This window comes from Pistacia vera, unplaced genomic scaffold, assembly GCF_008641045.1.
Source record: "Pistacia vera cultivar Batoury unplaced genomic scaffold, PisVer_v2 Contig306, whole genome shotgun sequence".
Taxonomy (NCBI): Eukaryota; Viridiplantae; Streptophyta; class Magnoliopsida; order Sapindales; family Anacardiaceae; genus Pistacia; species Pistacia vera.
In genome coordinates, this window is record NW_022196120.1 from 66,977 (window position 1) to 188,872 (window position 121,896).

General features: G+C 36.6%; 13 protein-coding genes, 1 non-coding gene and 1 pseudogene across 14 annotated transcripts in view; 10 read left to right on the forward strand and 5 right to left on the reverse strand.

Moving 5' to 3' along the window:
• LOC116135934 (glutamic acid-rich protein-like) overlaps positions 1-4,368 on the reverse strand; it is a 6,879-nt gene extending 2,511 nt beyond the window's left edge. Inside the window, exons 1-3 of the mRNA XM_031421645.1 lie at positions 3,932-4,368; positions 3,672-3,832; positions 3,302-3,574 (exon numbers count right to left, since the gene is read on the reverse strand). Of these exons, the coding sequence (XP_031277505.1) occupies positions 3,302-3,379 (78 nt within the window). The 5' untranslated portion in view covers positions 3,380-3,574; positions 3,672-3,832; positions 3,932-4,368. The remainder of the gene's footprint in view (positions 1-3,301; positions 3,575-3,671; positions 3,833-3,931) is intronic.
• An 18,906-nt stretch (positions 4,369-23,274) lies between these two features.
• On the forward strand, positions 23,275-24,231 carry LOC116135935 (phenolic glucoside malonyltransferase 1-like). The gene has a single exon (XM_031421646.1). It carries the CDS (start codon positions 23,275-23,277, stop codon positions 24,229-24,231), a length of 957 nt encoding a protein of 318 aa, XP_031277506.1.
• A 1,026-nt stretch (positions 24,232-25,257) lies between these two features.
• Positions 25,258-26,247, forward strand: LOC116135936 (phenolic glucoside malonyltransferase 1-like). Its single transcript, XM_031421647.1, has one exon. It carries the CDS (start codon positions 25,258-25,260, stop codon positions 26,245-26,247), a length of 990 nt encoding a protein of 329 aa, XP_031277507.1.
• A 194-nt stretch (positions 26,248-26,441) lies between these two features.
• Positions 26,442-28,433, forward strand: LOC116135937 (phenolic glucoside malonyltransferase 2-like). Its single transcript, XM_031421648.1, has 2 exons — positions 26,442-27,825; positions 28,144-28,433. Exons 1-2 carry the CDS (start codon positions 26,442-26,444, stop codon positions 28,431-28,433), a joined length of 1,674 nt encoding a protein of 557 aa, XP_031277508.1.
• A 9,850-nt stretch (positions 28,434-38,283) lies between these two features.
• LOC116135938 (secreted RxLR effector protein 161-like) lies at positions 38,284-38,877 on the reverse strand. Its single transcript, XM_031421649.1, has one exon. The coding sequence runs from the start codon at positions 38,875-38,877 to the stop codon at positions 38,284-38,286; it is 594 nt and encodes a 197-aa protein (XP_031277509.1).
• A 5,228-nt stretch (positions 38,878-44,105) lies between these two features.
• On the forward strand, positions 44,106-45,762 carry LOC116135983 (malonyl-CoA:anthocyanidin 5-O-glucoside-6''-O-malonyltransferase-like). The gene has a single exon (XM_031421690.1). It carries the CDS (start codon positions 44,208-44,210, stop codon positions 45,612-45,614), a length of 1,407 nt encoding a protein of 468 aa, XP_031277550.1. The 5' UTR covers positions 44,106-44,207; the 3' UTR covers positions 45,615-45,762.
• Positions 45,699-47,730, forward strand: LOC116135939 (subtilisin-like protease SBT4.3). The gene is made up of 7 exons (XM_031421651.1): positions 45,699-45,727; positions 45,814-46,123; positions 46,227-46,321; positions 46,393-46,602; positions 46,689-46,800; positions 46,890-47,103; positions 47,198-47,730. Exons 1-7 carry the CDS (start codon positions 45,699-45,701, stop codon positions 47,728-47,730), a joined length of 1,503 nt encoding a protein of 500 aa, XP_031277511.1.
• Positions 47,731-48,963: 1,233 nt separating this feature from the next.
• LOC116136031 (protein THYLAKOID ASSEMBLY 8-like, chloroplastic) lies at positions 48,964-50,313 on the forward strand. Its single transcript, XM_031421759.1, has 2 exons — positions 48,964-49,410; positions 49,734-50,313. Exons 1-2 carry the CDS (start codon positions 49,030-49,032, stop codon positions 50,121-50,123), a joined length of 771 nt encoding a protein of 256 aa, XP_031277619.1. The 5' UTR covers positions 48,964-49,029; the 3' UTR covers positions 50,124-50,313.
• Positions 50,314-50,684: 371 nt separating this feature from the next.
• On the forward strand, positions 50,685-50,766 carry TRNAS-AGA. Its single transcript has one exon. It is a non-coding gene; the product is annotated as a tRNA-Ser (tRNA).
• Positions 50,767-59,758: 8,992 nt separating this feature from the next.
• LOC116135940 (PR5-like receptor kinase) lies at positions 59,759-60,502 on the forward strand. Its single transcript, XM_031421652.1, has one exon. It carries the CDS (start codon positions 59,759-59,761, stop codon positions 60,500-60,502), a length of 744 nt encoding a protein of 247 aa, XP_031277512.1.
• Positions 60,503-62,756: 2,254 nt separating this feature from the next.
• On the forward strand, positions 62,757-63,737 carry LOC116135941 (annotated as a pseudogene).
• Positions 63,738-67,881: 4,144 nt separating this feature from the next.
• On the reverse strand, positions 67,882-71,633 carry LOC116135914 (LEAF RUST 10 DISEASE-RESISTANCE LOCUS RECEPTOR-LIKE PROTEIN KINASE-like 2.4). The gene is made up of 3 exons (XM_031421621.1): positions 70,686-71,633; positions 69,447-69,482; positions 67,882-69,314 (listed from the first exon to the last, which is right to left on the reverse strand). Exons 1-3 carry the CDS (start codon positions 71,527-71,529, stop codon positions 68,131-68,133), a joined length of 2,064 nt encoding a protein of 687 aa, XP_031277481.1. The 5' UTR covers positions 71,530-71,633; the 3' UTR covers positions 67,882-68,130.
• Positions 71,634-86,212: 14,579 nt separating this feature from the next.
• Positions 86,213-88,803, forward strand: LOC116135923 (LEAF RUST 10 DISEASE-RESISTANCE LOCUS RECEPTOR-LIKE PROTEIN KINASE-like 2.3). Its single transcript, XM_031421634.1, has 3 exons — positions 86,213-87,059; positions 87,276-87,335; positions 87,495-88,803. Exons 1-3 carry the CDS (start codon positions 86,282-86,284, stop codon positions 88,628-88,630), a joined length of 1,974 nt encoding a protein of 657 aa, XP_031277494.1. The 5' UTR covers positions 86,213-86,281; the 3' UTR covers positions 88,631-88,803.
• Positions 88,804-109,747: 20,944 nt separating this feature from the next.
• On the reverse strand, positions 109,748-111,007 carry LOC116135942 (PR5-like receptor kinase). The gene has a single exon (XM_031421653.1). It carries the CDS (start codon positions 111,005-111,007, stop codon positions 109,748-109,750), a length of 1,260 nt encoding a protein of 419 aa, XP_031277513.1.
• Positions 111,008-114,458: 3,451 nt separating this feature from the next.
• LOC116135927 (putative ABC transporter C family member 15) lies at positions 114,459-121,572 on the reverse strand. Its single transcript, XM_031421637.1, has 11 exons — positions 121,324-121,572; positions 117,647-119,997; positions 117,451-117,537; positions 116,669-117,295; positions 116,390-116,554; positions 115,965-116,259; positions 115,636-115,850; positions 115,233-115,538; positions 115,097-115,160; positions 114,778-115,017; positions 114,459-114,692 (listed from the first exon to the last, which is right to left on the reverse strand). Exons 1-11 carry the CDS (start codon positions 121,352-121,354, stop codon positions 114,568-114,570), a joined length of 4,506 nt encoding a protein of 1,501 aa, XP_031277497.1. The 5' UTR covers positions 121,355-121,572; the 3' UTR covers positions 114,459-114,567.
• Between the last annotated feature and the right edge of the window lie 324 nt (positions 121,573-121,896).

Here is a 121,896-nt window from a genome sequence, read left to right on the forward strand (position 1 = left end):
CATGTTAACATTGTGAAGAAGGATAAGTGAAGAAAGTGCATTTATAAATCATGCAAGGAAAACACCATTTTTGTGATACAAGATGCTAATGCATGAAACCAAGAAGGAAAAAATCTCGTGTTCTCATATTTTAAAAGCAGGTAATGTGGCTCATGTATAAAAGTTACTTTAACAGCATATTTCTCAGTACTTGATAGTTGATATTAACATATGACATTTTTTACAGCATAATTAATCAATTAATATGGGCACTTCCAAAATGGTAACACTTCACTATCATAGGTCTTAAGCCATATCCCCAGTTCTTAGAGACCACTAGAAACCTCCTACCCTCCCTGAAAGTCCACAAGAAGTTCAGGAACATTGCTACACAAAACATGTCAATCAAAAAACCCATCACTTCTATCTTTTTGCAGGTTGAGATCACTTGTATTTTGGCATTTGGATGCCATTTGCATTAGAATCCGTGAATTAACAGATGCAATATTTTATTCCTACCAGTGGAACTAGATAAAGCTCTATGACAACACCAAGGCATACCAAAGATACGGCTATCATCTGTTCAAATCTCTTAAGATACTATACAACAATTATTCTTACTTCATAAACTAGAAAGACATGGAAATGTGATTACTCCACGAAGATGTTTACTATTCTCTGAAGATGTAATTTTGAAAGCATGTTCACAACATAAAATCAGCAGAAAGCATATATAACTACTACAGAACCAAAGCAAGAGTAGAATTTGGATTTCCAGAGTAGATACGAGTTAAAGTTAGAAATGATTGCTCAATCAGGGCAGGTCAACAGTCAACAAGCATGGCAACACCATGATAGAGATCAATAGTTTGCTTTAACAGATAGTAAGACACATGGCGCTAGATTTTGGAATAACTTTCTTTAATATGAAAAATTTTGATTGCCAAAACGAGAAAAAGATTTCAGAACACAGTAAAATGAAGCATACGACTCAGCATTTAAAATAAACTAGAATGAGGCATAAGACAAAGCATTTGAAGTATTCAAAATACACTTTCAAATTTCCACTAATATTCTTCCTTTAAAAATTGAATCTCTTAAAATATGTACTTTATTTAAAATTAAAAACTACAGGTAAAGGAACCAAAATGCCACTAATGTGCAAAAAGTAAAATAGGAAGAGAGAGAAGAAGTCTCTGCAGATAAGAAAGATCAAATATTCCTGATCCAATTCCATTTAAGCTTGAGTTTCTATGCTAGTATACTATAAAAAATACTAGCATAAACAGTGAAAAGTTCAAGTAGTTACAAGTAGAGGATGGTGAAAAATTATTTATGCTAGATTCAACAATGCTTACCAGAAGGATACATTAGTTCACATAAAGATGGTGATGCTATATTAGAAATAATAAATTTCTCAATCTAGTTTCATTACCTTAATAATTATTGTATCCTCAATTTCCTCAAACTCCCTTTTCTTCAAACACTAAACCATAGATAGTACAAGATATTAGGAGTAAAATATTATCCATTTTTGGCAATTTTTTACCTACCAAACAGGGTTTGCCCAAAGTACAAGATGTGAACCACTTCTAATCTAGAACACTAGAACAAGTAAACAATTTCAATACATCATATTCTACATTTTCAGCACGTTCAATACCAGGCATACCAGATTATACCATAAAAGAAAACCTTGTCAATCTTATGCCCAAGAAGATACTCATACTTATATAACCAAACTTCACATCCATTTAAAATGGTCACATAAAAAGCCCCCCCATCCCTATTCAACAAACACATCAAGCAATACAAAGCCCCAGCAATTAAAGGAGCCTTTCACCTTTAAGTCATCACATATTAATCGAAAAGGCAGCTTCTGTAAAAGGAATAGGTGTCAACATAAAGTTACTACCAGTTTAAGACAAACCAAGCATTTTAATTTTCAGCACCAAAAACATCTGAAAATATATGGAAAGCAAACTATTATTTGACAACCATGGCCATATTTATTATAACATCATTATCAAAGTCTATCCTTGTAATAAAATTTGTAAGGAAAATATATAAATGGGTTATAACATCATTATCAAAGTGTATCCTTGTAACAAATTTTATAAGGAAAATATATAAATGGGTAATTTCAAGATCTAGCTAATATTAATTGTTACAACATTATGAAACCGTTAGCAGTTGAGCTGTGCACAATATTGAAGAGTAGACAATAAAAAAGCACCCCACTGAGCATAGGTTAAAAAATTAAACTAAAAACTTTATCTAATTCAAATCAGAATGCATATTTTATTTGTTTTAAATACTCTATAGTAGGGCTACTGTGCCACATTAAACATTCTGCTTACTTCTCTAAAAATTTCCGAAGCTAAAACAATGCCCAGTAGGAACAGTTGTTCTACTTTACAATCTTACACAGATACAAGTCTCCATGTGGCTGCAGTTTTGTTCAGCTGACAAATTTATAAAACAGCGACTCCACTAAAATCCTAAAGGTCCATGTAAGGGTACATGTGATATGAAGCGGCCAACCAAAAGTAAAACATATTGAGATTTGACACGTTCTCTTTCTTCCTTCAATGGACATGCAAACACGGTGTGTCTACACAACACATATCCCAGAACGTGTCCATGCCCGAGAAAGCACTTCATGCATATGCAAATGTTAGTATAAACAGTTACAAGTAAATAGCATACTATGGCCCATCCCCGGCTAGAGATATAAAAGATTCAGCCCCCTGTAATCTAAAAGACTGTCAGATGGTTAAATTGTAGGCAACTTCTTTCTACTTCTAATAGTATCTCATCACATTGCCCAAATTTTATTAAGCTCATCAAGAATTTACTAATAAAAATATATTGTAAGTGGAGTGTGCCTTAGAACTTAACATAGCCTTATAAGTCAGTCCATGTTCTAGCTTCGAAAAGCAATCTTTCCCCTATATTATTTTCCAAATTATTGTCCCCTATATAATATGTTCAGTATTTTTAAACCTTACTATGACCATCCCTCATGCGTGGCCCAAATAAACCATCTTCTAGCTTGCAAAAGAGTTGCTCATTGTTTCCAAAAACCATGTCTAAACTTACTTATCTACACTTTTCTTTTCCTTTTTTATCTGGGGTCAAATGAGCCTTGATTGTGAACTATATATCCAAGACCAACTTCCAGAAGTTATATGATACAAAATTAATTTGATCCAATAAAAAAAAAAAAAGTAGATACACCAGATAAGGAAAGCAATATCCAAAGAAAACGAGCAGGACTCATGCTAACAATGGAAGGTAAATAAAAATATGGCATATAAACCTTTGCTAGCAAGTCTGTATCTTCAACTCTAGCACTCTTTTCATATCCAGGAGGCGGGAATGGAAAGCAGCGAGACATTGCACGTGATCCTTAAAACAGCAAAGCTGAATCCTTCTACCAACTGAAAAGTTTCTCCTAGTTTTCTATACCTTTGTTCCAACACAGGAACAGACCAGAAACTATGCCCCTGTCCATGCACCATGTCCTCGCAATCATTTCCAGCTTGAAAATCACTTCATGATCATCCAAAATCACCTCCAAGACAAAATAATCCTGATACCCAATAATTAAAATATCTTCTTATTTACAATCAAATCCTAAGAATTGCAAAATTATGTCAAAAAAGTTGCATGGAACTAAGAGTACCCACAAGGCTAGAATGCTCAACTCTCCTATTGTAAACACTGAACTAACTTCAATGAAGCCAAATAATCAAAGTTTCAACCGTAATGATTTGTCGACAAATGCAGAAGTTCCAATAAAATCTGATCCTTCCCGTGATTACTACGAGGCCAAAAGGGATAACATCACCTGCTAATCAGCAAAAACCAACCAATATAAGGAAAAATTCCCAGACTGTGAAGATCAAAAACTCAAGAGCACAAATTCAAAATACACCACAATCTTAACCTTTTGATGAAGAAATCTTCACTTCCTTATCACCATCTAGTATCTATGTCAAGGTTCCACTCCGTCGGTGTTCAAAAGCAATTCTCAAAATCTCTTTTTGCAGGTTAAAGTTCAGCCTCTAGACCGCAGTTCTGAAAATGCCCTCTGCAGATTCAATGAGAAGACTTTAATCCCAATAACTTAACTTACCTAAACTAATCTAAATAAAAGCTATACAATCCAATCCTCAGTTTCTATATACACCGTGTATTCTTCTGCTTATGATTGTAACCGAATAGTATAAAAACCACAATTAGGGTTGATTCTAGTACGATCTCACCAAACCCTAGATAAATCAAGCAAAAAAAATATGTCAACAAATTTCTCCACTGATTAAAAACCCTAATTTCAATTCTTCAAAACCAAAAAGTGCTTATATAACTAAATAATTGTTTGACAATAAAACTAATAATTAAACCCATATTAAAAAAAAAAAAAAAAAAAAAGCACCATTAATAGAAATAAATAAGAAAAGTTGTCATCAAATTAAGTTAAAACATAGAAAGATAAATTATGGGTTTTGAAAATTTTGTATAAGTATGACAGAACGTAGACAGTTTTGACAAAAATAAAAATTTGAAAAATCTTAATTGAAAGAGAAGAAGAAAATTATAGTATAAATGGAAGTGTCTGGGTTTCTCTTGGCGTGTCAATACCTCTTCTCTTATGTATAAAAAAGAAAAAAAAAAAAACAATTGTTTGTGTTGGTGAGTGGTATTATTTTGGATCTCTTGTTCAATGAATCGAAGTTAGAAATAGAAATAGGAATGGGTTTTGTTTGTTGTTGTTGAGAAAGGCTGGGGGGCTGGTTTCTCAATAACAAAAACCCCTTATCAAAGGGAAGAGAAAAAATAAAAGAGATTGGGAAAGGGTATTTATAAGAGGGTAAGAGGTGAGTGAGAGAAACGTGTCAAAAAGAAGGATCCAGACACAAGGGAATGCGAATGTTAACGTGAACAAAACATAATATGGATAGGAATAGAATGGTCCGCTTTTTAACTGCCCTTTCCCTAAACACAAAAACACACAGTCACACTTCTTCTCCGTTCCTTCTACAACGAGTTTTCATTGTTCATACCGTAACATGACATTCTTCTGACTTGATTGTCATGAGTTACTGAGATCGACACTTCCTAAGCACTAATAGAGTTATCAATGAAACTCTTTATTTGGTTGATAGTTTTAGGCCATTAATTGAAGTATGCATAGTTTTAGGGTATTAATCGAAGTACACACAAACTAATGACTTGTTGATGCTTAATTTTGATATCAACTATTCGCACGTGTAAAATGCTAAAATGACTTAGAAGTTACACGTGATATGAGGGGATTGAATCAAGTAAAAGGTGAAGAGCAATATTTAAAGTGGTTCGGATGCTCGCAAGCGAATCCTACGTCTATTACTATTGTATTAATAAAAAAGAGTGATCAGGTCGCGTTCAGCGAGCTGAGTTACAGTTTAGGGAGAGAGAGAGCTATTTTAGCGTAAAATTAGCTAATCCCCACAAATGAGGGGGGAATCCTCTATTTATAGTGGGAAAGTTCAAGGTAATGATTATAAAAGCTGCAAGTGGGTAGGTGTCGTGCAAATCCTTTATTTGCGTCCCATTGATCACCTGCCCAAGGGATTTTCTCGATTTAAAGAAGGGCTTTGACACGTGGGCGATTTCCAGCCGCTTGCTGGCCTGACACTCACCTGCTACACTGACAGGAGTCATGCCACTTGCGCTAGGCGCAACGTGGTTGCACCTGGACGGCTTAGAACCCTTCTGAACTTTGACCATCCTTTACTGACGAGGCTCCATGTCAGCCCTATTTTTTCCGGCATAATAGAAATCCCCCATTTTTTAAAGTTTAAGGATCGAACTTTGAGAACTTCATAATTATGCCATGATTTGACATATTCAAATGACGTCTGGTCGAGCCAACCTGGATTAGATCCTACCATATCGATGTACCTCTTATCTTAATCGAGGTCCGCGACCTGATTACACTTGGCATATTTCTGCTGGAGGCAAGGAATCACATCGCTTTGCAACCGATATGCGACGAAGAGTGTTCTTTTCCAATGACCTCTTCAGATGTCATCCGTTGCCCTTGACAACTAATCCATTAATGAAGTACCATTTATTCTGACAAACGTGTCATGTACGAAATAAGTGTCAGCCATGTGCATTAAATGCAAGCCATGCTGAAACGTCATTCCTTATTAAGGCATTAAATGCGGATGAGATTGCATTTAATGTGGAGGAGAGAATCGAGCCATTGCTCAATTATTTCAACGGAGAGACGCAACGATTGAATTTCTCGAAGCGTGACGGTTACTCTTTCTTGCTGATTGACGACACTCGGTCGCGATCAATGACGAGAGACATATTCCGCCCAAACGTCGCTTGGCTTCGGGAAGACCAATCGTCGTTTTCCTCCATTATAAAACCCTAGGCTCGCCTTAAGCAATGTAACAACATTCATACTTTCAGAAAAAGCAAAAAGCTCTCACGAGACCAGATTTTCAATCCTTCAAGTTGGTGCGCTCTTTCCACTAACAATAAGAAGTTCGACCCCCACAGCTAAAAAGGTAAGGAAGATCCTTTCATTGCTTTCCTTTTTCTGTTTAGAGGATAACTTAACCAGGCGATAATGGTAGGTGTTTATGGCTAGGCTTCTGTAAGGAATAGGTTTTCATGGTACGAACCATTGGGGGTGGTCTCTAAGGGTTTTTTTAAGGATTTTTTGGAAGATACATTAGGGTTTTGTTCTTCCACGTTGTTGTACAAAATTCTGTACGGAGACTAAGTAATTTATACGTGTCCCCCCTTTTTCAGACCGTAGAAGAGATGGACCCTACAGCGACCAAAACAAATGAGGGGACGAGCTCGCATGCGCAGGACGCCCCAGTGGATCCTGCGCAAGAGATTCTATCAGTGGTTACCCGAGATGAAGTACAAAAGGCAGTAGACCAATACGCACTTAGCGTAGACATCTACCAGTACAGGTCGCGTACAGCTCGAAATCTGCCAAAGGGAATGGCTGTGATCTTTGAAGCTACATTCAAATGCGGAGCACTAATTCCTTTCCATCCCTTTATTAGGTTGATCCTCGATCAGTTCGGGTTCGCACCTTTACAGTTGACACCTAACGCATATATGATAGCGGTGACTATGTATATCGCGTGCGCCGAGTACGACCTTGGCCAGCTGACTGCGTTGGATCTCGTTTGCTTGTACTATTTAAAAAAGAGCAAGGACAAAGATTCTTAATACCTCTTGAAGCGATCCACGATTGAGGGAGGCATTTTTAATTACCCTAGTAATGTCGGGGCATACGAGACCAAGTTTTTTTTTTTCCATTATGATGACATTTGCCATTTTAGAGAGCCGAGTAGGTCTTCCCTTTTTGTACTTAGCGAATTTTTTCTTTTCTTTTTGGGATTTACTTTGGCGGGTCGCTGCATCGTGCTCATGACACTTATGGGGTCATGACAGGCTTCTTAAGCATATCTTTCTTGGGCACTTCTAGAGTTCTCCACGGGGTGTGGTCCTCCAAAGATGATCCCCACACTGTAGAGACTTTTGCGACCACGACGCCTCTTTCCTGGTTCCTCTTGATTTTTCTCCTAAACGAGAGCTGAGTCATTAACATACTCTTTGAAGTGCCCCTATTTAATGAGGTCCTCAATTGCTTGCTTGAGGGCCCGAAACTCATCGGTGTGGTGCCCATTATCCCGATGATAACAATAGTACTTTTTATTGTTTTTGGCTGAGAGTTAATTCTTTGTGGGCTCGGGCTCTCCGAGTAAATTGACCTCCTCTGATTTATCCAGAATAATCGATACCGAGGCATTTAGAAGAGTGTATTGACTCTTATTGCAATCGCGACGATGAACTGGGGCATAAGATTTATTAGGCTCGTACTGCTGCTTATTTTCTTTTCGCTGATCATCATTAGCTCATTTGCAATCAACCCTCTTATTCTCCCCCCGGTTGGGAGCACTGCTCGACGGACCGGGGTCATGGCGACTAAAAGCTGCCACGGAACTTTCGATTCGGAGGTACTTTTCAATAAGGTTATAGAAACGAGTGAGGGAAACATCATCCTTAGATTGCAGTTCCTTCCATAAGTCGGTCTGTGGGCGAACTCCCATAACGATGAGAATCTGAACAAACTCTCCGGAGTATGAGCCACTTTGTGGAGCTCCTTGTGGAACTTGTCTATATAAGATTGCAGGGGGTCATCCCTCTCTTGTCGTATATTGCTCAGGTAGCTTAGCAGCATTGAGAACTTCCTGTTCGCTTGGAAGTGTCTCAGAAATGTCGAGCTCATTTGAGGCCATGAGCTGACTGATCCTGCTGGAAGCAACCTAAACCATCGCTTAGCATGGGCAGTAAGGGTTACTACCAAGCAATGACATTTTGCCAAGTCAAAGACTTGGTGGAGTTCCATGAGGTCGTTGAACTCGTATAAATGATCCTACGGATCGGAATTCCCATTGAATACTCGCATGTCGGGCATTCTAAATCTCAATGGGAGAGGGGCAGCTAACATTGCCGGAAAAAAGGGAGACACCTTTGCAACCTGCCCTTGCTCATTCTGCTGAGCCTTAAGCTAATCTAGAGCTCACTGTAGTTCCTCGATCTGAGGCAGCGGAGCTACCTAGGGATCACTTTCCTCAACGTGGGTTCGCCCCCCACGGTTGCAGTTAAGGAAAGACCTCAAATCGGACTTTTCCTCACCTTGGCCGGAAGCTCTAGCCAATCTCAGCACACGCTGGCCAGAGCTTTGTGATTGCATCGAGTGATTCAGGCAGTCTTTCCGACCCCTGCGATGGTACGAACCGACCTGCTGACGATGGGAATCCCTTGCACAATGACAATCAAAGTCGTCATTTTGATGATATTGGGAATCTCCCCACCTTGCACTTTTGTGGGAGTGCTCGTGCGATGTGGCACGGGACGGTTCATGCTACGACATGTCGTCGAGTCGCAATGCCATGGGTATTCTACTCAGGACGCGATCGGTGTTCGCTAGTCCCTTGGAGCCTTTAGGTCCGCTATGCGCCACTTGCTTTCCTTTTCTCTGACGTGCTGTAGTGCGGGCGGTATGGGCGTTTTCCCTTTTTCACTCGACCTGCAGACATTTTTGGCTGTGGCACCGCCTCATTGGATTCAGGTGACATGACCCAATCCAATCGGTCTAGCCTTTGGTGGACCGTTTGAAGAGTGTTATTGAACCTCTCCAAGTAACTCATGACGGTTGGGTCAAGCCACGAACTTGAAGGAATATCCCCCGAGATATTCTGCTAGACTGGCAACATTTCTGGAGAAGTGTCCTTCTAGATCTGGGGGATTTCTTCATTGCCACGATTGGTTCGCTCAGATTCGGAACCGCGAGCCATTTTTTATTATGGGACTGATTAGTCAGAGATTTCTCTGTTGAAGAGTAGATACTAAATCAGGCCTTCATTCTAGCGCCAAACTGTTGATGCTGGATTTTGACACCATCTATTCGCACGTGTAAAATGCTAAAATGACTTAGAAGTCACACGTGCTATAAGGGGATTGAATCAAGTAAAAGGTGAAGAGCAATATTTAAAGTGGTTCGGATGCTTACAAGCGAATCCTACGTCCACTGCTATTATATTAATGAGAGAGAGTGATCAGATCGTGTTCAGCAAGATGAGTTACAGACTTGCAGTTTTGGGAGAGAGAGAGCTATTTCAGCGTAAAATTAAATAATCCCCACAAATGAGAGGGAAGTCCTCTATTTATAGTGGGAAAGTTCAAGGTAATGATTATGAAAGTTGCAAGTGGATAGGTGCCGTACAAATCATTTCTTTGCGTCCTATTGATCACCTGCCCAAGGGATTTCCTCGATTTAAAGTAGGCCTTTGACACGTAGGCGATCTCTAGCCGCTTGCTGGCCTGGCACTCACCTGCTACACTGACAGGAGTCATGCCACTTGCGCTAGGCGCGACATGGTCGTATCTGGACGGCACAGAACCCTTCTGAACTCTGACCATCCTTTATTGACGGAGTAATGCTACAGTTATCGAATTTATACACCAAATGACGTGACAAAATCCTGACCGTTGATTTATTATAAGTTAATATTAATAAATGGTCATGATTTTATCATGTCATTCGGTGCATAAATTCGGTGTGTAACTTTCGGTAACTCTATCATTTTCTTTATTGACGAGGCTCCACGTTAGCCCTACTTTTCCCGACATAACATGACTAAAAAAGAAAAAAACATTATTTTGGTTAAAATTTGTATTCTTGAAGTTGAAGAGAACATTCATTCTTCTGTGGCTTCATTACTGATTTGCTTATTTTCAATGTTGCCTGGTATGGGTCTCTGTCATTTTACCAATAACAGAGAATCTTACGACATGTATTACGATCTATGAATTTAGATCATTTATGTCTCTATCTCAATTTGATGTGGGATCTTCATGATTCTTATATAACTTTCACCACTTCATTTATGATATTAACAAGTAAAACGTTCATGGGCGTATAGTCAGAAATTGTAACAAAACTGCCTGGTTTTAATTTTGGTTAAGTTTAAATGAAGTTATAAAACAATAATAGATTTATCCTTACATTTGTCCCGTAAATTAATTTGTATAAACGCCATATTTGAATTTTCTTGACAATGACTTGATATCTTACCAAATCTAGTACCACAAAATATTTTAATTAATTATTAAATATTTTACCAAAGGTTTAGCTGACAAGTAATGATGTGACTAGTGTAATATGACATTGGGACGCTATTTGTCACGTCAGTTTATATAAGACTCTTCATACTCAGCCATTGGTTAAAGGGAATATTAGATTATTGGTATTTTATATTTATCGAGAATTTTAAAAAAATTATATTTAGTTAATTAGTGGGTATATTATATTAATATATTTAGTTAAAGAGAATAAATTAGTAGGTATGTTATTTAAATTACTAAATTATCTTTTATTTTAAATATTAATATAATATTATTTTTATTATTAATTTTTAAATAATTTTTTTAACCTCTAATATTTTAGATTTAGCTAAAACAGCCCCGCTTATATAAAACTTTGATTTACGATGAAATCTTCCCCACCCTTGCCACCACCGCAAACCACCATTGAAAATCTCTGAAAGTCGCTATGAGTAGCTTACTGTGACCACGAGGCTCCGATATGGTCGTTTCTAGCCATATTGATGGCCGAAAATGACCATAACCAAATCTAGGCAAGATCTGGCTTTTAACTGGAAATTTTCAAAATAGATTTGGCCATTTCCAGCCAGATCTGGCCTGATATGGTCATTTTTTACCATCAATATGGCCAGAAATGGCCATATCAAAGCCTCCCGGAGCCTCTCACCGAATCTCAATCTTTTTTAGGAACTCCGACGACTTTCCAACGGTGGTTCATGGCAGTTGGCCCGTTGTGGCTAGGTGGCAGGGGTGGTCTGTAAATTGTTTTAAATATAAGGGCATTATTGTCAAAAAATTTAATTAAACAAGGGTAAAATTGAAATAGTATATTAATGTACATTTATTTTAAAATAGGGGCATTATTGTCCAAAATTTTTATTAATAAAGCATAGAATTGTAACAAAAATAAGATTACCAAAATAATCTTACAATACCTAAGAAAATGAAGGTAATCAGATTACCTATAGGGGGTGTTTGGTTCAGGAATGTTAGATTACTGGGAATATTAAATTACTGGAAAGATAGATTACCTTGAAAGATTACTGGGAATCTTTAGAAAAATATGTTTGGTTAGTTGGTGGGTATGTTATATTAATATGTTTGGTTATGGGGAATAAATTGGTGGGTATGCTATTTAAATTACTAAATTGTCCCCCTTTTAAATATTAATATAAAATTATTTTTATTATTAATTTTTGAATAATTCTTTTAACCCCCAATATTTCAGATTTAGCTAAAACACCCCCGCTTATATAAAACTTTAATTTATGACGAAATCACCCCAACCTCCAGCCGCCACCGCGAACCACCGCCGGATGTGCCCGTGAGTACGTCACCGTGACCAAGAGGCTCCGCTATGGCCGTTTTTGGCCATATTGATGGCCGAAAAAGGCCATATCGGGCCAGATCTGGCCGGAAATGGCCAGATCTATTCTGGCCATTTCCGGCCAGAACCCTGGCCATTATCGGCCAGGTCTGGATCGGCCAGGTCTGGTCCAGACCTTCTGGCCATTTTCGACCAGATCTGGCCCGATATGGCCGTTTTCGGCCATCAATATGGCCAAAAACGGCCATAGCGAAGCCTCCCACAGAATTTCCAATGTTTTTAGGGACTCCGGCAATTTTCCGGCGGTGGTCCGTGGTGGTTGACCCGCTGTCGGCGGTGGTGGCTGGGTGGCTGTGGTGGTGGTGGCTTGGTGGTAGTGGTGGTCTGTAAATTATTTTAAATATAAGGGCATTATTGTCCAAAATTTTAATTAAACAAGGGTAAAATTGAAATAAGATATTAATGTAAATTTGTTTTAAAGTAGGGGTATTATTGTCCAAAATTTTTATTAATAAGGGATAAAATTGTAACAAAAAAAGATAACTCTGGTAATCTCAGAAAACATAAGAAAATAGAGGTAATAAGATTACCTCTTATATTACCAATAGTAACCACTATTGGTATTTGAAGATTACTGGTATCTTATATTACTTGACAACCAAACGTGGTAATCAAGTAATATAAGATGACATTACCCTAGTAATGTGACTTAACCCCGAACCAAACTGACCCTTAATATTACCACAGTAATAACTATTGATAATGCAAGATTACTAGAATCTTATATTATTTGACAATCAAACATGGTAATCAAGTAATATAAGATGATATAACCTTAGTAATCTTTCATTACCTCCAACCAAACGTCTCCTCAAGAGCATCTTCAAAAAACTTTTTATATGATCCAAACTCTTTATTATAAAAAGTCTATCCATAAAAATAATGGTTCAACAGAGTTTTTATTCTTTAAATATAAATTAAGGAGTGAGTTTGACTCTCCATATCTAGAGAGTCAAATTTTACTCTCTATTATAATTTTAATTAATAAACTATAAGTTTTTATGTATTTTATATATTATTTCTCTTTTTTTTTTTTAAAATAAAGAGCATTTTTATTAAATTTAAATAAAATATTTTTTTATATTTAAAAATTAATAAATATACTCTTTATTTATAAAAACTGTACCCTTTAAATAAAGAGATGGTCTAAGTAAGTATTTCTTTCTCCATGATAATTCACCCAGGACAAAAGTGATGTTTGTGAGGTACCATTAAACATTAAGGCAATCAATAATGAAAGATCAATCAAGTAAAGTAATGGAAACGGACCAACCAACTCAATCCACCGAGTAGATTTGACTGGGCTTTGTGCTCCTCGTTTCAGATTGAATTATTACGCTTAAGTCCAATTTTTCAGATTTATGTATCTGTTTATTCAAAAATGGCATATGCTTGTTGGGCTTTACTTTTATTTGTTCCACCAATAAACTCACGAAGGGATGAATAAAATCTCAATTTTATTCTCTAACTTATTCTAATACTTTATCCATTAATCAGGAGAGCAAATGCTTGAAGATGATAATTTACGAGGTTGAGCTGGGAGGAATTAGTTGAAAGTTGTCTTTTACCGGAAAAGGATACTTTAATATATACCATACTTAGCTTGGAAATTATTTAATTAAATTTACTATTTTATTGATTAAGTCTATCTATAAAAAAACCTAAAAAAATAAAAAAAAGAATAAGTGTTGTTATACTATGGCTTTATATTTTCTGAAAAAATTAGATAACAAATTAGAGATAAAAAAGCATGGCTCTCGTTTTAATGGGGTTGATGCCCTTGGGCTGCATGACAATCTGGTTTGAGTTGGTGTGGCGTTAGCATGGCAGAAACAGTTGGACTAATTCTGATGTGAAGCCCAGTCCATGAGCATTTCAAGGATTTAAATATGACAAAACAACATTTTCCACCCAAGGTTTGTCCTAAAGATTCCATCGAAAAGTTTCCAAATGACACTTTCTCACATATTGTTAAAATCCATTAGTAAATCCGATAATTGACATGTTACATTCATTGTAAAGGCAAAAATACTCTTTACTATTTGACTTTAATAATTTTTTTATCTCCACCAACCAGATGCAATTCAACGACATGGTTGAGTGCGATTCTGTAAATTATCATCTTCTTCCCAAACAAAAATCCCTGATTCAAGACACACAAATCCATTCATCACACAAAAACAAATTTCATAACAAAATTGGAAACAAGAGACAATCGTTGCTTGAACCTTCACGCGGCCCCGCCCATCTCCAAAGTGACCACAAAATCAAGCAATCACCCAAATTACTTCGGTACCTCCAAATCCAACGCGTAAGTCTAAATAAATCACTCTACCAATACATGACTCTTAACAGATCAGCGAAATGATTTCTGGCATAATTTAACGGCTGTTCAAGTGCTTGTCTAATAGAAGTTGAGATCATGTTTCGTACAATATCCGGGTTGAAATAATAAAACCTTAGAACTTCAATTGCGGGAAAGTGGATCTTACTAGGTTTTCCAGATTAATCTCTAAGACCTAGAAGTGAAAGAAAATACTCTGGACACATCGAATGTTGCAAAACGGAATTCCATTCTAACTATGATTTAGACAATATTATTTAGAAAACAATTTACTAGAAATAACTGTGACTTTATGAAATCATTCATACAATCCAATAAACACATTTGATACCTGCAGGCGGGACCACACTGACTGAATAATGTGACTTTGGAACAAATGTCATTAAATTATAATAATTCAACAAATTAATAAATGGGCCCCGAGGAGGCATGTATTATAGCCTAAACCTAAATCTCCATTATGGGAGGTGCGGCTCCCGACAGGCTTACACGTTACTGTGGTTTTCCTTTTTCCTATGGAAAAGCCTAAGATACCCTCACTTCATTGTGGTAACAAAAGATAATAGTTGTACTAATGTAGTCAGGTAGTCGGTAGGTTCCATTAAATTTTGGGTAGGTACATTAAATTCTCCCACACAAAAATAAAGTTAGATCTGATTTAATGGTTTGTGGTGCAAGAATGAAAAGTGAAAGGCCCCGCGTCGGACTATTAAACGACGTGCCTGGTTTTATGCTCATTTAGAAGCTCAGAGTTATCACCGACGGAGAGAGAAAAGGCAGAAAGAGCAACAATGGCGAGTGATTCAACTGAGGTAAAACTTCATGTAGCCATGTTCCCATATTTTGCATATGGTCACATAAGTCCCTTCGTTCAACTTTCTAATAAGCTTTCTCTTCATGGAGTTAAAGTCTCTTTCTTCTCATCTCCTGGTAACATTTCACGCATCAAATCCACACTAAAGCTTAGTCCTAATGCCCAAATNAGGGTGTTTTTGATATAATTTGAAAATAAAATGGTAAGTTTTGTAATTCTACTATTTTAGGGGTTAAAACATAATTTTAATTAATTTAGGGTTAAGGGCATTATGGTAATTATATCCTCTAAACCCTAAAAATTCATAACACTGTTACTTTAAGGGTGGGAATCTGGAATAAATGAAACCAGTGGTACTAACTTGGGATTTCGTCAAACCTTGGGTGGGAACATGTCGTTTACTCTTAATTAAATTGGTCTTGACTCATATTTTATATGTACATGGATATTGATGGATGTAGGACTTGGGTTTTGGATTTAATTAAATTGGTCTTTGAGGTTCAATGGAAGTGATTGAGTCCACTGGTGTTTGGATTTAATTGAAGTAAGTGGGCCTATGGTGTTTGGGTTTAAGTAAATGAACTTAATGGTGTTTTGAAATAGTTGGGCTGATGGGTTTTATTTATTAATTGGTGGGCTTAATTATATTGGTAGAATTAATTTTATTAACGGGCTAATTGAATTGGGTTTTTTTGTGGGCTGGGGGGTGGTTTGTTTAGTTGTTAAGTGGGCTCGCCTATTGTTAATGAGGCCCAAATTGTGTTAATAGAATTTATGGGCTTAATGGAGTTGATGGGCTTAATTGAATCAGTGGGTTAATTGTGTTGGAGGGGTTTACTAAGTTGGTGGACTTAATTAAAATAAAAATGCCAGATTATATTGTTTTACTTTTAAGTGAATAATTAAAAAGGGACTGAACTATCAGTTTTGAAACATGTTTGGAAATTTGCAATTCCACCCTTGGATGTGAGTTTCGAATTTTATGTTGTATGATTTATAAGCAATTTGTAAGGAATGGGAATACATTGAGAAATGTTGTGAGACTGTTTGAATTAATGTGACTATTTATTAAATGTTGATGAATTCACATTAGAAGAAGTTTTATTGTTACTAAATGCGGGAAGTGTTGTTTGCATTGGGTGGAGATGAATTCTGATGTGGATGACAAGTAGTTGAAATGAGAAATGAAACATGTGTCGAAATTGTTGGTTTCTTGGGAAACATTATGAAATTACATGTTTACCCATTTTCATTGTATAAAGAATTATGATTTTTAAGTATGCCTTTTATAAAGAAAAGCTTTAAGTTCTATGAAGTTACATGCTTGCCCATTTACATTGCATTAATTACTATGATTTTTAAGCATGCCTTATATAAAGAAGAAAAGCATAAGTTTTATGAGAAAAGTGAGGATTGAGAAAGTAGGGATAAAAGTGATTTTCAAACCACCCTACATAGTACCCATCCCCCCATATTATGTGATGACTCTGCATATGCGTATAATTGGTTATTTGTTGGCCGAGCGAGTCGAAGGCCTAAACAATGTAGGATCTTGCCAGGCATGATTTGATTGTGCTAGCCCGAGTGGGTCGAAGGCCTGAGCGGTGTATGAATTCGCCTAGCAAGATTTAAGTGTGTCAATCCGAGCGATGCATGATCTTGTTCAATCGAAGGCTTGAGTGGTGTTTGATTCTGCCTAGCAGGATGGATTTAGTGGTTTAACACACGCGATATTAGATCTTGCTGAGTTGGACAGATTTACCCTTGGGTACTAGTTAGGGTGAGAGTTTTTTGTGATCAGTATCAGAATCTATTTTTTAATTAAGAATCAGAAAACAGTTTTCAGTATTTAATGGTAAAGCAGTATTCAACTCAGAGTTTTTCCATTTTAGTAAAATCTACAGTATTCAGTTTAAAATTCAGTTATTAGCATAAAGTTTTCAATATTCAGAAATCAGATATCATTGCATAGTTTTCACAAATCAAATTTCAGTTTCATATCATCAAAATAGTTATCATTTATTAATACTAGTTTTATGAGACTAATTCAGACATTTGAAATATGATTTTAGTAATGTTGTTTTAAAGACATGAGAAATTTGAGATGCATGAGCATTAATTTGCAAGCATAAACATTGGTTGTATCTTTTAAAAATGTTGTTCCAGAAACAGTAAATAAGCATTCATTGAGTGATGATGTGGATGCTTGCAGTATGATTTCTTTTTGTGGATTATCATAATCAGATTTAGTTTTTAGCATAAAAAAAACTATGGATTAATTGCATCAATCACAATTGTACAAAGTCTTTGTTATGTACATGACATTCATAGAGCATTATTTCTTTTAAGAGATACGTGATTGTTTGTGATGCTTCGGATGTTTGCAACATGACCTTTCAGAGTTATTATTTTTCAGAGTAATAAGTGTTCTTTGAGATATGACATAAATGGTTGCAGCATGATTTTTAGAAAACACTGTTTTTAGAAACATGAGCATTTATAGTTGTATTTTAAGTTTTTAGAGAAGAGTTTTGAGCATGTTGTATCCAGTTCACATGTAAGGGTTTGAGAAAATTGCAAACATGTTTATTTGAAAGTGTTTTTAGTAAGCATGAAGGATCATTGTATGTATAAAAGCTTTTCAAAAAAATGTTTTACCCCCATCCCCCACTCACTAAGTATTTCAACTCACCCTCTTTTAGAATGTTTTCCCCTAGGTTCATAGGAAGATTGTGTCGAGGAGTGATTCCTCTTGAGGTTGGGCCCACATGTCATGGTCTCATCGTGTGTGTAAAATGTCATGTTTCTTCCACAACAGATTATGTTTTATTTCATATGTTTATTTCGTGTGATTGATTGTAATAGATATGAAAATCTGATACCTCGCTCTTCAGGTTTTATAAAATGAATGTGTTATGTTTTTAGATTTTCAAATACATATATATTATATGTTATGTTTTTCACAATAAATCAAGAGAATGTTTTTATGAAAAGCATATTTAGAAAACAAATTTTCCTTTTTATGGGGTTTACAGTTTTTCACATGGCATGTCTCGGTCACCCTTGTCTTATGGGTGCGCCTGGAGCGTATGGGATAAGAAGGATTGGGACGAGTTGTGTCAACCCAATAGAACAATCAGTTTGTCTTGTCGTTTCCATATATCAAAGGTTGAATTACATTTCAGTACTTGAAGATCTTTACTTAAAGCTTTCGAACTCAGAACATATTCACAAGGGCAAAGTGACGACTAACGATCCATATATAGGTGAATCCTTCAATACCCATTACTTCTAGAGTAGAAAAGATATGTTACTCACATAAGAAAATCATCTTCATCAAGTTTAACCGCTATCGGTTGAGTAGCCGGATTAACAATGATGATGACAGTTTCGGGCAATGGCGGACCCAGGATCTTTGCCTAGGGGGGACCTTCATGGCTCCACTATTGTTTGATAATCAACTAGTGAAAACTTTTAAAAACCATCAAACCTTGAGCAAAGGAAATAATACAATATTAAGAAGCTGAAAAAAAAAAAAAAAAAAGAATACAATAACAGTATACTTTCCTACTTGAATAAATCTATGAGAAGCAAAACCTTGAGCAAATGTATTGAAAATAACACCCAATTCACAAGGAAACACAAGAAAATTTTTACGTGGAAAAATCTCTTCGATGTGAAAAGAGCAAGCAAAAAACCCTAAACCTAAACCTTAAATCTTGACCTAATTTGCTCTCAATTCAAATTCTTCTCTTACTAATTGATGTTCATAATGTCTTATGAAAATTTATGATGAAATTGAAAGGGAAGAAGCAAGGGCCGAATGGAAAAATGAGTTGAGTTATATACACTTTTAAAATAATGTTTTATATGATTAAGTTCTTTAAAAAAATTAAATAGTAAACAATTTTGCTTGCTTTTAACACTAGATTGTCATGTTCAAAGTTCAATAAATGGTTCAAATTGAATTATAATTATATTATTTTTTCAATTATGTCATGTCATTTTCATTAATTAGATGATAGATTTGTGAAAAGTGTATAACATAATCATTCGAAATTTATTAAAATCATAGAAAGATAGCGATGATTATTAAGTAGATTGTTAGTTTATAATTATATAAATTATTGATTTTTATTTCTATTAAAAAAGGGTGTAAGTTACAGCATGAAGTCTTATATTAGTAGAGAGAATTAGTATTTGTTAAGTAATTAATTAGGTAGAGGAATGAAAGATAGAAAGGTAAGTATAGATGAAATGACAGTGAGACTAGGCCATACAATTAAAAATCACAATTAATAGTGATTTATATGGTATATTATATGAACTAAATTAGGGAAAAGGGGGATGACAAAGAGATCAAATTAATAAAGACAGGTAGAATTTCAAAGGATGAAGTGAGATTCTAGAAAAAGCTTTTCCATAGGAAAAATTTGTTTTCTTGTTTTTTTTTTTTTTAATATAAATTTGAGAAGGGGTTGGGTCTGCCCCTACATGGAAGAAACAAAAAAAGATTGGCCAGTCAGTCAAAATATTCTCATATTAAATTAAATAGAGTAAAGATATATATATATATATATATATATATATATATTATATATATATATATATATATATATATAGAATACTACCTTATTATATATAATATATATGAGGACGTCCGACCTTTCTTGATGTGTTGCGGCAAAAAGTAGTTGCCATTGGCCTGGATGCTGACTCCATTGGATAGTTTGGTTGACGATCTATCTAATGGAGCCGACGATGTCACCAGACTCGTCCCCGTCAATAGCGTTCGGCCGCCACAGGCTAGCAACCTTGTGGCTAGGTCTTTGTTTTTAGAAAATTAATATTATATTTAATAAAATATTAATTTTTATTAAATTATCATTTTATAAAAAAAAAATTTGAAAATTTATTTTAATAATGGGGTATTTGTGTAATTAACATTTTGTAAGCAGCTTTTGATTTTAAAAAGCAACTCAAACCTAATTTTAGAGTCCTTTAATACAATAGATTATTTCATAATCAAATTGTTGGGTAATCACTTTTCAAATTTGTTTACCAAACACATTTTAGATTATGAATAATGAAATAAACACAGCCACTCTCGACCTAATAGTCTCACAATCTTCCACGGCAAACCACTTCATCGTAACACATTTTAATGCTACACATTCGAAGGTGAAATAAAAAACACACATTAAAAAAAAAAAAAAAATCATTGGGTGGGACAATTCTTCGTGAGGGCTGAGGTGAGCGGTTTGTCCACAAAACTTGCTAAATTTGATACATAATTTGCTATTGGGATGGGGCTATCTATTAAGAAGATTGAGATTTTTACCTTTTTAACTTTTATAATATCATTAATTCTTATTATTTATAAAATTTAAAAGTTTGTTACTGTTTTTACTCATTGTTAAAATTAGCGATAAAACACTAATGTTATATATGCAGCACGGGCACGAGACCGCAAGCTCTCGTTGTTAAGACAAGTTCACAGTTTGTTTTTCTAGGTAGGTTTCGACAATGATACTTTCGTAAGTTCACCTACGAAAACCTTGTTACGACTTCTTCTTCCTCTAAATGATAAGATTCAATGGATTTCTTGTGACGTCATACAAAAAAAACCACCTATGTCACCACGATCCAAAAGTAGAAGGATATTGTAAACTATTGCTTCAAAAAAGTTTCATATAATAGTAAAAATAATATTTCTTTAGGTATTGGAAACTATTATTTCAAAGAGTTTCATAAATTAGGATATATAATAGTTCTTAACGCGTGAAAGGTGAAATATAGATCAATGTCTAATTGATTAAATTGATTATAAAATGCAAATAATTTCCAAGGTATATAGGTGATGTTTGTTGACTATGGGGAAATCTGACATTGTTCGATCATAAGGATTTGAAACTTCGAAGTGCTCTGACACTATGAAGAAGAAAATAAGAAAATAAAGGCTTGAGAATATTCATTTGTTTAAATACTTTTAACTATCATATTCATACTATTTCCAAAATACCAGTTTGTTTCCTATTCTGAAAATATTATTATATTTTCTTCAACTTTATTTTAAACCCCTTAAGTTTATTAATTTAACTAAACACCCTAAAAAAAAGTTTAGAAATTGACAAAAACACCTCCACCCACCCACATTTGCCAAATTCCGACCACCACCACTAGAAGGTGGCCGAAATCTAGTATAATGGCGCACTACCAGCTAAATCTGGCTGGCAGTGCGCCGATCTATCATTTTTCGGCCAGATCCACCGTGAATCTGACCGTAGCTAGTCGTCAATGACGGCCATATCTTTGGCCATCGTTGATATCCAAACATGGCTAAATCTGACCTTTTCTAGCGAGATCCACGGTGAATCTGGCTGGAAAAAGTCATCGCAGCGCACGACCAGCCAGATCCAATCGGTCGTACGCCGATACAGCTATTTCGGCCACCCTCCAACAGTGGTGGCCAGCTGTCGAAATTTAATGGGTAGGTGGGGGTGTTTTTGTAATTTTTAATGTTTTTATTATAGGGGTGTTCAGTTATTTAATAAACCTAGGGGAGTTTTTTTATTAATTTTTAAATTCTACCTCGTTATTCCCACTCAGCTCTAAAAATATCAAAAATACTAAAACAAATGCACCTTGTATTCTATTCTCAATGTAACAATAAAAAAGAGTCACCTTATTTTCATCAAGGGTGATTGAAGTATTATGGCTAATTTTTAAACTTTTATTGTGGCTATGGTGTTTTAGTGAATTTTTAAATAAAGGGGGTTAAAATAAATAATCTAAATAATAATAATATAAAAAAATTAATAATTTATATAATATACTTATCAATTTATTCTAATTTAACTAAATATATTTAATACTCCCTCTATTCCTTTATAGATGTTGTTTCGAGGGTATTAACCTTTTTCAAAATAAGACGTATTTTCTCTTTCAATGTTTCTCTGACGCACATCTCCATTCTCTACTTTACCTTTCATCTCATTTCTCCACTTTTTGCTATGACCCACATCTCTTCTCTCTCTTTATCTATCTTTTTCATTGTCCACATCTCCTTTCTCTACTCTGCCCCTCATATCCTCTCTTCACTTTTTTTCTATAGCCCATATCTCCTCTTTCTCTTTCACTATTTCACAGATGTGTACGGTGGGAAAATTCTCACCTGTGTAATATAAGAGGAAAAAGTCAATTTGAGGAAGGATAAAATTGATTCATTAAAAACTGTACAGAAACTTAAAACGATAGTTATATAGAAATGAAGGGAGTATAACATTCCCGTGATCTTTAAGGGAACCCATTAATATAAACAACTTTCCCTGAATTCATCAATTTTAAATAATATCTCCCAAAATACAATTGTGTCATAAAATCTTTCATTTAATCTTTAAAATTATATCCTTGAAAAATTTCAACTCTCCTTACATCAGATTGCAGAATATTTATTTTTATTTTTAGTCAAATTTGTGGTTGGTCTTTAGTATTCCTCATGATGCAAAGCTGATCGTAATATTATCTGCCATTATTAAATCACATTTAGAGAGATGAAAAACAATGATAAATTCATCCATTCAGTGTATCAGACTCACTCAATATTCACTCACCATGGCTTTGCATAACCCACTAAACATACTCGAGATTTCTCGGGTTGGCCCATTTCCCAACTCACCCCAATCCGCTTCTGACTTCTCTTTTCCTCTTACTTTCTACGACACATTCTGGTTGAACTTTCCTCCAGTGGAGCGTCTATTCTTTTACCAACTCACTGATTCAACCCTTCTTCACTTCAACTCAGTGATCATTCCCAAACTCAAACATTCACTGTCTCTCGCTCTTCTTCACTATCTTCCTCTCGCCGGGAAACTCACATGGCCTCCACATACCACCAAGCCTATCGTATCCTACTCATCAGACGACGCCGTTACGCTCCTCGTCGCTGAGTCCGCCGCAGACTTCAACCGTCTCTCCAGCGATGATATTATTTAGTCTCCCGAGTTACGTCATTTAGTTCCCCAGTTGTTGACATCTGATGACAAAGCATCTAGCATGGCTCTCCAAATAACCTTGTTTCCAAATCAAGGCTTTTGTATTGGCATCACCACGCACCATGCAATCGTGGACGGCAGTACTGCGATCACGTTCATGAAATCCTGGGCTAATCTATGCACACAACTAGATAAACAAGACGCTTTTTTATTGCCAGAACTTACTCCGTCCTTTGATCGGACCGTGATCAAAGACCCGACTGGACTTTACATGGTGTACTTGAAGAACTGGTTAAATTACTCGGGGTCCGATATTTCAGAAGTCAACCAGCCAAGCTTGAAGGTGTATGAAGATTTAGGAGTAAATCGCAACACAATTCGAGCCACGTTTAAGCTGAGTCGTGAAGATATAAAGAAACTCAGAGAAATTATATTGTCAAGAGTAGAAGGGACAAAACCTATAAAGCAGCCTCATTTATCCACTTTTGTGGTTACATATTCGTATGTTTTGATTTGTCTCGTGAAAGCCAGAGGGAGAGAAGGTAACAGAAACGTTAACTTTATGTTCCCAGTGGATTATAGAAACCGTTTGGCTCCTTCCGTCCCTGCAAATTATTTCGGCAATTGTGTTTTTCTTCTTAAATCGATAATAAAGGCAAGTGCTTTGATAGAGGAAAATGGGATTGCGATTATCGCTAAGAAAATCAGTAACATGATAAGAGAGATTGACGAGAAAGGACTCTTTGAAGGTGCTGAAGGGATATTAGAAGACTTGATGAAAATGGAAGCAGGAGACCAAACGATTGGTCTTGCTGGTTCGATCCGGTTCAATGTTTACGGAGTTGATTTCGGCTGGGGAAGGCGGAAGAAGGTAGAGATAGTTTCTGTTGAAAAAACAGGAGCAATAGCTATGGCGGAGTGTCGAGATGGGAACGGCGTTGAAATTGGTGTGGTTCTGAACAGTCATGAAATGGAAATTTTCAAGTCTTTCTTTGTTTCTGGTTTGCAAAATCTCTGAAGTTTGAGATAATCCTAGAATACGGTATTGTTGTTATTTGTCTTCTATATTATATTGTCAAAGTCAATGTTCTTATAAAATATTTTCTATTACAATATTTATCTAAACTCATAAGAGTATTGTTGTTCACTTGTATTTTATATTATAGTCAATGTATTATAAATTATTTGCTATATATCAAGATTACGTTATATAGAAACTGTTGGGAATGTGTTAAATAAATTTAAGATTGTTGTGCGAGAAATCCCCGCGAATAATTTCCATTTTTGTCTGGAGATTTATGGACTGCACAATTAAAAGTCGAATATTATTAGTTATTTCTTATTTGAGTTTATTTTTAATTTAATCTTGTAATTACTGCTGTATAAACTCATTTATAATCTGTTTTAAGGATTCGTCCCGAAAAGAGGAGATTTGAGATAGAGACTGAGAAAAGAGTGAACTGTAAAAGAAAAACTTATTGAGACAATTTATTGTAACTCAAAATAACTCTTTGTAGTTCAGCTTGACAATACACTCAAAAACATAATAGTGGATATAAGTTTTATATTATATACAGTTAAAACACTTTCAAAATTCATTTCTAGTTTCTTTGTTATCTTATGATTATTGATGCACATTCGTCACCGCATTGCCTTCATTGTTGATGTGTTAAGATCATGCACATATACTACGTAGTTTTAGCATTGTCAAGCGCGTACCTCAATCACGGTCCACGGACCTCTGATTGTTGCCGATTTTCGCATAAACAAAGATAATCTTCTCTTTCAAGTTGTTGATTTTTCATTAATTAGTAATTTAGTTAGCGTACATATATGCTGATATGCCTTAAATGAAAGAAAGAGCGAGATCCATGTTGTAGACGTTGAGATTTTGACCCTTAATTTTAGGGATTAATATTAATCGGTTCTATTTATTTGCCGTTGGTAAAGTTGGTGCCAGAGATTGCTCCGATTTTGATCATATTCAAAAGAATGATAAATTCAACAATTGAATTCCAAACTATTCTTTGAATTCTCTCTCACCATGGCTTCACATAATAACCCACTTAAGATTCTTGAAACTTGCCGAGTTGCTCCATTTCCCAACTCATCCCAGTCCGCTACCGAGTTATCTCTTCCTCTCACTTTCTTTGATACATTCTGGTTGAAATTTCCTCCGGTGGAGCGTCTCTTCTTTTACCAACTCTCTCATTCAACCCTTCAGCACTTCAACTCAACCATACTTCCCAAACTCAAACATTCACTCTCTCTCGCTCTTCTTCACTACCTCCCTCTCGCCGGCAAACTCACATGGCCTCCAAATGTCCCCAAGCCTATCATCTCCTACATACCAGACGACGCCGTTTCTCTCCTCGTCGCCGAGTCAACCGCAGACTTTAACCGTCTCTCCGGCAATGAAATTCGTGAGTCTCCCGAGTTACGACATTTAACACCGGAGTTGTTGACATCTGATGAGAGAGCATCAAGCATGGCTCTGCAAATAACTTTGTTTTCAAATCAAGGCTTTTCTACTGGCATCACTACGCACCATGCAGTTATAGATGGCAATGTTGCCACTAAGTTCATGAAATCCTGGGCTTATCTATGCACAAAACAAGACACACAAGACCCTTCTTTGCTGCCAGAACTTACTCCGTTCTTTGATCGGACGGTTATCAAAGACCCGACTGGACTTTACATGGTTTTCTTGAAGAACTATTCAGGTTCCCTGGGGTCCGATATTTCAGAAGTCAACCAGCTAAGCTTGAAGGTGATAGAAGATTTAGGAGTAAATCGGAATTCACTTCGAGCCACGTTTAAGCTGACTCGTGAAGATATAAAAAAACTCAGAGAAAAGATATTGTCCAAAGCAGAAGAAGTAAAACCTACGAAGGAGCTTCATTTATCCACTTTTGTGGTTACATATGTGTATCTTTTAATTTGTCTTGTANTCAACAAAGATAATCTTCTCTTTCAAGTTATTGATTTTTCATTAATTAGTAATTTGGGGTCCATATATGCTAATATGCCTTAAATGAAAGAAAGAGCGAGATCCATGTTGTAGACGTTGAGATTTTGACCCTTAATCTTAGGGATTAATATTAATCGGTTCTATTTATTTGCCGTTGGTAAAGTTGGTGCCAGAGATTGCTCCGATTTTGATCATATTCAAAAGAATGATAAATTCAACAATTGAATTCCAAACTATTCTTTGAATTCTCTCTCACCATGGCTTCACATGATAACCCACTTAAGATTCTTGAAACTTGCCGAGTTGCTCCATTTCCCAACTCATCCCAGTCCGCTACCGAGTTATCTCTTCCTCTCACTTTCTTTGATACATTCTGGTTGAAATTTCCTCCGGTGGAGCGTCTCTTCTTTTACCAACTCTCTCATTCAACCCTTCAGCACTTCAACTCAACCATACTTCCCAAACTCAAACATTCACTCTCTCTCGCTCTTCTTCACTACCTCCCTCTCGCCGGCAAACTCACATGGCCTCCAAATGTCCCCAAGCCTATCATCTCCTACATACCAGACGACGCCGTTTCTCTCCTCGTCGCCGAGTCAACCGCAGACTTTAACCGTCTCTCCGGCAATGAAATTCGTGAGTCTCCCGAGTTACGACATTTAACACCGGAGTTGTTGACATCTGATGAGAGAGCATCAAGCATGGCTCTGCAAATAACATTGTTTACAAATCAAGGCTTTTCTATTGGCATCACTACGCACCATGCAGTTATAGATGGCAATGCTGCCACTAAGTTCATGAAATCCTGGGCTTATCTATGCACAAAACAAGACACACAAGACCCTTCTTTGCTGCCAGAACTTACTCCGTTCTTTGATCGGACGGTTATCAAAGACCCGACTGGACTTTACATGGTTTTCTTGAAGAACTATTCAGGTTCCATGGGGTCCGATATTTCAGAAGTCAACCAGCTAAGCTTGAAGGTAATAGAAGATTTAGGAGTAAATCGGAATTCACTTGGAGCAACGTTTAAGCTGACTCGTGAAGATATAAAAAAACTCAGAGAAAAGATATTGTCCAAAGCAGAAGAAGAAAAACCTACAAAGGAGCTTCATTTATCCACTTTTGTGGTTACATATGTGTATCTTTTAATTTGTCTTGTGAAAACAAGAGGGGGAGAAGGTGAGAGAAAGGTTAACTTTTTGTTCCCAGTGGATTATAGAAACCGTATGGATCCTCCACTCCCTGCAAATTATTTCGGCAACTGTGTTTTTCCCGGACAAGCGATTATCAAAGCGAGAGATTTCATGGAGGAAAATGGGGTTGTAATTATCACGGAGAAAATCAGTAACATGATAAGGGAAATTGAGGAGAAGGGAGTTTATGAAGGTGCAGAAAAGAATTTAGAAAATTTGATGACTGTGGAAGCGGGAGCACAAACGCTTAGTATTGCCGGTTCGATCCGGTTCAATGTTTACGGGGTTGATTTCGGGTGGGGAAGGCCGAAGAAAGTAGAGATAGTGTCTGTCGATAGAACAGGAGCGATTGCTTTGGCGGAGAGTGGGGATGGAAATGGCATTGAAATTGGTGTCGTTTTGAACGAGAACGAAATGGAGACTTTTAAGTCTCTCTTTGTTTCTGGTTTACAGAACTAATCTCTGAAGTTAGAAACATTAATGACCCCATTGAAAACAGTATAAAATATTATAGTCAATGTTCTTATAAAATATTTTCTATTATCGACACCCTATTGCTTTTTATTTGTATTGTCAATGTTGTTATCAATATTTTATGTATTGATTATTATTTTAGACGTGTTTAAGATGATGAATGTATGAAATTGTATAATCTTTCTCTGGGGCAATGGAATTCATGGAGCTGTTGAATTTCATTTTTTGATTCCCCAATTACCGATATCTGTGCTTACATGTGCAAATTTATTCGTCTGCATTGTGAAAGCCAAAGGAAAAGAAGGTAATAGAAAAGGTATATTAGGATTCAGGGCGGATTACAGGACCCGTCTAGACCCTCCGCTTCCACTGAATTATTTTGGTAACTGTGTGAGAGGACACAGGGTAGTTGCCGAAGCAAGAGATTTCACGGAGAAAAATGAGGTTGGTTTTGTCGCAGAGAAACTAAGTGACAAGATCAAAGGGTTGGAAAGAGGATTGGAGGAGAATGATGCAAAGTTAACGACGATGAGAGGAGGAGGGAATAGTGTTTGGCGTTGCTGGGTCAACCCGGTTTGAGGTTTATGGGTCAGATTTCGGGTGGAGGAGGCCGAAGAAGGTGGAGAATGTGCCGATAGATAAAAATGGGTCAATTTTATGGCAAGAGAATAGCAACAAGGAAGGGAGAAACGAGAGAGAAAACAGAGATAATTAAAGAAAGGTTGTTCTTTTCATTAACTTTCTCGAATTACTTTGAGTCATCTATAATATTTGTGATTTAATTTGAAAATTAGGTTTGTAAGATATTAAATAGATCTCGAAAATTAACCAAGGTGACACAAACTGACTTAGAAAAAGAACAAGACGAGTGAGAGAGAGAAAGGAGAGAGAAGATGAGATGTGTTTTATTTTATTTAATTATTTTTGGGTTTGTATCTGTTGACGTGAATTTTGCTTTTCTTGTTTTCTCCATACAAAATTGGGGTAATCATAAACTAACCTTATCTCTCAGTTTTTATACTAAAACTTGTGTGTTTAATATTTTTGTAGTAAATATTTATTAGTTTTAAAAATATAATTTTAATTTTTGTGTGTTTGAAGCATTATTAATTAATTTTTGTGTGATTCTAACACTCATTTTTTATGCATCGTTAGGTTATTATGTTTTATTTAAATGAAATGACTCTTTTACCAAAATATGATAATAATATTGAAAGTTAATATAACTTTTGAAGGTTAAATTCATGAAATTATTGATAAATTTGAAAGTTAAATTAATAACATTTTTTAAACCAACATATGCTCACCACAAAAGAGGTCATACACACGGGTTTAATGTAACAAAACCCTTCTTTGAAAAGTAAAAACAAAAATTAAATTCATATCTGAACATAGCTAAGATTCTCCAAATTGGTCGAAAAGTTTTGTTAAACGTACTTAATAGAAAAAAGTAAAAGATGAAATAAGATTCCATCCAATGAATTGGATCCTGAATACAAGAAACAATGATTGATCTTTCTCTTTGAAAATCTAGGATTTGGATTGGTCCCCTCTAATTTGTGTAAATGGTAATAATATAAAAAAAATGAAAGAATGAGACGCCATAAAGGAGTCTCTACAAGAGATCATGAACCCTTGGACATTCCCAACTAGGGATGAGTAGTTCTAGGTGCCTGCGATTTTTGGGGAAATCGGAACCGGTCGATTCCCAGGAAAAAGAATTGGTCAGTTCTGGTTCTTTGATTCTTGGAATCAGAACTTGAAATGCAGGTTCCGGTTCCTAACCCAGGTATCTTGTAAAAAAATAAATTACCCTCTATTAGTTTAAAAATGACAAACACATCTTAAAATTTTACAAATACACCCCTGAAAAATTAAGAAAACTTATATTTAGTAGTTTTAAACTTTTCATTACTCATTCATTTATGTTCAATGTGACTCACATGTCCTCTAATCTCTAGGCAATACTCGAATTCAATCAATTCATCACAATTATAGAGAAATAAAATATAATTACTAATAATTAAATTATTTCGGAAAAAGTTTCATACACAATTAGTAGGTGGTTCTAATTTTCGTATTTTAATAAATTAACAATTAATCATTTATCTTTCATACTCATTGAACTTCAATTTGTACTTAATTACTTATGAATACATAAAAATAATTTATATAATATTATTATTACTAGAGTGAAAATGAAGTTTTTGAATTTGCCCATAAGTTAAATTAACATTAATTGTGAATTTGTAACAAAAGAATAAAATTAAATATTAATATTAATATGATTTATGAATATTTCATTAAATAATTAGTATGACTCTAACTCTTGTTTTATGATTTCTTAATATATCATGACTCATGTCTTATGAACATGAGTTGTCATACTATAATGCAATGTTATAACTAATTAAATTTCTAATCATTTAATTATATAATATATTAGTATAGTAATTTACTAATATTTATCAATTTATCATATATGATTAATTAATTACTAGTTTGCTATAGATATACTTAGAACTTATTAATTGATTTAAATAACTAAATATTATTGCATCAAATATACTATTTTATTAAAAAAAAATTCTTTTAAAATATTAAAACAATTTTAATTGGATTATAATTCTAATTATGCACTTAATTAATTAAAACTTATATTATAATATATATTTAAAAAAAATTTTAAAAAATATAGATACTATTTATTATTTTAATATAATTTACACTAAGCAAGTGGGGCCTCTATAGTTCACACGTGTCACCCACATGTGTTTTAATCCCATTTTAATTTTTTTATATATAAAATTAAAAGATAGACCTCCCATTCTTTATTGATATTCTGTTTTAGTCCAGGTTCCTTCCCGGGTACCCACCCTTCGTTCCAAGCAGGTTTCATCCTAGGTACCCAACATTAGTTCCAAGCAGGTTCAATCCAGGGTACCCGCCATCAGTCCCCATCAGTCCCTATCTCAGGTTGGTTTCGATTCTTGCACATGTAGGAATCGAAATCGGACCTAGACCCACATAGTGTCGGTTCCAAAAAATTGGAACCGGAACCTACCCTCACAATGTCGATTCCGATTCTGGTTTTACCCGCTGGTTCCAGTTCTAACCGCTATCCATGCTCACCCCCCAACGACCCAGCAAAACAAAGGTGTCAAGTGTCAACATGGCAAGGATATACAATCCATAAGCATGAACTAGCTAGACTTGCAAAGGCCTAAACAAGCAGACCAACAGCACCAAAAAAAAAAAAAAAAAAAAAAGGCAGGTCTAGCTCAAAATCAAAAACAAGTCTACACAAATATACACAAAGATCAACCAAAAAAAGAGACCCCATGCACAGCATAAAGGAGTCTCTACTATAGATGCAAAAAATCTATTGTTACGGAAATAAGATCTGATCTTATGAGGTTGAGGCCATTGACAATCCGTTGGACCTGCACACATGAAAAGACAAGCGTGAAGCTTACGGAAAATATCAGGGTGGTGTTTGTTGTAGGCACTCTGATGCTCAAGTCAGCAAGGCTGAAAGAGATGATTTAGTGAGAATCTAGGCAAGAAAGATTACCAGGAGTCCTGTCGGAAGGCAAGGCCACGACGAATCGGGAGCAAGAATTTAGGAGCAAGTAGGTGATTTTGAGTAGTAAATATTGAATATTGGAGATTGCCCTCATAATAAGAGCGCAGACCTCTGTTTTTATAGTGAACCCAAGGGGTTGGAATCGTAGTAGGACACTGAACCCTATTTTGGGAGATAATCTCTATCAGGAAAGAAATAAGATTTCTTGCATTTGTCAGATTAAGTTTACTAGTTTGAGTAAGATTCAAAATCTTAGTAGAAGAGGAAATAGAATGAGATTCTGATTTCCTGTTTATGGACTGTTGTAGGCTAATGGGTCAGAACCCAGTTTTAGCTTAACTTGTATGATAGCCCAACTCATAGAGTGGGCAGTTGAGAAGGTGACTTTAAGCATAAGCCCAACCGGAATTGGGCTAATGCCTTAGGTTGTGACATGTTTATTTTGTTACTAGGCTTTGTCAGGTCCAAGACGATGTTTTGCCAGTTAGCCCCCCACTCTCTAAATTAAAGGGTATTTAGCTTAAAGAGTAGATTTAATCAAATGAGTGCGGATTGAGTTAATCAATGCTAGCAGCTTATTAGGTCGGATGGACCGTTGTCTGGAGAATATACACTCAACCAACCCGAGTTGGGAGGATTTTGCTGAACCACCCTGAGTTGGGAGGTGAATGCTTGACCAATCAGGCTTGGGAGAGATATGAAGACTCGCTCGGCCAATTTGGGTTGGGAGAAGTTATCGACTTGTAATAGAAAACCTAGGCGTTTAGGTCATATGATTGAGTTCACATGACTGACCTATAGTTGAACTCAAGGCATCAAGCCTCGTGGTTGAGTCAGCATGAACTACTTGTAGTTGAAAATCAATGTATTAGGCCTTGTGGCCGAGTCGGTGTGACTAACTTGTAGTTCTCAAGGCTTGGTGCCTTAGTTGACATAACCGACTTTGTAGTTGGCATGACTGGCTTTGTAGTTGGCAATTCAAGGGCATTGTGCCTAAGTCGGCGTGACCAAATTTGTAGTTGAAAATTCGAGGGCAATGTGCCCAAGTCGACGTGACCGACTTTGTAGTTGAAAGTTCAAAGGTAGTGTACCCAAGTCGACGTGACCAACTTTGTAGTTGAAAGTTCAAGGTTAGTGTGCCCAAGTCAGCGTGACCGACTTTGTAGTTGAAAGTTTGAGGGTAGTGTGCTTAGGTCGGCATGACCAACTTTGTAGTTGAAAACATTTGAGGGCTATGTGGTCCAGTAGGCATGGCTAACTTTCGATGTAATTTGGGTCTTGCATCCGAGTCGATGTAAATTGATTGAAGGTGAACATAGTAGATGACTTGAAACAACTTCATATGGTATCCCGCATGGTGTGCAATTATCCATAGTAAATTGAATAAAAGAAGTAATGGCGTGCCTGTGCACGACCAAATAAAAGATAAAACTCAAATGGAAAATGTTGTGCATGCATCAAGTAACAAGCCGTATGGAGAAGTGATGCAGGACCAAAGGAAGAATAATCTTACCTGGAGAAGTGACATGCATGGCATGCATGTTTTGAGCAACAAGCTTTCCCCTTCAAAGTGCTGCTACCCATGCTTCCTGAGCCGAGTGGAGTGTTTGTTTAATCAGCTAAGAATTTGAGTCAGGCTGGCTTATTGTAAGGGTGGACGATGGAGCCGACTAACCTTGTTTTGCCAAGGATTCTGAGTGGACTTCTTTAAGCTCAAAGGAGGTGAATAAGGCCGAATGGTAAGCCAAGGCTGAATGGAGACAAACTTGGTAGGACTAGCGGAGTCTCTACTCAGTATTGGTTGAGTAAGCCCATGATGAGTGAAAAGGTAAAAGATCATCCAACGCATCCATTAGGCAAACTTTGTGCCACCTATGTCATAATCTCCCAAGACACTCAGCTGTTTGAGAACAATTTAGTTTCAAAAAATTGAGTCCATCAAGCTGAGTTGTTTACCTGGTCAAGATCATTCACACTTTGGAGGGTTTTTTTATTTTTTGTAGAGTGGTTTGTCTTTGGAGTTGGCGAAATGGTGTCATTTGATCGTTTTTCATGCTAGCCGAGTGAAACTTGACTTTGCTATGGTTGCTTGAGTTCGATTTCAACAAGTGGAAGAGTCTTAGTCTATTTGACACCGAGCATGATTAGGCGGAGTTGATTGTAACTGATTCCATCTAAGCATGTATGAGTGGTCGAATGAGAGGTCCTGGAGATCTCAATTCATCCTGGAGGATGTGGCCTTTGAAGGTGTCTTTTGTGGAGTCTTGTTTTCATATTATTTGGTTAGCCAAATTGACTACAAGAAGGTGGCTTGGCATTTGATGGTGTGACGCTAACATGCATGCTTGGTGGTGATGGGTTTTTTAGGCTTTGAAAAGGAAGCTTTTGGATTTGATAACTTATCGATTGGTTTATGTTGTCTGAAGGCTTTTTCTTTTCAACTCGGTCTCAAAGCTGATTGAATTATGTTGAAATAGAATAGTTCCCAATGAGCGCTTTCAGCAAAGGGGTTCTTGGTTTCAAGTTGGTTCCATTCAGTGGGCCGAGTCGAGTGGAGGGTGAGCCTTCGCTCATTGTGATGTTTGATAGAAGAAGTCTAGAATTCACTTGTGACTAGAGCCATCCTATATTTACAAATATTTAAAAGATAAAAAAATGTCTTTTTGGAGGGTAGCAAAGGTTAGTTCGGTAATACGTCCTGGGGCTCAATTGAACTAATCTAGTGTGATGGTTGACTTTCAAAGATTGTAGCATTGATGACACTTGTCTTCATTCATTTAATGGGGTAATTACCCTTTGTAACTCTCTCCTTTTCCAAGTCTTCTTCTTCTCTTCATCTTTCATTTCAAAAGAAAATTAAAAACCGAGACAGAATCTTCTTCCTGTTTTTTCAAAAAAAATTTCATTGTCTTACCCCGCCATGTTTCAAGGTAAATCCCATTCTCTCCCACCGATTTTATTATTTGGTCCATTTTTGCTCTAGAGTTTGCTTTCCTTTTGGAGTTTTTGGCCAAGATCATGCTCAAAGAAGCTTCCTAATGAAGATTCTTGGGTATCCACATTTGTTGATGTTATGGGGAGAAACTGAGAGGTGGTGGAAGAGCCGATTAGAGTGATTTGTGTGAAGATAATTTGGGTGGATCAAGCTGCTTTGTAGAGCCAAGTGGAGATGTTCGACGATGATTATGAGTGCTTGGAGGACATACGTGTTAGAGGTGGTGCCCTATAGCCAATCAATTATTGTAAAACTGACTTTTTATAATAATTTTTATTAATCAATAAAATGCAATTTTCTTCTATATCATGTAAATCATAATTGCATGTATTGATATATGTCTTTAGGGTGGTAGAACCGTGATGAGGGTATCAAGTGTTTCAAATCTTGATAATGAGAACCCTATGATCATATATGGTAGTCATTCTAGAAATGTCAATAGCACTAGTATTATTCTAACCAAGGACACAGATAATATGGTAAGGCTATCATAGTGTTGAACGACCCTGTCAAAAGACAATGACTGATCTCACTTATTAAGGTTGTCTGCTGACAACCTAGTGCGACACATGGGTGCTTGCTATAGGCAAGTTCACTGGACAGACCTACCAGAGGATTCCATATAGATGGTAACCCTAGTTTTTATAGAATAAATCTTCTAACGAATGGTGGTGTATGTGATCCTTAGACTTGAGATCACCGGAGCGCCTTGTGTATAGATTGGTGTAGTTTGACACCAGCTTAATGTAGTTCTATTCAGAGCTATCAATACGGTAGTGATTGACTACATTGAGAAGTGTATCAAGACTATGATGGATCAACAAGGGATTCATCACTCCCGGGTACGGGAGAAGTTATCTCACGGCGTAATTCAGTGAATGGCAATGACACTAAAGCAATAGTGGGATTGAGTTGCTGCTCAATCCAATTCATTATTCCAATCATTGGTCAAGGAACTGAATACAAAGATATCAAAGATAATTGAGGTTGATACTATTTATGTACCTTAATCTCGATGAGATAACAGATGATGAAAGGATCGGTTTGCACGGTAACCATATTGTTGATAGGCAAGCTGTTTCGCTCCATCCGAATCTATTGAGTGGCCATAATGCCTTGCTAGAGGCCAATCTTGGTCTGTGTTTAATGAGACGATTGATTGGTGTCAATTGCGAGATTACTCAGTGCCGATATGATGAGCAGCCTTCAGGTCACACACATAGAAGAGAAATTAAGGATGAATTGGTGAGAAAGGGTATTTTCGCCATTTGTAATGACAGGGTATTTTTGTCATTTATGATGGAAATGATATTTTTCGTCTTTTGAGATGAAAGGGTATTTTGGTAATCTCACAGTGTAATTAAATTTGTTGAAGTTGTTGCTTATATTTAATTTCATATTGAAATTAAAATTAGTGAGATTATGTATTTAAATATGTTCATATATTTAAATATTATATATAGATTACTTAATATTAATATTTGATGATATTAATATTAGTGAAGATAATATATATAAAATATGAAATTCATATTTGAATTTAAATATATATTCAATATTAATATTTGATGATATTAATAAAGATAATATATGAATATGAAAATCATATTTGAATTTAAATAAGATGTCATGTGGATTATTACCTTGTTTGGTAATAAGGATTTACCATTCTAGTCATGGAATAAATTTATTCCTAACTAGATTAGGGTTTTAATTTTTGTTGCATATAAAAGGCAACTTAAAATTAAACAGAATTGGAGAACACATTAATTAAATCCAAGCCACTCACCTCACTTTCTCTCACATTTTTCACTTGGTGGAGAAGAGAATTTTTCTTGAAGAAAGATTATGTATCCTTTTTGCTTGTGTGTCTTGTTAGCACTTAAGACCGCAAGTCGATTGTCTTCCTGTCTTCGTGTGGATATCGAGAGTTCACTTTTATCTTAGAGTGGGAGTGATTCGTATTGATTGAAGGAGCCTCTAAACGCTAGTATAAAATCTGAAAATTTTATATTCAATATCATTTCATATGTAAATAACGTAAATCGAGTATAAGGTTCTTGGTTAAATGTTGTTGGGGATTTTATTTTTATTGTCCGCTACATAAACCCCCATCAACAACTTACAGTACGTTGTGTTACTAGGTAGAGTAACCATTGTCTGGTTCCAAGGAAGTCATGCGAGTCAGCAGGTTCGAGCTGAGTCAAACCATGAGGAGGATGTTAGTGCCAGTGATTCTGATTCTGAAGCTTGACAAAGATGGATGTAAAATCTGATTCTTTTGTGGGTGTTGGGGATGGTGGTTATGGTCATGGAGGAACCAGTGTGGGAGTTGATGTTGGTGATGGTGACGGAAGCAGTGGCCGTGGAGGAGTTGGTGTTGGTGTTTGCTCAAGAGATGGTGAAGGCGGTGGTTGTGTTTTTGGCGTTTGTTGTTGATGATTACCCACAGGCTGTTGTTGTTGTTGCTGCTGCTGCTGCCTAATGTAACAAATCCCACATTGAAAGCGTATTGGGGAGGTCTTGGGCTTATAAATGGGAGGAGTCCCTCCACATAATAGATTAGCCTTTTGGGTGTGAAACTCCCAACCCGTGACAAGTGGTATCAGAGCAGACCCAATCCGTCTTTTGATATCTCACCAAGCGCCCACGCAGGGGCATCCACGTGTGATTGTGGGTCCACACGAGAGTGAGCTAGATGGGTAGGCAGGGGCCCCCACCTGTGACGAGGGTGTCACAGGACTGGGTGGGGGAGAATGTAACAAATCCCACATTGAAAGCGTATTGGGGAGGTCTTGGGCTTATAAATGGGAGGAGCCCCTCCACCTAATAGGTTAGCCTTTTGGGTGTGAAACTCCCAACCCGTGACACTAAAGACTGATTGTGGATGCGACTGAATCATGAACTGTGTCGACTGTTTAATAGATGACTACGGGCTCCGCTAAAGATTAGAGAGAAAGGTCGACTGGATCAAGGGAGGCTGCACAACACATGCATATCTGATTGTAGAGAAGACTGCGATCGATTAGGCTATAGTACGTTTGGTTGCTGCTATTGCTCACTCTATCACCTTTGCCTTAGCTAAATACATTAGTTTGAAGAGTGCAAGGATCACCGTTTAAACTTCCCAGGAATTCAAAGTCTATCTCATCCCAAGCTGACGTTCTGATTTTAAGTAGTAGGCAGTAATAATGCTGTTGTTGATGTAAGTGCCAAAGTCACATCTCTCAGTGCAGATCTAACTTGCAGAATGTGTTAGTTTTGCATGGAAACGAAAGAGAAAAACTGATGAACCAAAGAGAAATTAGGGACTGCAATAATGCTCTACTTTTGATTCAAAAAACAGGGGTAAAATATATACACGCCAACGCTACTGTTTCAACTAAAACAATTCAAAATTCAAATTTTAAACTTACTCCACCTACTAATACACGTACAAGCAAGTGAGAAACTACACTTAACCAAACTTAATACACCTAAACAATTCACTGAACAAATCAAACAAAGTGATAAAAAAAACTGCTTCTACATGAATTACGGGAGATCAACAGGCATTAAACTGTAGTTCAAAATTCTGCCACCTTTCTGCATTTCTAGCATGATATCACCTTTCAACACTCCTCCATGATATCATTGTTGGAAACACCAAGTCTGAACTGAAGATATTCAAAATTGGCTTGGGACAACAGCTTAGTCAGAATATCAACGACCTGTTCTTCTCCCCGGCAGTGTATCAACTCAACTTCATGATCTTGCACAGCTTCCCTTACTGCATTTAATATGTTTGGTACGGCCAAGATTAACTGGATTTTTTGCCATAGAAACTGTAGACATATTGTCACAGAAAATTACAGTAGGCTATCTCTGAGTTTGGTTACATTCAAAATCTTCCTGAGCCAGATGGCTTGGTTCACGATAGCAACAGTAGAGATGTATTCTGCTTTTCCTGTTGACTGAGCTATCGTTGCCTGCCTTTTGGACAGCCAACACACAGCACCAGAATTTAAGAAAAATACATAGCCAGATGTACTCTTCATGTCATCTATTGATCCAGCCCAATCACTGTCCGAATATCCCACAAGCTGAAAACTTTCAGATTTCCTGAACCACACACCAAGTCCAGGATTACCTTTAATATATCTGAGCACCCTCTTAGCTGCCCTGAAATGATTTTCACTTGGATTAGTCATAAACCTGGACATTAAGTCAGGCCTGGTTGTTGTTAGATACAGCAAACAGCCTATTAAGCTTCTGTATAAACTCTCATCCACCTTGACAGCCCCGTCCTCTTTGCTCAATTTCTGAGTAGCAACCAAAGGTGTATTAACTGGCTTGCATTTATCCATGCCAAACCGTTTAAGAACATCCGCAGCATACCTCCTCTGATTGACAAATATCCCACTTGAAGTTTGATTAATTTCCATACCCAGAAAGGAAGACATTATCTCGAGATCTGTTATTTCAAACTCACAATTCATTGCTTCCTTAAATTCATCCACCTTACTTGGACTACTGCCGATGATGAAAAGGTCATCAACATACAGTGAAACAATGATCAATTCACCCTCCACGTTTCTTACATATAGAGTATGTTCATTGGGACTTCTCAAGTAAACCAAGAAAATCAAATATTCATTGATCCTGCTGTACCAGGCTCTAGGAGCCTGTTTTAGGCCATACAAGGCCTTCCTCAAAAGATACACTTTATTCTACTAGCCTTGAACTTGGTACCCATCCGGTTGCTCAACATAGATCTCTTCATTGAGCCATCCATTTAAAAACGCAGACTTGACATCCAGTTGGAATATTTTCCAACCGAATTGAGCCGCAAGAGCAAGTAACAACTTGATTGTGTCGAGTCTTGCTACCAGTGCGAATGTATCATGAAAATCAATTCCATATTGTTAAGCAAACCCCTTGACAACCAACCTTGTTTTGTGCTTATGTATTGAACCATCAGGAGTATATTTCTTCTTAAAGATCCACTTGACTTGAATCACATTTCTATCCCTTGGTTTGTCCACAAATTTCTAGGTCTGATTTTTTTCTATCATTGACAACTCCTCCTGCATAGCAACTCTCCAAGCTTCAGACTTTGCTGCTTCAGTGAAGTTAGTTGGTTCAAGTGTGGCCAAATTACACCTCTCATAAACCTTAGCCAATGAACGAGTACCTCTAACTGGGAGCTCTTCTTCAATTTCACTTGCATCTTCTTCAGCAGCTTCATCACCAACCACATCAATCTGCCGTGGACTTTCTTCTTTATCAATTTTGTTCTCTTCCCAATTCCAAACACCTTTCTCATCAACCCTTATATCTCTAGTGACATGAATCTTTTTGGTTTCTGGATTATACACTCTACAAGCCTTGGAATTATTACTATATCCAATGAAAATGCATATAGTTGCTTTGTCATCTAGCTTCTTCCTCTTGGCTGTTGGAACCAATACATAACAGGTGTTGCCAACGACCCTTAAATGATCCACAGCAGGTTTGATCCCATACCAAGCTTCATAGGGAGTTTGGTTGATCAATGCTTTTGTGGGAAGCCTATTTAATAAATAAACTGCAGTGTTCACAGCTTCTGCCCAAAAACTTTTCGGCAGCTTCTTCTCAGCCAACATACATCTTCCCATCTCCATAACGGTTCTATTCCTTCTCTCACTTACTCTATTCTGCTGCGGAGTATAAGGACTGCTGAATTGGTGCTTGATTCCTGCCTCTATGTAGATTGTTTCAAACTCTTTTGATGTGTATTCACTCCCATTATCACTCCTCACCATTTTGATACTCAAACCAGTTTGGTTTTCAACCAACTGCTTAAACCTTCCAAAAACTCCAGCTACTTCATTTTTTTGCTTCAAGAAATACACCCAACACATTCTGGTTTTATCATCAATGAACAATACAAAATAACAACTCCCATTCAAGGAAAGTGTTTGCATAGGGCCACATACGTCTGTGTGAATGAGTTGGAGTTTTTCTGAAGCTCTCCAAGCTTGGTTCATGGGAAAGGATGGTCTGCTCAGCTTGCCAAGATGACATGCATGACACATGGTGTTAACTTCATCAATTTCGGGCAGGTTCAGAACCATTTGTTTAGTCTGAGCTTGCTTGAGACCGTGATAGTGATAATGGCCAAAACGCTTGTGCCATATTTCAGACTCATCTAGCTTAGCACTATGAGCTCTGAATTCTGAACTTTTCCAGTTAATGGGAAAGCTTTTTCCCATCATTCTAACTCTCATGAGTTCACTACCCTTACTATCTAATATCTTACAAGATTGATCCTGAAAATGTAGGACATATTTTCTCTTTAACATTTGTCCTACACTAAGTAAACTTTGATTTAATTCAGGAACATAAAGCACATCAGAAATTAGCTTAGTACCTGATTGAGTTTGCATAGCCACATCACCTCTCCCTTTAACATCCATAAATTCTCCATTCCCTATCTTGACTTTGGATTGAAACGCCATGTCCAAGCTGGTGACGCTTTGCAAGTTTGGAGTCATATGACTTGTGCATCCACTATCAATCAACCAGGTTTCATTGCATGATGAGGCAGACCCACAGGATGCCACAAATAATTGCTCAGCTTCCTGCCCTTGCTGCAAATCTTCAACCATCTGAGCTTGCTGCTGAGAGGATTCCCCTTTATTTTTACAAACTCTCTCTATATGGCCGAATTGTTTGCAGATTCCTGGTCTGAACCAACACCGTTTTTCTAAGTGTCCCTTCTTCTTACAATGGGAACATGGTGGATACTCTTTTATCCCACCATGTTTGTTCCACTGACCGTTAGCTTTCTCTTTCCCTTTCTTATCTCCTGCATTTCTCTTATTTCCAGCCTGCATAAACTTCCCTTTATGTTTTGCAACCATAGCACCTTCACCTGAGTCTTCTAGCCTTAAAAGCCTCTTTTGTTCTTGAGCTTGTAAAGAATTGACCAGCTCAGTTAGAGTTATTTGAGTCAGGTCTTTAGAATCCTCAAGAGAGGAGATTTTAGCCTCAAACCTTTCAGGTAGACTTACTAACACTTTCTCCACAATTCTTCTATCCGTCAATTCCACCCCAAGCAATCTAATTTTATTAACCACACTCATTAATCTATCAACATACTCCCTTACCTTCTCAGTTTCTTGCATTTTCAGCATCTCAAATTCTCTTCTCAGGTTCAACACCTGCATGCCCCTTGTTGTATCACTACCCGTATACTATTCTCTCAACTTATCCCACGCTTCTTTTGATGTTTCATACGCCATGATCCTTGTGAATACAAGGTCAGTTACTATTGCATGAATGTGAGAGAGAGCTCTCAGTGCTTTGGCAGCCTCTTCTTCATGCATCCTGATTTGATTTAGGGTGGGATTTGGTCCCAAGGGAGGCAGTTGATAGTTCTCTTCAACGTACTGCCACAGACCCTGTCCACGAAGGAATGCTTTCATCTTGACTGCCCACATGTGGTATTGATCGCCATTAAAGACTGGAGGTGTGAGAGAGACTGGAGGTTGTACCATTGAAACTGAATATTTTGAGTTTTAACAAAAAGAGTAACGAAAACCGGGGTTGAAAGTGCGAAGAAAGAGGATTAATTATCAGGCTCTCTAAGATCACTTAAAGCTTTGATACCAATTGTTAGTTTTGCATGGAAACGAAAGAGAAAAACTGATGAACCAAAAAGAAACTAGGGATTGCAATAATGCTCTGTTTTTGATTCAAAAAACAAGGGTAAAATATATATACGCCAATGCTACTGTTTCAACTAAAACAATTCAAAATTCAAATTTTAAACTTACTCCACCTACTAATACACGTACAAGCAAGTGAGAAACTACACTTAACCAAACTTAATAGACCTAAACAAGTCACGGAACAAATCAAACATAGTGATAAAAAAAAAACTGCTTCTGCATGAATTACGGGAGATCAACAGGCGTTAAACTGCAGTTCAAAATTTTGCCACCTTTCTGCATTTCTAGCATGATATCACCTTTCAATAGAATGGTGTCTGGGAAGAAATATGCAGATGTAGATTTCGATGAGAGGATTCAAAACCGTGTCTCAAGAGGCCGTAAAATTGGCGGCCATTAGTAACTTGAATGATTACATTCCCCAAATTGCTTCACTTGATCTCCAGGGACTGACAAAGCACGTGAAGGCAATTGCCAAGGTGTTTGATGACTTCTTTGAAGAGTTTATTGACGAGCATGTTCAATCCAAAGATGAAAATAGAACCAGAGACTTAGATTGTTATAGTGGAAAATTTGAATATATAGTGGAAAATCCATACCCTTGATTTGTCTATAGTGATCTCTAGTTCTTTTCAATATTTTGATGATCTTAGAAGATCCGGAACTACTCTATCGGAATACTAGATTGTTATTTTAGTTTATATTGTATTTTCTTTTAATTTTATTGTTTTTAAATTAGCGTTAATTTTTATTTTGAGTTATTTTAGTTTAATATTTGTATTGAATAAAGTTTTGTTTTTAATTTTTTCATCATTTTTTTAATTATATAATTATTATGAATTTATTATTATAAATAATAATCAAATTAACATAAATACAAATTAGAAAAATAAATAACAAAAATAAAACAATAAACCCTATAACATTAGACTTATAGATTATTTGACGAGTCTTAGAGATTTATTAAAGTGTACGCAAGCTGGCCCAAATATCCCGGTTATAAAAAAAGAAACCAAATAAAAAATTAAGATTTTTTTTTCACTATATATTAAATTAAGTTGTTTGAGAGACATATTCACCTATTAGATTTTCCACTAAACCCAGTTGGGCATATTTTTTTTATTTTTTTATTAATTATTTTAATTTGTATTTATGTTAATTTGATTATTATTTATATTAATATTTATAATAATAAATTCATAATAATTATATAATTAAAAAATGATAAAAAAATTAAAAACAAAACTTTATTCAATACAAATATTAAACTAAAATAACTCAAAATAAAAATTAACGCTAATTTAAAAACAATAAAATTAAAAGAAAATACAACATAAACTAAAATAAAAATCTAGTATTCCGATAGATTAGTTTTGGATCTTCTAAGATCATCAAAATATTGAAAAGAACTAGAGATCACTATAGACAAATAAAGGGTATGGAGGCTCACCATGCTCTTTCAAAATACATTAATTGATTATTTGTGAGAAGAATATACTAATTCAGAAAATTAAATTATTATAAAATTTTACTTTTGTATTATTGTCGTCTTTTTTTTTTTATGGTATTTTATATTAGATGTAATATTTTTTTATATTAAATGTAATGTTTATTTGATTAAATAAATATTTAATTTTATTAAATTAGTATAATTTTTAAAGTTATTATTATTTAATAAAAAATTATTTTTAATATTTAATTAATATATACTAAAATCATCAATAAAAAAAGAACCAGAATATTTGAAAGAATATACTTTTTTAATATTTAGTAGATATAAAAGCCAAATGATCGTAGTGTTTTCTTACACTGTGTCACGTGGTGGTCATGTCATTACAAACTGATGAAATAACATTATTTTATATGATTGGTATCACTCCATTAGCGATTTGTGATGAGCCGTAATCAGTACGGGAAGTTTTTTACAATATTAGACAACAAATAATTCAAGATAAGATCAGCCAATAAAAAATTCAAGATAAGAACAACCAATTCGAGAAAAGACTGGCAATATTCCAAGAGTCTGTAAACTTCAAAGATACATTAAGAGAGCATCTGTATCATTAATTCCGGCTTCCATGGCGTCATCCAACGCCGTTAAAATACAGGAGGTGACCCAAGTAACTCCTCTCTCCCACTCAACCACTGAATTTTCTCTTCCTCTAACATTATACGACACGTTTTGGTTTAATTTCCCTCCTGTTGAACGCCTTTACTTTTATCAAATCACTGACTTAACCCCTCATTTCTTCAACTCATTTATCCTCCCGGACCTTAAGCACTCTCTTTCTCTCACTCTCCTCCAGTATCTCCCTCTTGCTGGTAATCTAATCTGGCCCACAGATGCCCCGAAGCCATACATCTACTACTCCCCAAACGATGGCGTTCCAGTCACTGTTGCTGAGTCTACCGCCGACTTCAATTCGCTCACTGGTAACGGAGTTCATGAGGCTGTGGAGTTCCATCCTTTGATCCCTCAGTTGGTGACATCTGATGACAAAGCAGCGATGATCGCTATACAAATAACTTTGTTTCCGAATCAAGGGTTCTGCATCGGCATAACAAGTCACCATGCCATACTTGATGGGAGAAGTTCAACCATGTTTATCAAGTCTTGGGCTTATTTATGCAAACAACTAGGTAAAGATCTGGAAGAAGAGCCTTCTTTGTTACCGGAACTAATCCCATCTTTTGACCGAACTGTCATCAAAGATCCGACTGGTATCGACATGGAGTACGTGAACAACTGGTTCGCTTATACCAACACACGAAGCTTGAAGGTTTTGCCAAACGTAGTGTCGAATACCGATTGGGTTCGAGCCACATTTGAGTTGACCCGTGAGGCTATTCATAAAATAAGGAATCAGGTATTGCTTATATTGAATAAGGATAACGGAAAGGAGGCCGAGAAACAACAACATCAACTTCATTTATCAACTTTTGTGCTAACATTAGCATATGTATTCGTCTGCTTAGTTAAAGCCAGAGGAGGAGAGGATAATAGAGGTATTATAGTTGGATTCACAGCAGATTACAGGAGCCGTTTAGATCCTCCAGTTCCATTATTGAATTATGTTGGCAACTGCGTTATGCCACATTTTCGCACTGCATTAGCAAGAGATTTCACAGAAGAAAACGGGGTTGCCTTTCTTGCAGAGAAGTTGAGCGATCTGATAAAAGAAATAGAAAGGGGAGAACTTGAGGGAAGACAAGACACACTTTCAAGGATGTTGACCTTGATGAAAACTATGTCTGAAGGAGTACAATGTCTTGGAGTATCCGGATCGACCCAGTTTGACGTTTACGGGTCCGATTTCAGGTGGGGGAGACCCAGGAAGGTAGAGATTGTGTCCATAGATAGGAGTGGAGCTATTGCTTTGGCCAAGAGTAGAGATAAAAGCGGTGGTGTTGAGGTTGGTGTCGCTTTGAAGAAGCAAGAAATGGAAGTTTTTTCTTCTCTATTTGTTGATGGGCTAAAAGATTGACTGGTAGTCAACATTTTTTTCATTTATTTTATGATAATCAAATCTATAATATGTTTTGGATTTTCATTTTCCCTTTTATTTATGATGGATCTCCCCCATTTGTCATCTCTTTGGTGTACTCATTATATATTATTCTAGCAAATCAGTAATAATGTCATTTTTAGTAATAATTCTTGAATTTAATTATTTTATCTTATAGTAATACGAACTTTCTTCAAAAANCAGTAGCAGATGTCTTGGCCGGTTTTGATGATGCTATTGCTGATGGAGTTGACCTTTTATCAATCTCAATAGGAGGAGGAGCAGTCAATTTTACTCTGGATCCCATTGCCATTGGTTCTTTTCATGCAATGGCGAAAGGGATATTGACTTTAAATTCTGCTGGCAATTCTGGTCCTTTTCTAGGATCAACAGGAAGTGTATCTCCATGGATGATGTCAGTGGCAGCCAGCACCACCGATCGCCTCTTCATAGACAGAGTTGTTCTTGGGAATGGAACGGCAATAGTGGTATGTATCATTAACAATTGAATCTTCATTTACCTAACGAATTTATGAATATGTACTCATATTTTACATTATCAATACTCTAATGATTTGTTAACCCAAATAGGGAGCTGCAATTAATGGTTTCACTCAGAATGGAAAAAAATATCCTCTGGTAATTGGAGCACAAGTCTCTAGCGATTGCCCTCCACCGGGTGACTTGTATGTTCGTCTCTAAAACCATATGAACTCATAACTTCTTGAGCAAATAATGAACATTGTTTGCTTTTCAGGTCGTGTTCTGGCACTTGTCTCAACAGCAGTTTAGTAAAGGGAAAGATCGTTTTATGTGAACAACCTACAGGAGATATCGCAGCTCATCGAGCAGGTGCTGCAGGATCGATCATTGAAAATAGCCTGCTTTCCTTTGTCGTTTCTTTGCCAGCAACATCAGTGACTTCTAGTGATTACGACAGTATCATCGACTATATGGATTCTACAAAGTATTGATACCTTTAAGTAGCTATTTTTTGGGTACTTTCCTATTTTATCACAGAAAATTGTAAAATATTTGCATTTGGATTTTCAGAAGCCCTCAAGCAGAAATACTAAAGACCGAAATCATCAAGGATTCTGATGCTCCTTCTCTTGCTCTTTTCTCTTCTCGTGGTCCAAATACTATTCTGCCTGAGATTCTTAAGGTATATGTTGCTCTCAACTTAAATCTACGCTCTCTTTTCAATGGAAATATTGATTTACTTTGTTAACTTGGTGATATAATGTCATTCAGCCAGATATAAGCGCACCTGGAGTAGATATTTTGGCTGCATTTTCACCTATCGCTCCATTGACCGCGGACGTGGAAGATAAAAGGCAGGTTAAATTCAATATACTGTCTGGAACCTCAATGGCATGCCCTCATGCTGCTGGTGTAGCTGCATATGTTAAAACATTCAACCCTACTTGGTCTCCTTCCGCCATCAAATCTGCTATAATGACCACTGGTAATCATTTTTTTATAGTAAACTGCATGAACTCTTGATGAGTTTCTTCATAAGTTCAGTGTTTCTAAATCAACAATTTTTATTCTGCCTGCAGCATTTCCAATGAATGAAACCAAAACTACAGACGCTGAATTTGCATATGGATCCGGGCATGTCAATCCAATAAAAGCTGTAAATCCAGGACTTGTATATGACGCTTTTGAAGAAGACTACATAAGAATGCTGTGCAGTGCAGGTTATAATGAGGAAACACTTAGACTTGTTACAGGAGATAACAGCACTTGTCCAAAAGCCTCCGGTAAGGCATCGCCAAAGGATCTCAATTACCCTTCAATGTCATCTAAAGTTTCACTAGAAAAGCCTTTCACAATCAATTTTCATAGAACAGTTACAAATGTCGGTCTTCCAAACTCCACATACAAGGCACAAGTCTTTTCAAGCTCAGAAGTTGGAATCGAAGTTGTACCTGAAGTTCTCTCCTTCGAGTCAAAAAATGAGAAGAAATCTTTCGATGTGACTGTTACTGGTAAAGGTGTTACGGTGACTACTATTTTTTCTGGATCCCTTGTGTGGTCTGATGGGGTGCACAGTGTGAGAAGTCCAGTTGCTGTCATCGCGACGACCTAGATTTAATCAAAAATTTAACATAAGAGGTTTTACTGGCTCAGTGATAACAAATGTGATTAGACATTGGATAAGGATGATGAACTGATACTATGCTTTGTCTTGGTCTTTATACATCAAACGCATTTAGATGTAATAATGTTTCTTTTGTTACAACGATATTGCATTACATCTTTCAACCTTTTGAGTAAATGCATTGAAAATTCCTACTAAGAAAAGCTGAAACCTCCGGTATTAAACCAGATGGATGTCTTTTTTTGTTGAACTTAGACGCTTGGAGGAGCATTTTTGGCATCGAACTCTTTCTCTTCTCATCGAATCATCCTTACAAAGAGGAACAAACGTGACTATGATACTAACGAGAAATTAGTTTGGATAGAACTCATTTTCAAAAGTTAGCTTTAAGGGAGAAGAAAGCTCAACCATATATAAACTATAACAGTCTATTGAATACAATTTCTTACATAGTGAACCAAAGAAATAACCAATCACCATGAAAAATAGAAGCTTTCTATTCATGTTGCCTAGAATTTCCATTAGATAAAATATTAAGTGATGGTGTGTTATATGAATTTTATTAGAATTTATTTGTTATTTTTAAGTTGGTTAATGAATGATAAGTGCCAAGAAAAATAGCATTATTGATATGAGTAAGCGACATTTTCCCACCCAAGGTTTGCCTTAATGACCCTTTTCACCTAAAAAGTTTCAAAATATCACATTCTCACTCAAAGTTAATAATTTATTAGACAATTATTACCCAAAGTTGATTTCGGCTAATTCCAATAGCAAAAATTCTCTCCGTTACCACTATTTGAACCTCCAATCTTATATATACAAAACTCCTCTCATTTCGACACCTGATTTCTTGTCGATTGCCAACCATCGCAAAGTTAAGAGTTTTTGTTCTTAGCTAACTTTTGGCTAATTTCGGCAGAAAATATTCAATCGGTTATCACTATTTGATCTACCGGCCTCCACTCTATAAAACACCTTTTAGCCTGACTCTTGATGACTCGTCGAATGTTGGTTGAGAAAGTGAAGTGTATTTTGGGTATTAACAGAATATTGACTTTGGGTAGAAAAGTGGTATTTTTAAACTTTTTGGGTGGCAAGGTTAGTAAGGCAAACCTTGGGTGGGAAAAAGAAGTCGTTTACTCTTATCGATACACATCATTCTACTTCTACTAAGCATATTGCATGGTTGGGTGACTTAGAACGACACCGTTTTCTTTTCCATTTCTGTACTTTAAGCTCTAAAACCCTTAAACCTTTTCTCTCGTGAAACTTTGAAGCTCTTTAATGGCAATACGAGCGTTTTCGAGATCAAAAATCCCAATTTTAGCTTCAATCTTCCTTCAAAGCCTCGCTAAAGGACCCATTAAAGAGGCTTCAATTTTAGCTTTAAAACCTAAAACTCCGCTTGAGGACTTGAATGTACAGAATCCCATATCAGGGTTTAGGCTATACCATGATGGGAGGCCAAGAGGGCCACTTTGGAAAGGAAAGAAGCTTATAGGCAAAGAAGCACTTTTCGTAATACTGGGATTGAAGAGATTTAAGGATGACGAAGAGAAGCTTCAAAAGTTCATTAAATCTCATGTTCTAAGGCTCTTGAAAATGGATATGGTTGCTGTTCTTACTGAACTTGAGCGCCAACATGAGACTGTTTTAGCTGTTAAGGTAATGGCGTTCTTGCATGACATTCTTGCTTTAATACACAAAATTAGTTCTTCTATAAAATTTTCTTTTAATCTGTCTTCATCTAATGAGTTGCATCTTTTTATTTTCAAATCAATTTTGGCTATTTATAATGCTTTGCTGTCTGAGCTTGTTTTTTCTTAATGGGAGGATGTACTTTTTTGCGGTGAAAATTCTTGTAATTTACTAGATTTTCTTTTGGTGGACAATGTTTGTGCACTGTTTGATGAAATGCTTCAAAGAAATATAGTTGTTTTTTTTATTAGCTTTGAGGTTCTCATAACTTTGATAATATGAATTTTCAGATATTCGAGGTGATCAAAAAGCAAGACTGGCATACGCCTGATGTGTTTCTCTACAAGGACTTGATAATTGCATTAGCCAGATGTAAAAAAATGGATGAAGCAATGAAGCTTTGGGAAAGCATGAGAAAGGAGAATTTGTTTCCTGATTCTCAAACATACACAGAAGTGATTAGGGGATTCTTGAATGATGGTTCTCCTGCTGATGCAATGAACATATATGAAGACATGATAAAGTCTCCGGATCCACCCGAGGAGTTGCCGTTCAGGATTTTGTTAAAAGGCCTTCTGCCGCATCCTCTTTTGAGGAACAAAGTCAAGAAAGACTTTGAGGAGCTGTTTCCTGAAAAACATGCTTATGATCCTCCAGAAGAGATTTTTGGCAGATTATGAGGCTTGCATTTTGTACCCTTCGTCAGCTGAAATTAAGTATGAGAAAGGGAGTTTTCATTTTTGATCCATGCACTGTACTGTTTTTAGGCTGCTTTTAACTGGGACGAGAAGATATCAAGACTCAAATCATGTGTTGTGATTCATGACTTACAGATTGAAAAACATTTGGTTCATGTTAGTATTGGATCAATGCTACTAAACTTGATTTGTGTTTCTTCTCTGGTTCTCGAATTTAACTTTTTTCTAGATCTATGATCACTAAGGACAAGTGTAATTACTCATCGACTCTTTTGTATGTTGAGAACTCAGCCCAAATTCCCTTTCGGTAGTCTTTAAAAAGGAAGTATGTATAAGGGAAATACTAATTCTCTATACCAAATGGACATCCCAACTGACGTGGAGTATGATGTGGATAGTTCCCATTACGATCACATTGCACTCTATGTCAGTCCGGATGCAAAATTGGTAGCTGTAGTTTTACCGGAATTATTATATAGGCAGAAAACTTTTCATACGATAAATTGATGATTTATTTTAACCAAGTCAAGTTACCATCATCAGGTGGGCGTGCCGGAGTGGTTATCGGGCATGACTAGAAATCATGTGGGCTCTGCCCGCGCAGGTTCGAATCCTGCCGCTCACGTTTTTTTAAGGGAAATACTTTTTCTCTTCTTTCTTTGAAGTTTTAACCAGTGGATGCTAGGTTTGCTGCTACTACATCCTTACCTTCAATTTTATAATCAAACAAAGATCCTTTATTAAGCAACAAAGATGTGATGAATTAAAAGCCCCAATCGTTTAGTTAGTGTACGATTAATGACTCATTTTGGAGCCAAATTTTAAGATGACCTAAATTAGAGTAGTAGTGGACAAATTCACCAACGAATCCAAGTCAACTAGCAAGCAGTATTCTCCAGTGAGATGGATGGCCCATTGACTCCCCTTGTAAGTTGACGATAAACCCTTTTGTTTATAGCAATAATTGTACTCACTTTCTACTAAAATGGAAAGAATCTCACAATATTTTACTATCTTAAGAATATTTGGAGAAGATATTTTGGATCAATTCATGAAAACAATGTTATCTTTCATAAGGGCTCATCAATGTTTAATTCAAAGAGATGATTCTCTTCTAACATTAAGTTTTATATGAGCAACCCAGAAAAATAGAGATATGGTGACAAGTAGATGACTTTGTCTTCTTCATGGATGAGGTGCAAGTTGAATGAGTGATATCTTGGTAACATGGTATCAAGACTATCAACAGTGGAATCAAATCAACCATTTTGAGAACATCATCCAATAGTCAAGTTGGGTGGGTGGAATTTGGAAAATCAAAACAATCTTATCTACTCTGTTGGATCTAATGATTTAATGTCTTCATCACTCTCACTTTCCATGTCTTCAAAATTATGTATATCTAAGAAAATCTCTCCATCAAGGGCCATTGGCTGATGCCTCAAGAAAGAGAAAGGTTTTCTCAGTGAGCAGGGTGGTGAGTTTATGAAGTTTTTTATTTATTTATTTGAGTCTAGAGCACCAGGATTTATACGACAAGTGGCATGACATGACAGGATCCACTCTGGATACATTGAACCCCACGTGGCACTTATCCGTTATGTTTAGTTGAGGATGATATTATTCTAGTTATATATAGGAAGAGAATGTACAGAATGTGAATAAGAGGGAATAACAATGAAGGTTCCTTCAAACCTTCTGATATTTTAAAAAAAATTTTTGTCTAGTTCTTCAGATAATTATATGAATAAAATAGTTATATTAAAATTAAATTAATATTTTCTTAATTATATTTTCATATGTACTAACTACTAACATTTGCTAACTATTTTTCTTTTCTAAGTATTTTTCATCAATTACACCTATTAATTAAGTACTACTATACTATTCAAAATTTTTGTAAACTACTATCACTATAGCTAATTATATAATTTATCGTTACATGTTATACTAAATAATATATTTAAGGGAAATTATCAATCAAGGTATAGCTTTTTTGTGAAACAAAATTAAGAAAAAGAATAAAGGAGGCTTTTCTCTGGCCAGCGGGCAACCCGCCTGAGGAAAAGCCTTGCCTTTGCCTCTTTTTTATTTTTGATTTCAATGTTTTAATTTTTATAATAAAAATAAAATGGCTGTCTTCTCTGTTGGTATGTAATTTAAAAAAAAAAAAAAGAAAAAACAGGTTTTGTATTTTTTATTAAATATTTTTATTGTTTGTTGTCTTATTTTATTATAATTTTTAGTATGTAAACTGAAATCAACAAATTTTCTTAATTTTTAAATTTAATTTTAATCTTTATATATTTTTTTAAGTTTTTAAATTTAAAATTCAAAGACTAAAACCAAATAATAACTAATGATATTTAAGTCTTTTTTGTTATTTTAGGTTAAGTTTAACAGCAAATCAAAGTTAAATGTCCTAAATTGAAGACATTGAAACTTGTGCCCTTTTTTTTTTTTTTTTTTTTTTGTTTAGCATTTCACTGCAAGATTATAACTAATAATCTATTTGTGAAATGTATAACTTAATCTCACAAACTCTTTTATAATTTGAGGTAACAATTTGTAATTAATTAGAAATGAATTCATCAGAAACAGTTATAAACTCTCACTAAAGATGTGAAAAAAAATTTGTTTGGAAGTATAATATTAACTATAACAATGTAATTCCCTCTGTTAAAAACAGTGAAAGTGTGGAATAAAACATATACTCTCATGGTTTTGCCGTAGATGGAAGTCCAGAAAACATGGGCCCTTGCCATTTGAATTCCGTGTGATTTCAAGTCAACAAATTACAAAATACAAAATTTCAAAGTCATCTCCTTAACTTTTCCCTCCAATCTTACAAAGATGTGATTTACTGACCACCCTTTCTTCCCTATTTCTGGCTAAACAGCCCAATTAAACGTGGTCAACTTTCTTCATATTGCCATCGACATAATGGTTTCCAGCGTTTGCTGTGGTCGCCTCTTCTTTCTCTGGTATGTTTGTACTTATGGTCCTGTTAAGATTCAGATAGGCTCCTCTCAAGAGTACCGAGTTTGTAATCTTCCCTTCAGATGTGGGAATCTTACAGTCGGTTATATATTCTGGGGAGGTGACCGACAGAGTGATTGTGGCCATCCTAGACCTGCAACTCTATTGTGAGAATGATATGCTATGATGAAGATGAATGACTTGTCCTACCTTGTTTTGAATGGGATGAAAAAGCCATATTCTCAGGATTGCAAGAGAAGATTACTTGGGTGGAATCTGTCCACGTCGATTTGGTAACACCACCCTCTTCCGTTTTCACATATACTAATGAGTATGAGATACGTACCGTACTTTACGCTTGCCGTTATCTGCTTCTCTTTCTGGACATTTATTGCTCTTTTCTGGTGCGCCAAGAAGGATGGCTATATAGAAGAGGAGACTAATGGTGCTGAAGCATGTGCTATAGCGTCATGTTCCTTTTCCTAAATCGTTAGTTCTACGAGGAAAAGAGAATAAATCGGTTTTGAAACAAGCCCTACAAGAGGATTGAGATCAAGGAATATAGTGGCGCGGAATGTGGAGAAATGCATTGAGTCTCCAGGTCCGGGTACGTACCTCAATTGTGGGCGAAATTAAAGATTATATGCCGCTGGCGCTGAATCAATCCGTTTGATTTTATTTATTTAATCATTTTCATATAAATTTTACTCAAAGTTACTATCTAGCTGTTTTAGACTTTATATTTTAGATTTTATTTTATTTTTTGTATTTCTCAGTTGTACTCAACACGAGTCTTCTTTATTTAGTTATGTGCAGGAGTATCTTCAATGACCATAATAAATCAGTCTTCAAAAAACAAGAAGATTGCCATAGGTAATATGTTGATCAGACAAATGGTTTACTTTTCCACTGAATACCTACCATAGTCAACAGTTACTTCTGCTATGACGATGATTGCTAAGAGAATTCAGATATTTGCGTTTTTAATCTCATAATTGTCTTGCCCCCTTTATCTTTTTTGTCACAGGAATTACAGCTAGTGTTGTGGGTATATAATTGTCATCAATGGTTGGCCTGGGACGATTCTGAAGAAGAAAAACAGAGGATGATCAAAGAATGGAGGCGTTTATTAGAAATAGCGCGATCGCATGCTCCACAAGACATAATTATTCTGATATTAGAAACGTCACAAAATCATTCAGCGAAAAACTTGGCCGAGGAGGCTATGTGATGTTTACAAGGAAAACTACCGACGGTCGCCTTGTGGCAGTGAAGATCTTGAAGGAATCTAAGGGCAATGGAGAGGAATCATCAATGAAGTGGCTAGCATCAGTAGAACGTCCAATGTCAATATAGTCAGTCTTTAGGTTACTGTTGTGTGTTATGCAACGAAATAAACTCTAACGCTAGCTATTGAATATAATAATAACAGTAGTTAAAGTATAAAAAATAGCCAAAATTTAAATGCAAAAATAAAGAATACCAGGAATTAACGAGGTTCGGTATGAAACCTACGTCCTCGGGCGCCTAAAAGAAAACTCCACTATCTCAAAACATACAAACTTTGGGCAATACAACAAATACCCAAAACAAAAGGGAGATACAACAAACTTACAAACTAAAGGTCTTAAAGAAAGAACCCTAACAAAAGAAGTATAATGGAATTACAACTTGGGATGCCTAATAACAATGATTTGGGTCCTTATATATAGGCCCTACTTTTCAATCCTAATCAGTGGGACAAACTAATCTTTTAGCCTATTACATATAAGTCCCTAAACCTTTCTCCATTATCATTTCTACCCCCATATGATTTTGCTAAAAGCCATTTTTCAAAATCTCCACCTGGCGAATTAGCAAACCTTCAAAGTTTTGTATTCTTCTGTCAAATTTTGCAACACCTTCAAATGTGCCAAAAAGCACAATCAAGCGCAGGATGTGATCAAGTTCAAACAGTGATTGAACTTGATCATTGTCACTACTTTCGTTAAGACATCTGCAGGATTCTCAGTAGTCCCAATTCTCTAATGAGATTCTTCCTTCAGAAATAATTCCGCACAAAGTGGTAACGAACATCTATATGCTTGGTGCGAAAGTGGAATACTGGATTCTTTGCTAAGTGAATAGCACTCTGACTGTCAGAATAGATAGTGATCTTCTTCTGACTAATTTCAATTCATCCATAGCCCTTGTAACCAAATAGCTTCCTTCACAGCCTCTGTAACGCCATGTATCCTACCTCTGTAGTAGACAAAGCACTATAGACTGCAAAGAAGATTTCCAACTTACTGGAGCTTTAGCAAGAGTAAATACATATCCAGTAGTTGACGACGCTTGTCCAAATCACCAGCATAATCAGAATCAACATAGCCAACAGCGATTGACTAGATTTTCATCCGCTCAAAACCAAACCAATGTTTACAGTACCTATAATATAACGTAAAGTCCACTTCACAGCTTGCAATGTCCTTTACAGGATCATGCATATACCTGCTCACAATTAACTGCATGTGAAATGTCGGGCCTAGTACACACCATTGAAACATCAAGCTAACAACGCATTTGAATACGGAATTTTGAACATATACTCTCGTTCTTCATGCGTACTTGGAGATATGATGCACTAAGCTTATATGAGGAGCAAGTGGAGTACTTACAGGTTTGTATTTCAGTTATGCCAAACGTTGTAAGACCTTCTTTAGATACTGCTTTGTGTCAAACAAACCTTGCCATTTCCTCTATCTCTAATTATCTCCATACCGAGAATCTTCTTAACTTCCCCTAAATCCTTATCTCAAATTCTTGATTTAGTTGAGCCTTTAACTTCTCAATTTCTCCTAACGTTTTTGAAGCAGTCAACATATCATCAACATATAAGAGTAGATAAATGAGAGATCACCCTTGTAGCCTTTGAAAATCACTAGTTGTCAAATTTACTTCTGTGTACTCTTGACCCACATAAACCTATCAAATCGCTTGTACCACTGCCTCGGAGATTGTTTCAAACCTTAAAGCGATCTTTTCAGTTTACAAACCCAATCTTCCTTCCCAATACTCCTAAATCCTTCTGGCTGAGTCATATAGATTTCCTCTTCCAAATCACCGTGTAGAAAACGCGGTTTTCACATCAAGTTGAACAAGTTCAAGATTCATCTGAGCAACCAAGGCCAACAAAATTCAATGGAAGAATGCTTAACAACTGAGAAAATATCTCATTGAAATCTATTCCTTCCTTCTGAGCATAGCCTTCGCCACCAACTTGCCTTGTACGGATGTCTTTCAAATTCGAAAATCCTTCCTTCTTTGCATATACCCATTTGCATCCATTGCCTCTTATTCTTTGGTAATTGAACAACCTCCCAAGTTTCATCTATAGAGAGATTGCATCTCTTCTTCATGGCTTTCCTCCATTTACCATTCGAATGTTAGCTACTTCATTATAAGTGGAAGGAACTTCACCATCTCAATTGGGAGTGCATAGGCACCGTATTAGCAAAACGAGCGGCTTGCGAATTTCCGTCTTGGCCTATTAACGGCAATGGATTCTTGTGAGTTCTTGGGAAGAAATCCTCTTCTTCATCTCCAATGAACTCCCTATGATAGGAGTCTCATTTCCAGCTGGGTTAACTGATGTGTGTTTCAAACTCCACCTGTTGCTGAGTATGCTCCACCTGTTGCGGAGTACTAAAAACCCTCATCTGGCTCCTGTTTTCTGGTCTAACATAGAAGACTCATCAAATGTCACATCCTACTAAACAGTATTTCTTCGAACTTGGACACCAAAGACGGATCCTTTCACACCTGAGGTAATCCCCATAAATACTGATTTCCTTGCTCTAGGATATAACTTAGACTCTTTTACATGATAATAAGCAGTGGAACCAAAAACATGTAAAGAGTCATAATCAGAAACAGGTTTTCCAGACCATACCTCAATCGGGTCTTGCCTTCAATTGCAGTTGATGGTAGACGATTAATAAGATGACACGCATATATAACTGCCTCTGCCCAAAACTCTTGCCCAACCCAGATTGGAAAACATACACCAAACTTTCTCCAGTATAGTTCGATTCATGCGTTCTGACACCCCATTCTGCTATGGTGTATTTCACTATAAAGTGACGTACTATTCCTTCACTTGGCAAACTTTCAAAAACGGATCACTACGATACTCCCCACCATTATTGTGTAGCTGCTTGATCTTTCTGCCAGTCTGAGTTCAATCATCTTTTTCCATTTAGGAAAACACCAAGTACGTATCTTTAGTTTTTATACACATACACCCAAACTCTTCTGGAAAATCATCTACAAAAGTGACAAAATAGTGCATACCTCCCAAAGATGTGTTTTTGTAGGTCCACACATCAGATGAACATAATCCAAAATATCTTAGTATTATGGATTGCGGTGCGAATTTCACTCTTGTCGTTTTCCAGAACACAATGCTCACAAAAATCCAGCTTACCGGTCTTGCACTGTTCAATAAGCCTTGATTCACCAAACTAAGTAAGGCTTTTTCACCTGCATGCCCCAAACGCTATGCCACAGCTTGATCATTTCTGAATCTGCATCCTTCTGCACGACTGCAGCTGTCGTTTCAAAACTGTACTACATTATAGTAATACAAGTGTTTCTCCTGTGTTTCATTACCACAAGAGCGTCTAAAGAAACTTTTAGAATTCCACTCGCATATTCACTGTGAAGCCTTTAATTCCAAGGCTCCCAAAGAGATGAGATTTTTTTTCAACTTTGGTACATCCGAACATTTGTCAGAGGTCTAGTTGAGCCATCATGATTCTTCAACCGATTGAACCTATCCCAGTTGTTTACAAGCATCGTCATTGCGCATATAAACAACTCCACCATCAAGTTCTTCGAAATTAAGAACCACTCCTTGTGGGGACACTAGATAGGTACAACCTGAATTCATAATCCATCTTTTGATCAGAGGTGGATGGTAGGCTAACTAGACAGAAATCTGACTCATCCTCTTCACGCTCAACAACGTATGCATCAGAAGCAGCTTTGCCTCTTTTTTTTGCAACTTCAGACAATCTTCTTCCAATGCCCTTTCTCACGACAAAAGGCACATTGATCCCTATTGAGTTTTCCCTTAGAATGAGTCTTCCTCTTCTCTCCTTCTTATGACTCTAATTTTGACCCGCCCTCTTGCAAAAAGAGCTTTGCTGACTCATCTCTATTCTCTTTCTGATCCTTCTTCCGAATTTCATGATTGGACAGAGAGAACAAACTTCTTCAAAGGACAATTTTTCTTTCCCATGAAGAATTGTAATACTAAAATAGTCCAACTCATCTGGAAGAGATCAATTAACAACATAGCCTTATGCTTATCTTTGAATGTTTCATCCAAATTTAACAAATCAGCAATAATCTGTTAAATGTATCAATATGGCTACTGATATTCGTACCTGGTCTCAACTGAAGACGAAACAGTCTTTTCATCAAATAGAGCCGATTCTATTACTTCTCTTCATGTATTTGTTTCCAGCGCCTTCAACTTATTGGCAGAAGTCTCTTTCATGAATGGATATTTTTGCTCTCTACAAAGACATGAGCGAATCATCCCACACGCTTTACATTCAACCTCACCCGTCTTTCTCATAAACATCTTCTAGTTTTTTCTCCTCCAGAACGATATCTAGATCCTGCTGATACAAGCTATCCATTACCTCACTCTGCCACAAGCCAAAATATTTGGCCGTCAATTTTTCACATCAATTTTTGCATTGAAACCGTTATCATCTTTACTGGTGCGGATGGTGGTGCACGGACGGTGATGCCTCAGACGATGGACGATGAATCCTCGGACAATGATGCCATTTATGCCTTACTCAATTGGCTTGGTAAACAAAGTTCCCAATAACCAAGCTCCACAAATTATTATATTCAATAGCTAACCAACAAATCAACAATAGCCCTAGGTAGTAGTAAGTGCTGAAATGATTAAATACGCACCAGGAAAATTCCCAAGAAACAATGGAGGGGTCACAAATGGTCCCATTTAAAATCCAGTCTCCTTAGACTTTTATCGTCTTTTTGACAGAATTTTCCTAGACATGCATATAACCATACAAATAGCATCTCACTATCCTAAACCTAGGCTCTGATACCAATTGTTATGCAACGGAAACATAAACTCTAACGCTAGCTATTGAATATAATAATAACAAGTAGTAAAGCATAAATAAATAGCCAAAATTTAAATGTAAAAATAAAGAATACCAGGAATTAACGAGGTTCGGTATTGAAACCTACGTCCTCAGGCGCTGCAAAAGAAAACTCCACTATCTCCAAAACATTACAAACTTTTGGACAATACAACAAATACCCAAAACAAAAGGGAGATATAACAAAACTTACAAACTAAAGGGTCCTTAAAGAAAGAACCCTAAACAAAAGAAGTATAATAAAATTACAACTTGGGATGCCTAATAACAATGATTTGTGTCCTTATACATAGGCCCCAAAAGTTTCCCACTTTTCAATCCTAATAAATTTGGGACAAACTAACCTTTTTTGGCCTATTACATGTAAGTCCCTAAACCTTTCTCCATTATCATTTCTACCCCATATGATTTTGCTAAAAGCCATTTTTCAACATTGTGATCTATGAATTCATGTGCACTGGATCTTTGGATAAGTTTATATATACTCAAGAATCTTCGAGTACAAATTGCAATTTGGAGTGGAACAAACTTTATCAAATCGCAGTCGGCATTGCTAGAGGACTAGAATATTTACACAGAGGTTGTAACACAAGAATCGTGCATTTTGACATAAAACCTCACAACATTCTTTTAGACAAAGACTTTTGCCCAAAAATATCTGACTTCGGGCTTGCGAAACAATCCAACCAAAAGGAGAGTATCATATCAATGTTGAACGCAAGAGGAACTGTAGGATATATTGCACCAGAAGTGATTTGTAGAAACTTTGGAGGAGTCTCTCACAAGTCTGATATTTACAGTTACGGAATGATGATTCTAGAAATAGTTGGAGCAAGAAAGAACATTAATGTTAGGATATCTCAAACAAGTGAAGTATATTTTCCAGATGCTATTTATAACCTTGTTGAACCGAGTAATGATTTTAAACTTCCAGGTGTTGTCACTGAAGAGGAAAAAGAGACGGCAAAAAAGATGATATTAGTGAGCTTGTGGTGCATTCAAACGAATCCATCTGATAGACCATCAATCACGAAAGTTATCGAGATGTTGGAAGGTAGGCCAGAAAACTTGCAAATTCCACCAAAACCTTATTGGTCTTCTCCGCCAAGATCCCCTAAACATTCTTTCCCGGCATCTTCATCAACACAACTTGCATCAGAGGAAGAACCGCTCAAAGATCAGAGTGATATGTAAACTGTATTAAAATTTGGAAAAATTTAGATGTGGCTTGATTTGTGCTCAAGGACCAGGACACTAGTTTTTCTTTTCTTCGTAACCTCAGATTTTTTTTTTTTTTCTTTTAAGTAGTGGATGTACGGATGCAGTGGATACTGAAATTTAGCTGAAGGGTACAATTTTACATGACCATTCTATCTTAAGAAATAAGAACGCAAAAGCTTCAATCCTTAATTAAGATTAAAATTTTAGTATTTGCTTGCAGTTCCAAATATGACAATCTGAGGAGAATAAAATGAGGACAGATGGCGGGGACGATATTAATTTTTGTTCATAGCAAATGTGGACCAAACAAAAAACAATGTTCATAGCAGGCTGTAATGAATTCTGAAGGTATAAGGAATGAACAAATATTACAAGAAGATCTACACACAGAAAAGAAAAACAAATATACCGACAAATTAATCTATCATTGGCAACAAAGTTTTGACCATATAATGAGCAACCAAATGCAAGGGTTTTGATATTCATCTGTTTTCTGACAATTTAATCAAATTCTGCATCAAATTTAGATACAAAAGCAAGACCTAATGATAAGAAAAAATTCTTTAAATGAAAGCGACAAATTAGATGAAAAAAACCTAAAGAGAAACCTCCCGACCACAAGTGATTTTCCAGCTTCAAGTGATGAGCTACTTGTTCCAAATCCTTGTTCACATCCCATCTCCTCAAGTTTAAACCAATCTCATGAAACACTAGCTCAAACAACAACATTCATACGTCCATCCAGTGATGCCTTCCTTTTTCCTTTTAGGACCTCAGCAAACTCAGGGTCTGGGTTTGGCAAACTATCTTCCAGCTAAGTTTCTTGGTGTACCAGTATAAAGAGACCAAAAGGTGGAGGAATATTGGCAAACTCTAACAAGTGGAAGGTACCAAGATGATTTAAAGAGATTAAGATGGACGAATTTTGAAAAGTAATTTTTACAATTCCAACAATACAAATTTGCACTCTAGGACAAAAGTCCATTTGTAGGGCCAAAAAAGATGCAATTAACACTAAGCGCTGTACGACCGAAATTTGAAGATGTAAATCTGTGCTCAGAAAGAGTAAATTAAACAAAATACACGTCAAACTCTGCCATGGTCTAAGTCTAAACTTGTCCTGTTGAATCTGATACATCAGGATCTCAGCTACTTAACAAAAAAGGAATAAGATGGTTGAGGTTGGCTGCTGTGTGTATAAGAAAAGGCTCACATAGCATACGTTAGTTGATGCATAATGCTGTCTAGGAACACATTGGCGTCTTTGAAGCTTGACTTTACATAATTTTGCTTACACACAGAGAGTCCCTCACATCAACTTTTTAACAAATCCTGCACTTAATGCCGGACATTGTCATCAGATCACCAAGAACAAAATGTGTCCTACATTCATAAGGAAGAGTGTTGAGACATGAGGCCATGACATAACAATGAGACTTTTTCCATTTTAGATATACAAAGTGGGATACCTTGTCTCTTAGGATAAAACCAAAAGCCAGGTCCAAAAGGTAATGCACAGGCAGGCTTGCTTATACTTCAAGCATAGTCCAACATCTCAAATACAATTTATTCAGGCCATGCCTGCATACATGCAAACTAGAATCAGATGCTAGAGGAAGAATATCATGCAAAGACTCAAATCTTTAAACAAGTTTAAAAACAAGAAAGTTTACCAGTTAGTAAAGCACCATGGTAACTGACAGCCAGGAAACTTTCCTTACGTGGCACATCAACATCCTTTCTCATATGAGTTGACAATTCAAGAGGTTCTAGCGCTTTGTACATCCATTAGCTAAATAAATTTCAGATTCTTTTCCCTGTTTTCTCGTAGTTCTGCCTGCAAAATTCATCAGCTAAAGAATAAATAAATAAAAACTCAATGGAGGTGTTCGCCTTTGCCACAGTTCCTGAATCAAATGTGGCATGTTAGAAGTAAAATTGTGATATATCAATTTGAAACAGTCAGTAGAAAACACAGATGGTATTGCTTCATGAGTTTTACACCAATCTCATCAGAAGCTAGTTTAAAAGAAGCAAGATTCAGGCTTTTTTTATGCGAACAAATATTTGAAGCCTTACCAATTTTACTTTCAAATCTGTGATTACCCGCTGTCTCTGATATGCAAAAAACTTCGACTAGAACAACAAAGCACCACACCCCATCGGAGGATAAAAAGAACAAAGAGAAAGTAGGATGAGAAGTGTATCAGACTCAAGTCTATTAATGATGACAGGTAAACTGGTAGATGAATTCCAATAATACAAGAAATTGAAGTTTTGAGAATACTTACTCCAAGTCTCTGCATTTCAAGAGATCTAAGCAACGCTTTTCGTTTAGTTAGGAGGCTACGGCGATGTTTACAAAGGAACACTACCCGATGGTCGTCTCGTGGCAGTGAAGATCTTGAAGGAATCAAAGGATAATGGGGAGGAATTTATCAATGAGGTTACTAGTATAAGTAGGACATCCCATGTTAATATTGCCACTCTTCTGGGTTTTTGTTATGAGAGGAACAAAAGCGCCCTAATTTATGAGTTTATGTCTAATGGATCTCTTGATAAATTTATATATGATCAAGAACCTTAAGGTATGAACCACAAGTTGGAATGGAAGACCATGTACCAAATTGTAGTCGGTATTGCCAGAGGACTAGAGTATTTGCACCGTGGTTGTAATATAAGGATTGTGCGCTTTGACGTAAAACCTCACAACAATCTTTTGGATGAAAACTTTTGCCCCAAGATATCTGATTTTGGACTTGCTAAACAATCCATAAGGAAAAACAGTAGCATATCTATGTTGGATGCAAGAGGAACTATAGGGTATATTGCCCCGGAAGTATACTTTAGAAACTTTGGAAGAGTCTCTCACAAGTCTGATGTCTATAGTTATGGAATGATGATTCTAGAAATGATTGGCGAAAGAAAAAACATTGATTCTGGCATGTCTCACACTAGTGAAATATCTTTTCCAGATTCAATTTACAAGCATCTTGAATCAAGCAACGATTATAAACTTCAAGGTGTAATCACTGAAGAGGAAAAAGATATGGCAAAAAAGATGCTCTTTGTGAGTTTGTGGTGCATACAAACCAGTCCATCAGATAGACCATCAATGAATAAGGCTGTGGAGATGTTGGAAGGAAGCCTAGAGAACTTGCAAATTCCACCAAAAGCTTATTGGTTTTCTCCAACAAGATAACCCAAACATTCTTTCCTCACATCATCATCAACACAAATGGCATCACAAGAAGATTCCTCCAGAAACTGAGTGATTTGTATCTTGGGTCCTGTGAGATGTATTTATACTTGTATAAGAATCCGTCCCAACAACTGAGAGCACTTCTTTGTTCTTAAACTGTAGCAGAAGTCGTGAAATTCATTGTCTGGTGATTAATTTGGGAAAGACAACGTTTGTTTTTTGAATACGTCATTTATATAAGGCAAATTTATTGTACAGTGTCGTGTGTCATCTCATGTGTTCTGCTCTGTGCTTGTCTAGAACGATTATGGAACAAAATCTTCTGCGCGTATTTGTGTGAATGCGAAGAATTGTGTCAATATTGAACCTTTTTTCTCACAATTCACAGCAATATGAAAACTTTGCGAACATTGATGGACTAGGACAATTCTATTTGGTTGCAGTCTGTTGCGTTGCAACCAACACCTTCCCCTCTCCGTAATCCGCAAGTGACTCTCATCCCCATCCCATGGCGCCCCGCACAAAGCCAAGTTTACCCTTTAGAACCAACATTTTCCTTTCCTTCCCATTTTATTTTGAAGGTATGGGATTCATCTTTGAAGCTTCTTTATTAGAAAGGAAAGACGATAAAGAGACAAGATTTTCTCAAGAAATGGAAGAGAAAAAGAAGAAGGGAAAATGATTTTCTTAAATAAAAAATGGTAAATGATAAATAAAGGTAATCCGGACCTTCTCTCTTTTAATTGAATATTATATAAGAAAATTTGAAGCAGACCTAAAATTAAATAACAATAGGAGGTTTTTAATACTTTCCAGAAAAACTGGGAGCATTTGGAATCGCCTTATCCCTTGGGCGCGGACAATAAAAACCGATGATAAGTTGGTAAAGCTAGTAATATGCTTTATTATAAAAAAAAAAAATAGGTTTACCAATAACCTTAAATATTAGTAGCTATAAATTATTATTATGTTTGATTTGGGTAAATTGTATAAGTAATCAATGTATTTGGTTGATAATAATTACAAAATATTTAAATATTATTTTATTAAAATACCCTTTACAAGATTATATATATATATATATATATATATATGGTTCATTATTTGTCCAAATAATTAATTAATAAGATTAAAGAAGTCATTCAATAAATTGGGTTACTTGTTATTTGACACCAAAAGACCAGAATTTTTATTAAGGTAAAATTGGAATAAAAACAGGATTATCCAGTAATCTTAAAATATCATTTTTTAGGTTAGTAATCACCTTTTTTATTATTTGAGCAATAAGAGATTACCAGATTCTTTTATTATTTACTAAACAAAAAAAAAAAAATTACTGGATTAAAGGATAGATTACTAAGTAATTTTCTTAGGCCTTAACCATACACAGCCATATGTCATCTTCCCGTAAAACAGGCTATCTATTTTATTTTTGTGTAAAGCCTACTATTATTGTGGTCCTGTATTGAGGTTCTGTAGACCTCCATTATCAATAAAAGAGAAGGTCATAGAAACAGAACAGGTGATAGAAACTTTGGCATATGATCAGGTTATGCCCTTCCTCAACTTTTAAGAATTTTCTTTAAAGTTTATTTGTGTTTCAATTTTTTTAGAGTTTCTCTCACAACTATACAAACACTTGAACTAAAATATATTCATATATCTATGTTTCTTCTCATTTCTAAGTTGTGTTGTATTTTGAATAAGTAATTAAAGTTATATGAAATTATGGATTGATATTATGTCACAAAAGAAATTCATAAAAAATAAAATTTATAATTATCGTATAAACTTGGTTTTGTATGAAAATAATGATTTCTTATTATTTTTTTCGAATAAAATATATATTAAATATAGGTGTTAAAATATTATGATTAAAATATGTCTTATTTAAATAATCAGTCTTGATCATAGATGTATATTTGAATTTTTAACCTAGTCTAACTTCCAACTGTAGTGTTTTTAAAATTATCACTATATTTTAATATATATATATTATATATATATATGAATCTTTAATTTTTAATTTCTTTGCCCCTCCTAAACGATAATCCTGGCTCCGCCATTGAATTTAAAGTTAATGCATAATCTTATAGAGAAACTTTATGATTTGGACAAGGTTATTAACTTACTACGGAGATAACTTTCTTGGAACGATAAAAAAAAATCTACAAGTTTCTAAATAAGCAAAATTAGATGTTGTTTGAGTTTAATAGAAAAAAAGTGAAATTATATTAAATAATCCATTTTTTTTATCTTAAATTGGAAAGGAACTTCTTTTTAAAAGTCTTGCACTCTATAATCATCTTCTAGTTTTCTTGATAAAATTACCTTTATCTGTATAAGTTTAAACACAACTCATTAAATAATGTCTGACACCGTCCGACATTGCCAAATATTTCGAGCACTATTGTCTTCAACCTCCACCCCAAATTAGGCCGAACGACTTATGCATACCCAAGGTTTGTTGAAACGATAAGTTGGTACCCAAAAAATTTTGAAACGATAAATAGGTACCTTCTGTCATGTTCTGTTAGTGATTTTCATTAGATAATAGTGAAAAGACTAAAATGCCCTTGAAAGTTTAATTTTTAGTACTTTGTAAATTTAAAAATTTCTAAAAAACCCCCTAGGTTTGCTAATTTGACTAAACACCCCAATATATAAAAATTTTATAAAATAACAAAAACACCCCCACCACCCGCAGTGCCAGATTCCAGCCACCACAGCCGGAATCCGGCCGGAAAATTGCGTTACGACACAGACCTATCGGATCTGTGTCGTAACGCGTAGATCTTTCATTTTCTGGCAAGATCCGTGGCTGATCTGGCCGGAAAAGACTAGATCTGGCCGTCGAGACCGGAAAATTGTGTTACGACACAGACCCATCGGATCTGTGTCGTAACACGTCGATCTGGCGTTTTTCGGCCAAATCCGTGGATGATCTTGCCGGAAAAGCCAGATCTGGCCGTCGAGGCCGAAAAAGGCTAGACATAGATCTGGCCTTTTCCGGTCAGATCCGTGGCGGATCTTGCCGGAAAAGGCCAGATCGGTGTGTTACGACACAGATCCGATGGGTCTGTGTCGTAACACAATTTTCCGGCCAGATTCCGACCGTGGTGGCCGGCATCTGGCACTGTGGGTGGCGGGAGTGTATTTGTTATTTTATAAAACTTTTATATATTAGGGTATTTAGCAAATTAGAAAACCTAAGGGGTTTTTTAGAAATTCTTAAATTTATAAAAAACTAAAAATTAAACTTTCAAGGGCATTTTAGTCTTTTCACTATTATCTAATGAAAATCACTAACAAAACATGACGGAAGATACCTATTTGTCGTTTCAAAACTTTTTGGATACCAACTTGTCGTTTCGACAAACGTTGGGTATGTATAAGTCGTTCTCCCCCCCCCCCCCCCCCCCCCCCCCCCCCCCCCCCCCCCCCCCCCCCCCCCCCCCCCCCCCCCCCCCCCCCCCCCCCCCCCCCCCCCCCCCTCCCAAAAAAAAAATTGCCTGAATATAAGGATTCGAGCTCTATAACGAAAACTCGATAATGCTCGATAGAATCAAAATAGTGGGATTCAAACACTATATATCGTCTTTAATTTAATGGTGAATGAGTGATAACTGATTGATTTGTTGTTGATGTGTATAGAGAGTTGATGGTTAGATAAAAGACTTGTGTTTAAATAGATGAATAAGGGATGAAAAAGTTGGGTTTTACACTAAGAAAAAAGTCGTCAATAGAATAAATAGAGAGTTATAGTGTATAACTTTTCAAAATAGGCTGTTTTCAGTTCTACCCTAGAAATAGGGCTATTTATAATAATTGCCTTAGAAAAAAATTAAAAACATAAATGTCTATAAATAATGTTCAAAGAAAACATTTTTCTTAAAAAGTAAGATTATTTGGACACATTACTGCAGCATGAGGGGGATTAAATTCAAAATTGGTCCCTCTATAAGATAAGAAAAATGCTAATCTTATTCACTCCCTCTACTCACTTTTTCTACTCACTTTTATTAAAATGATATATGGTATCCGTACTATGCTTATGATACCCTTATTATGCTTTATATTTACAAAAGTGAATAACAGAAGTGAATTGGAGAGTGAGTAGAGTTATCATTACTCATAAGATAATCCCTGTCGTTTCCAAACACCTCAACTTTTTTTAATGCAAATGCAATCCTAACTTTTGATGCGATACTACCCGGGCAAACAAAAACTCCCTAATGTACAGTGTACACTTACCTTCTAAACTTGAACCTAATAGAAACCGAGCATTGTCTGTGTAAATAATCACCGGACAACACAATTTATTTCTGCTCCAGTTTACAGTTCTAAGAATTGGTTCAGTTTTTGAACAGATTAATCGTTATACAAATTTAAGTACATTTCACATATCACCCGGCTTACCGCTGGTTTCTTCCTGTGATTCAAGTTTATGTTGGTGATGTTGCAGGGGAAGATGCTTAGGCGGCGACATTGTTGGAGAAGACGTTGAAGGTTTCGGTGGAATTTGCAAGTTTTCTAGGCTACCTTCCAACATTTCCACAACCTTAGTCATTGACGGTCTATCAGATGGAAAAGTTTGAATGCACCACGAGCTTACGAAGATCATCTTCTTTGCCATCTCTTCTTCCTCTTCAGTAACAACCCCATGAAGTTTAAAGTCCTCTTCTTTGCCTGGTTCAAGGTGCTTGAATAACCAATGTGGAGAATATATTTCACTAGTGCGAGATGCTGTAACATCATTACTCTTTCTTCCTCCCACCATTTCAAGAATCATCATTCCATAACTATAGACATCCGATTTGTGAGAGACTCCTCCAAAGTTTTTGTTATATACTTCCGGAGCAATATAACCAACAGTTCCTCTTGCATCCAACATTGATATGATACTTTCTTTATTTTTGGATTGTTTAGCAAGCCCAAAATCAGATATCTTTGGGCAAAAGTCTTCATTCAAAAGAATGTTTTGAGGTTTTATATCAAAATGTACAATCCTGATGCTACAACCTCTGTGTAAATACTCTAGTCCTCTTGCAATTCCCGCTGCAATTTGAAACTTTGTCTTCCATTCCAATTTTTGGTTCATACTTGAAGATTCTTGATCATATATGAACTTATCTAAAGACCCGTTAGGCATGAATTCATAAATTAGAGCTTTTTTATTTCTCTCGCAACAAAATCCAAGAAGAGTGACTATATTTACATGGGATGTTCTGCTAATATTAGCAACCTCATTCATAAATTCCTCTCCGTTACCCTTAGATTCCTTCAAGACCTTGACAGCTACAAGAGGACCATCCGGTAACATTCCTTTGTAAACATCGCCATAGCCACCTTGACCAAGTTTATTGCTGAATGATTTCGTCATATTTTTAATATCAGAAAAATTATATCTTTTTGGATCAAGAGATCCGTAATTTCTAACAATGGCCTCTATGTTTTCATGGTTCTCTGTTTTATCCTTCCAGAAGAAGACAACCTTATCTAATGTAAGCTTTCGTCGAAGGCGGCCACTCATGAGAAATATAGAGAGGATTATCAGTATGCCAACTGCACAAGCTGCAACGCCTGTGTTCAGGGATAGGGTAATCTAATGTGATTAAAAGTGAACAACATTCTGTTACTAATAAATAACTGCAATAATAGTTGACATACTGTTACTACAATTGGAAATTTAAAGTTGTCTGATGAGCATGTTACCTATGAAAATTATTCTTCTCTTGTTCAAAAATGATCCTGCGTGTAAAACAGAAAAAATTTAGAATACCACCGTGATATCACATCATCCATATCAACACCTCTAACTCTCATTTATCTTTAAATTGATCGTAGTTGATAGTTATTAACTTGACATGCATGCATTAACTTGTGACAAAAATAAGTTTTTATGGTTAAAGTATGATGTAAAACATGAGAACCAAGTGATTGGAATGAATTAAGTTGGCTTCTTGCTTTGAAAATCAATTTGCATGCTACTGTGTTCTGTTTTAACATGCAATAAAGTAGTTGTGATAGAGGACTGGTTCACTCTGTACAAAAAAAAACTATTTGTGGTTATGATGGAGACGAAGATAAAGACGGAGATGGGGAAATTGAATAAGAAGAATAAACAGAGATGAGTGATTTCTGGGAGGCTAATTAAGGAGGACAAGCCACAGTTGAGGATTTACCCAATGATTGAAACATTGGTGAGTCCACAACTTCAATCTTTGACATTAATTTCTAAACCAGTTAGGAAGAAATAGCCGACCCGAGGGTTGTAGTGAAGCACGAAGCTAAGGTAGCCTAGCAAGCTGGCTTCAAGACCATTTTGATGTGGTGCATTTATTTTGAAGTTTCAAAACTATTACAGTTAGGTTCTGCTTTGCTAAATGTATGCTAAGTGTGATACGTTCCATATGCGCGAGTTTTGTTCGACGAAATTACGCTATGAGATGTGGTTGCCTGTACTGCTATTGTTATTGTTTGCAGATGTATTGAAATTTTTACCGTCTCATTATGCCGGTATGATACAATGACGCCTGATTTTAGGCCTTCGATATAATGACATAGTTTAAAGATTATAAGAAGGGATGTTCCAGGGTAACATTGTCCACCATCTGATCTTACCTAAAAATATAATGGGGGTGATCTGTTGGCTAAAAAAGCATGTAATCTAATATTAACTTCAGAATGATCATGTACTCTAAAATATTGCTGACATGGTGCTGCTCGATAATGCATATTAAGATGTTGATGAACTCAACTAGCAGCGTAAATATAAACTCTAAAGCTAAAAGGAGAGAGAAAAAAGTTAGTGGTGACATAAATTTAGATGGTGATATAAATGATGTGATATCCGTTGTATTGTAGATTATTTTATGTTCTTAAAATCTTATAGACTAAGAAGGAATGAAGGTAGAGTTCAAACAATGCCTCTAAACCATCTAAGGTACATACCTGATGAAGGTGAAGGCTCTTTTGGGCCCAAATAGGCCAGTGATGAGGTAGAACATGATGCGAAGGATGGTCCTTTGGGGCAGTAGCAAAATGTCTGATTCGACAGAAGATCGTAACCACAACTTCCATTAGATTTGCATTCCTCACATCCGATGCCGCCCACGGTCCATTTCAGCTGAAATCCTTCTTTTATGGCTTCTTTCAAAACCGATGAATTTCCCCTCACTGTTGAATATAAACTTCTAGAAACTGGAATCCTGATAACGTACAGGCAATTCTCCAGAGTAGCGGTAAGACCTTCTGCTACGTATAAATCGTCATAATGACTATTATTTTCAGAGCAAGTGAAGTGTACTGCCGGAGAAGATGCATATCCTTGGCAATTGTAAGATAAAGTAAGTAGCTCATACCCAGGATCATAATTAAGAAGTGAAGAATTGGTGCTGTTGTCGAAATATGAAGGTGAGCAAATTCCGTTCAGGTAGTCCAGTCTTACAATCCTGAGAATTTGGCCTTTCTCGTCAATATTTAAAATACTGTAGGCTACGTCATTGATCTCCATGGTAGGCCTATAAGTTGTACAATTGTCGCCCTGATAGGTCAATTCCCACATATCAGCACAAACACAATAGAGCTTTAGGTCAGGATGGCCACAACCACTAGGTCGGTCACGTCCCCAGAAAGGATAACCGGCTGTGAAGTTCCCACATCTGAATGGAAGACTGCAATTAGGTTGGGATATGGAAGGACTGCTTAAAGATGGCTGAATCTTGACGAAGGCCATGAATATAAACCATAGAAGAACAAGAAAATGCAACGGCGGAAAAAACTGTGAGTTCAACATTTCCGGTGAAATTGAACTCGAGGGAGAATTAATCTTGGGTGAGTAGAGTGCAGTTGGTTTAGATCATATAAATCTCAGTTAAACGAGAGCCATAGACTTTTGATTTTGGCTGTTTAGTTGACTTAAAACTTCGTTTTCCCGGCCCATAGAAATATTGCAAAATTAATTGAATTATGAAGTTGCTACCGTTTGTCGTAAAGACCATAATACCACTTACTTGCATTGATTAATTGACGACTAATGAGCTGTCCTCCAGATTTTCAGGCTACGCATCTGCTGTCAATAACAAAATTAGAATTTAACAAAGGGTAAAAGGGACAATAGTACGTGTAATTAAATTTATTACACTTTTAATTACTGCCCCCTAATCTTTCAGAAATTTCTCTTATTGGATGGATTTGTTTTTTTTTTTTTTAACTTTTTGTCGCAAATTTTATTAAAGAGAACTTCTGTATAAAATGTGCAACGAAAGTACGACCCCTTCCATCCCCGTCTTCGCCTCATTCTTAAAAATTTTCTTAAAATCCCCTCGGGTGAGGACTCCTGTTCCACTTCCACATAAAAAATTGTTATCTTTATTAGAGCATCTTCAAATTACTCTTTATATGACCTAAACTATTTATTATACAGAGTTTATCCATAAAAATAAGAGTCTAATAGACTCTTTATTCTTTAAATATAAATTAAACAGTGAGTTTGACTCTCTACGTTTAGAGAATCAAATTTCACTCTTTATCCTAATTTTAAATAATAAATTACAAGTTTTTATATATTTTTCTTATGATTTTTCTCTCATATTAAGTTTCTTTTTTGAAAAAACATATTTTTTCTCCTAAAGTTTAAAGAGTCTATTGAATTTGAATAAAAATTGTGTTCTTTATATTTAGAAATCAATGAAGATGCTATTTATTTATATGAAAGATGCTCTTTAAAATAAAGAACACCATTAGAGATGCTCTTATATAATAAAGATTCTTAAGGTGCAAACGGGTATTTAAACAATCAAAGCTGGTCAAAGAGAAATTCACATGGACGAAACTAACGAGGGGCAGAATGTTGATAGTTTCTGAAATCAGGGTACCAACATCAATTCATCAAACCTAGGGTGAGAAAAATAATTCGGCCTATCATTATTATTTCACGTGGTGTTTACTAAAATATCTACTGGTAGGACCTTGATGAAGCAGACTAATCACTCATAGAAGATCATGAGAATTTTTGTTTTGACTTTTACTAGTTCTTCAGATAATTATATGAATAAATAGTTATATTAAAATTAAATTAATATTTCTTTGTTGATACAGAATTCTTCACCAACCAGTGAGATCTGATCGATCTTGTCGGGATCAGAATCGATGTGTGTGTGATTAGCGATAATCAGCAATTGATATAAAAAGATGCAATAAAATTAAAGGCAATGAGAGTTTTTAAAGTGGTTTGGCTAGGTTAACTCTAAAGCCTACGTCCACTGCTTTTATATTTGCTGTGAGAGCTTACAATGTAATTCTTATGAAAAATTCGTAACCCCCTTCTTGTCGTTTGAGGGGGGTTTATATACAAGATTTATACAATGGAAAGAGCGAAATTAAAGGGATTACAATATATCTGAATAGCAATTCCGATATTCTCATGATTGGGCGTTGTGATTACACAGTGATCGCTGTTGATCTGATCATTCCCACAATATCTGGGATCTGAAGTAATCTGGAGATTGATTGAATGATCACTTGGATTGCTCGCGACTAGCTTATGATGGGTCGAGCTATGGCTCGACGAGCTTTTGCTGGGTCAATCAGTCAACGTTGTCGAACTGGTTCTGGGTCGAACTATATCTTCGCAATAGCCTGAGCTTGGCGGAAAAATCACACAAAACATTTGCCCCCTAGTGTTCGATGCTTATTTCGGGCTTCGACAACTATTGCTCGATTTGGCGTCAAGCTCAACCTTATCAGCAAGTCTCCAAGTGTATGCTCGATCAAGCTTTCTGGGTCGACCTTACATCCAACCAACGTACTTCACACTTGGATCTTTATTTTCCATGTTCCCTATCAAAACTCAAAATATGAAAAGTTAGGGCATATATGTAATTCCCGAGTGGTCGTGTCACATTATATGTGGCAGCCTTTGTCAATCACGTTTCGTCACGCGTGGACGACGACAGCTGTTCACACACAAAGTCGACGTGACGTGCGACAACGGTTATCATTACAGCAATCCAACGGTTCATTGCTCCTCGTGGATGGTCGACACGTGGCCATGTCTAAGGGCTGAGATTGCTCAACAAATGAAGGGTCAAGATCAATTGTAGATTAACGATCACAATTGAACCCCGCCCTTTCGTCTTCCATGCAAAACACTGTAAAAGGTGGCGAATATCGTTAGAATAGTCACTCTGAAAGTTCTCTTACTCTCTTGCTTTCTTTGCCGTTATTTCTTCATCGTCACGACAGTCTATTCCAGCGAGTTTTTGCACTCCCGTTCCGGTAAGGTTCTTTTCCCTTCTTTCCTTCGTTCTTTTTGCTCCAAAGGGTGGCCATGGTAGTGGCCACATTGTGTGTTTTAGGGTTTTAGTAGGGTTTTTTAGGGGCATCTCCGATGGTCTCGGGCTTTACAGGGGTTTAACGCGTTGGCTGTCGGTATCCTGGGTAGGTCGCAAACATCTGTCGCATTACACGAGCTATCTTGGGTGCCTGAACTAGAAGCGAGTGTAGAATGATCGTCGAGTTTCTTGAACTCTAACATTTGTTCGCTTCTTTTTCAAGTACCCAGAAGCGAGCTATAGCCATGTTAGACTCCAACAATCATAACGTAGATCACATGTTCGATTTGCCAGTGGGCTCGGTAGCTCTTGGGAATGTGTCCCTTGAGGCCTCCGAAGAATTCGTTGCCCAAAGCTCGGACGCCGACACTGTAAGGTTGTTCGATCGTGCTTCGATTCAGCTGGCTCACTCCCAGTCTTCTCCAGCCCATAAGCTGCGAAGAGAACCACAATCTTCGATCACCATCAGGTATCTCGAATGCATAAAGGCTATCTACGTGCCACAGCTTAACCTGATTGTCCCAAGGGGAATACTCTCGGAAGAACCCCCTGCCCGGATGGGTGGCGATCTCTGAGACCCTCTTGAGGTTTGGGGTATCCATTCGCCCTCGCCATTTCATCGACAACATGCTGAGACGATTCGACATCGTTCCACTCCAACTGTCCGCAAATTCTTATGATTATCGTCGCTTTGTACATTGTGTACATGATCGCTGAATTGGGCGAGCCATCCATCGAAGAACTTGTCCACATGTATAGACTCAAAAAAGGATAAGACCAGAGGTACTACCTTTTCAAAGTAAGAAAAGTACGTTTCAACGAGTTGGTTGACGTCCCGAAGAAAGTCTCACACTGGGAGTCACAATTCTTCTTCTACGAAGCCCGAGCAACCGGTGTCTTCACTCCGAAAGCAAGTAAGCCTCTGATTACCCACGTGTGCGAGGGTCGCTTCCAAGCTTTTCGCTATATCTAACCGAGTTGTTTTGTTTGCAGTTAACGTTGAGCAAAATTATATTCCAGCTGCAAGCTTACAGAGGCTATAGCGTTTTAGCGACCTTCTTGATTATCAGCACAACGTCAACGAGCTTCTTATGCTTCCTCACCAGAAAGCATACGGCTTTTGTCGAGACGAGGCCAAATTTCTAGCACTTTTGGAAAAAGGTTCAAGTTGTTGCTTGCTCACATTTACTTTCCAGCGCAAATAGATTGCTCACTATTTGCTTCTTTTCTTTTGTAGAGATGTGGGTCAAGAAGCCTAAAAGCCTTAAGAAGAAGTCAACAGCCTCGACGGGTGTCAAGAAGGCACCGGCTGCTTCAGCGACAAAGCAGCTAGCTGATACCGCCGGCTCAAAGCGTGCCAGTGGCGAGCTTGGGGAAGGCCTTGGCGCGAAAAAGCCCGCCACTGCCCCGAAAGCAGTTGGTGGGAAGAATGTCTCCGAGCCCTAGCTAAGGCTGGTAAAGAAGACACCCGAGCTGATTAGGAGCTTTGGGAAGTAGAAGGCAACCGAGTAACATGACGGCTTAAGTAAAAAGAAAATGATCGAGCCCTCGAGGGACTCAAGAAAACAAAAGATGGCCGAGCAGCGAGCTCGCTCAGGCAAAAAGGTCACAGTGTAGGTTGGCGGCCTGCGAAAAACAACGGCTAAAGACTTGGCCAAGAAAAAGTTCACTCCAGTCAACAAGGTGAGTGTTGCTGGGAAGAGCAAGAAAACAGACAAAACGGCCCAAGTCACGGTTGACGCACTAATCGATCAACTCCTCGACCATATCGGCATTGGGGCCGCAGTGACCAGGGATTGTGTCACCCCACAAACATTTGCAGTCGTCAAGGACTCGCCTCCCTCCTAGATTTTGGCTTTAACTTCTAGCTATGTGGCGAAGTTACCGGTAGTTCGCCCCCCTTTGTATGTTATTCTCACTTCTTGCTGACTTCTCATCTTCTCTTTTCAGGTTTCTACGGCGAGCAAACTTCTATACGAGGAATGCAGCGCCACCTTAGAGAGCACTCACAAGGGGTAGATGCTAGCAGAGACAGTGAAGGAGGATGCTCTAGCCAGAGCCGAGGTTGCAGAGAAAGAGAAAGAAGCTAAGCAGGCTGAGCTTGAATGGCTCAGGAGGGAAGTGGCGGCCTTTGGGGTCAAGGAAAGGGAGTTCCTTGACAAACTTAACGCAAACAAGGCTGCTCGGGCTAAGGCTGAAGCTAAGGCAGTAGAGGCCAACAAGAGTTTGGCATAGCAGCGAGGTGCTAACAAGCAGCTAAACTCCGAGCTCTTCTTGGCCTAGAAGGCTGCAATGAGCTGGGAGGCCAAGCCCAAACAGTCTTCGTTCGACCTTGCCTAGGAGGTGCTAGGTCGATAGCAAGCCAAAGCTGAGGCTGGGCAACTCAGGTTTCGAATTAAAGAATTTAATGAGGTCATCACTACTCGGTCCTGGCAGACATCAGTCTTTCTTGTGCAAAAGCTATGGGAGGCTTATCTCTCGATCGACTTTTCTTTCCTTCCGCGAGCTTATCATAAGGAGGTCGAGCGGATGAAGGTTGAAGCCCAAGGGATGGCCTACGTGTACTCGGATGACTCCGAGGATGATAGCAAGCGCTAGGAAGAGGTCAAGGAAGGCGGAGAAGAGGTCAAGCCCAAGCTAGAAGTTAAGGATCTAGTTCCCCTAACCACACTTCCCCCGAGCGAGGCTTCCAACGTTGGTGACACTGCTGTCTTCCTTTCTATTAAGAATCTGTCTCTTCCCCTTGATAGCAAGCTCCCTAGATCAGTTGAGGATGAACCCCCTACTCCTCTAGCGGCCTGAGAGATTGTCTTTTTTTCTTTTCTTTTCTTTTTGTGATTGCCCATTTGTAATCAAACTCAATTGATATAAGAAAATTTTTCATCATTTCCTTTTCGAGCAATGGCTATTATATTTCTGCGAAGTCATTTAGTTCATCCTAGTTGGACTTTAAGATCCGAATTTGCTCTAAATCATGTGTAGCTTGCTTCTTTATGAGATTTTTCAGATTTCTACGAGAAAATCTTTATGTGACGTTTAGCTTTGATTTCGGACTTGTCATCCTTTTTGAGCTTTCGTCGCCGGCTTAGGGCCGATTTTCCTCGACGTGCTTTTCCTTGAAAAAGTTCAAGTTTAACTTCGTCGATTTAGGATATTTCATCCTCAAAATCTGGATTTTGGCGTGGCTTTCCTAAGATCAACTGCTTTTCTGAGACTCCTGACTCCGAGTTTTCTTTTCAGAATACCATCGCTTAGGTCGCGATTTATGGATCGATAATTAAATGCTGATGAACTTCGTAAGTGCTCGGTGTTCCAAGCCCGTATTATTGCTTCGCTGTTGAGGCGTTCCAAGTGAAAAGATCCTGGTGCAAGCTTTTTGGAGATCCTGAAAGGACCTTCCCATTTGGGTCCAAGTGCCCCAAGTTCTGGTTTTGAGTACCCTGGATGACTCTTGAGAACTAGATCGCCCACTTCAAAGTCTCTGTTTTTTACTTTGGTATTAAAGTATGATTTGGCCCGCTGCTAATATGAGGTGAGCCTTAGCTGAGACTTGGCTCGGTGTTCTTCGATTAGGTCTAGCCTCAAACGAAGAAGATCTTCGTTTGTTTCCTCGTCAAAAACTTCCCTTCGGAATGAACTGATTCCCACTTCCACTAAGGCCATTGCCTCACACCCGTATATTAGAGAAAATGGGGTTTCACCTATCGAACTCCTAGTCGTCGTCTTAAATGACCACAAAGTTTTGGGCAGCTCATCAACCCATCTCCCCTTTAGGGCATCGAGCTTCTTCTTAACAGTGTGTTTGATGACCTTGTTTACAGCCTCTACTTGTCCGTTGGCTTGAGGCCGATAAACAGCATCATGACTCTTCTTGATGTCGAGCTGCTCGTAGAAGGTTTTGAAGTCTTCACTGTCAAACTACTTCCTGTTGTCGATTATTATTGTGTAGGGAATCCCAAACCGACAAATTACATTCTTATAGACGATGTCCTTCAGCTTGTTCAATGTTATTATTGCCAGGGGCTCAGCCTCTGCCCACTTAGTTAAGTAGTCCACGGCAACTACTATGAACTTAACGCCCCCTCTTCCTTGAGATAAGGGGCCAATAAGGTCGATGCCCCAAATCGCAAACGGCCAGGGGCTTGTCAGAGTTGTCAATTCTTGCAGTGGAGCTCGCAGAATATTTGCAAATCTTTAGCATCTATCACATCTACGAACATAGTCTGTTGCATCGTCGAAAACAGTTGGCTAGTCGTATCCTTGGTGAAGTACTTTGTAGGCTAGAGATCTGCCTCCTGCATGATTTCCACAAATTCTCTCATGGATCTCCCTCAGAACTTAATCTGCGTCCTCGTGGTCAATACATCGCAGCAACAGTATATGAATCCACGCTTATACAGTTTATCGTTGATGAGTGTGTACCGAACTGCTTTTTTGCTGAGTGTTCTGGCTTCAGTTCTCTCCTCTGGTAGTATATCATCTTCAGGTAGGTCATGATTGCATCCATCCAACTGTACCTCTGGCTTGTGGCTAAAACTGGACCTTGTGAAGCAGAGATGCTTAGTTTCGAGAGGAATTTAACTAGGATAGAATCAGTCTTCTCCTGGTTCATTACAGAGGCTAGGCGAGCTAATGCATCTACTTGCGAGTTTTTCTCCCTTGGGATCTGGAGGATTGTAAAAGATCTAAATTGCCTGAGCTCAGTTTACACTTGTTGGAGGTAGCGATGTCATCCCATCTTCCTTCGTCTGGTATTCCCCAGTAATTTGATGGACCACGAGTTGTGAGTCACTATAGATCTTAATGGACTCTACCCTTATTTCCTTGGTGAGCAATGCCTCACACTCAGCCTCGTTATTGGAGGCAGCGAACTCGAACCTTACTGCGGCTCTAATCGGATTTCCCTCTAGGCTTTCAAGCAAGAGGCCTACTCTTGCTCCTTTCTCATTCGAGGAGCCATCTACATACAAAGTCCATTGCCATAAGTTGTCGAACTTCAGCTTTTGTCACTCGATCTTTCCCTAGGTATCTGCTTCTAGCGGGATTGACTCAGCCTCTGTCTGATAAGAGAATTCAGATACAAAATTTGCCAAGGCCTGGCCTTTGATCATTGTCCTTGGGACATACTTGATGTCATGCTAACTCATCTCCATTGTCCACTGGATCAGTCTACCCGATGCCTCGAGCTTCTGCATTATCTTCTTCAAGGGGAAGTTTGTCAGCATATGGATGGAGTGTGCCTGGAAATAGGGTCACATATTCCTAGCAGCAACAACAAGGGCAAAGGCAAGCTTCTCCATCTAAGGGTACCTCGTCTTTGCGTCGAACAGTCTCTTGCTCACATAGTAAACCGGCCATTGTACTCCTCCCTCTTTGCGTACCAATGTCGCACTGACGACGGACTTTGATACTGACAAATATAGTAGCAACAACTCACCCTGGATAGGCTTTGACAGCAGGGGAGGTTGTCCCAGATGTTTCTTCAGTTCCTATGAGGCTCTTTCACACTCCTCCGTCCATCTGAAACCTTTATTCCCTTTTAAGGTCTCAAAGAATGGTAAACACCTGTCCGTAGCTCGGAAAAAAAATCTACTAAGTGCGGCCACACGCCCCGTCAAGCTCTATACATGTTTTGTGCCAATCGAGCTTTTCATGTCAAGCAAGGCTTGAATCTTCTCGGGGTTGGCTTTTACACCCCGTTGCTTTACGAGAAAGCCTAGGAATTTCATTGAGCTCACTCCGAAAGCACATTTCAAAGGATTGAGCTTCATTAAGTACTTTTTAAGGATGTCGAACATTCCCCCCAAGTGCTCAAAATGGCTTCCAGTGACCATGGTACGACCGATTTGGTTGGCGAACATCTTGTTCACCAAGCTCTGGTAGGTCACCCCAATGTTTTTAGGGCCGAATGGCATAACCCTATAATGTAATGCCCCACTTGAGGTACATAGTTAAGATTTGATGATTGGCTTGAATGTTTATTGATTTGTCCTCATTGGAGCTTGCATGTTGTCATTTTCGGTTGGTTGGCCCTTAGTTGGATTGATAAGTTGCTTTGGTTGAGTGTTTGCCCTGAAAATTATGAAGAATTGGCAAAATTTTGGGGTTATAGGATTCACTGCGGCGAAGAGGTGCTACTGCCCACGGAGTAGCTGCTAGAGTTCTTCGCCGCGGCAACGGGCCAGCTGAAAATTTTGTTAAGTTTTAGATATTTTTCCCTAACGGCAATTTGACCATTCTAACCCTAATTAGTAGGAAAAGTGGGGAGTAAAATGTAAGGAAATTTTATGGAGAATATGTTAGTGTGGGGGTGTGATTGTAATGAATCAAAGGATATAGGTGGAATTGCTAAGAAAGAGCAAGGGCATTATGGGAATGAATGAGGATATTTTGAGCTAAAAAGGGCTAAAGCTTAGTAAACCCTTCATTCTTCTTCTTCTTCCACCGCCTCCTTCATTCTCCATTCCTCTCAAGTTTTCCTTCAATCTTTCAAGGATTCAAGAGGGCTTTTTGAGTAGTTTGAAGTGGGAAGTTAATCTAAAACATCCTAAGGTAAGGATTCTTGCTTTAGATGTTAATTTTACCTTTATATGAATTGAAGTCTTATAGCATGGTTGGTTAAAAGTGTAGAGAATAGACAAGTTATCAAAGTGCTAGTGGAATTACTCCATCTCAAGTAAGTAAAATATAACTCAAGCTAAAGTTTAAGAAATCATTTGAGTAGAGATTTTCTTTATGTTTGTATGTATTAAGCTTGTTGAGAAATTGAGTTGAGATGTTATGAGTATTTATCCATGTTGTGATTGATTAGTTGAGAAATTGAGTTGAGATGTTATGAGTATTTATCCATGTTGTGATTGATTACACTTCATTTAAGAGAAGTGTTAAAATGTGATGAGAGGATGGAGTTTGAGATGGAGTTTGGAAGGTTTTGAGTGAACCTTTTTAGAAGTGTTTTTCCTTGATAGGAATTGCAGCTTTGTGAAGGAGTTTTCTGCCATTTTGGATGGTTAGAGAAAGAAATAGAGCTATTGTTATAGTAGAGTTTATATATGCACTTGAGTTGTTTGATGAAATGCCTAAGAGAAGCATGAGAATGAGTTATGAACCTTAATTATTGCAACATTGCATATTGTCATTTCCTAAGTGCATTAATGAGCATGATCCATCCATATGCATTAATTGTGCATTGAGAAAGAACTGGAGAAAAAGTTGAGAAAGAGTAGTGAATTACTCTAAAAGTTAAGCTACATTATGATGAGTAGCTAGAGAAAGAGTAGAGACCTTGTGCACAAGCTATCCTAAGAGTTAAAGAAGAGAATAGAGTAAGTTGTGCGATGGGGAACCCGTGAGTGATGAGTAGAGTCACGAGAGTGGGTGCTTTGTGATCCCCAGCCGTGCCTCCAGTCAGAAGAGGCCATGACCGTCACGAAGAGTGGAACGTGAGGTTCCAGCCATGCCACTGGTGCAGAAGTGGTCGTGACATTCAAAGCGAGAGAGAGAATACATTCACATGGCCAACAGTTCCGAATCCATACATGACCAAATCCGATCGGTACAGAAATGATTAGAAGTCACGTAGAGTGGGAGAGTTCCTGGTCGTGCCTCCGATAAGATGAGGCCGTGACATTCCAATGAGTAGAATGAGAAAACAGAGAAATAGAAAGAACAGAAAGAGAAAATGAGTAAGTCACGAAGAGTGGGTGCTTTGTGATTCCCCAGCCATGCCTCCGGTCAGAAGAGGTCGTGACATATATCAGAGAACTTATAGAGAAGAGTATGAGAAATAGAAACAGAAAGAAAACAAAAATGAGAAAAGGTCACGAGTAGTGGGAGCTTTGTGATCTTCCGACCGTGCCTCCGGTAAGACGGGACCGTGACATACGAGTGAGTAAAAGTCACGCAGAGCGGGCTTGAGTTCCCAGCCGTGCCTCCAGTGAGATGAGGCCGTGACATTCAAATGAGAAAGAACAGAGAGAGAAAAGTATAAGTCACGAAGAGTGGAGTGAGTTCCAACCGTGCCTCCGGTAAGATGGGGCCGTGACATTTAAGAAACAGTTAATAGAAAAAGAGTTGTGTGGAAGAGAAACAGAGAGAACAAGAGAGTATTGTAAGGAAAAAGAATTAAGAGAAAGAGTTACAAGGATAGATTAGTAGAGGATTTACTTACTGAGCCTTTTTGTGCTCACCCTGTCATTTTTTCTTTGTGGTTGTAGGTTCTAAGTGAGGATGCAGTCGAATGGGCGTCAGCAAGCGAAGAGAAATAGTTACACTGTCCACCCTGTTTTTGAGAGCTTTTGTATATATAAAACTTTATATTTGTGTAAAGTATATGTATATTTAATAAAAGAAAAATTTGGGCCCATCTATTTATGGTATAATACATGTATTTTATTATATGTATTTTCTGAGTATAGGAGTAAAAGTAGCTGTTACATATAACAATAAATTCCACAATCAATAATAAAAGAAGTATGCTCTTCATCGGGCTAATACATTAGGATTTGGTTATATCTCGAGTATGCATCCATGAAGCTGAGTAATGCGTTATCTGCTGTCGCATCTACTAGCTGGTCAATCCATGGTAGCGGAAAGTTGTCTTTCAGATAGGCTTTGTTCATATCCGTGAAGTCGACGTAAGTCCACCACTTACCATTCGACTTCTTGACTAGGACTGGGTTGGCGAGCCAATCTGAGTACTTGACTTCCCTGATAAAGTTGATTTTCAGGAGTTTGTCAACTTTATCCTTGAGCACTTAAGAGTGCTCTGCATCTATAACCCTTCTTTTTTGCCTTATGGGTCGAGCTTGAGGATCGAGGTTCAACCTGTGCCACATTACCTTGGGGCTGATCCCAACCATATCCAAGTGCACTCACGCGAACACATCGAGGTTCTTTTTTAGAAACCCACCAGATTATCGACCATTTCTCTGGTCAAGCTGCTACCGATTTTCAGCACACGAGTTGGATCTTCCTCGCTAACATTTATTTCTCGCAGCTTTTTGGTCAACCCTACTGCTGGCTCTTGTCTGTGGTCTGAGCTTCGGCTTGGATTCCACGATGACCATTGTCCTCGGGTGTGGCCATTTTTATGCAGCATTGATAACTCAGTTATAACATTCCCGAGATTCCTTGGTGTAGCTCTTAATCGTCGTGACTCTTTCGGAAGTCGAAAATCTCATTGTTTGGCAGCACACCGATGTGACTGCACTAAAATCATCCAAGATTGGCCTCCCGAGTATAACGTTGTACGTGGTCGGGCAGTCTACCACTAAGAATTCGGTCATCATTGTTTTGACCTTCGGTTCTACCCTCAAGGTTACGAGTAGGTCGATTGTGCCCTTGGGAACCAGGCTTTTCCCAGTAAACCCATAGAGCAGCGAAAGGCACGCTCTCAAGTCTATTTCTGTAAACCTCATTCCTCGAAAAGCTCCTAAGAAAATGATGTTGGTCGCACTCCCATTATCGACCATCACCTTTAAGACCCTGGCGTTGCCGATTCTAGCCGTGATTACGATTGTGTCATGATTGTGGCAAGGGGATGCCTCGCACTCGTCGACTGTGAACCCTACTACCTCGCTTTCTTGTTTGGGCAGCTTCTGCTCGCAGCTCATTATCTGGGGAACCAAGTCCGTTCTGGCTTTCAGGGCATATTGCTCGCGAGCACGTCTCGAGCTCCCTGCTATATCGGGTCCTCCATATATCATATTCACGAAGACCTTGTTGGGTTTTGGCGGAGCGGAGCTTGTTGTGCTGAGTTCTAAGCCTGACTTGCGGCCTGGTTACTTTGCTCGCCAGGATTTTTGCGAGCTAGTTCCGCCTTAACGAAATCTTTCAGATGACCTCTTCTTATTTGGTCTTTGATGGCGTCTTTTAGAGCTTAGCACTTATTTGTGTTGTGCCAGATGTCCCTGTGGTATCGGCAATACTTCTTTCGGTCTTTTTTGCCCGGAGCCCTCCTTATCCTTTTTGGAGCGAGCAATCTCTTTGCCTCTTGGGACACTTTGTACATATGGGCGACATCTTGAGTGAGGGGGGTATATTCTACATGCCGCAAGAAAGACTGTCTGTCCCCGTGGTTATCTGTTATTTGTTTCTTCTGGAACTTGTTGCAATCCCTGTCATTGCGGTCTTGGCCTCCACGCTTATTCGAGGAGCGATCTTGTCGCCTATCTGGGGCCCCTTTGGTCACCAGTGCTACTAACGAGTTTTCTACCCGCTAGTATTTTGTAGCCATCTGGTAGAATTTGGCTAGGCTTACATGATCTTCACTATGGAGCTCTTTCCACAGCTCCGTGTTCGGCTTGATCCCTGCGATTAGCAAAGTTCGGATGGATTCCTCGAGGGCATCAGTGACCTTTACCTGCTCATTCTAGAACCTCTTTAGGTACGAGGTCAGTGTTTCGTCTCTTTCTTGACGGATGCTGTTCAAGTAGCTGAGCGGCATTGCAAACTACCTCCTCGCTTGAAATTGTTGTAGGTACAACGAGGAGAATTATTGCCAGGAGTTGATGGAGTTCGCCTTGAGCCTCTTGTACCACCTTTTGGCATCTCCGACCAACGTGACCACAAAGCATTGGCATTTTGCTAAGTCACAGACCTGATGCAGCTCTATCAGGTCATTGAAATTGTCGAGGTGGTCTCTAGGGTCCCCTCTTCCATCAAACTTGCTTTCTAGCGCCTTGAATCCTTATAGAAGCGGGGCCTAGTGAACCTCCTCTGTGAAAGGGGAGCTTACTACCTCTTCTGTCAGTTTGTTCTGGCAAGTTGTCAGATCGTCAAACATTTTTTGCACACGATCTAAGTCTTCGTTGTGGTTGCCCTGGCTAGCTTTGTTAAGCCTTACCTCGAGCAAATGAGTTCTCAAGTCTATCGCTTGCAAAGCTCCTCCAGTGGGCGCGTTGATGCGCAAGGTTGAGTCATGATGGCTAGGTTGATAAGTGTTATCATGCTCGTCAGTACGTTGCTCACAACGTTAGTCATAACCGAAACGTCGGTAGTTGCCAGATTGACGCACATGGCTCATTTTGCTAGCTTGCGAAGATCGATCTTGACTTGGGCGTGCATTAACACTGGCACGCTGATGTTGGGGACAAAATTTATGTAAACTAATATGACATTATAGCTACATGTTAATACTAAATAAAAAATGTACATATTTAAGAGAGATTATCAATCAAGGTACAACTATTTTATGAAATGATACAAAAGGGACACAAGTTTTATTTTGTTCAATGTAGGGACATTAAATTAAACAACTAATAGCAAACAAGGATAAATAGACAATTATGCATTATATATAAAAAAGAGCAAAATAGACTCAACTAAATAATCTTATCCAGTAAAATGCTGACACATGTCCTACAAAATTTAAGAAGAAAATTCTAATTACAGAATTAAAATCATTATTTAAAAAACATAAAAATAGAAAACAAAATTAAGAAAAAGAATCAGGCCAGCGGAGCAGCCAGCCTTAGGAAAAGCCTTTTGCTTTGCTCTTTTTATTTATTTTGATTTCAATGTTTTTAATTTTCATAAATATAAAAACAAAAATGTTGTCCTTTCTCTTCTTTTGGTATATATAATTTTTTAATTCTAAATTAGGTTTTATATTGTTTATTTAAATTGTTTTTATTGTTTTTTGTTCCTATTTTATTATAATTTTTAGTATTTAAACTGAAATCAAACAAATTTTCTTAATCTAAATTTGTTTTCAATCTTTTATATTTTTTTCAATTTTTTAAATTTAAAATTCAAAGATTAAAACCAAATAAATGATTAGGGATATTTAAGTCTTTTTTTTTTTTTTTTTTTTTTTGTTAAAATTTAACGGCAAAGTAAAGTTAAATGACCTTAAATTGAACAAGTTGAAACTTGTGTCCTTCGTAGTATTTCACGAAAATATTATAACTAAATTGATAATATCCCTATATTCAAAACAGTGAAGGTGTAATTGGCAGTGGAATGTAAAAACATTATATAAATTCTCATAGTTTTGCCCACAAAGTGGAAGTCTAGAAAATATGGGCACTTGCCATTGTGAATACCGTTTTTCAAGTCAACTAAATTACTAAATACGAAATTTCAAAGTCATCCTGTTAACTTTTTTCTACAATCTTACAAGTGATTTACTGGCCTACTTCTTCTTCCATATTTCTGGCTAAAACAGCCCAATTAAACGTGGTCCAACCATTCTTCATATTTGCCATCATAATGAGTTCCCAGCGTTCGCTGTGGTCACCTCTTCTTTCTCTGGTATGTTTCGTACTTGTGGTTCCTGTTAAGATTCAGTCATTAAGCTACTCTGAAGGGTACCGAGTTTGTAATCTTCCCTTCAGATGTGGAAATGTTACAGTCGGTTATCCATTCTGGGGAGTTGACCGACCGAGTGATTGTGGCCATCCTGACCTGCAACTCTATTGTGAGAATGATATGCCTATGATGACGATGAATGACTTGTTCTACCTTGTTTTGAATGTGGATGAAAAAGCCCAGATTCTCAGGATTGCAAGAGAAGATTACCTCGATGGAATCTGTCCACGTCGATTTGGTAACACCACCCTCTCTTCCGTGTTCAATTATACTAATGAGTATGAGATACGTACCGTACTTTACGCTTGCCCGCTATCTGCTTCTCTTTCTGGACATTTCACTTGCTCTTTTACTGGTACGGACAAGAAGGATGGCTATATAGAAGCGGGAGCTAATGGTGCTGGGGCATGCGATGTTGGCGTCATTGTTCCTTTTCCTAAATCCTTGGTTCTACAAGGAAAAGAGAATAAATCGGTTTTGAAACAAGCCCTACAAGACGGATTTGAGATCAAATGGAATATAAGTTACGCGGAATGTGGGAAATGCATTGAATCTCAGGGAAGTTGTGGATTTAAGATCAATGAAACAATTTGTTACTGCCGAAATGGACAATTGAACTCCTCGGCGGCATGCGACATCTCACTGTCCAACCAAGGCTCAAAACAGTCTCCGGGTCCGGGTACGTACCTCAATTTGTCGGTAGAAATTAAAGATCTATATGCCGCTGAGTCAATCCGTTTAATTTTATTTATTTAATCATTTTCACACAAATTTTACTCAAAGTAACTATTCTAGCTGTTTTAGACTTTATATTTTAGATTTTTATTTTATCTTTTTTAGTTTTTCTCAGTTGCTACTCAACACAAAGTCTTCTTATAATTTGGTTATGCTGCAGGAGTATCTTCAAATGACCATAATAAATCAGTCTTCAACAAACCAAGGAAGATTGCCATAGGTAATATGTTGATTAGACAACTTGGTTTACTTTTCCACTGAATACCTACCATGAGTCAACAGTTACTTCTGCTATGATCCGTGATTGCTAAGAGTAATTCAGATATTTTCATTTTTAATCTCATAATTGTCTTGCCCCCTTAATTTGTTTTTGTTACAGGAATTACAGCTAGTGTTGTGGGGATTATAATTGTCATCTCAATGGTTGGCCTGGGACGATTCTGGAAGAAGAAAACAGAGGATGATCAAAGAATGGAGGCGTTTATTAGAAATTGCGGATCGCATGCTCCACAAAGATATAATTATTCTGATATTAGAAACGTTACAAAATCATTCAGCGAAAAACTTGGTCGAGGAGGCTATGGTGATGTTTACAAAGGAAAACTACCTGACGGTCGTCTTGTGGCAGTGAAGATCTTGAAGGAATCTAAGGGCAATGGAGAGGAATTCATCAATGAAGTGACTAGCATCAGTAGAACATCCCATGTCAATATAGTCAGTCTTCTAGGTTACTGCTGTGAGAGGAACAAAAGAGCTCTAATCTATGAATTCATGTGCAATGGATCTTTGGATAAGTTTATATATACTCAAGAATCTTCGAGTACAAATTGCAATTTGGAGTGGAACACACTTTATCAAATCGTAGTCGGCATTGCAAGAGGACTAGAATATTTACACAGAGGTTGTAACACAAGAATAGTACATTTTGACATAAAACCTCACAACATTCTTTTAGACAAAGACTTTTACCCAAAAATATCTGACTTTGGGCTTGCAAAACAATCCAACCAGAAAGAGAGTATCATATCAATGTTGAACGCAAGAGGAACTGTAGGATATATTGCACCAGAAGTGATTTGTAGAAACTTTGGAGGAGTCTCTCACAAGTCTGATGTCTATAGTTACGGAATGATGATTCTAGAAATAGTTGGAGCAAGAAAGAACATTAATGTTGGGATATCTCAGACAAGTGAAGTATATTTTCCAGATGCTATTTATAACCTTCTTGAACCGAGCAATGATTTTAAACTTCCAGGTGTTGTCACTGAAGAGGAAAAAGAGACGGCGAAAAAGATGATATTAGTGAGCTTGTGGTGCATTCAAACCAATCCATCTGATAGACCATCAATCACAAAAGTTGTCGAGATGTTGGAAGGTAGGCCAGAAAACTTGCAAGTTCCACCAAAACCTTATTGGTCTTCTCCGCCAGGATCCTTTAAACATTCTTTCCCGGCATCTTCATCAACACAACTTGCATCAGAGGAAGAACCGTTCAAAGATCTGGGTGATATGTAAACTGTAATAAAATTTGGCAAAATTTAGATTTGCCTTGATTTGTGCTCAAGGACCAGGACATTAGTTTTCCTTTATTCGTAACGCCAGATTTTTTTTCTTTTACGTAGTGAATGTACGGATGCAGTGGATACTGAACATTTACCTGAAGGGTACAATTTTACATGACCATTCAATCTTAAGAACGCAAAAGCTTCAATCCTTAACTAAGATTAAAATTTTAGTATTTGCTTGCAGTTCCAAATATGACAGCCTGGGGAGAATAAAATGAGGGCAGATGGCTGGGACGATTTAAGTGCTCTATTAATTTTTGTTCATAGCAAATGTAGACCAAACAAAAAGCAATGTTCATAGCAGTCTGTAATGAATTCTGAATGTAATTTAGTGAAGGAATGAACAAATGTTNCATGGTTTTCTCCGAAATGAATCGCCAAACAAAAACAGAAACTTTCATCACTTATGACAGAGAGAGGTCATGAAATGCTGCCTAGGACAGATTAGTAGTTTAAATGCATATCAGAACTTGCTCAGCTTATGAAGGATTCTTCCTCTGATGAGTTGTGTTGCTGATGATGTTGGGGAAGAATGTTTAGGTGCTCTTGTTGGAGAAGAGAAAGAGGGTTTTGGTGGAAATTGCAAAATTTCTAGGCCACCTTCCAACATGTCCATAACCTTACTCGTTGATGGCCTATCAGTGGATTGGTTTGAATGAATGAATGCACCACAAGCTCACTAAGTTCTTTTTCGCCATTTATTGTTCCTCTTCAGTGACAACCTCTTCAAGATTAAGATAAATGCCAGACTCCATATGCTTATAAATTGAATCTGGAAAATATATTTCACTGGTGTGAGACACTATAACATCAATGTTTTTCCTTCCTCCAACCATTCCAAGAATCATCATGCCATAACTGTAGACATCAGATTTGTGAGAGACTACTCACAAAGCTTTGACTAAATACTTCAAGTGCAATATACCCTGCAGTTTCTCTAGCATACAACTTTGAAATGATACTCTCTTTCTTTTTTCGATTGTTTAGAAAGCCCAAAATCAAATATCTTAGGGCGGAAATCTTCATTCAAAAGAAGGCTACGAGGTTTTATGTCAAAATGCAGAGTCCGTATAGTACAACCACAACCACAACCACAATTTGATGCATGATTCTCCATTCTAATTTGCAGTTGATACTTGAATGTTCTTGATCATTTATAAACTTATCCAATGATCCATTAGGCATGAATTCATATATTAGAGCCCTTTTCTTCCTCTCACAACAAAATCCTAGAAAGGTGACTATATTAACATGGGATGTTCTACAAATGCTTGCAACCGCATTGACAAATCCCTCTCCGTTACCTCTGGATTCCTTCAAGACCTTCACAGCCACAAGACAAGACGACCATCAGGTAGCTTTCTTTTATAAACATTACCGCAGCCTCCTTGACCAAGTTTATTGCTGAATGATTTTGTCATCATTTTAACATCAGAATAGTTATATCTATGTGGAGCAAGAGATCCGAAATTTCTAACAAAGGCCTCAACATTTTGATGCTTCTCTGTTTTCTTCTTTTGGAAGCCCAGAACCTTATCAAACATTTGTTCACGTCGGAGGCAACTTTTAAGAAGAAGGGAGAGGATTATTACTATCCCTACCACACTAGCTGCAATTCCTGTGATGGTAATACAAAATCCAATGCGGTAAGAATGATTATGTGTGCAGTTTCTATTTCAACACTAACCATGCAAAAATATTAGCTGATAAAAAATGTGGCAGCCAATAAAAGATAGACAAGTTGTCAAGTGACTTTAGTACCTATGACAATGTTCCTTCTTTTGTTGGAAAATGATCCTGCGCAAAACCTTCAAAATGTCAAAATTAATTCTTTGAGTTTGATCATAAAATTGACCTGAATTTTAAGTTTAAAAGTCTTAAATGAAGTAGATTAGAAATGATGAATTATATTTCAAATATTGAAGTTTAAAATAATTGCGCAGTTCTTTATAATATCTACCACTTAATTTGTTTTTATTTTTATTTTAAATTTTTAGTAATTAGCACTGCCCTGAAGCAATGTTCTTTCTCAAAATTTAACTCTAATTCAACTAGCTAGGGTGACCTGACATACTTAGACTGCAGTGGCCTGACACTGCCAACATTATTAAAATCAATCAAAATTATGATTTATATCCGTTGTTGAACTGTTATTGTGTAAGTAATCATACTATAAGCAAGGGCAAACTTATGACGTGAAGAACTGCTAGATTTTATGTCAAAATGTACAATCTTTACGTTACAACCTCTTTGTAAATACTCCAAGCCTTTAGCAATACGACCAGCAATTTGATACATGATTTTCCATTCCAACTTGCGGTTTGGTTATATATAAACTTATCCAGTGATCCATTGGGTATAAATCCATAAATTAGTGCTCTTTTCTTCTTCTCATAAGAAAAACCTAGAAAAGTGACTATATTAACATGAGATGTTCTGCTAATGCTAGCGGCCTCATTGAAAAATTCTTCTCGTTACCTCTGGATTCCTTCAAAACATTCACAGCCACGAGACGACCATGAGGTAGCTTTCCTTGGTAAACGGTACCATAGCCTTCTTGACCAAGCTTATTGCTGATGATTTCGTCATCTTTTTAACATCAAAATAATTGTATCTCTGTGGAGCAAGAACAAAGGCCTCTATGGTTTGATTGTTCTCTGTTTTCTTCTTGTGGAAGCTCAGAACCTTATCAAAACATTTGTTTTCGTCGTAGGCCACTAATGAGAAGAATGGAAAAAGGCTATTACTATCCTTATCCCCAACACACTAGCTATAATGCCTGTATTAAAAGATATAATGGTAAAACATATATCAATGCAATTAAGAATGAATATGCTTATATGCGTGCAGTTTACTATCCTAACTCTAACCATGTAGAATTAGTTGCTGATAAAATGTTGCGGTCGATAAAAAATAGACAAGTTATTATGTGAATATATTACCTATACCGATGTAATTCTTTCTCTTCTTGAAAGATGATCCTGCACATAATCTTCAGAGTGTTAAAATTTCTTCCGGTTTTGTCATAAAATTAATCTGAATCTCAAGTTTAAAAGTCTGAAATGAAGTCGATTGAAAAATGAGGTATGATGTTTCAAATATTGAAGTTTAAAATCATTGCTCTGTTCATATAATAACTGCCAGTAAATTTGTGTTAGTTAAGATCTTTTTTTTTTTTTTAATTATTATTTTAAATCTCTAGTGATTAGCACTGCCTTGAAAATTGAGGTACTAACCTGTTGCATCTGGAAGACCCGTTTGGGCGTTGTCCGATAGGTGAGGTTGAACATGCTTCTTCAAAGCGGTGGACAGGTTGATTTGGGCACCAGCAGCTTGCTTTATCAACAGGCCATGTTTCATAACCACAAATTCCATTGGATTGAATGCAGTAACTATCACAGAATTCTATGCCGCTCAGGTTCCCTTAATTTCACCTCAAATCCTTGTTTCTGGGCTTCTTCCAAAGCTTACAGGCTTCGTTTTGCTGCTGAAAATGAATCTTCAAGAATGCTAACATTGACACTAAAACTACTGGGCAGACCTAAATCTCCTATTGTTATTGTGAAGCCATCCTTATCACGGGTGTCCTTTAAAGAGCAAATGATTTCTTCAGGATTTAGGAAACTATAAATTAACGTGAGAATCTTGTACCCAGAAGAAATGTTGAAAAGTTCAGACTCGATGGTGTTGTTAGGTAAACTAGGAATATCAGGTGGGCGGATTCTGTCCTTGTAGTTGTGCTTTCCTGCAATCTTCAGAGCTCGAGCTGTTTCATCGACATTTAAAACAATATAGTTCACTTCGTCGATCATTATGGTAGTCGTATCATTCTCACAACTGAGCCCGAAGTCAGGATGGCCACTGTTAGAAATCGGAGGAGTGTTGAAACAATACAAATTACAAAATAAAATTGCACTTATACAACTCGTTGGAATTGCAGCAGCAAAACAAATTGACAGACTTGTGTAAAAGAAGAGAAAACATTTATTTAACATAAACACTAACAATCTTCTTTATTTTTAGGAAGAGAAACAATCTCATATCTCTCATCTCTAATTCATATATTATTTAATCCCTCATAATTAAGTAAATAAAGGATTAGATTACATAGCTTACTTAACACTTAAATGACGTTTAAATATAACTAAACAATAACTAAAGAGAAGTTTAAATATAACTGAAATTAAATACCATTTGACAAAATCTAAAATAATGGATCCAGATTTAATCTTTGCGTTTCTTCCCGCTGTTCTTCTTCCGCCGCGGGCCAAATTTTCTCTTTGCCGCGGCATGCCACATTCTGGAAAAGTTTTATTCTCGTCTCAACTTCTTCACTGCACGTCTTTTCTTCAGCCACAACACTTTCATTACCAAAAAGTGTTCACATTCCAATGGCCACAAAGTTGATCTCGACTGCCTCCCCATAAAGGATAATAAGCTATGATGTTCCCGCCCATGAATCGATGACTACAAGCTTCTAACATATTAGGAAGGCTTAAAGATAACTGAATATAGACAAAAATCACGAATAGAAAACATAGAACACAAAGAAAAGACAACCAGGAGAAAAGCTGGAAACTCATTTCTGGTAAAAGTTGTGTCCCGAAAGAATGAATCATAAGTGAGTTGAATCTATTGGTTCTAAGAAATTATAGAAGAAACTAAGAGTTACATTCTATCTTTAGAAGATGATGTGAAAGAAGAAAAGAAGAATTAAGTCTCCTAACTATCTTTGACTACCTTAGCACAGCTGGAAGATTTTTAGATCATGTGGCAAATGAATTGGAAGCTGACTCAACCTCTATAACTAGGCATCACAGTTCACTATGGCAAAACAAATTTGGTTGGACGTGCGCAAAATACAACTGGTGAAAGGCCACCTAAGTAAGCTACCTGGTGCTACGAAATGTTCTCTAGAGTGACCTTTTTCTCGTACATATGTTACCCTCTTCATGGATAAAAATTCAGAATGTGCATTTTTTGTTTTTTTTTTTGTTTTTGTAAGAGTGGAAACTAAATTTACAGATTATCATTATTATTCTGTAAAATGCGATATAAATATTACATACCTCCGTTTAGACTTTAATTCCTACCATTAGTTTTCGTGTGATTCGCTCCTAAAAACTCAATTGACTCCATTCAATTTAGGATTTTGGGTATCTTTCTCAAACCATGAATTGGGGAAACCAACCCTTAATTTATAACCACCACCCAGGACCCCAAGTGGTTATCGAGGTGGTTACTCAATTTACATCCACTTTCCTTACGAAGTGGATTGTTTGCCACATGATCAATTAATGGATCACTTACATTCTCTCACTTGATCAATTGTTTGTCACATGATATCAAAGAGTGGATTGATTTTGATGTATAATCATATATAGAACTTTAGTTCACTCTTAATGGACTCATCACGTTTATGATAAAAGTACAAGTCATGAATCATGTTGGTATATGTCTTATTACGAGAACACTCATTTTCATGCATTACATTTTTATAATGAGTAACAACCATAATTTATAGAATAAAATTTAATAATTTATTCTTGGATTAACTTTATTGTCTTAAATATAATCGACATCTATTATTATCAAAACTATCTGTATACACAAAATTAATAACTAAAAACTTAATTTAATTGAAATCGTCAAATTTACATTTGCAAAGTCTTAGAAATAATTATTAACACAATGATTTACATAAACCTATATGACTTACATGAGCCACATACACCTTGGGTGGAAAACCTTTGGTGAAGAGATTGACGATTGTATCATTTTTGTTGATATGTTCAATTGATACATGATGATATCGAACATCCTTTATAACAAAAAGATGTTTTATTTTCTATTTGAAGATATTGACTTATTGAACATGTGTTGTTAGAGAAGAATACAACTGCTATATTATCAAAAAATATTTTTATTGGTCTTTCTATTGATGAGACCACTTTTAAATTTGTGATAAATTGTTTCAATCACTATGCCTAAGAAACTGCTTTATAACATGCTACTATTTCAGTTTCCATAGTAGAAAAAGTTGTCTTCAACTGTTTTGCACTACGCCAAAAAACTCTTCCTCCAGCAAGGAGAAATATAAAGCTTGAGGTAAACTTTCTTGTGTCTTAACATTCAATATAATCTGAATCTGAATATCTAATTAACTCCAATTCATTAATATACTTATAGACAAATATGTGATCATTTGCCCCTTGAAGATATCTCAATACCTTTTTTACTGCTAAATCCCTCATATGCATGATATGATCATGCACTCCCTTTAATCCATGATGTTTCATGGAACTCAACTTTTCCATAAGGGTGCTTGCCATTTGCTTTCCAGATTTTATGAATTAGGCATCTACTACAGTCAAATAATAAGTGGCCTTAGTGCTTTCAGGAATAGAACCTTTAATGCTCTTAGAATTGTTTGTTTTAACGAATATTAGACTTAAACGGTTCAAGCTTTCCCAATTCTCAAAATGAAACTTTTCAATTAGCATACTTAATTCCGTAATGGCATTTGGTTCGCTAACGCGAAGCGCCAAATCTAAATTCATACACCCCAAAGTTAGAAAGTTTTTTTCTTTCCATTCAATATAGTTCTCCCTAGTTAGTAATGGGAGATGAAATTGATTATCCAACATAACTCCATAGATTGAATAATAAATGTCAAGATACATTAACATAAAATTATTTTATACTTGTATCAGCTCATGGTAATAATTAGTCACAAATTAAAATAAATTACAATTTACTTGCAGGCAAAAATCATAACCATTCTCGTCTACTAAACATAACACTAAAAATTGAAGAGATATACTTTATAGTCCATGTTTAGTGAATATTGTTTAATTATAATTTATAGATTACCTATAGGCAAAATATATAATGCATGATAATCATTATAATTAACAATAAGACTAAAATATTACAAAACAAAATAATGAATTTTTTTCTTGCCTTTGGGCTAAAGAAAAAATTCCAGTATTTTATTGTTTCACATTCTATCTTATTCTAATATTGTACGTAAAAAAATAATCCTTGCAGGGACAATATTTATTTAAATGCACTAGTTGTAAATTATAATACATACATATTGCATCAATTAATAATTACAAATAGAAAATTTAATTAATTAATATGTGGTTGTAATTTAGTAAAAGAATGTTGGGCCTTAAAACTGAAACCCCATTTAATTTTTCTGTTGGAGAAAAAAACTGGGCTTGAAATCTGAAAACCCATTTCTGCCTCCTGATGGCCATTTTCAGCGGGCTCGACAGAAATGAAAACTAGGCCGAAAACTGCTCCCTGAAGCCCGTTTTAGTGGGCTGGGCAGAAATGAAAAATTGGGCCCAAACCATAATCCATCAACTCCCAGTTACATTTTTGACTTGCTGTGCCTTCATTCTTCCAGCTATTCTTGTTTACTCTGACCTGGGTTTAATTTCATCACTGATGAAAGGAATGCAATAAAAAGACTTTGAAACTTTTGAGTATATCGTTGACTTGAGGACTTTCTTTATGTTATGCCTCAAAAAGTCAAGCCTATGTCAGCACAATTAATGTCTCTCTGTACCAGCTGCCAAGCCCATATCTCTAAGATATTCTCACCAACTTTATCTCATTTCAAAGAGATGAATGGACGAGAGCCTTCCATGTGTCAAGGTAGTTTGCAAAAGCTCTCATGGCATTAAGTGTTTTGTGAATAAATGGGCATTTCTCTTCCCGAAGAGGGAAGGCGAGAGGCTGGGCTGAGATTTGAGATTTAGTTTCATCTTCATTCTCTCTGTAAAAACACTGTATTTCTTCATCTTTGTATGCCTTACGGGCAAATTCATAGAAATAGTGAGAGATCAATAAAATAACAGTGGATGTAGGAGTCGCTTGTTGTATCCGAACCACTATAAAAACCCCTCTTGCCAATCTTTTACTTATATTTTCTGCAAAATATATAATCTCAGCTCAATATTCAAATCTCATGGATCCATCACGTGTGTCTCCTGAGTCAGCTCAGCGTTTCCCACGTGCGAGTCGTTGGCGTCCGAAATCAAGCGTCAACACTTTAAAAGTACTTAATTCCCTCTTTTCCATCAGTATTTGCGTTTGGTTGCAGAGACTAGTCCAAACTATACCATACATATAGACGTAGTTATCAATAACGACCCAAAAGAGATTGCCTATTAATTTGTATCCCACTAAATTTTATATCCAAATCCCACCTATCTTATATAAAACATGACTTGTATACATAAAGTGCAGTTTAGGAGGTGTTTGTCTAAGTTTATACGCTGGTCAAACTTTTTTATAAACTCTAAAATTAAGCTGACCTGTTTGTTTATAATTTTTTTGAGCTTATAAGTTGAGTTTATAAGCAAAAAAAAAAAAAAAATATAAGCACTCTGCTTATAAACTAGTTTGACCAAGTATATTATCATATTATCTTTGTTTAATTTTAAAATTCTATAGTATACCCTTGTTTAATGTAGTACATTTTTTAGTCATTTTATAATAAAATATACTTATAAGTCATATTTTACCAAATACGTCAATTACTTATTAGTCACTTATAAATATTATAACCAAACACATAATTGGTTAAAATTTCAAATGTTTATAAGCTAAAATTAGCTTATAAGTACTTGTTGCTTATAAGTTAATTTTCATAAGCCCAGATAACACCTTCTTTGACAGAATGTTAGAAGCCAAAAGAAAATAAAAATTGAAAAACTAATAGTAAGATACAAAAAATATTTAATAGTAATGGTACCATGTGGTAGAGGTGGAAATAATTGTCTATGAGAGAACGTGTAGTCATGGCAATATTGCGTGTTACACAAGAGGGTTAAAGTTTCCTCCTTTCGTCCATTGCTCGTTCTTTTATAGAGAGTGTTCTTTTAACTTGTACTGTNTTTGAGATTTAGTTTCATCTTCATTCTCTCTGTAAAAACACTGTATTTCTTCATCTTTGTATGCCTTACGGGCAAATTCATAGAAATAGTGAGAGATCAATAAAATAACAGTGGATGTAGGAGTCGCTTGTTGCATCCGAACCACTATAAAAACCCCTCTTGCCAATCTTTTACTTATATTTTCTGCAAAATATATAATCTCAGCTCAATATTCAAATCTCATGGATCCATCACGTGTGTCTCCTGAGTCAGCTCAGCGTTTCCCACGTGCGAGTCGTTGGCGTCCGAAATCAAGCGTCAACACTTTAAAAGTACTTAATTCCCTCTTTTCCATCAGTATTTGCGTTTGGTTGCAGAGACTAGTCCAAACTATACCATAAATATAGACGTAGTTATCAATAACGACCCAAAAGAGATTGCCTATTAATTTGTATATCACTAAATTTTATATCCAAATCCCACCTATCTTATATAAAACATGACTTGTATACATAAAGTGCAGTTTAGGAGGTGTTTGTCTAAGTTTATACGCTGGTCAAACTTTTTTATAAACTCTAAAATTAAGCTGACCTGTTTGTTTATAATTTTTTTGAGCTTATAAGTTGAGTTTATAAGCAAAAAAAAAAAAAAAAATATAAGCACTCTGCTTATAAACTAGTTTGACCAAGTATATTATCATATTATCTTTGTTTAATTTTAAAATTCTATAGTATACCCTTGTTTAATGTAGTACATTTTTTAGTCATTTTATAATAAAATATACTTATAAGTCATATTTTACCAAATACGTCAATTACTTATTAGTCACTTATAAATATTATAACCAAACACATAATTGGTTAAAATTTCAAATGTTTATAAGCTAAAATTAGCTTATAAGTACTTGTTGCTTATAAGTTAATTTTCATAAGCCCAGATAACACCTTCTTTGACAGAATGTTAGAAGCCAAAAGAAAATAAAAATTGAAAAACTAATAGTAAGATACAAAAAATATTTAATAGTAATGGTACCATGTGGTAGAGGTGGAAATAATTGTCTATGAGAGAACGTGTAGTCATGGCAATATTGCGTGTTACACAAGAGGGTTAAAGTTTCCTCCTTTCGTCCATTGCTCGTTCTTTTATAGAGAGTGTTCTTTTAACTTGTACTGTTGAAGGTTGCCCCAACTGGACAACAATTTCCTTACTTTGTCATCTGTATAAGAAGGGGCCGGACGCAGCCCAATGAGGGTAGGCCCTCGAATTAAAAAAAAATTTAAAAAAAAAGTTTGAAAAACCCAAACTAGCGCAGAAAAGGCCTAATCTCTAAATACAAACTCACACTTGCTCTTCTCTTCAACTTCAATCTCGAATTCTAAAAGTATTAGCTCTTTTCAACTGTTTCTTGCTTGTTTGGTTGCCGAGAAAATGAGAATAATTTTTCTACTTTTTTTTTTCTTTTGATTGTGTTAGGTTTTTTTTTTTTTTTTTTTTTTTTTCGGTGCTCTGCATCCTTAGTTATTTTTTGTTTAACTTTTGTTCTGTGTCGTTGATAAGAAAATGAGCCAAAGTTTTGTTCATTTTTTTTTTACTGTCATTATCTTTTGTAATTGCTCTGAATCTACAATTTTTTATTTATTAAGTTGTTTGTAGTCCTTAGGTTGATGAGAAAATGAGTCTAAGTTTTGTTCTTTTTTTACAGTCTTTTATTTTGCATTTTGCTCCGAATATTACGGTTTTTATTTTATTTTAATTTATAAGGTGTTTATTATTAGGTTGATGAGAGAATGAGGTAAACTTTGTTGTTGTTTTTTAACCTCTTTTGTTTAGTAATATTGCTCTGAATTCTAATTTTTGTTTATTTAAGCATATTTTTTGTAGTCTATTTGACTGAGGAGTAAATGAGGCAAGTTTTGTTAAATTTTGTACTTGGTGTTTTGTGATTTTCTGTGCATTCCAAGGTTTGTTTTATTCAATGTTTATGGTTTGTTTGGTTGATAAGAAACGAGCTAAGTTTGTAGCTTTATTTATTATTTTTTGAATGTGTAAGTTATTAGTGATTTAGACTGCGGTTAAGATACTTTCTATTCAACTGGTTGTGGTGGGGTGGTTGATGAGAATGTAAAACATATTCATATTCCATATTCATTTACAATACAATCAATCTCAGTTTAAAAACTCCATGGAATATATGCGGAAATAAATGACAAACCTCCAGCCATAGCAATTACTTCTTTAATTTCTTGCTCCTTTATGAATTACAGGATCTTCCACTTGACTGCAATTTGGGTGATGGTTTGGGAATCAAAAAAGCATCGAATGGGGACCTGTGAACTTCTCTCTCTATATGCAGTGTGTCTTCCATCAAGACAACTGCCCAAGAGACACAACCGTATGACCACATCAACAGGGACCAAAAGCAATTAAGGAGAAGTGCAGGACCATATTGTAAAAGTCTAACATTCTCACTTGGTCCAAACTTGTATAATATAATCCAAAACACAAGAGATGTATATGCGGTATGTTCAATTAGAAAGAGGAAAAAGTACATGAATCATAGCGGTAAGTCCCTTTTAAACAAATTACCTCTATGTATTACAATGCAATTTTACTCTTTCTAAATAAACGCTTAAATGTGGAATACCACTTTATGAACAAACCCAAATGTTTATTCTAGGTCCTCTAGAATGTTGTTTGTCTCCAACCAAAATGTATACAACTTAAAAGAGAAAACAAACTAAAGTACAAAGTTTCAGACAATGAAAGTATTACCTCTCATAGTGACAAAGCGGGACATAGTCCCATTTGGACAACATGATCCTTGAACGTCTTTGGTGGCATGCCTTTCGTTAGAGGATCAGCAATCATCTGCTCAGTATGTATGTGTTCAATGAGCACTTCTTTGGCTTAACGTGCTCCCTTATTGCTAAGTACTTAATGTCGATGTGTTTACTTCGACTCCACTCTTATTATTCTTAGCAAAGAATACAGCAGCTGAATTGTCACAATATAACTTATTGGCCTAGAGATAGACTCAACAACTCCAAGCCCAGAAATGAACTTTCTAACCAAATACCTGTGTAGTTGCCTCAAAACAGGAAACAAAACAGCCTCCATGGTAGAAGTGGCAACTAAAGATTGTTGGCACTTCTACAAGATATAGCACCGGCGAGCATAAAAACATATCCGGATGTTGATTTTCGAGAATCAACGCATCCAGCGAAGTTGAGTTCGAATATCCGACGACTTCTAAAAGTCGGAACGTTTATAAGTAAGCATGAAACCTTTAGTCCTTGAAGAACCTCATGACCTTCTTTGCAGCTCTCCAATGATCCAAACCTGGATTACTTTGATATCTTCCTAACATGCTAACTGCAAAAGCGATGTCAGGTCTAGTACAGACTTGAGCCTACATTAGGCTTCCAACAGCTGAGCATAAGGAATAGTTTTCATTTGTTCCTTTCAATCTCAAGTGTAGGACATTGGTTCAGATTGAACCTGTCACACCTTAACAATGGGTGCAACACTGGGTGAACAATCTTTCATCTAAATCTCTCAAGAATTTTATTAATATAGGCTTCTGAGATAGTCCCAAAACATGTCGAGGCCTATCCCTATGAATCTTAATGCCAATGACATAAGACGCCTCACCCATATCTTTCATACTAAAATGTTGAGAGAGAAATTGTTTCACCTCATGTAGCAAACCCAAATCATTGGTTGCAAGGAGAATATCATCTACATATAACACAAGAAAGATGATTTTACTCCCACTGACCTTGTGGTATATACACTGATCCATGACATTCTCTACAAACCAAATGAAGAGATAACAGTGTGAAATCTTAATACCACTGTCGGGAGGCTTGTTTAAGTCCATAAAGGACTCTTAAGCTTGCAAAACAATGCTCACCATCACTGAAATGAAACCATCAGGCTGTTTCATAAAACCTCTTCCTCCAAATCTCCATTGAGAAAAGCTGTTTAACATCCATTTGATGTAAATCTAAATTGAAATGGGCAACTAATGCCATTATGATACGAAAGGAATCCTTTTTAGAAACTGGAGAAAACGTTTCTTTGTAATCTATTCCTTCCTTTTGTGTGAACCCCTGGCAACAAGTCTAGCCTTGTATCTCTCAATGTTGCTAATGAATCCTTTTGGTTTTAAATACCCATTTACAACCAATAGGTTTCTTTCCAGTAGGCAAGTCAACAAGGTCCAAACGTATTATCCGCCATAGAATTCATCTCGTCAATCATGGCATTATACCACAACTCAGATTACTACTGTTCATAGCTTGTAAAAACGTGTCTGGATCATCCTCAATACCTATGTATAGTCAGACCTTGCATACACTTCATAATCAGTAGGAATTGCTGATTTCTTTGTTCTAGTAGATCTCCTAATGTTGTATCAGCAGTCTCTTGAGACTGTTGCACAACTGGTTGTTCCACTTGTATTGGAGGTTGGTCAAAATGATCTTCTAAAAAAACCGCATCAGAATGTGGATTTTGATTGAGTGATTCCTCATTATTCACCCTGTTTGGATGAACAACCAATCTTTTACTTGATTAGGAGCATTGTCTGAAACATCAATTTTCTCAGAGACTGAGTCTCTGAGTTGATCACTCCCACTAACCACATCATTTCAAGAAATTTGGCATTTCTTGATTCAACAATTCTAATGGAATGGTTAGGACAATAAAACTTATATCCCTTGGATTTTTCTGCATATCCAATAAAATATGCACTAATAGCCTAGGATCTAACTTCCGTTCTGTGGATTATAAACTCTAACCTCAACTGGGCAACCCTAGATGCGTAAATGACTTAAACTTGGTTTCCAACCTTTCCATAATTCGAATGGAGTTTTGGGAACGCCTTAGTGGAACTCGGTTTAATATATACGCTGCAGGTTTCAGAGCTTCAATCCACAAAGAATGAGGAAGTTTGGAGTTACTCAGCATACTCCGCACCATATCCATTAATGTTCTATTTCTCGTTCTGCTACACCATTCTGAGATGGTGTGCCAGGCAAGGTGTACTGAGCCACAATACCTTGTCTTGAAGAAATTTAGCAAATGGACCAAGTGTGTCCTATACCAGTGTATCTACCATAATATTCACCATCTATCAGATCTCACGATCTTAATTTGTTTTCCACATGTGTTTCTACTTCTGCTTATATATTTGAAAGCATCCAACGCTTCATCCTTGTGATAAAGCATTAGAGATACATATATCGTGAGTAATCATCAATAAAGGTGATGAATATTTCTGACCACTAGAGCTCATGTCAGGGCAACAAATATCTGTGTGTATGATTTCTAAATAAAAGTTCAGAACTCTTCTTGGCACCCTTCGGATTGTTAGTTGCTTCTCTAAGCAGTCTACAAGTATCAAAGTCAGTAAAGTCAAGAGTTTCAAGAACTCCAGCATTTACCAACCTTTTAATCTATCAATGGAGATGTGTCCTAATCTCCTATGCCACAAAAAGGAAGAGTTTTCATACATAATAGTACGTTTCATACCAGTGTTAGCATGTGAAGTCATAGACTATAAGGAACAGTATCACTTAAATGAATAATAAACAAACCATCAACCAAAATACCATTTCCAACATAGATGAGTTCTTAAATAATTAAAAGAACTACCATAAAAGTTGAAAGAGTATCCACAGGTACAAGTTTAGAAACTGAAATTATTCCTAGAAAAACTAGGAATATAAAAGGTTCGTTCTAAATCCAAAACATAATTTACTTAAATAAGTCTAAAAGTTCCAACAGCTTCAACACCGTGAAGGCATCCTATTTCTGAATAGATGCTGCATTCACTCCCAATGGCTTTCTTTGATCAGAAAACCCTGTATGGTATTAGAAAGGATGTAGAACCAGAATAATCCACCAATCATTATGTGAAACACAAATCTATTAGATTCATACACACAAGAGATAAGAGGTTACCTTCTTATCAAGCCAGGCTTTTTCTTAAGACAATCCTTCTTCATGTGTCCGTCTTTTACAGAAGAAAAACTGATATGTCCTTATTACCTTGCTCATAACCTCATGCAGCTTGCCTTTTCCCTTCCACTTCTTATTCTTATTTGAAGCGTACTTGACATTTCTGTCACCAGATGTGCTGTTTCATTCATTCCTGAAGCAGTCTCTCCTCCTCTGAACACACATGGTCAAAAGCTCATTGATTGATCATTTATCCTTCTGTGTGTTATAAGATATCTTGAAAGGAGTATAATGAGACGAGAGAGAGTTCAGGACATAATGCACCAGGAAACATCATAATCACCATCTCAAGGGATTTCAACTGAGCAGCTATGTCCTCATTTTCATAATATGCTCACGGACTCCTTTAATACCAGTCAACTTCATGGATGTCAATCTACTCATTAGGACGCTTCTAATGCTTTCTGATGTTTCAAACTGTGCATGAATTGCCTCCATAAGATCCTTGACATTTTACACTCCGTATCGACCACGGATACTACTCGTAATGTGAGATTTGATGAACATCATGCTTAAACGGTTAGATCGCTCCCACCGTTCATACAAAGCAATCTCAGCTTGAGAGTAGTATCTGTAGGGTTGGTGGCTCTTCCTTACGAAGAGCATAGTCAAGATCTATGCACACCTAAATGAAGGAGGACAGCCTCTCTCCAGGATTGTAGTTATCACCATTTAAATAGGAACCTTTTCTCAACCATCATCAAAGTTTGATCAACTGTAGGTAATTCAATAGACATGCTTACTAAATAAATTATGAGGCACAAACCATCAATAAAAATTATAAGTTTACCAATGTAAAACAAATATAAATCATAAATGAATCGATATATCATAAAATCTCCCTGTGGGTAAAGACATTACATTTATGATTCATTATCCTTTAATGATGAAACTAGAAATTATTAATATTTCATAATGCCTGTGGGCTAATTAAGAAATAAGAATAATTTTTATTTCATCCTAATAATCATAAAAATATAACATTCCCTGTGGGTAAAAGATTATACTAATATGATAACTACAACCGATGTTATTAACCTTAATATGATCACAACTAATATTTCTTAATGCATATTTATCATAATTTAGATGCTGCGGCTACTCTAAATTAATCAAAAATATATACGATCATAAAACATCAAATAATTTATAACATGAATTGTATAATATAACACAAATCAATGCAAGAATAATACTATTATTGCATAACAAAGAATATATAACATAAAAACCATCATACAAGCTGTCACTGACTTCCACGCCCACCGGGACCAGAGGACGCGCCCCCACGCGCCGCCAGAAGGCAGCACACTTTCTCACGCGCCCCCACGCGCCCCCACAGTCTCCTCACGGCCTGCACGCGCTTACACGGCCACCAACCTAAACCTTCACGCGCTGACGCAAGCCAAGTCCGCACGCGCCTCACGCGCCGGGTCTTGACCAGGGTGGGTTGACCGTTTGACCGGGTCGGTTGAACGGTTTGACCCGTTGACCGGTCCGTTGACCAGTCTGACCCGTTACCGGTCCGTTGACCGGTCTGACGTTGACCGGGTCGGGTTGCCTGACGGGTTTGGGCTGAGTGACTGGGTTGTTTGACTCGGTTTGACTTGACTTTGACGGGTCGTTTTGACCCGTTTTCCTATTGGGTCGGTTCTTCTGACCGGTTTTCTGCAACATTTACCCGCATTTTTCCAGATTTTCAACAGCCCGTTTCCGGCCATTTTTCCGGCGTTTTCGAGGGAAACTCAAATGTGGACTTATAACATATATCAGTGACATCCCAAATGACAATTTCGTCCTAAATAGATGCCATAAATGGCTTCCGAAAACACCCAAACAATAACTACCAACCAAAACTTTAAAACTAGCATAACTTTGCATCCAGAACTCCGTTTTTGACAAATAATATACCGTGGAAAGCTTTTTCAACAAGGATTCCAATGACATCAAAATCGAAAACAAATTCTATTTATAATAAAAGTTATGCTTGATTTACAGTACGGGTTTTAATGGAAAAATCCTAATTTTATGCAATATTTTTCAGATTTGCAACAAATAACTTATGCTAGGCAGAGATTCATATAAGCTCTGATACCAAATGTAAAACATATTCATATTCCAAATTCTTTACACTACAATCAATGCTAAGTTTGTAAAAACTCCATGGAATATATGCGGAAATAAATGACAAACCTCCAGCCATAGCAATTACTTCTTTAATCTTCTTGCTCCTTTATGAATTACAGGATCTTCCACTTGACTGCAATTTTGGGTGATGGTTTGGGAATCAAAAATGCATCGAATGGGGACCTGTGAACTTCTCTCTCTTATATGCAGTTGTCTTTCCATCAAAGACAACTGCCCAAGAGACACAACCGTATGACCACATCAACAGGGACCAAAATGCAATTAAGGAGAAGTGCAGGACCATATTGTAAAAGTCTAACATGAGAAATGTGGCATAATTTTATTGAATTTTTTCAGTTTCTTCGTGTTTAAGGAGGATTACTACTAATTTTGGATGCTTTTAGTGCTAATAATTTCTTGTTTTGATGTTAATATTTTATAGTGTTTATTTTGTGGCTTTCAAGCTGAGAGTCGTGAAATTAAATTACTCAATACTTTTGAATTTCCTTGAAACGGAAATGAATCAGTGGCGATCCAATGAATGACGAGTGGGGACCGTAATTTTTAAAAACTTTCAGATACATTTATTTAAATTTCGCCCCTATAGAACTATTAGATTTTGGGAACGGGATGACCCCAATAGTAAGTTTGGATTTTGTTTTTGTAGACCCCATTTTTAATCCTAATATATATATTTTATATTTTTTGTGATTTTTATTTTTATACAAGGGAATCTGTTAGTTTTTAAAAGTTTTATTAGGAGTGAAAATAAAAGGAATAAGAATTGTTGGGTTTACACGTAATTGAGGGGAGAAATTTGGGTATTTTTACAATAGAAAACTGATGTGATGGGGTCATGGTGAGAATAAGAGAATTTTTGGACAGTTTCATAATTCAAAGAAATTGTTTTATAAATAAGACTGTTCGTCCAAAATGAAGAAGAAGAGAGAAAAACCCATAAAGAAGAAGCAAAAGAAAAGGAAAAAGAGAAGAGAGGGAAGAATGGGTTTGGCTAGTTTTATCCATGTGACTTTTCTACACTTGAGTTGATGGTACTTGAGAACTAGGCTAAGACTTATGTTATTGACATGCGTTCTTGTAATGAATTTGCTGAGTTACAAGAAATTGGTGATTTGGCTAAGAATTTAATTTGATTTAAATAAGACATTTTGTATATGTTAGTGTATAAGCTTGTGAAAGTTGTATTAGTTTTACCAATTGCGACTGCGATCATTGAAAGGGTTTTACCAATTCCTTCTTAACTTATGTTTTGTTTAGAGGGAGGTTTATTATTGAAGGGGAGTAGTCTTGTTCTTAAATTGTATTTTCAATCTCTTACTTTGAAAAATGTTTTTTCTTTTGTTGTCTAAGAATTGTGCTTTGATCATAAGTGACAAAGGGAGAGATTGTTAGTGTTTTTGTCACATAATAATCTTGTTTTGAGTCTTGCACTATTTTGTCCTTTCTACCATTGTGGGCACACCTGCTAAAGGTGAACACCTTTGCAAATGTGAGCACTTTAGCATGTGTGTGTTCACAATACTTCTAACATATATTTTCCCCTCATGCACTCGTTTTATTTTTTGGACAATATTATTCCTTGCTGATATTCTGTTTTGTTCCTTTACATTTATCCACTTTTTATTTGCTATGTGAGAAAAGGAATATTGTTTTTATCTGTGGTCCCAAATTTCTTCGGTAAAAAGAAAAACACAAAAGTTAATATTTAACTTTTTTGTCCTTCAACTCTTGACGCATTGATCTCTTTATATTTACTCATTTTTTGGCCTTTTTCTTCAAGGGATCTAATCACATTTGTTTTTTTGTCTGAATATTCTCTAAAGTTCTCGTTTTGGTTAAAGTTTCTTACTATGCTTTGGTAGGCTTAGAATTACCATCCTCACTTGTCCTGTGTGAGATCTTTGGATGCTTTTATCATTGTGATGAGAGCTTGTGTGTAAGCTCTTGAGATGAGCTCTCCTTCAATATGATGGTGTTGTGTTCGTGAAGCTTGCTATGAGAACTTGAAGTTTAACCAAAGAAGATAGAGTTATTGTGTAAAAAACAGGGAGTGTTTTACAACTTTGATTATCTTGCTTTGTATTTGAACTCATAAGTATTTCATAGTGAATTTGCTTCCTCTGGATGTGGTCCTATGGATATAGGCTTAATGTCAAACCATGTGAAAATGAGCTTATTCTTTACTTGCTTTGATGTATGTTTTAATTAAGTTTTTCACAACTCATTTATACTAAAAATTGAACAAAGAACCCATTCCGCATAAATTTTAAACACTTGGTAATCCTTTAAAACTTTCAATTAACACTATTGTTGCCCCTTATGAAATAGTAATTATTAGTGTCTGTCTCTACCGAGCTGCAATTAAAGGGAAGCAGCGCGGCTGAAATGTCTTTCACAAGAGGAGGGCAGTGACAATACAACGTTATATTTTATGTATCAGAACCATAATTAAAGAAGCGTTCAAGGGACAAATGTCATTCCAGTAATCTTGTATAACAACCGTGAGACTCCGGGAAGCGTTATTGATGTCAAGCACTACGTAGGTTCTCTCCATGATTGTAATCTATGCGATCACGCCCTGGCAGTGCAACTCATGACCCGGGTGCCCACAATACTCTGGCCTACTCGTTCCCCAAAAAGGATATTTAATATTCTCCAAGTTTGCACAGTGAAATGGGGCGCTGAAGTTTATATATTTCGCATCACTGGCCAATAGTCCCAATACTAATTGCTGTTGAAAATGAATCATGACCAATTAAGTTTTAATTTGAGTTTAACAATGTCGAGTTAATTTAATAAATCTGATACGATGCACCAAATGCACTAATCAGATTTATCGGCAATTAATTTTTGAGAAATGCTAGATGTACAAAGAGTCTTTGTACAAAGTGAAATAGCAACTATAACACCATCAGTTTGTGAAAAGAAAGAGAAGATTTGATGTGAAATTAGTTGTCACACCACTTTACACAAAAACTCTTTGTAAGAGGTTTTGTACATTTAGCATTTCTCTTCATTTTTACTCCAACCACCATTTAATCGACCTGAGTGCTGAGTCCCTCTCGCTAAGATAAAGTGACCCAAGCTTAGGCCTGACGGCGGGCTAACCAAGGCATAACATCCGGAAAATGAGCCCAATTTAAGGACTAATAGGCTTACCCCTCTAACTAGTCCTCATGGACTGAAGTGAACCAGAACCAGAATAAAAAATAATAAGAATAATTTGCGTACATTTACAAAACTCTAAAAATAAATATAATTTCATGGTCATTTTATGTATTTAGTATTATCTACAACCGTAAAAGATGATGTATCAACTAAATAAGTATATAAATTTTCAGTATGATTAAATATTGTCCGCTTGAGGAATAACTTTCATAATTTCCTTATATTGTTAGAGATTCTGAGAATACATAGCCCATAACTCTCTCTAACCAGGGGCCATCTGGGCTTTGTGATGTCCAACTCTCACCTTTTTCATCTTATCTTTCCTATTTTATATTATGTATCTTGAATCTTATTTTTACATCTTTGTGAAAGTTATCGCTAGTAAAAGATACTCAAAGAAGAGCACTCAAGTTTTTACTAGTAAAAGATATACAAAATGATCTCCTAAGAGGAAGATTCAACATAGTCTCCCAAGTTCGAGTCCCCTTGCAGTTAAAAAAATAAGAGGATGATCTAACATGATCTTGTGAGTTCGAGTTCCTACGGTTACTAATAGGGGTAGTCACTAAAATTCTTACTCAATTGGTAGTTCTACAATCTCGGGGGATTAGTTAATATATGCGTAAGCTGGCTCAAACACCACCGATCATAAAAAAAAAAAAAAAAAGATATACTAAATATATGATACAAAATTTTTGGAAGAGTGAAAATATTTATATTAACTCATTAAATAAAAATAAATGATATATCAATTAAAGGATAATACCATATAATGATTTATGTTGCACTGTGTTAACTACTCAAATAGACAAGAGTCTTTTTGTGTGATGCATTACTCATGTTGATGATGTAGGAGAAGAATGTTGAGGTGATCTTGTTGGAGAAGACAAATAAGGTTTTGGTGGAACCTCCAAGTTTTCTAGGCTACCTTCCAATATTTCTACAACTTTGGTCTTCGATGGTCTATCAGATGGATTGGTTTGAATGCACCACAAGCCCACTAATATCATCTTTTTCACAATCTCTTTTTCTTCATCAGTGACAACCCCATGAAGTTCGAGATCCTTTCCAGATTCAACACACTTGTGTATCCAATGTGGAAAATATATTTGACTGGTATGAGACACTCCAACATCAATGTTTTTTCTCCCCCCAATCATTTCGAGAACCATCATTTCGTAACTATAGACATCAGACTTGTGAGAAACTTCTCCGAAATGTTGACAAAATGCTTTCGGTGCAGTATATCCCATAGTTCCTCTAGCAACTAACATTGATATGATACTCTCTTTTGTGTTGGATTGTTTAGCAAGTCCAAAATTAGATATCTTTGGACAAAAGTCTTCATCTAAGAGAATATTGTGAGGTTTTATATCAAAATACACAATCCTTATATTACACCTTCGGTGTAAATACTCTAAACCTCTGGCAATTCCAACTACAATATGAGACATTGTTTCCCATTCCAACTTGCGGTTAACACTTGAAGGTTCGTTATCATATATGAATTTTTCTAGAGATCCATTAGACATAAATTCATATATAAGAGCTCTTTTCTTCTTCTTATAACAAAAACCTAAAAAAGCAAATATATTAACATGAGATGTTCTACTGATGCTAGCGACCTCATTGATAAATTCCTCCCCATTACCTTTAGATTCCTTCAATACCTTCACTGCAACAAGACGACCATCTAATAACATTCCTTTGTAGACATCACCGAAGCCTCCTTGACCAAGTTCATCCCTGAATGATGTTGTCATCTTTTTAACATCATAATAACTGTATCTATGTGGAGTGAGAGAATCGTAATTTCTAACAAAGGCCTGTACGGTTTTATCATTCTCTGTTTTCTTCTTCAAAAATCGTCCTCTACCAACAATGAGAAGAATGCAGAGGATCATTACTACCCCCAGTCCCACCACACATGATGCAACTGTTACGCCAATGACTAAAGGTTTATTTTTCCTTCCAACTGTCAAGAGATCCAGAAATATCAGTGATCTTGAACAGAACACAAGTAAAGTTGTAATTGGAAACATTGACTCAAGACCATCTCGTTTCAATATAAAATATTCTACATTGAAAATGATCATATTCTCATTTGCTGAGAATTGATCTATGCATACATAGTTCACATATTTTGACCAACAAAACGGGAAAGAAGGTGCAGGTGAATTTCATTGTAAGATAGACACAAAGGACATTTAAAACAGTCTTATTAATGATAGATCACCATACAAATGTGCTCTCTATTATAATTAGCTAATTATCAAGTCAAAATGCCACCGGTACCCGACCATAAATATAGTTTGTACCAAAGTAATTGAATCCTTGCTATAATGTATTTTTAAATTTTGATAGTTAGATTAGATTTCATACAACACATTATAATCTACGATAATCTAAATATTTATTGATTATTAATGTTATTTACTCAAACCTGGTAGATAATATGATAAATACAAATTCAATACTAATGAGGTTCCTTAAATATAGTATAGGAGAATATCATATACTATATTCTCCTATACTATATTTCCTTTCTTTCTTCTCTTCTCTTCTTTCCTTTCTTTCTTCTCTCCTTCTCTTCATGGTTGCTTGGCCCTTGCATGGGTTTGGGTCACCGCATGAGGGCCTCGTCGCTGCTGAATTTTGGCCAAATCGCGGCGCCCTGATTTGGATTTGGTGCCTAGAAAAGAGACGGTTGACTGGATTGTTAAGGTGGGTTCTCAAAAATATGAATTTTGTGTTGTTTGGGCTTTGATGTGGATGATTAATATTTGTGGTTTCTCCAAAAATGGTTCTTCCTTTGAAACATTATATTACCTCATTTTAATGTGATTGATGGTTTCATTGAGATGAAATTATGGGTATGTGCCAGGGATTTGTCACGCTTTTGACTGATATTGATATTTGGGTCAATGTTGATAGTGTTTTGTTCCTATTCTAGCTTTTGTGATTGGCAATTTCGCATTGATGTCAAGAGTAACAGTGATTTTATGAGAAGGAGAGAAGAAAGGAAGGAAGGAGGGGAGAAGAAAAAAAAGAAAGGAAGAAGAAGAATAAGAAGAGAAGAAATAGAGGAAGGTGACGGGAAAGCAATGAAGGTTAGAAGAGAGAAACTGAAAGAAATTTGAGATGGGGACGGTGCTTGTAGAGAAATTTGAGACGTGGAGGTTTATTTGAAATTTTTATTTTCATTTCGGATTTGATGTAGTTCAAATGACTATTTTACCCTTCAACGGCCATATTAAATGATTTTTGTCAGTTTAAGGGTGGAAAATGGAATTTATAAAATCAAGGGTGCGAACTTGCATGCACGAAACCTTGGGTGGGAAAATGTCGTTTACTCTATGAAATAATAATCATTGGTGTCTGCAATTAAAGGGAAGCAGCGCGACCGGAATGTCTTTCACAAGAGGAGGGCAGTGATAATACAGCGTAAAATTTTATGTATCGGAAGTATAATTAAAGAAGCGTTTGAGGGACAAATGTCATTCCACTAATCTTATATAACAACTGTGAGACTCCGGGAAGCGTTATTGACGTCAAGCACTACGTAGGTTCTCCCCATGATTGTAATCTCTGCGATCACGCCTTGGCAGTCCAACTCATAACCCAGCAGGTGCCCACAATACTCTGGCCTACTCGTTCCCCAGAAAGGATATTCAATATTCTCCAAGTTTGCACAGTGAAACGGGGCGCTGAAGTTTACATATTTCTCATCACTGGCCAATACTAATTGTTGGTGAAAATGAATCATGACAAATTAAGTTTTAAATTTTAATTTGAGTTTGACAAAGTCGAGTGAAGTGTTTTCAAAGTACGCTTAAATACTAATCGGATTATGTGAACCAATTTGATACAAATGCAGCGGTAGTTACATTTCTAGAAACAAGCCTTTCAAAGTTATTAATGCTGAAACTCTCCATTACATACTTATATGAATTATATAATTTGTAATAAGTAACTTATACTCCAATAAATGTAATATTTGGATACAATATTTATACAAATTTCTTTAAACTAAGTGATGTTAAAATATATTTTGTGATTGTAAGATTCAATCCAACAGCATCAATCAAGAATAAAACCCAATATCTTTAAATAAAATGAGTATAAAAGTAAAGCACGCAGACTAGTCTTCTATAAAACTAATTATTAAATACTTCTATTAATTAGTTAAAAATAATAATTTTATTTGAAGTGGTTTCATGTATAACTATATATTTAACTGATTTTAATTTTATTTAAATAATTAAATGATTAATTGTATATTGTCATTCTATTTCATTGTTACACTAAACACAAAGTTATATTTACAAAATTAAAATCCCAAGTAATGTGCATATTTTTGGGTGAACACCATATTGATTAAAGGAAAATAACACATTTAACTTATTATCCTGTAATCATGTGATTATATGTTGGAAGCTTTTTTTTTTTTTTTTTTTTTTTTTTTTTCAAATATCTTAATATTCCTCTAATAAAAAAATTTAATAAATCTGATACCATGCACCAATTGCACTAATTGGATTTATAGGCAATTAATTTTTACTCCAACCACCATTCCCTCTCGTTAAGATAATGTGACCCAAGCTTAGGCTGATTGTGGGCTAATCAAGGCATAGCCATCCAGAAAACGAGCCCAATTGATTCAAGGACTAATGAACTCACCCCTCTAACTAGTCCTTATAGATGGACTGAAGTGAACCTGGACCTGAACAAAAAATAATTTGCCCCAACCCAGGCTGCCCCGATTTGATACCACATCTACAAAATTCTAAAAATAAATATAATTTCATGGTCATTTTAAGTATTTAGTATTATCTACAACGGTAAAAGATGATGTATAAACTAAGTAAGTACATAAATTTTCAAAATGATTAGATATTGTCCGCTTGAGGAGTAACTTTCATAATTTCCTTATATTGTTTTAGATTATGAGAATACATGGCCCATAACTCTCTCTAACCATGGGCCATCTGGGCTTTGTGATGTCCAACTCACAGGTTTTTCATCTTGTCTTTTCTATTTTATGTTATGTATATTGATTCGTGTTGTTACAACTTACATCTTTGTGAAAGTTATCACTAGTAAAAGATATTCAAAGAAAAGCACTCAAGTCATCACCGGTAAAAGATAAGCAAAATGGTCTCCCAATAAAAGAATCTAACATGGTCTCATAAGTTCAAATTCTCTTGAGGATAAAAGAACAATAATAGAATCTAACATGATCTTACGAGTTCAAGTCCTCACGGTTGCTAATACGGGTGGTCATTAGAATTCTTACTCAGTCGGTAATTCAACAGTCAATCTCAAGGGATTAGTTGAAGTATGCGGAAACTGGCTCAAACACCACCAATCATCAAGAAAAAAAAAAAAAAAAAAAAANGCCAACGTTAACCAACCTAGCCCTTTGCTATTGATCCCAATGAGCACAAAAGGAAGAATGGCTAGATAGTAAATAATGCTAGCATTTTAGTGCTTAAAATATAACCTTATATATCAAGGGTTTTGATTTGGAGAGTATCCATCCTTATTTCATTGTCATCGTAAAATATTAAACCCCTGACTGGCGGGAGGGTGCGCTGTCGATCGTGCTGATCCATCCACCAAATCTTTTATATTTTGCAGGAGATTTTTACGATAATCATGATGGCGTCGCCAAGTTGTTGAAGTTGTGAGATCTCATAGAGTACTCCTTTATCAATTTAGAGAAGAAAGAATCTTCTCTTTCTAGTAGTTTTTTTGGTGTGTCATATTCTGCAATCCTTCCTGCTCACAAAATAAAATAAAATAAAATAATATATCATACCAAATCCAAAATAATAATAATAAAAAGATAGATGTGATATTTTACCATCACTAAGGACCAACACAAGATCGCTATCAATAACGGTGTGGATTCTGTGAGCAATTGTAACAACTGTGCGATTTTTGAATTCTTGAGTAATGATCTTTTGTATGATCCCATCAGTTGCAGAATCCACCGATGCTGTTGCTTCATCCAGTACCAGAATGCTGCTTTTCTTCAGCAAGGTCCTTCCAAGACACAATAACTGCCTTTGCCCCACACTCCAATTTTCACCATTTTCAACCACTGTAACGGAACTCTCACAGTAAGTCAATGCAATTGAATTTTGATTATATCGATTATAATTGAAATTGATAAACCTCACCTGTGCTATCCAACTTCTCTTCCTTTGCACGCACTATATCACCAAGTTGACATTTATCTAGAGCCTGAAGCATGAATTATATGATGTCAGATGAAATATTTTTTAATTAATTCTAACTTTTTATGATTAATTTTACCTCCCAGACTTGTTTGTCAGAATATTGAAGCAGTGGATCAAGATTTCCTCTAACAGTTCCCTCAAAGAGTGTTGGGTCTTGTGGAATGATGCTAAGTCTTGATCTTAAATCATGAAGCCCTATCTTGGAAATGTCCACATCATCAATTATAATGCTTCCCTCTCTAGGTTCAATAATCCTGAATATGGCTTGTATGAGGGTTGATTTTCCACTCCCTGTCCTTCCCACAACACCGACTTTCTTCCTTCCTGGAAATGTGCATGATATGTTTTTCAACACTGATGGCAGATGTTCAGCATAACGGATCTGCAACCACATGAGATTTGATTTTTTTAATCTATTAATTTTAAAATTCTTAGGATTACTAGGGACTCTCTCCTTGCTTATACTAATATAGGCTTACTTGCAAATTTTGGAAGCAAATTGATCCAACTTCTGGCCAGTTATTCGGAGGTCTGCACTCTTCAATTACAAGGGGAGCTTCACTTTTTATGTTTGAGTACTGAAGTATTCTTTCTACTGAGATCATTTTGTTTTCCGCATTGCATATGTTCCATATAATGGAAGCTTGCAGAACATTCAAATTTATTCCATATGTTACTGCTAACCCTGCAATGCCTGTTATTCAAGAATCATATTCTCATTACTCCTTATGACTATTCTTGTAAAAACAATATATATATATATAAATATAGTGTTCAATAATGTCTAAAAAGTTAATGTGATACTCACTTGGATTAATTATTCCTTCAGGGAGAGTTACCAGCAAAACCAATGAGAAGGCAAACACAAAATTTGACAGTAAATTTAGTCTGAAAGAAAGCCATTCCATAGCTGAGACATTGTGAAACAATGGCCTTGAGAAGTTGTCAATCAGACTCAGATTTAAATTTGTGAACCGGTCTTCTTGATCAAAAGCATGAATTGTTGCTGCTCCTGATAGTGACTCTGCAAAGTGGTGGAGGATTGGAGCTCTTTGTATCTCTGACAAGCGGGCCAGTTCTCTGGCTGTTGGTATGTAATATTGCTGAAGCAATAACACATAAGAATCAAAGGAATTAAACTATTACTTTTGAGCTTATGAGAGAATATGGTTTCTAAATTCTTAAGCAACCACCTATTGGTAGATCAATGTTAAAGCTGAGTTTGTCTCTTACTTGGTACCATATGCAGATAGCAGTTACCGGAATGAAGACCACAAACACTTCCCATGCTACCTGTGACATCACTGCAATGGTCCCTAGAATCTGTATTATTGAGAAAGCACACCAACCTAATCTGGTTGCCAGTTCCAAGTCTAGTACACTTTGATCTGAAGATGCCTGCAAATGAAATAACTTGAATACATTGTTGCTCCGAATCATTGATTGCTATGCCTAAGAATTGCATTTTAAGGGACAGTCCTGTATGAATAGATAATTTTATCTGTTACTGACCCGGTTTAAGATTCTTCCGGTTGGAGTTGAATCAAAAAATGCCATTGGAGCTCGGAGTATGCTATGCAGCATGTCAGTGAATAGTTTTTGGGCAGTTCGAAGTCCTGTTATTGCTACTAGCATGGCTCGTAACAGCACGCAAAGTGAACTTCCAACAGCAAGTAATGCATATACAAGTAAAACTACATTCATTCCTATTTCTGGTTGGGTGTCGATTGTAGGTGGAGAAGACCATGCCATCCAATAGTTACTAGCTACCTGTAATACTTGGAATGATGACTGAGCCAAGATTATGGTTGGAACTAGTGCTCCTCCTTTCACAGAAGTTAAATAAGACCAATAAACTTCTTTTCCAATGCTTCCTTTCTCTCTCTCTTCTTCTTGCACCAGTTTTCCTCCCTTTTCTTTTATCTCTTCTGTAGATTCTGGTTCATGCTCAACTTGTGCATTTGAACTACTGGAATCAGTTTCAGGTGTTGGTTCTTGAGGTGTTCTGCTTGAATTCTCAACTGTCATAATTGACTCTAGAGCTTGGCTATGAGCCCCAACTAAAACTTCAAACCCTATATTTTGTTTCAGAAGTTCTTCAAATCTACCTGCTTGTGCAATTCTTCCGTTCTCCATCACCTGTTAAGATTTATAGAAGTTGTGGTAACTTGTCCCTATATAATTAATTGTTTGGAAATACACTATTTTTCTTGTTTTCAATTGCTTAAACGGATCCATTTTGTTCTGTTCAAATGACAGAAAAGTGAACAGATCTTTTACAGGAACATGCTTACCAGAATGAGGTCTGCTGCTGGAAGAAACTCAACTTGGTGGGTAACATAAAGTACGGTCTTGTCTTTAAGAAGTCCCATCAAGCACTCCTACAAAGAGTAATTAAGCAATCAATGTATTAAGTAGTTGTGGTTTTTCTAAGTAGTGGAGTGAATGAGATATATTTCTACTAACATCTACTCTTACTATGGACCTCACCTTAAAGAGTTGGGAGCCTGTATGAGCATCTACAGCACTGAAAGGGTCATCGAGTAGATATATATCTGCATCCTGATAAACTGCTCGGGCAATTTGTATCCTCTGTTTCTGTCCTCCGCTCATATTTATCCCTCTTTCTCCAATCTCGGTAAGGTCACCACAGGAGAACAGCTCAAAATCCTTTGTCAAGGCACATGCTTTAACCGTCCTGTCATACTTGCAACTGTCCCATTGATTCCCAAAAAGAATATTTTCCCTGATATTTCCTGTCAGTATCCATGGTGACTGAGGAACATAAGCCTTTGTACCACTGATCTTGACTGTCCCTGCCAGCTTCTGTATTTCCCCGATAATGCATGAAAGCAGGCTAGACTTGCCTGAACCTACCGTCCCACAAATTGCCACCTTCATCCCTTTGCTTACTTTCAACTGTATTCCATCGAGAGTTGGGCTGCTTAACTCAGAAGTCCAGCTAAATTTACCATTCTCAATATCAACTTCGTAATCCGATTCCTCTTTTCGGACATAGTCAATAGCATCCTGCTGAATTTCATCTTCCTGGAGGAAAGAAGCGATCCGATCTGCTGAAACTTTGGCCTGTGCAATCACTGACAGTAGATCAGGTAAACTAAATATAGGATCTTGTAACATTCGGAAGGTGGCCAGTGCGGATAAGACTCTCCCAGCTGTAAGTTCAATTCCCATTAGAATACATGTCCCAAAAGTCAGCACAGAGATGAATGTGGGTGCTCCCCAGAAAATGAAAGCTGAAGTTGCTGCTAATCTTAGTGACTTCCATAGCCAGTTGCACTCGACTTTCCTCAAACTTTCAAGTTTGTGGAGGTACTGATCATCCCATGCTTGAAGTTTTAGCGTCTTCATATTTCTCAAAACTTCTGAAGTGGCTTTCATCCTATTATCCTTAGCATCCATGATCATTGATTGGTATCTCTTCTGATTCTTTGTAATAGGTATGTTGCAAGACATGACTGTTGCAGTTGCTGTCAATGCAGCCAAGGATCCCAAACCTATATTTGTATGCAGAATGTAGATGGCTAAGGATATCTGCACGGGAAACATCCATATAGTATTTACGTACCACATAAAGTCTGTAATTCTTTGGACATCTACACTCATATAATTGATAATCTCTCCACTGGTGCGACTTTGGCGGGATTGGCTTGACAAATGCAGCCCCTTTTTGTATATCTCAGATATCAAAGCTGCTCTTAGGCGAATGCCTAACTGGCGGGCTCCAAAGATCCATTGCCTCTGTGCTATTGTCTCAACCATCTTGGCACCTAAAAAGGTGAGAGCAAGCAAGTACCCACTCTGTAAGCTCTGGTTTTTCCTATTGCTGAGGAAATTTACGAAGTTGTCAATAAGGTATGGGCCAACATACGATGCTCCAGCACTTGTCACAGCAAAAAGTGCATTAATTGCTGCTTTCTTTCTAATAAACAAAAACATTGCCTTGTAGAGAGATGGGTTTGTGCTTTCCTTTTCCTGTTTAACATGTTTTAAGTTCTGTTCAAATGTGTAAGATAGAAATCCAGCAGAGTCCTTGATATCAACATCTGGGATTTCATCCTGTTCAAGAGGTTTTTTTATTCCAACAGCAAATAATGGGTTGAGCCAGGAGAAGGTAATCAGTTGGAGAAGAGTCGCTTTTGCATATTGAGATTCCCTTTTGTATTGTGAATGTCTAGAATCTTTTCCATTGAGAAGCGGCTCAGTTATGTCACCAGAGACATTATAAACTAAGCCTGTCTTCCCTCGGATTGATATACCAAAAAGGAAGGTGGATGCAAGGAGGCCAATGAGATCCATATAATCTTGTATTCCGAATTTACTTGTGTTTATAATTCTGAAATAGGTATCAAGAGCTGTGCAGATAACGCACAACAAAAAGCTGCAAAACCACCATGCTCTCAGAAGACAAGGAAACTTGGCATACTTAGTATGAGGAATCTTGTATACTACAAGCAATGTACTCGCCCATGAAACCACTTGCATAATCTCTGAAGAAAAAGCTCGAACAGGAGAGCTGCAGAGTGTCTCACTACCATTTAGCATATTCAGTAACATCATGAAATGAGTGCCAAATAGTAAAGCGGAGCAAACCATGGTGGCTTTGTAAGAGATGCTAAACTTTACATTAATGTTGGACTTCTCTGCAACTTGATCTCTCAACTCTGTTCCATGTCTGCTTATTAGACTGATAATTCTTCGTACAAATTGAAAAAGTAAGAGTCCAAGGAACCCAAGTTGCACAACTATGAAGATATGCTCCCTCAAACAGGGTGATTTTAGTAGCCGCCATGCTTTGTTGGACTGGAGAAGCTTAAATTCTGTCACACGTTACAAGCAGGTTAAAGATATCTTTGGGAGAGACATACTAATTTCTTTTTCCAATGCAGTTACATTCCTATTGATATTACTAGTAAAATATTTACTGTTTTAACTGCAGCTGGGTTTTAAAGTAGGCTATGAATGTGAAATTGCTATATGGTTGTACAATGATAGGATTAATAGTAGATTTGATCAGTGATAGATATATTGGACATGAACTATCGTGAATATGATTTTGTCAATTATACTACAAAAGAAGCTTGTTTTTATGATAAGCAAATTTTATTGCACCAGTTTATTAACGCAAGGACATTGTGACTACTAATGTGGCATTTTGTGTTTGACAGGAATGTTTTTTTTTTTTTTTTAAACAAATTAAGATAAGTTGTGGACTATTCTAGAGAGGGTTACCACCATATTTTGAGTATGTTTCATCGTCACTGTCCTGGACTCCGGCACAACTAAACATTTAAACCACATGATATCAGTGAGTACTTTTTATATAGTTCTTCATTTCTCTCTTGCTTATCGGGTTTGCATTTTTTTTTAATTATTTAAAATTCAGTTTGCAACTATTTTTATTTCAATTGGCATCTAAGAAATTTAATATATACTGAAACAGATTTCTTTTCCACTTTCTCCTACTCTCCTCGGAAGATCCCTCTAGATTTCAGGTTGAGATTAAACAACTCTGTTTTCTGGATTTGGACTAAGAAAAAAAAGAAATTGTTTCTTAATTAGAAGTTGGAACTAGTAAATAACCACTAGCTAAAAACACTAATATTTAATCTATGCAAAAATGTAAAAGTTCTTTATGACTAATCGAGCAAGTGGTTTGTAAAGGTGCTAATTCACCAGTAGCATAATGTGCATCAATGTTTATACAAGATAACAGAGTGAACTAAGCGTTGCACTTGTAGTATAAAAGAAATAAGAAAATGACTTTAAGGGACATTCTGGGGGCAAACTAAGCAACTGAAGAGGAGAATTTTGAAGAAAGTTGCTTAGGAATAAAGAAAATGGGGTTGAATTAGAATATAGCGAAAAAAGTTTTACGTTAATAAAATTTGCTTGAAGTTGGCTATAGAAGATAGAGAGACAAGTAAATATTAGATTTTGAATGAAGTGGCATCAATTTTCTTCACTAATCACTATCTGGAACTCTAACTGCACTTAATTGCGTAAACAATTATTTGTGATAAGGTGTTCTTATATATACACATAAGATATGGTGTATTAAATTAGAATTGATTCATAAGTTTGTTTGCGCAAGTAAGTATAATCATAGAATAGAATAGAATAGGAAGAGGTTAGAGGTAGCTTACTGGAAGCAAAGTTTGAAGGGAACATATCCATCTGCCAACTTCAACTTCAACTTCAACTTCAACTTCAACTTGAACAACAACAACAACAACAGCAGTAGGCTAAACAAGTGTTATATATTGGGGGAAGTTAATATTATAGGAAAGTTTGAAGTTTGGAATGGCAGGTTTTTGCATGTTTCAAGAGGTCATATTCATGTATTGATGAATGGGACCATGAGGATGAAGTGAGAGAGGGAGAGGGAGAGGGAGAGGGAGATGTAAAATAAGACTCGGAGAGCACAAGAACTAAAAAACAATAAATTAAGAATATGTGATTTGTTAAGAAGGGTAGTTTGGCAGGTAGCGTAAATGTGAAAATGTAATCTAGGTAAGGGTGCGGCGTTGATGATGGTGGACGTAGCAAAGTGAGTGACGGCTCTTAAAAGAACAAAGTAATGCATTCCTGATTGGACCCAACTCTCACACTAGGCGCTGGAAATAGCTAGGTTGTAGGATCATAATTTCTAGGTAAGAATTCAATTCTGTTTTTATATATATAGACAGACATCCAAACAACTTCAAATCATAACATAT

Bases quoted from the DNA above. Each gene is read 5' to 3' on its own strand.
- LOC116135935 (XM_031421646.1), top strand. From the start codon at position 23,275: ATGGCTCTCCAAATAACCTTGTTTCCAAATCAAGGCTTTTGTATTGGC.
- LOC116135937 (XM_031421648.1), top strand. From the start codon at position 26,442: ATGGCTTCACATGATAACCCACTTAAGATTCTTGAAACTTGCCGAGTT. The intron at 27,826-28,143 runs GTTTACAGAACT...GCATTGTGAAAG, and splicing joins TAAGTCTCTCTTTGTTTCTG to CCAAAGGAAAAGAAGGTAAT.
- LOC116135938 (XM_031421649.1), bottom strand. From the start codon at position 38,877: ATGTCTTCCTTTCTGGGTATGGAAATTAATCAAACTTCAAGTGGGATA.
- LOC116135983 (XM_031421690.1), top strand. From the start codon at position 44,208: ATGGCGTCATCCAACGCCGTTAAAATACAGGAGGTGACCCAAGTAACT.
- LOC116136031 (XM_031421759.1), top strand. From the start codon at position 49,030: ATGGCAATACGAGCGTTTTCGAGATCAAAAATCCCAATTTTAGCTTCA. The intron at 49,411-49,733 runs GTAATGGCGTTC...ATGAATTTTCAG, and splicing joins AGACTGTTTTAGCTGTTAAG to ATATTCGAGGTGATCAAAAA.
- LOC116135940 (XM_031421652.1), top strand. From the start codon at position 59,759: ATGTGCACTGGATCTTTGGATAAGTTTATATATACTCAAGAATCTTCG.
- LOC116135914 (XM_031421621.1), bottom strand. From the start codon at position 71,529: ATGTTGAACTCACAGTTTTTTCCGCCGTTGCATTTTCTTGTTCTTCTA. The intron at 69,483-70,685 runs GTATGTACCTTA...TTTTACACGCAG, and splicing joins AGAGCCTTCACCTTCATCAG to GATCATTTTTGAACAAGAGA. The intron at 69,315-69,446 runs GTAACATGCTCA...CCCTGAACACAG, and splicing joins GAGAAGAATAATTTTCATAG to GCGTTGCAGCTTGTGCAGTT.
- LOC116135923 (XM_031421634.1), top strand. From the start codon at position 86,282: ATGAGTTCCCAGCGTTCGCTGTGGTCACCTCTTCTTTCTCTGGTATGT. The intron at 87,060-87,275 runs GTACGTACCTCA...GTTATGCTGCAG, and splicing joins AAAACAGTCTCCGGGTCCGG to GAGTATCTTCAAATGACCAT. The intron at 87,336-87,494 runs GTAATATGTTGA...TTTTTGTTACAG, and splicing joins ACCAAGGAAGATTGCCATAG to GAATTACAGCTAGTGTTGTG.
- LOC116135942 (XM_031421653.1), bottom strand. From the start codon at position 111,007: ATGATCATTTTCAATGTAGAATATTTTATATTGAAACGAGATGGTCTT.
- LOC116135927 (XM_031421637.1), bottom strand. From the start codon at position 121,354: ATGGATATGTTCCCTTCAAACTTTGCTTCCA. The intron at 119,998-121,323 runs GTAAGCTACCTC...AACGTGTGACAG, and splicing joins CCCTTCAAACTTTGCTTCCA to AATTTAAGCTTCTCCAGTCC. The intron at 116,260-116,389 runs GTAAGAGACAAA...TTATTGCTTCAG, and splicing joins CTATCTGCATATGGTACCAA to CAATATTACATACCAACAGC.